Consider the following 124,236-nt stretch of genomic DNA (forward strand, 5'->3'; position numbering starts at 1 on the left):
ATAGATTTTGTACACATTTTGAACTTGTGAAATGTCACATTCTACACAATGAGTACTTTTACTTTTAGTACTTTAAGTACATTTTTATGCTGATACTTTTGTACTTTTACTCAAGTACATTTTCAATTCCTTACTTTTACTCTTAACGAAGTACTTCTAAATTTCAGTATTTGTACTTTTACATAAGTAAAACAATTGAGTACTCAGACTGGTAAATGGTGCATTTATATAGCGCCTTTATCCAAGGCGCTTTACAGAGATTGTATGCATTACATTCACAGTGCTGCACATCAGGAGCAATTAGGGGTTCAGTGTCTTGCTCAAGGACACTTTGACACTACCTCTGGGGGAGCCCAGGTTCGAGCTGGGAACCTTGCGGTTGCCATCCGGTCACTCTACCCCTGAGCCACCGCCACCCATTGACTGGGGCACTGGGGTTGCTTAAATATCATAAGCAAACATCTAGACGGACTGTCAGTGTGGACAGCTGCAGGCAGCGCAACATTGTCCTCATGTGATAAGTAGCCTACACAGAAATACGAGGCTGAGGCAGCAGATGGAATTAGCAGATCAGGCTCTCAAAGACTTCTCTTTGAAGGCTTTTTTTTTTTTTTTTTTTACACCAGATTTGAATTTTCAGCATATATTGGAAGAACAGTCTTGACTCTTGAGCTTTCATCACTCTATTTATATTGAGCTATTCTAAATAAAGCAGTAAACCCCTGACCTGTGGAGGGCAGCATTACATTTGTCAGTGAGTGTGCGGTACGGTACGGAAGGAAAATAACAAGTGCACCGGAAACGGAAGTGGCGTTGCATATTGCTCTTCTTCTTCGTTCGCAGGCCGGCTCAGTTTGTTTTGTTGTTCAGAAATAAGATCCAAGCGAGACATTTACAATAATCTGTCTGGGATAATTGATTGATATTTATTACCGTATAATAAGCATGGCTCTTGAATCCAGGATCACACAAGAAGAGATCAAGAAAGAGCCAGAGAAGCCCATTGATCGCGAAAAGGTATCTAAACCACTCGAGACAGAACGAGCACTAGTGTGCTAAGCTAACATGCTAGCTCACAATGAATGAAGGAAGGAAGGCTAAACAGCAGCGTGGGATAAAGTTGTTGTTTTACAACATAATAATACGGTTTTAGGTTGTATGAATTGGTTCGTCTGAATACAGTACAGAACCGGAGACACGGTTTGATGCTGTTTAGTTAACGTACGATCGTCAGTTTACAGTGACGTGACCATCGTTACAGTCACTGAATTGGTCTAAAAACGAGTTTCGATTGTAACTAAATGTGCACCATTAGACGCTAAAATGTCCTTTGCCAGTGGTTCCCAAACTGTTTCATGTCAAGGACCCCCAAACCGATACAAATTAGCCCGCGGACCCCCATTAGAAAATATATGCCAAGGACCCCCATAAGAAAAGATTTTTACAGCTCTAGCAGTAATTTTCACCGATTTTCATTTCAAGGACCCCCAGTTTGACCTGAATTAGTCTCCTATTTAATGTCATTTCTATCTCTATATAATTTATATAAAATCAATGTTAATTTAACTCTGAGTGTACAAATGGACCCGTTAGGGTCAATTTGGTTCCATTTGTACACTCTGAGTTACAGACCCATAAGGGTCCATTTGGTTCCTAATTTTCATTTAGCTGGGGACCCCTGGAACTCTCTCAATGACCCCTGGGGGTCCCCGGACCCCACTTTGGGAACCACTGTCCCAGGCTACTACTACTTCTTGTTCATCCGAATGTTGGCTATTAAGGCTTAATACCGGTCTTCTTAACATAGTCTTACCGGTGGTGAATGATAGAAACAAGTGTTATATTGTTTTTTTTTAACCACTTCCAACCTGGTGTTCAATTGTAGACATTTAAAAAAAATTGTATGGTGAAAATAATTTAGAAAATATACGAAATATATATAGAGCTATGATGTAGTTGGTAACTAAATTCATATGTGAGAAGCTACATGTTTGATTGATTCAAGTATTTATTAACAGTTTGCAGAATGGGTACATTTCACAACTCGATACAAAGACTGTTACTGTGGACGACACACTGATAAAGCATTACACTTGTTTACAACAGGGACCACCATTTTCAATTCATCAGAAATGTTACTACCAGTCAACTCTTGTCACAACAACACTCAAATATTTTTTGTTTTTGTTTTTATTCAGTCAAATATTTGAGTTGAAGCACATTTCAGTGTTTCATATAATCATGTAAACTGTATTTTTTCTATCATTTTAAATACCATTGTGTCCCAGTGTTTGTACCATGTTGAGTAACCAAGCAAGTGAAGCAACTTTAAAACCTATAAGTTGCAAATTCCCCTTACAGCCCCATTCATGAAACTGAAGTGAAAAGTCCTATGATGACGTGATTTGTATTTGGTAAATTGGTATTAAACAATCATAAACTCACCAATATTGCACCTCATCTGGGTTATGATCAAAAGTTGATTTTGTTGAAAATACGACCACCAGTGTGACTTTCCGTCAAGAAACTCAGTGGTGTAAACAAACGAGCACAAAGTCCCAGAATTGTAGAGGTGCTGCTGACCACCCTGGTAGTGGTACTGATGACTGAGATCAGAGGAAGAGATTTCACAATCTCACTCGTAGCCACGATGCAGAATAAATTTATTAGAGATGCACAAACAGCATTTCTGCATTTTTGTTTCTTTTAAATGTTCGTTTTGTTAGTTTTGAATCACTCAACCTCCTGCATACTTTTCAAAGCAGATTAGCCTCTACCTAACAATATACAAAATTTCTCTCACATGAATTGTACGCCTTGGAGGCATTTCGTTCTTCATACACACATTTAGAAATAAGCTTTTTTATTTTTAGCCTTTTGACTGTAATATACCTACTGAGCTTGTAGGTCTGCTATTTATGTGCATTTTTGTCACAAAATATGTTCTATCATTCATTTGTTTTGAATAATGATGCAATGCCAAACTTTACTTGGGCACCAGTTGTTATTTCTTTCTTTTCAAAATCTTTTTATTTAGGTTTTATAACAGAAGCCCATGGGCAATGAATGTCACAAAAAGTCACAGATTCTTAGAAAAAAAAATAAAACATCAGATTTTACACAAGAGTACAGCCTTCAGTGGTCAAGTGTAGTCAGTTAAATATAAGGAATCGGTTAGACCGCTCTAACTATCAGGCGACTCAGAGGTAAATGGACGTGGTAAAATGTAAAAATAAAACTCAATCCCCTATCCCACCCTCCCCCCACCGACAATCCCAAGGACAGTTGGAAAACAGTCTGGAGAAAAAATAAAATAAGAAACTACTCATTATCTGTTCCATTGGTTCTCCTCATTCTGTGATTGTATCGTATTGTTTCTCCAGACATGCCCACTCCTACTGCGGGTGTTCACCACCAACAGCGGCAGACACCACAGAGTGGATGAATTCGCCAGGGGGAATGTTCCATCGAGCGAGCTACAGATATACACATGGTGAGTTCTGTAACGTATGACACCACTGCTTCATGTCTTTGCAGTAGTGAGCTTAGTTCATAGGGACTTTAACCATTTAGACCTGAGGCCGATTCTACAAATGCCTTCTAAATCAGCCTTCTAAGACAGTTTTCGGCTGACTATGTCAGTCGTTCTCACGCAAAAATATATGTAATTGGCTGCCGACCCCCATCTGAAAATGTTGTTCCAGGGACCTTCCAGAAGCAAAGATTTGAGTTAAAAACGTTTGCTCTGAAAGAATATATATTAAAAGATTTGCGCCACATTTTCACGATTTTTCAAAATTAGCAGATCTACAAGATCTATGAGCTTGTAGATTTGCTATTTTTCAATAGCTAAAGTATAGCATAATGCTTAAAACACCAAACGGCGTTCCCACCCAGAATGGTTTAAGCAATGACGTTTTTTCAGGACGGTTCCGCTAGGCACAGCTGCTGTGACGCAATCGCCATAGCAGTCAAAATCGTTAAGCAAACAGCCGTCGGCAGAGCTTGCATTCACCGTGATCTGGTAATATTGTACTTTTGGACAGTTTGTGAACTGTTCAGTGAATTTGTGTAGACTAAATAAAGGGTAATTAGCAGAGGTCATACATATAAACAACTACGTGGAAGGGTAGGTTCTGCCGTAGTAGGAAGGGCTGTGATGGCAACTTGGCAAGCAGGTTTATCTTATCGAGCACTGATCCATTTCCGGTTGCCGGAGCGGACTGCCGTAGCCGTCGTCCAACAATTCCAACAATTGTTTTAAGTGCAGTTACAAGTTTGTATAAGAATGCTGTAAATGGTACAGTAAGAGTATGAAACAAGTCGTGCAATAAAATACAAAATAATTGATTACTGTAAATTAAATATCCTGTCATACATGATGTGGTATCGGAATGGCATAGAAGGTACCATTCTGGTGCGTGGAAGGACTAGGCTCTGTGGGTTGACTCCTGTCCGGGCCCCTCAAGAGTGAGAGGGATTGAAGGAAAGGGTGTACAAAAAAGAGATGGTGTTAATGTTTTGTGTTTGTGTTCGTTCCAGGATGGACGCCACTCTGAAGGAGCTAACCAGCTTAGTGAAGGAGGTGTATCCCGAGGCCAGGAAAAAAGGAACCCATTTTAGCTTTGCCATCGTCTACCCTGATCTCAAGCGACAGGTGTACAGGTACTTGGACAAGCTCAATAATAATGTTTCATCTTTAGCCCCAGAAGGTCAGACTTTATACTTGCCTGTCAATTAGGGCTTTGGATTTACTAGTCGACTACTAGTTGACCTCGTTGGTACTAGTTGACTAGTACCTGTTTTTGTAGGCCTCAAGATCAGGTAGAGTATAGTTATAGTCACCAATGTACAGTTTTAAAATGTACAAATATTATTAACAAAATAATATTTCTCTTTAAATTTTTTACATAATTGGTAGGCCTAGTTAAACAACTAGTCAACTAGTAAAAATCACTAGAAGTGAAAGCCCTACTGCCAATGTTGCGTGTCGAAAAACGTGTTCCACTTTAGCGGCACACAACCAAATCTGACATAATGGGCTCTTGTCTGTTTATTGTCACACAACATTGGTAATTTTGGGCACCATTGCATTATCCTGCAAATCATCATTAATCCTACCGTGGGTCTGCTGCAGCATTTCAACCATGGTCAGCTGTGTACCAGGGCTGTGCAGAGAGCACTGAGGGGGCAGGGGCCCAAACCCAAGAGAAGGGCACATTTGTGAGAGCGCCGATTTTTGGGGTGGTCTTTTTGGGTTGTCCGTCCCTTGTGCGATTTCACATCAGAAATGTAGTGGGGCCTACATTGGATGTGGTCAGGTGCACGCACATCCCAAGCTAATTCAACGGGTGTTCGAACAGAAAGAACAAACTGCAAAAGAAAAGTCTGCACACCGTTTTGTAAGCTCCCCAAAAACTTTAATTACCAAGGCGAAAAACCCCCCCACACAACGTTTCGGCCTCTGTGGCCTTCGTCAGGTATACTGACGAAGGTCCACCGAGGCCGAAACGTTGAAGTTAATTAAAGTAATTCAAGTTTTTGGGGAGCTTACAAAACAGTGTGCAGACTTTTCTTTTGCCTACATTGGATAGACTCATGCTAATGGAGCAGGCCCAGCACCACGGGGGTTCCAGGGGGGGCCTGGCACCCTCATTTGCTAAATCTGCCCCTTCAGTTTTAGTTTGTACATTATTGTTTTACTATATAAAAATGAGATGTCCCCCCCATTTTTTTTGATCAATTTTGTATTTATTTTCTAACAAAACAGACACAAGTAAATCACTGATGCACATAGGTGGCCATACACAGGGACAGCTAGAACAATGAAACAATAACCATAACAATAATGAAAAGGAAAAAGAACAACACCCCTCGCCATTTTCAACTGCCCTCAGTCATTTTATCCTGGGGGGACACTCATGCCCCAAAAGCCACCCCTCTGCATGTGCCTGCTGTGTAAGGATGGTTTTGGATGGTAGAGCTTTGCTTCTCAATCAGTGGTTTGTTAGTTGTTACCCAAAAGCAGGTTGCAAGACAACCTCATAGGGTCCTTAAGATAGATTGTTTTGGGAGCGCTGTGCTGCTGCCGACCATAGAGCATTTATTTTTCCTGTTTGATGCACAACCCCCTGTCTCTGTTCCGTTTCGTGGTTATAATATGTTGTCTTTTGGAGGCTGTGTGTATTTAGCTTTTATTTGGCTGCTGTACGTACACAAGTACCTTCTCTAAAACATGTGTTCCCTTCCCTAGAGTCAAAGACATCGGCAGTACTTTGTCCGGACGGAAGGGAACGGACGACGCCATGACGCTTCAGTCTCAGCGTTTCCAGATAGGAGATTATCTAGACATAGCCATCACGCCGCCCAACCGGGCTCCGCCCATCAACGCACGCATGAGGCCCTTCTGAACGAACACACACACGCTTTCGGAAATAACCATCCATGGCACGCCGCCAGCCACACACCCAGGAAGAGGGTCCCATACACACATTCTGCGTTCAAACATCACATAGGCTACCTGATCTTCGTACCTGAATAATTTTTTGTAAACATTTTTTTCCTTGTCTTCTCCCAGACAATTCTTCATTTGAGCAACGTGCTTGATTTTGTAAGATGTGACATGTAATAAATGTGTTGTTGGTTTTGTTTTTTCAACGAGTTGTCATCCATCATTGAGACAAGCACATTGAATGTGTTGTATGTACTACTATGTATTTCCTACATTTTTACAGTGTTTTACAATTCCCTTTTTAGGGGTGTGTGTTTCTGATCGCATTAAATCCAGTAAACTGTTCCTTATCTCAAAGTACACACATTTACGGTAGTTTAGATTAGAAGATCGAGCTACCAACAGGGGCCCAGGTACAAGAATGGATGTGGGTTCCCCTAGTTAGTTTCATTTAATGTCCACACTGTGGAAATTTGTCTTTGGTGACAACAGTGACACATACATTAACAGGTTTAATCAATCAATCTTTATTTCAGACCCAGGAGGATCCATATCACAAACAATACAATATAACAGTAAATACAAAAATAAAAATAAATAAAAAGGTACATATATGCACATATCCCACACTGTTCAGCTTCTGACATACAGACATGTGCGCCAGTGGTTCCACAGTCTCGACGAGAACCTGAGTGAACTGCGTTTAGGGTCCGTTATTACAGCAATGATGTCATTTATTGACTCAGATGCCCTACACATGAATCTTTACATAAGGTTACGTAGTACAGCAGAGCAGGTAGGTACTCCGACACTAACAAACATCTGGCTAGCACTGGAGCTTCTTGGCACTCTCAACAGCAGCCTCATACAATCATTATAGGCCACTGTGAGTCTTCTGATGCTGCTTTGTCTATAGCGGCACCATAGGTGTGCAGTATACAGCGGTGTACAGAAGGATCTAAAGAGCGATATCTTCACAGGAACCGAGCACATGCTAAATTTGCGACACAGCATGTTTGCTTGGGCATACAGCTTCCGTCGCTGTCTATAGATGTCCTTGTCATCTGAGAGATCATCAGAGATGATATGGCCCAAATAAGTGTACTCGCTGCACACACTAAGAGCAGTGCCAGCCAGATGGAAGTCAGGAAAGGCTGAATGTCTGTCTTCCCTACTTCGGATTATCATTATTTTACTTTTCTTAGCATTGTATTTTATATTAAAATCAAGACCATACTGTGAGCATACTTCCAGAAGCTGTTGGAGACCAGCACTATACGGACTGAAAATGACCAAATCATCAGCATACATCAGGTGGTTAATTAGTGAGTCACCAACCCTACACCCTGTACCACATGTATTTAAAGACAATGATAAGTCATTCATATAAACATTAAAAAGAAAAGGAGATAAAATTCCCCCTTGACGGACACCATTGGTCACATGAAAGGGAGACATAACAAGACATGGTATCATTTAGTGCCTTAATGGCATTAGGAATGAATATTTAAAGATGTTACGGTTAGCTTTTGGTACTTTGTACCGTCTACCAGAGGGAAGTAGTGGATGAGCAGAGTGGATGAGAGGGGTCGTTTGCTATCTTGACAGCTTTTTTCCGAATTGCTTCCTTGTAGATACAACTTAATTGTTTCTGTTTCTTCCCAATGACTTTTGAGGCTAGGTTCACTATTCGCTGGCTGCAGCTTACTTCTTCCTTTTATATTAAATAGTAATATATTAATATTATATATTACTACTACTCATGCTAATTTATTGAGGGGTTGGTTGTGCGGCAGAGTGGAACGAAACCCCTGCAATCACCCCAAAGCTATGGTAATAAATGGTATGCTTTGCATTTTGCATTGATTTCCCATCTCGTAGGCCAAAATGACTGTTGGCTTTGTAGAACTAAATATTCAGTCAGTCACAACTCAAGGACAGCAATATAGAATACTATATAATCTAGGCTATACTGTTTTATATACTATCACATACATTTAGTTAAGCCTATACACAATAGTACTATTTTATATAATATATAACGTGACATGTGTTTAGTCATTATTTTATATAGTGTAAAAAATAATTTAAAAAAGCTTGATAAAGGCAAGGTATAGTTGAGGATTATGATGAGCACGTGCCACCGTCGATACCGACCGACCGACCCTGGCCCAAAACCAACTGTTAGTTTGGGAATAGATACTTTTGTTTAATGTGTCCACATTAGAAAAGCAATGATTTATGAAGAATGCCATATGTCTGAGAAAATAAATGACTAATACATTAATACAATTATTACTATAAAATGTAGTTGAAGCAAAAATAAGGTACACACAATAGCTAGGTGTTTAATTGCAACAATTAAAACACCTAGGTTGGTTTAACAAACAAAACAAAACAAAAACACAGTGATTCCCAAACTTTTTCATGCCAATTAAGGACCCCCAAATTGACATTGCGGACCTCCATTTGAAAAATATATGCCAGGGACCCCACATTAGAGAAGAATTTTACAGCTCTTAGCAGTGATTCTCAACCATTTAAATTTCAAGGGCCCCTAGTTTGACCTGCATTAGTCTACGGGCCCCCATTTAATGGAATTTATATCTCTGGGACCCCAAGTTATATTGTTAAATAGTGTACACTCTGAGTTACAGACCCGTAAGGGTCCATTTGGTTCCAAACTATCATTTAGCAGGGGACCCCCTGGCAACTCCCTCAAGGACCCCTGGGGGTCCCCAGAAATTCAAATGAAATGGCAAATACGAAAAGTCAATTGAAATAAGAGAAATGCTTTTTCATTTTCAGGTCATTAACACATTTCTTGGGACAAAAATGAATCTAAAATGCAATAGCATTTACATTTAATCTACAGATGTGCTCATTCTATGACACAATTCAAATTATAAATACAATATTTTGAATTTTCAAAAAATGCCAGCAAATTAGTGGGCATGTTAAAATGAAAATGCAATTTAGAAAATTCAAATGACTTTTCGTATTTGCCATGTCATTAGAATTTTGGCAGCTTTATGCTTCCATACCCCGGGCCCCATTTTGGGAACCAGTGCTTAAAGTTATAATAGAATTGAGCTGGAAATACCCCCCGTTGAGCATCTCCCAGCCATTTGCTTGCTGACTGCGTCACTAACTTTGAGGTTCGGAAGACAGACAGACGAAGAGGAACGCACGTGAACCCAGTGAACAGCTGATTTGTTGTCATGCGAGAGAGGAGCTATTCATCACGGGGCAAATAAGTGCGCAGGTATGACTAAAGGTTTTATTAATACGTTTTAATACATTCCTCGTTGTTCCCCGCATTGCTTGCATGCAATGTTCAGGGTCATATAACGTTAGGCTACTTTACTGGCATGTACAGGGCTACTAAACGTGGCTCTGCTTCTGTTCTCTGTTGCACTTTGACTTCATTTGACCAAGATATAAATACAATGTCATATTAGTGACAGTGACTACAACAAGTCTTCTCAAAGTTGTTGTCCGAGTATTATATATAGTCGCTGGTTTTGTACTTTCATAGTAGGCTACTTTTTGTACTGTGTGTGAGTGTGTGTGTGTGTGTGTGTGTGTGTTCCCTTCGCTCAACCTGAAGTCAACTAGCTTGTCACAGTACAATTTGTTTTTCCACACGGTGTCGCTGCAGTTCAACTGAACCTTTCTCCCTTAATACATCCAGACAGGTTTTGGGGCAGTGATTTTCAACCCTTTTCATTTCAAGGCCCATTTGAGCCACGGACCACCATTTGATGACATTTAGCCTCTCAGACCCATTTGAGCCACGGACCACCATTTGTTGACATTTAGCCTCTCAGACCCATTTGAGCCACGGACCACCATTTGATGACATTTAGCCTCTCAGACCCATTTGAGCCACGGACCACATGTTGATGACATTTAGCCTCTCAGTCTCAGACCCCCATCCTGTATTGATGTGGTATCATAGGAGAGATAACAGGCAAACATTGATCAAATTAACAATTCTTCTACATTCTCTAATAGTGTACACTTCTTGTAAATTAAGTAATGCAGATGTTTAACACTAATGTAACTCTTGAGAGCGTAAAATGAAACCAAATGGACCCGTATGGGTCCATTTGGTTTAATTTTACGCTCTCAAGAGTTAAAGATCTAAAAGGGTCCATTTGGTTAAGAGCTTTCAATCATTTAGCTGGGGTCCACCTGGAACCGCCTCAAGGACCACTGGTGGTCCCAGGACCACTGGTTAAAAACCACTGTTTTAGGGGGAACCCTCATGGCATCTCAATGTTTTTGTGTTTACAGAAATTAGCCTCCTCAAAGTGTCACTGAACGACATTAAAAGTAGCCCACAGCGAATCCTTCTCAGGCATTGATTTCAGTTTTCGGGGACCCTTGTTTACCGTTTCTGTATTCATCCATCCATCTTCAACCGCTTATCCGTAGTCGGGTCACGGGGGCAACAGCTCCAGCAGAGAGCTCCAGACTTCCCTCTCCAGAGCAACATTACCTTCATCCTGGATTCCTGGGGGATCCCGAGGCATTTCTGTATTCAACATCCAAAATACAGAAAAGGTAAAACAAGATTCCTGAAAGGGGCTAGGGTAGGCTATGGCCAAGAAGGTCCTATAAGTTACTGGCCAAGTAGGCCAGTGTTTCCCAACCTTTTTTGTCCCAGGGCACACTTTTCATAGCCTAAAAACCTCGGGGCACACTTGGATATACGGGGGGTGTGCATGTGTGTATGTATATATATATATATATATATATATATATATATAGTAAAACGTCTTTGATACCAAACAAATTATACTTTTGACAGAGTAAAACTTCTTTGAACCCAATGTACTTTTAAAAAATCACACCCGTGTGAACTGAGTGGTGTAAGGTCTTATATAGTGACGTCCCATACTAACCATAGCAACCGTGCTCTTTTTTGAGTGGTGTAAACCACTCCTACAACTGGCTTTTGTGTGCATAAAAAAATGACCATGGTTGCTATGTTCAAAATAATTTCTGACGTAATTAAATCACACCCGGGTGAACTGGATGACCGTAGCAACCGTGGTCATTTTCTCTGCGCAAAAAAGCCAGTTGTGAAATCACATCCAGGTGTGATTTCATTACGTCAGATCAGAGCTGATCAGGGTATATAATACCTTACCTTATATAATACCTCACATCGGACATTACGTCAGACCACAGCTGATCATGCTATATAAAACCTTACACCACTCAGTTCACACGGGTGTGATTTTTTTTTGTACGGACAGACACGGGTACATCGCTTTTTGAGTGGTGTAAACCGCTCCTACAACTGGCTTTTTTGTGCAGAAAAAATGAGCATGGTTGCTATGTTCAAAATAATTTCTGACGTAATTAATTCACACCCGGGTGAACTGGATGACCGTAGCAACCATGCTCATTTTTTCTGCACAAAAAAAGCCAGTTGTGAAATCACATCCGGGTGTGATTTCATTACGTCAGATCAGAGCTGATCAGGCTATATAATACCTTACCTTATATAATACCTCACATCGGACAAAAACTCCAGCTGAATCAACTTCATGGTCACAAATCATCACATCAGAAGACGACCCTACCAGAATCAGACCTAAAGGCCATTCAGTCTTTGAGACCCTTGAAGCCGAAGATCTTTAAAGACGGTGGGAATGCTGAATGCTGAACTCAATAGCCTAGATCTAGGAAAGTGGTCACTCAGTTCACCCGGGTGTGATTTCATTACGTCAGACATTACGTCAGACCACAGCTGATCATGCTATATAAAACCTTACACCACTCAGTTCACACGGGTGTGATTTTTTTGGTACGAACAGACATGGGTACAAAGCCAGTTGTTGGAGTGGTTTAAAGCACACATGTCGAAGAAGCTTGGCTTGGCTTCAAAACCAAATTTACATCAGTACTGAACAACATGGCTCCTTTGAGAACCACCAGGGGCAAAACCCGCTCGGAACCATGGATGAATTCGGACATACTGGCTGCAATGAAAGCCAGAGACAAAAAATGCTCTGAAGTTCTAAAATGCAAGTCAAAGCTAGCCAAGCGCTTCGACAGTGTTCGCCAAGCTCGTTTGAACAACCTAAATACACAACGAATCAAACTACGAAACAGTGTAACTGCCATGACCAAATCAGCTAAAAGTAACTTCATTAATGATAAAGCTCAGGAAAACAAAAACAATCCTCATGAGCTCTGGAAGCTACTAAACAATCAACTAAGCTATGGTCAGAAACTAAAAACCAGATTTTCGAACATAAACATCAAATCTGACAACACTCTCATCACTGACAACCTTGATGTGGCCAACTACTTGAATATCTTCTTTACAAACATATCAACAACTCTGGTTAACAAACTGCCCTCCCACTCTGGGCTCTTTGGTGTAGAGCACATTACAACCTTCTACAAAAACCTAGGTGTTTGTAAAGACGATTTTAAACTAGTTATGGTAACAACTGATGAGGTAATTAAGAAACTGAGTGCCCTCCAACCCCACAAGGCCACAGGCCATGACAACATTCCCTCCAAATTTCTCAGAGACTCAGCCATCTCTATAGCTCCAATCATCACCCACATAGTAAACCTCTCCATCAAACAGGGACAGGTCCCCCAAGATTTCAAACTGGCCAAAGTAACCCCCTTGCACAAGAAAGGGAGTAAATTAGACCCCGGCAACTACCGCCCTATTTCTATTCTTAGTTCCATCTCGAAAGTGATGGAAAAAATTGTCTATGAACAGGTTGAAAAGTATCTTGCCACTAATAAATTATTGTACGAGTTCCAATCTGGCTTCAGAACATCCCACTCCACTGACACATGCCTCCTCTATTTGAGCGACCACATCAAACAAGAGGTGGACGCTGGCAAATACTGCGGCATGGTCATGCTGGACCTCCAAAAGGCTTTTGACACCGTGAACCACTCCATACTGGTTAACAAGCTAAAAGCAATTGGTTTCGATAGCACATCAGTGAGCTGGATGCAATCCTACCTGGAGGGGAGAGAACAGATGGTGGAAGTGAACGGAACACTGTCCCCCCCCCTCCCAGTGAGCTGTGGCGTTCCACAAGGAAGCATACTAGGGCCTCTACTGTTCCTAATATATGTAAACGACATGACTTCAGCCTGTGACTGCAACTTGTTCCTGTTCGCAGATGACTCAGCACTGCTGGTCTCGGACAGGGACAAACTGCAGGTTGAAAATTGTAATGGGAGATTTAGAATGCCAACTACAGTGCCAAATATATGCATTATTGTGTATTTATCTTCCTTCCATTAAGTCCCTTTGCTCACCAATGTGCTCAGTCTAATTCATGCAGCTGTCAATCTAACAGCTGACCGGACTTCTCCATGCTTACTATCACTATGTCAGCGAATGTGTACTTGTGTAACTATTTGTGTGTCGCTCTTATCTTTAGCACAGACCCTTATATGACCATTCAGTATAGCATCTCTGTTAAAACAAGACTATAAGAACTGTTTGAGAATGGGGTTGGGGAGGCTTGCGTCCGGAGGGGCTGCTGGAACAGGCAAGGAGGCCTGTTCCTGACTCTCTGTATGTTGTTACTCTGCTGAATCTTCTTAATAAATTGTCAATACTTCACCCTGAAGAACTTTGTCATTCCTTCATCTTTGGACGATTATTTAATCGATAACATATGGCGACGAGGATGGGATGAATGCTTTGCTGTAATCAACAGCAAACACTTCATTTTAAAGAACTCAAAGATGAAGGGATTTCTCCAGATGGACAAAGACGAGATGACCACAGAAGCAAGCTATGCAGAATCAACAAGAACTGATCATCAACTCTACAAGACTCTACAAGATTGAGCAAGTCTACAAGATTGAAACCTCACAGATTGACAATAATTCTGTGATGACTGCAAGGACTAATTTCAACAGCCAGTGATGATTAGCAGAGATATGCTTTTCACCAGCAATGTCTGCTACACCATGACACAAGAACCTACAAGCTTCAAGTGCCTACAGAGGAGCCATGAGAGCAGCAGCACCAACTTGGTCAATGCTGTCACCATGCACCAACGGAGGTGACAAAATCGACACCATGAATGACACCAAGAGACTTTGCCACAGCAGGAGACCAAGCCACAGATACACATGCACACACTCATGTGGGAGCCATTGAACATTGGAACCAACAGCCCATTGGAGACCAAATAGACTTGTGGGTCAACTGAAAACAGAGAGAAAGGACAGAACTATTTATCTTCGGGGTGAGATACGTAACTCAAATAGTTCCTGTCTCTTCAATGTGTTTCATGTGATATGTTTGATACCTATCTGTATCTAAACACTGCACCATGTGAGGAAAAAATTCCATGTGGGGAGTAATTATTTTTATTTCCATGAAGTGAATTTCTTGAGTGATGACAATTCCATTTAGCAAATTCCACGTGATATATAAAAATAAAATAGTAATAGATAGCTGTATCAACATGTACTTGCTTTAATGTTTATTCATTTGTCATTCTATAAATCTCCTGTGGCATATAAATTAATATTTTATCATTAATTTACAAAAACAAAACACTGTGGATTGTAATGGGAGATTTAGAATGCCAACTACAGTGCCAAATATATGCATTATTGTGTATTTATCTTCCTTCCATTAAGTCCCTTTGCTCACCAATGTGCTCAGTCTAATTCATGCAGCTGTCAATCTAACAGCTGACCGGACTTCTCCATGCTTACTATCACTATGTCAGCGAATGTGTACTTGTGTAACTATTTGTGTGTCGCTCTTATCTTTAGCACAGACCCTTATATGACCATTCAGTATAGCATCTCTGTTAAAACAAGACTATAAGAACTGTTTGAGAATGGGGTTGGGGAGGCTTGCGTCCGGAGGGGCTGCTGGAACAGGCAAGGAGGCCTGTTCCTGACTCTCTGTATGTTGTTACTCTGCTGAATCTTCTTAATAAATTGTCAATACTTCACCCTGAAGAACTTTGTCATTCCTTCATCTTTGGACGATTATTTAATCGATAACAAAATGCCCTCAGCTCTGAACTCGGTAGAATCTGCACCTGGCTCGCTGATAACAAACTATCTTTACACCTGGGAAAAACTGAATCCATTCTCTTTGGCTCTATTAGTAATCTCAGCAAGGCAAATGGCTTCTTGGTTAGAGTGGGTGACAATGTTATCACACGTAAAGATGAAATTACCTACCTAGGTTCCATCCTGGAGGCTAATCTTTCCGGTGATAAAATGGCCACCAACGTAATCAAAAAAGTCAACCATTGAACAAGATTCCTCTACAGGATCTCCTCACTGGTCAACAAAAACACCTTGAAGACCTTAACAGGAGCCCTTGTACAGGGTTTCTTTGACTATGCATGCACCTCCTGGTACCACAGCACCTCAAAGGCCCTTAAAACCAGGCTCCAGACTTCCCAAAACAAACTGGTCAGGCTCCTACTTGATCTAGCCCCCCGAACCCACCTCACCCCTGCCCACTTCGACAGGCTGGAATGGCTTAGGGTCGACGACAGAGTACAGCATCTTGCAATGGGTCTGGTCCACAAGATTCGATACACCACCAAGATACCCATGTACCTGTCTAGATACTTCCTTAATGTTAACGAAGTCCACACCCACAACACCAGAGGGAGTGCAACGAACCATGTACAACCCAGATTCGGCACAAACAAGGGACTAAATTCTTTTCGCTCCTATGCCACCAAAATGTGGAACGCCCTACCAACTGTCATTAAGACATGCGAATCCCTTGACTCCTTCAAAACCGCTCTCAAAGGGCACCTACGGATGGCTGCAATTCGAAACTGGCCCCCGTAAAATCTGAATCCCCCCCCCCCCCCGCCCCCCCCTTTTTTTCCCCTCACTGTATATATTTCTTTTCCCTTTTTACCTCCTTTTTTGATGAATTCTTTTTTGATGAATTCCTGTTCTGTCTATAGAAAGTGTCTATTTGTACGTCTCTAAATGTTTTGATGATTTGAACATGGTGGACCCTGTTGGAAACAAGTGTAATGCTTAATTGGGTCGTCCACTCACAGTTAACAGCCTTTGTATTGAGTTTGTGCTTGAAATGTACTGTAATTCTGCAAACTGTTAATAAATTCTTCAATCAATCAATCAAAGTTTACACCACTCAAAAACACACATGACAGCACTCATCAAATAACTTTAGAGAAAGAAAGGGACAGAGACAGTGCCTCAGTTTCATCAATTTATTTTTGAAAACTCAATATACAAAATATAGCACACACATGTTCAATTTGTCAATGCAAAGTAATACTTCTAAATAAAAAAAGGAGTTGTAAAAACAAGAACAAAAATCTTTTGCCACAGTACAATGGTCTTAAACTTGAGCACTTTGTACAAAAAGATCGCAAAAAATATTTGATAAAAAGAAAGGAAAATATGTTTGGCAAGTTCTGTAGTAGTGTGAACCTTGAGCTTGTTTTCCTGAACAAAGAGTTTTTATCCTGGCTGAGACGCTGGACAAACTGACACGGAGCTCCTCATCAACTGCTCTCAGTCTCTCTCTGCGTTTGTTTTTTATATTTGTTTGCAAGCTTGAATCGACAAACGATACGCAGCGGAATCGGGTTAGTAGCCGGCGGCGAGCGGCCGCTGGCTGTGCCGTCGTCAGATGCAGGTGACCCGGCGGCGCTGTGTGTGCTGCTGTCGGGTTCTGGTGGTGTCTTTCTGGAGGGAGCGAAATGTAGCGTCTTCTGGATGCATCTCTTTTTGGCTGCTGGTTCCATCTTGTAGTAGCTGTACAATGTGAGTGAGTGCCAAGCTAGTAGTCTGTGCCCCATTTATACAGTAAAGTTGCCAGGCGAGTACAGGTGATTAACATTCCTATGGCCGATGGTCGTTAGAGTCTATTGTTCCGTCGTTGTTGTTGTCGCACGTCTAATTAGACGTGTGACAACAACAACGACGCAACAATAGGAATCCTGCAGCTCAGTAGCTATTGCTTTCGGGCGAGGGTTAGTGTTAGGGTTAGTGTTATTTTCGGTCAAATCAGGCGGCACACCTGGACACATTAAACGGCACAGTAAAGTGCCGCGGCACACAGGTTGGGAAACACTGAAGTAGGCTACATTTGCACATACTTGGAACTCTGCATATCCCAATAAAGTACCTGCAGATGGCAACTATTTGAACAGTAGAGCTTGGCATTTTGGGGTTGGTGTCTGCCCTGACCTGCTCAAGGAGCTCTTCAACTCTAAAGCCAGGAGGAGCTGGGGGGACTGACTGACTGACTATCATTTGGTTAAAGAGTTCAAGAGAATAACATTGACTGAGGGGAAGAAGCTATTTCTGAATCTGGTGGTTGAAGTCTTGAGGCATCTGTAGCCCTTTCGCCTTTGTGAAAGGGAGGGGTGGAACAGTCTGTTGTTGGGGTGAGACTAGGCATCCTTAATGATGCTTAGGGGCATTAGACCGGCAGCGTTGTTTGTAAATGGACTCAATTGTTGGCAGTGAAGAGCCTGTAATACACTGTGCAGTTTTCACCACCCTCTGCAGTGATTTCCACTCCGACAGTACTGTTTCCATAGAAGATTCTTAGGAAGACAGCACTTGCTCAAGAGAAAATAAAGTATGAATCGAGCTTCTTTGATGGCTGTATCGAGAACAATTAGTTGAGGTATATGTTGTGTTATCAGGTAGGTAGCATAATGGGGTCCTGACCTTATGTCCACTGTTAGTGGGAAAGATTCAGAATAAATAGCTAGCCTTCAAGCAATGTTCTAATGCTGAAAGACTATTCTGAAACACTCTGTATTGCGGACATTCCCTCCCCAAGGGGGGGGGGGGGGGGGGGGGTGCGTTTCCTGTAGGTGTGTGTGTGTGTGTGTGAGAGAGAGAGAGAGTGTAACCTAACTCGTGTTATTGATCTCCTTTCCCTGAAAAATCAAAGCCTCACAATATGCAGTACATGTAATTGAGGGTTCTTGCTATCCAATTATGCCAATAAATATTCATGAGCACTCGGCAGACCTCAAGGCCCTGCGTTGTGATCTCTAGTACAGTAGCCTCGGAAACCCAGACGTTTTTATTTCCAGGGAGAAAAACTAGTACAGTGGTTCTCAACCTTTTCAGGCTTGCGACCCCCCCCCCCCCCCCCCCCCCCCCAAAATAATCATATTTGAACTGGGGACCCCCCAGAATAATCATATTTGAACTGGGGACCCCCCCAAAAAAATAATCATATTTGAACTGGGGACCCCCCCCAAAATAATCATATTTGAACTGGTCTAGTAAACACTGTTTTACTTAACATATAGGGTCCACTAGTCACTGAGACTGTGCAGTAACCTTTGACCTGCACACAGGCACACACACACACAACCGTTGTTTATTTAGGCGTCTTTATAACGCGTTGTGTGCTGTTTCGGCGTGCCACAGGCCACAGCATCCACTTCTTTAATACCTCAAGGCCCGTCCCCTCACTGTGTTCTCTTCTTATAAAATGTACCGTGGACTGGACATCCCCTCGCAGCTTGCTTTCACAATGAGCGAGGCTGTTGTGGCCGAGTCATGCTCTTCTTCTGCCATACCACGGTGTCGTACCGTACGTGCTGAAAATGACTCGGAGGAGCATGTTGCATCCGCAACACTTTGTGAGCGTATAGATCTGCTATTTTTGGCATGGGACGTCAGCATCAACGAAGAAGAAGAAGTGTCACATTGTAGTACATGGCGGCGGCGGGACATGCAGGGCTCCTGAGGGGCTTTATTTGGCCTGGCGTACAGGCACGTCACAAGACCTCTGTCCATATGACTAACCCGTTCAGGACGGGAGGAACCCCCTTTTGGTGTTTTAAAGCATGTTATAATTTAGCTATTGAAAATAGCAGATCTACAAGCTCGTAGCGCGGTGTCGCTTGTAGATCTGCTATTTTTTTTAAATCGTGAAAATGTTGGGCTCAAATCTTTGAATATATATATTCTTTCAGAGCGAACGTTTTTAACTCAAATCTTTGCTAAATTCTGTGGGGGGGGGGGGGGGGGGTCCCTAGAACAACATATTTTCAGATGGGGGGCCAAATACAGGTAATTCTGGGGTCCTTGACATGAAATAGTTTGAGAACCACTGACATAGAAACATCTTTTTTTCAGAAAACTTTTTTAGAATCGGCCTCAGGTCTAAATGGACTAACTGCATGGCTCTCTATTGTCAGAATATGTGAAAGGCGCCTCTGTTTAGGACAGTAAAAAGCGGAACAAATTAGCTTTGATTGTTCTACCGGGAGTCAGGTGTGTGTGTGTCTGTGTGCGTGTGTGTGCATCCTGTGAGTGCGTGCGTGCTAACTGCAACAAATTAGCTTAGCAGACTGTACAGTACGTTATATAAGAGTTTATTGAGTCAATGTGTTGTTGACCTGTCTGTCTTGAGTTCCCCCTGTCTGACTCCCCTGGTTAGGTCATTTTGGAGCTGTGCCGCACAACAACTCTCACTCTGTTTGACTCATTTTAAAGACAGACTTTATGGGGGTAGTAGTGGGCACAGAGAGGGTGAAATAGATTGGAAGTCGATGTAAAAAATGGTAATGGAGGCAGACTTGAACCCACAACAATCTCACTTAATTTCAGACTTTTCATATAGGCTACGAGATGAGGAAATGTTGTATTGGTCGTAATCTTAACAAAGAGGATGTGTGTGTGTGGTGTGCAGAAGCACAAGTTCTGCAAAGTGTGTGCGTGTGTGTGTGTGTTGTACAATTGTCTTCAGTGCTGGGCCGGTGTTCATGTGCATTGTGCACGTGTGTGTGTGTGTGTGTGTGTGTCAGTGTGTGCATGTCTCCTGACCTTCCTTCCCTCTCAGCTCTAGTTGCTGACTGGAGCAGATGGACAGTGCATCTCTCTCTCTCGCTCTCTCTCTCTCTCTCACTGCTCCTTGTCTCTGCCGTGTCTTTGTCGAGATTCTTCCGGTCACTTGGATCTGCGTTACACGTACCTCTCTAGCTGGTGCTAGTTTCAATGGTTTAGGTTTAGTATCTATTTCTTCATTTCTTAGTATCTGAAATGTGGGTAGAATGAGTGTTTGAACTTGGCTTAAAACTTTACGCAGTTTTTATTTTAGTCAGTTTATATCTAAATTATTTCCAAATTTAGTTTTCTGTTAATCCCATTATCATATTTCTTTTCTATTTTTCCTGCCTGTAACATGTAGTTTTTATTTAGTGTTTTTTATTCTAGTGTCTGTTTCAGCTGTAGTGTTGAGGTTGATGTGAAGAAGAAGAGGAAGTAATACGGTGGTAAAGTTCTGCATAGCGTGCGTCGTGTCACCGGGACGGGAGGGGGGAGAGACCCGGTGAACCCAGGACCACCGACATGGGAGAGAGCCAGTCGGTGCACCAGGAGGAGGAAGAGGAGACGACAACGGAGGAGGACAAGGTGATGGCGACAACGAAGGAGGACGAGGAGGTGGAGGAGGAGGAGAAGAACGTGGAGGAGGAGGAGGACATGGAGGATGAGGTGATGGAGGAGAGAGCGGACATGGATGAGATGATGGAAGAGGAGGAGGTGGAGACGACAATGGTGGAGGCCTCCGTCACCGGTAGGGAGCCAGCCGTCCCTCTCTGTGTGTCTTTGTGTCCCTTTTTGTCTCCGTTTCTGTTTGCTGGCAGGACTCGGTGGGAGTTAGGACACTTGTCTCACTTTGTTTGATGTTAGCTCAGTCCTGTGCCCTCACTCAGGTCAGCGGCTGTTTAGAGGCCGGTTGCTGCAGTGATCGGCAAATCGACCATATCCTTATTTACCAAAGGTGGCACAATTGACAGAGTGAGTGCCTGCGTGCGCCTGTGTGTGTGCGCGCGTGTGTGTGTGTGTGTGTGTGCGCGTGCGTGCGTGTAGTGCCACAGTTAGCAACAGGAATGCTGTTTTTGTCGGTGAGAGGATGATAGGTCTATATAATGTCTAATGTGGAATGTGTTCGTTGTTGGTTCCGAGGTGCTGGCAGGAGAACAGAGGTAATTGGAAGTGATGGCTGGCTAGACAGGGAGTCTGCCTGGCTGGCTATTAGGCTAATGATAACTACGAGGCGTTACTCTTTGGCACTAGAGTCGTCTTGTTGTGCACAGCAAGCTTTCATGACTTGGGACTGACATTTTGGCTTTGTCTTTTCCTGCTAATTGTTGGAGATGCGCGCCTGCTCACTGCTTTTAAGAACGGATCTAAGGGTTTACAAATCTGAGGTGTCATTAAGGAGCCAGAGCCAAGGAACTTGCAGTGGCGTGTCCAGACCTTTTGACCTGACCTCACTTGGTCCATACTCATAAGTGGCGCACGTGCATACACAGACATGGGTTGGAATAGCATTTTTATATAGCATTTGTAAACGTAATATGGCATTTATTTTTAAATTTTTGTGTCCACTATCCATATCGTGTCTTGCCTTTGTTTAAAGTTGTATGGCACCATACAAATATGATTTGCTCTGAATTTTCGAACGGAGACATTCCGAGTGCTTTGAATACTCGAACGAAGAGAGTGCATGTAATAGAGTGGCAGCCTAGGGTGGCCAGACAGGCCACTCAGGTGGCCCATGTGAACTGAACTTGACCCTCAAAATGAAATGCTTCAAGGGGGGAGGGGGGGGGGGCTCCTCAGTAGTCAACAGTACAAGACTGTGTGTATTGACTTACTGGTACAGTACAGCCTGTGAGCTGTTGCTGTATATGGTTTTAACCCATTTAGGCCTGACGTCGAAATTAAAAAAAAAAGAAATCTGAAAAACCTCATGTTTCTATATCAGTGGTAATATGCCGCCGCCCCCCCATCTGAAAATATGTTGTTCCAGGGACCTCCCCAGAAGCAAAGATTTGAGTTAAAAACGTCCAAATTTGCGCCACATTTTCACGATTTTTCTAAAATGGCAGACCTACAAGCTCGTAGCGTGCCACTCGGTGCCACGCTATGAGCTTGTAGATCTGCTATTTTTCAATAGCTAAAGTATAACATGATGCTTAAAACACCAAAAGGGCTTCCCGCCCAAATGATAGGAGCTGTGCTGCCCCTCACTTTCTTACTATTGCTTGCTTGAAGCACGGAGGCATATTGGGAATTGAAGCTTCTTAAGTCATTGGATAAGAGGGAGTAACTCTTAAAAGTCTAATCTTAAAATGTAAGCAGATAACCAGTCATCTCTAAATTGATAGGGTTTTAAAGAATTGTTTTCTTGTTTCTTGTTACAAGAGAATGTTGTCCAGAATTTGGGCTCACCCAAAAAGTAGGCAAACACATGCTGGGAACATTAGATTAGATTTTGCTTTTACGAGCGAGAAAATCTCAAACACAACGAACCTCATTCTTGAACATTTTGTTACGCGTAAACCAATCAAGAGATGATCTAAGAAAACGCAATCAAAGTTTACACAGCACACTTTTAATGGACGTGCTAGATTTAAACAGTTAAACCCTAACAGTTATACTTTGTTGACCGGGGTCCCCTCTTTTACAATTTACAATTTAGGCATTTAGCAGATGCTGTCCCTCTACACCAAATCTCTTGGGGAAATGGCCGATCTACAAGCTCCCAACGCGGTACATAGCGATGCATTGTGAGCTTGTAGAATTGCTATTTTTGGTATATGTTTGCCTATTTTCGTTGAATGTTCACGGTTCACCTATTATATGCCATGCCTAGAATAGAGAGACGTCTATGGTTCATGTGAGAAACTGCAAATATGAGGTAGAGACTCAAACTGGCCACAATGTGCATTGAGGACGGACCACCACAATGCGTTCGTCTCTGAGACCCCCAATTTATATTGTAAAATCAATGTTAATTTAACTCTGAGAGTGAGTTACAGACCCATAAGGGTCCATTTGGTTCCAAACTATCTTTATCTGGGGACATCCTGGAACTCCCTCAAGGACCCCCAAAGTGCGGTCCCCGGACCGCACTTTGAGAACCACTGGCATAGAATATTCAGGACAGGAGCATGATGCCACTTTTAAATTTACTCAGGATTTTCTGTATGCAAATGTTGTGGGGGAAGGGGGGTGTAAATTAGAACCTAGAGCAGTGGTTTTCAACCAGTGGTCCGGGGACCACCAGTGGTCCTTGAGGGCATTCCAGGTGGTCCCCAGCTAAATGGAGAGCTGGTAACCCTGATTTGACGGATTGTTAATTCTTTCGCTCTCAAGAGTTAAATTGTTAAACTGCATTACTTAATTAATTTACAGGAAGTCTATACAAACAGTTATTTTGATCGACGCTTGCTTGTTATCTCTCCTAATGTTACCAACATCAATACAGCATGGAATTGTGGACAAAAAAAAAACGCATCCAACAATAACACAATATTCTTTAGCTTTGGGACTCTGAGAGGCTAAATGTCATCAAATGGTGATCCGTGGCTCAAATGCCGAATAAAATAATGGGCGTTGATATGAAAAGGGTTGAAAACCACTGACCTCTTTAGAGCATCACAATCTTGTGGTTCAACTGGTTGAGCCACCAGGGCACCTGAGCAAATAAGCTTTAAGTTGATTTGGATCTGTGGTCATATTTTCACTGGAGTCCAGGAACAATACTTGGCACTACATTCACTGCAAAACCTTTTGAGTTTTAATTTAATTCTGGGAGTGGGGAGCCTCTTACATTATATTACATATATTATATTACAAGTTGTCGCTGTCGGGCAGAAACGTAATTTGTCGTTTTATGTTTTTTTTTGTTTTGTAAATGAATGTCCTACTTTGTCATACTACAATGTAACACAAACATAGATGATCTATAAGCACACACGACACATTGTGAGCTTGGGTCTTAGGGCCGATTCATACTCCTATTTTACCGCTGTAGTGCCGAAATGATTTCGGCTCATCAGAAAATTTCGGTAGCACCGAAGAGCCGACTTTAGGACGGTACCCCCCCCCCCCGAACCTCAAATGACGTCACATTGTAGGCTCTACAGAGCCGAACCGACTTTTATTCGGCTCTAAAATAGGAGTATGAATCGCGCCTAAGATCGGCTATAGTTTGCCATATTTTAAATAGTGCCTCCATGTAGGGAAATTGACTTCCCCAGAAAGTGCTGGCATCTTACATCATCTATTTAGTGATGGAAGCAATTTAAAGTTAGAGATAGAGCAGACGGCTCTATAGTGTCAATCTGTGTCATCCTTTACCAGTAAAAAAATGCTCTGAACTTCTTAAATGCAAGTCCAAGCTAGCCAAGCGCTTCGACAGTGATCTCCAAACCCAACTGGGCATCCTAAAAACCCAACGTAACAAGCTAAGAAACAGTGTAACTGCCATGACCAAATCAGCCAAAAGTAACTTTATCAATGATAAAGCAGAGGAAAACAAAAACAATCCTCCTTTCGAAAAACGCGTCCAGTGGCTTGTTGGCTGAATGTACAATCGAATGGTCAACAGCTCCAGCTTGCTAAATGAGTGCTATACCTGTAGGGTCTTAAGGCCAAATGCTTCCTCATAGTACCTACTCCTTATCAGTTTTCTGTCCCTCTCTATTGTGAAGTAACTAGAAAATCTGTAATCTCACGGATAAGATCGTCTTCTGTCTCGTTGACAGACAAATCAAATTAATCCAGGTTTCAGCGTGATGTCGACACTAATGCCATGTGATGCTGACTGCGAAATGAGCTCTCCTGCTTTAATGACTGGGATAAATAAGCGCTCATTAAGAGTTCCACATTTATTTCCTGTGTCATTAACCCATTTACGACTGAGGCTGATGTTTCTATGTCAGTGGTTCTCAACCTTTTCCATGTCAAGGACCCCCGGAATGATCTGTATTTGGCCGCGGAGTAGAAGCAAAGATTTGAGTTAATATATATTCAAAGATTTGGGCCACATTTTCACGATTCACGTACAGATCTACCGTACAAGCTTGTAGCGCGGCACATAGTGCCGTAGAGCTTGTAGGTCTACTATCTTTCAATAGCTAAAGTATAATGTAATGCTTAAAACACCAACGGGGGTTCCCGTCCTGAATGGATTAATTGGTATTGGTACCAGTTCAGAGCAGTCACGATAGTTCTTCCTGGCCGGCTATCCTCCTATTCTATGAGCCTTTGACTCCTGCCCCTTCCATTTGATGGATTAATGAATCTAATTGGAGGGAATTTGATATAATGAAAAGTGCATGACTGCTTTCATTGCCTTTTGAAGTTAAAATAGGGAATGCTTGAGTGGGTGTGTGACGATGACAATAAATACTGGGAGTCCTGCACGGTAATGTGATATTCTGTAGAGAGAGGGAGATTTTTAAGCATACTGAGCCCAGGAAAAGCACTAACATAAATGAAGAAGAAGAAAAAAATAACTTTGTCTCCACCAGGCCGAAGAGAGAGTATGTTTTGTACTCGTCTCGCACGACCGTCCGTGTGTGTGTGCGTGCGTGTGTCCGTCCGTCTGTGTACAGGTAATCCCTGGCACCGTTGGCCCGGTCGATGCCAAACTGTGCACACACACTCCCTGGATGCCAACGACGAACCTCTGCCCCAACTTTTCCACAATGGCTTGTTATAGCGCCACCATGAGGCTGATTTGAGCAAAACACATTTATTTCTATTACTCGTACAGATTTTATCCATACATCACGCAAATCGGTATACACTATCTCCATAGTAATGACATCAACACGCATCTGTCCGCTTTCCCATATTCCATCCCGATTGGCTAAGATTGCCTTCCAAACTTTGCAGGATTGGTCCCTTTTCAACAAAAGGTCTCAAAACATTAACACAGCGTGTGATATCCGTCCATACATATTTTGTCCAAACATCACAAACGCTATTCTCCTGGTGGAGACCTGTGCCCCGAGGGGAACTTCTTCTAGTTGACCCTACTTTTGCCAACAACACTGTCTGCCTCTCAAATCCAAATAAAAGACAGAAGCTGTGGTTTTCTGTGCTTTTTTTTTAAGAACGGCTAAAGCCTGATGCATACTACCAACAGAACAGACTGCTGGGCCTGTACAGAACTATACACTGTGACTGTGATTATCCCATTTTGGGCGGGAACCCTTTTTGGTGTTTTAAACATTGTTATAATTTAGCTATTGAAAAATAGCAGATCTACAAGTTAGCGAGTGCCGCGCTATGAGCTTGTAGGTCTGCTATTTTTGAAAAATCGTGAAAATGTGGCCCAAATGTTTGAATATATTCTTTCAGAGCGAACGTTTTTTTCACTAAAATCTTTGCTTCTGGGGAGTCCCTGGAACAACAAATTTTCAGATGGGGGTCGGCGGCCAATGACAAATTTTTGAGGGTCCTTGACATGAAAATGTTTGAGAACAAACATGGATTTTTCAGAAAACTGTCAGGATTTAGAAGACATTTGTAGAATCGTCCTCAGGTCTAAATAGGTTAAAAAAGGAGGTTTGTGTGGGGCTGTGGGCGGTATATCAGAACTAATGTTCGGCGTTTGATGCGTCCGAGATCTTGTGACTAACTGTGATTAGTCAGACGTTGGTCAGACAGACGTTCCACATTGTTTACGCATCCATTCAGCCCAGCTTCAAGTTAATTCTGCCAGCAGTGAAGCCAGTGAAAATTACAACTGTAGTTTGGAACGAGACAACTTCCGGGAGGCACAAACACATCTGAAATCTCTGCCTACTAGTGTCCATTCATAAATACAACCTATCGCTAGAATTGGCAAACCCTCCATGCTTCATTTATATGTCGCTCATTATTACGTTTTCAATACAAGCCGCACGCGTGTATGTGTGTGTGTGAGCGCGCGCTGCAGGATTGTAGGTATTAATTGGGTGGAGAGCTTAGGCCCTCAGGGGATAACAAAACACTTTTGCTGGCTACACACACACACACACACACACACACACACATAGTGTGATCATATAATTAGCTGAAGGGGATTTATATTGTAACCACGCCCATTACTTCCTCTCTCACACAGCGGACGTGGAGCCAGATAAATGATATCTCTCTCTCTCACACACACACACACACACACACACACACACACACACACACACACACACACGCACACAGGGACAGGCTATGTGAGGAGGACAATTAGGCACAGTCACAGACCATCTTGGCTGGAGTGCGCCACATTAGATTAGTCTTGCTGACACGTGCACTGCACACACTCACGCAACACACACCGTGTGTGTATACCGTACGACGTGCACACATGTAATGCAAAAGTATCTCGTTTAAGACACTTTTAGTTTTGACTGGCGATGGAAGAGCTTAAAGACGTATAGGCTGTATGTTGAGACGTAGGAAGATGTCACTTCTGGAGTTAATTGGAGAAAGTCAGGATGCTCTGACTGAGCTGTTCCACAGTCTGTCCGTCTCCATCAGTCTGTTGTTGACCCGGGGACAAGAACACAGGAGCCATGTGTGGGACCTGCCGACAGGTTAGCTGTGTGTGTGCGTGCGTGCGTGTGTGTGCTGTGATGGAAGGACAACTTTGCCATGACATTTTGTTAATTCGTTTTGTTTACGGAAATGTGTGTGCGCGTGTGCCTATTGTTTAAATTGTTTAAACGGTCATAGTTCCACATCCACTGTAAGCCCTGTGCCACTATTTTGGGCATGTCGTTTATAGGCATGACCAAACCAGTTGTTGTCACCTGTAATGATGATGCAATGTGTTGTAGACGAGCTATTTTGATGAGAATGTAACAGCGTTCATCTGGTATTACATCATAAGTTCATAACATCTGTTAAAGGAGTGCGACACGACAGGATTTCCTACAGACACATTGTTACCGCCACCCACCCCAATGTTATTTATTGTTACCACCCCCCCAACAAACACTATGTTACACCCCCCCCCCCCCACACACACACACACACACACATTATATTTGAGTTAGTCATGATTGTTGAAACCCTCATTTCAGGGGAATCCAATTTAGACCAAGGTCTCTTTTTCAATGGCGCCCTGTTTACAGCAATGATTTTACATACATGACAAACACACGGTACAAAAAGATATAATACAAATAAACACACATACACCAGAAAACAGAATCAGAGTCTTAAAACCACATATTACAAAAAGCAGCTGCATACGCCTTGAGGTATTGGGTTCTAGCAGCTTTGTCAAATACAGGGGTAGTTTGCCAAGTAGTGAGTAAGTGAACAGGGTAGCAAAGCATGTTGTTTCCTTCTAAGAGCCAGTGAAGACCATTCTACTGATTTGTATAGCGTGCAGTGATGGGTTCTGTAACTTGCTCCTGTGATAAAGCAAAGTGCACTGTGAGAGATTGCATCCAGGGGTTTTAAAATGCTGTCGGTAGCATGCATATACAAAATATCTCCATAATCAAATATTGGCATGATCGTTGCTTGTCATGAAGCCATAAGGCATAAGGTCTATTATACTGTGTTGACCAATGTCTTGCAGGGGTCAAATTCTGATGCCCTCCTCTTTCCCTCTTCTGTAGTCCAGGGGTTCTCAATGTTTTTGGCTGTGGGGACCCCCGGAAATGCTTTGGCCATGTCTCTGAGAGTGTACAAATGGAACCAAATGGACCCATTAGGGTCCATTTGGTTCCATTTGTACACTCTCAGAGTTAAATTAACATTGATTTTACAATATAAATGTAGGGTCCTAGAGATAACGTTTTAAGGAAGGAGGAGAGACCCGCACACCGCCACTTGCTGGTTCAAGAAGTTTATTTTGTTAAGAGTCGTAGCAACGTTTCGGCCTTTCGGCCTTCTTCAGGCATACCTAGAATACCACATGGGTCCTAGAGATAGAAATGCCATTAAATGGGGGTCCGTAGACTAATGCATGTCAAACTGCGGGCAGGTTGCCCCTAGACTTCAGAACAGTCCGTAACAGGGGGTCCTTGAAATTAAACGGGGGTCCCTGGCATATCTTTTAAAATGGGGTTCCGCGGGGCTAATTAATGTCAATTTGGGGGTCCTTGCTATGCACACTCCTGCAAACGGTCCATGTGCAGGGTGGGTGGCGTCCCTCATGATGTTGGGAGCCTTTTTCCTACACCTTGGGGTAACAGCCACTGATTGAGTTTCTGTGCAGACGTCCCCATGCAGCTGCAGTCTGTCTGCAGCTGAGCAGTGAGTTTCTGTGCAGACGTCCCCAGCTGCAGTCTGTCTGCAGCAGAGCAGACGTCCCCAGCTGCAGTCTGTCTGCAGCAGAGCAGACGTCCCCAGCTGCAGTCTGTCTGCAGCAGAGCAGACGTCCCCAGCTGCAGTCTGTCTGCAGCAGAGCAGATGTCCCCAGCTGCAGTCTGTCTGCAGCAGAGCAGACGTCCCCAGCTGCAGTCTGTCTGCAGCAGAGCAGACGTCCCAAGCTGCAGTCTGTCTGCAGCAGAGCAGCTGCCTCAGCGTGAAGCAACGTCATGTCACACAAGGGCCAAATGTTCATTTGAATAACGATAAATATACAAATGTGTGTTGACTGTTCTAAAGAAACAGAACATCTTGAAGTAAAATTATGACAAAGTAGTCTATTTGTGTGTGTGTGTGTGTGTGTGTGTGTGTGTGTGTGTGTGTGTGTGTGTGTGTGTGTGTGTGTGTGTGTGTGTGTGTGTGTGTGTGTGTGTGTGTGTGTGTGTGTGTGTGTGTGTGTGTGTGTGTGTGTGTGTGTGTGTGTGTGTGTGTGTGCGTGTGTGTGTGTGTGTTTCGTCGACTGCTTTTTTGTTTTGTTCTTTTAATCATTGATAGTTGACCAACTTGACCTTGGGTCATTGATTTCTCCATACACCTGTACTGACAATAGCTAATGGATAACCTGCACCTGTGCCCAGCCTTCTGAGAGACCTACTCCTTCAGATCATATATTATAGTCTGCCATCGTTTTCAGTCGTGAAGCCGTTGCCTAGAAGAATATGGGTGTTTAATTTATTCTAGATATTTTGAGGTTCTGACGGCACACTTTTTTGGCTGTCATGGGAACTAGTCTTCTCTAGTCTAGCCTTATTGTTGCTGCGCAAACCAAGAATGTTGGAGCATCGTTTGCAGACCGACTCACCAACAAGAGTCTAATTTGCTTAACTGAATGGTTGGGGGGACAGACGGGAGAGGTTAGAAACAGACGGTCATCATCATGGTAGATAGACGGGCAGAGAAACTGTCTCGCAGAATGATTAGATTAGACCAGCAGGTGTAAATACTCAGCTTGCCATGTCTGCACGTCCGTGTTGTTTGTGTGGAGCGGCGAAAATGAGACGATACCGTAAGGCGAACCAGGTCAACAGACAAGGTGTGTGTGTGTGTGTGTGTGTGTGTGTGTGTGTGTGTGTGTGTGTGTGTGTGTGTGTGTGTGTGTGTGTGTGTGTGTGTGTGTGTGTGTGTGTGTGTGTGTGTGTGTGTGTGTGTGTGTGTGTGTGTGTGTGTGTGTGTGTGTGTGTGTGTGAGAGATGCGCGGGTCGACCGGTTACCGGGTCGGGTCAAGAAATGTTAACTCTTTGGTCGGGGTGGGTTGGGGCGGGTCAAATAATATACACAAGTTGAACTGTAACTCTTGGGTCAAGCCGCGGGTTGAGTAGAGAAATGCCGACCTTTTTGGCGGGGGTGTGTTGGGGCGGGTTGTTTTTTTCCCCCCACACGCATGCAATAGCGTGCGTACGTGTGTGTGTGTGTGTGTGTCAGAGAGCGTTATGTCTTGGCATTGGGTATACGTTTTGGATACTGTCTATAACACACTGTGTGTGTAAATACAACATGAACAATGTGGACAGCATACTAGCTGATAAAATGTGTGTACACACTTGCGTACACACTTGCACACACACTTTACTCTCACTCTCTCTCTCTCTCTGTCTCTCTCTCTCTCTCTCTCTGTGTGTGTCTGAGGGAGCGAGCGAGCGAGCGACCAGGAACAAGGAGTGGTGCGCAATCAATCCACAAACTGTGACAGGTGTTAGACTAGAGGGAGATATGGGGAGAGAGTGAGAGGAGGGTAGGAATGGGGGGGTGAGAGAAAGAAAGGCAGAGACAGTGATGGGAGGGAATCTTCTATTCATACCTGTGGAGATGAAGACGAGAGCAGCGGAGGAGAGGAGTGGAGTGAGGGATGAAGCGGAGGAGAGGACTGTGATGAAGCAGTGTGGAGGAGAGGGATTCATTAGCATCTCGCCAGAAGAGATGGCCAGTTACTATGGCTACACACAATGCTGTCAACAGCTGCACAGTGAGTGGTGTGTGTGTGTGTGTGTGTGTGTGTGTGTGTGTGTGTGTGTTCGTCAACTACCTTTTTTCACTGACGGAAAGTAAATGGAAAGTAAATTAAAACTAAGCTATGACGACTAAGACTGAAAATATTGACAATTTTGTCAACAAATAAAAACTAGACAAAAATGAAAAGGACTAGTGGACAAGAGATCCAGTAGAAGTAATTTTACACTTGGTTTTCGGCGTGTGTGTGTGTGTGCGCGCGCGTGTGTGCGTCTTAAGTAAAGGAATAACCAAATCTTTGGTCTTTTTTTTTGTCTAGTTAAAACATTATTTCTGTAAAACTGTTATTTTATTTCTCTAATATAATACCCAAAACTGAGACTCTTTTCTCCCATAATCCAAATCTGAGGCTGGAATGTTGTTGTTGGTTTTTTTAACCCATAATCCAAAACCGATGTTAATATGTTCTCCCATAATAAGATTGACTATAATAGTGCTTATAATCTAATCATAATCTATGCAGGTTTTTCTCCCAAAACTGTCAAATTATTTTCCTGACCCTCCATATTAAAAATCAACAGTGAGAAAACTTGACCATAGCACATCATTCCCTTCTCCCTTTTGGCGTGTCTATAAAATTGTCCCAACAACTGCAACGTGTGCTTTTTGAGTGGTGCAACCACTCCTATAGACACAGCTATGTGTGTGGCTGTGTCCCTGTGTCTAAGCATGAAAATAGCGTTTGTTCACCACCAAGTGTCACTGTTGCACAGCCTAACACACAGACACAGACACACACAGGCCAGGGAGGAGGGCTTGTACAGTACAGTACAGTACAGTACAGTACAGTACAGTACAGTACAGTACAGTACAGTACAGTACAGTACAGTACAGTACAGTACAGTACAGTACAGCACCACTCACTTCAGACGGGTCTGATTTTTTTTCTCACTGTTGTTTCACCTGTTGCCCAGGTGTTCAGTGGACAATGTGGAACTGAAAACGGATGCAGTGGCAGCAAATGGCAAAGTAATATAGCATATCCTTATTTACCTAAGGTGGCACAATTGTGTGTGTGTGTGTGTGTGTGTGTGTGTGTGTGTGTGTGTGTGTGTGTGTGTGTGTGTGTGTGTGTGTGTGTGTGTGTGTGTGTGTGTGTGTGTGTGTGTGTGTGTGTGTGTGTGTGTGTGTGTGTGTGTGTGTGTGTGTGTGTGTGTGTGTGTGTGTGTGTGTGTGCGCGCGCCTGTGCATGTGCATGTGCGTGTGTCAGAGAGAGAGAATGTGAGCCTAATAAAATAATAAAGTGTGTATAAGCGAGCGTGTACATCCTGTCATCCTGACAGTGAATAGCTAAATGTAGCTCTTTTCCCTGCGGACATAATCTGTATTTAGAACCTCTATGAAGTTGGCTTTTTCGTAAGAGCTATTCTGGAAGCCACTGTCATTTTCTGTATGTGTATTTAAAGGACTGCGCAGGACTGTCCATCTGTCTGTTGGATATTCTAAAGATTACTATCAGAAATAGAAGACCTTAAAAATGGAGCCAAGTAAAGCGCTTGTGTTTTCACAGCTTGGAAAACACACAAGAAAGCCTTGTGCTCCTTAATTATAATGATTTTCTGTCGTTGTCATAAAGTCCCAAACAGATGCATTTTTTCATTACTTGTGGCTCTCATACTTTCTCATGTGTTGGGTAATTTCGTGATGGAAGCATTTCATTGCTCTTGGAAATTCCTGGACATTCATGCTTGATTTGCGGAAAATCTTTTCTCTTTCATTTCTCACTCTTAATCAAAACCCATGCTGTTTAAGTATGAGTCAGTCATAATTTACAGTGACTTGCACTATTTACCACAAACTGGTGCATGATGCATTTGAGAGCATTAGGACATCATGTGATTTCACGGTCCGGGGTCGGAGCGGGTCTGACCGCCTCCACTGACCATGTGGACGTCAGCTGTCGGCTGTAGACAGTGTTGGCCTGTGAGAGGCCCCGCTATCTCCTTTACTGTTATGTTATCCCATCTTCACTCGTGGCCACTTCCTCCCAGCAGGGCACAACTTCCTCTTTTGGGACCTTTTTTGTGTTCCCTCTTTCCGTTTCTCTCTAACCATCTCTTCTGTCCGAGTCTGTCTGTCTGTCTGTCTGTCTGTCTGTCTGTTGCACTCTATCTTTCTCTCTCTCTCTCTCTGGCACTGGAGTTTCACTCTTTGTTAGCTATACTGTTTGTTATTTAAAGTGTGCCTTGTGGTGGATGCATTAACGTTGCTCGATATCTTGCACCGTTTTTCTCATCATCAAGCTATCCTCTCTTATCTGATTGGCTCCGTCTTGCATGGTCTTTACTCCTTCTATCCGGGTTCCTGTACAATCTATACACATACACCATCTCTCCTTCTATCGGCAGCCCTTCTTCCTTCCTTCTCTCTCTCTCTCTCTCTCTCTCTCTCTCTCTCTCTCTCTCTCTCTCAACGGTATTGGCTGGGGACCCCCGGGAATGCTTTGACTGTGTCTCGCGACCCACGGGTTATTTTTTTTTTTAAATAATTTGGGGACCCCCCCAAAATAATCCCCCGAGGTGTCGCGACCCACGGGTTGAGATCCCCTGCCCTAAAGGACCGCTAAGGCATATGGAAAGGTCCTCAAATTACGTCACATTGTAGGCTCTACAGAGCCGAACCGACTTTTATTCGCCTCTAAAATAGGAGTATGAATCGCGCCTTAGTGTTGAGAAAAACCCTCTAACTGATGAGCAGCTTGGAGTTTCCTCCGCTGTCGGTGTGTAAATGTGGCTGTGCATCAGTGTTTATTTTGTCGACTAAAACTATGATGAAAAATGTTCGTTGACATCGATGTTTAAAACTAAATGAAAACTAAGCTATAATGACTAAAACTAAGACTAAATATATTTTTTTATCATTATCACAGCCTGCTACCTCCATTGAGCACCTGGTTAGTTCCTCTTGTTTCTCTATATATATTCACAATTTTGTCAACAAATAAAAACTAGACTAACATGTTGGGGAGGGACTAGTGGACAAGAGATCCAGTATAAGTAAAAGGCACATCATTTTACACTTGGTTGCATGCTGAAAATATAGCCAAGCTCACATCGCGTCCCACATTGTGAGCTTGTAGATCGGCTATTGTCGGCAACTGTTAAATCAGCCATTACGACGGCATCAAGGCCCGCCAAAACACATTTTATTCAGCTAAATCAACTGTAGATTTAGTCAACTAAAATCTTATGATGTTTAGTCGACTAAAAATACTAAAACATTCCAGGTGACAAAAATGTGACTAAAGCTAAATGAAAACTATTCAAAAGACTAAACTAAAATCTAAATTTGCTGTCAAAATCAACACTGGTGCGCATGAGTGCATGTATAGTGAATATTGTAAAACGCTTACCCTTTTACACACACACACACACACACACGAGACACACACACACACACACGCACGCACGCACGCACGCACGCACACACGAGACACACACACACACACACACCCCTCCCTGCAGTGCCACCCAGGCTGTGGTGTACGTGACAGAAGGAGTCTGATAATTGGCCGTCTGGCACAACATCTGAAATCCAGATGAGAGCAAGAGGGCAAAATAATATGAGAGACAGACGGAGGTAATGCAATGTTCCCAGTCCGAAACTTAATATGAAAATAGATGTTTATAACTTTAAAGGTGACATTAATTTTCATTTCATTTTTTCATTTTTTCTTTTAGGTTTTCAATTACACCCACACAACCTGAACTTTGAACATGCAGTGGATCTTCTGTGGTCTGATGTTTTCTGTGTTTCGAAGCCTTTTGAGACGCAATGAAAATAGGCAAAATGCCCTCAATAATGACATCTGCTGGCAAGTTCTTATGTCATATATGGGATTTGTGGACTCTTACCTCACAGTCCACAGGCAAATCAGAGCACTTTTTTGAGCCAGAAAACCCCAGACCACAGAAAATCTACTGAATGTTAAAAGTTCTGTTTTTAAGTGGTGCAACCACTTCCTTAAGTGACTATGTGTGTGTGTGGGTGGCTGACTGACTGACTGGGTGGCTGAACATGAAAACAGCATGGTTGTTTTTCACCACCTGTGCGCAACCTAACACACACACAAACACACGCACATGTTAACTGTATATATGGTGATTTCGGGTGTGCCAGTATAGTACAGTGACAGTACAGTACAGTAGAGGGACCCCCACACGGTAACTCTGTCATTTCTCAACCGTTTTGGACGCGGGGCGGCTCGCCGAAATCGGGCACCCTGGGTGTGTTCCTGTGGAACTCCCCCCCCCCCCCCCCCCCCCCCCCCCAACAGAGTTGCACCACTTACTTCACACGGGTGTGATTCTTTTGGGTGCAATTGAGCTCGGAAAACCTAAGCGTTTTTAGCCTGTCTTACTATTGCTGCTATTCTTCCATAATTTCTTTGTTTTCATTAATGTGTTTATTATTAATGCTGCTAAGATGTTTGGGGAACAAGAACAACAGCATTTTACTCGTACTGTATGTATGTACTCGTACACAACACAAGATGTATTCACCATAACATCTTGAATGAGAGGAGATAAAGGGAGTGAAAACCAAGAGGGGTTACGTTTTTATTTTGTATAACGATAATTTGACGATTTAAATGTAATACAGTAGAGCTCATTGTCCATTGTGATGTTGCTTAGTTGTGGTACTTCCCTTGCATGTGTACATGTGCTCATGTCCAACAGGCAGATGAGGAAACATGACACGTTACGTTACATGTTTCTTGTTCTGTCCTCATCATTTCTGTCTCAATATGTTGTGCTGTTCTTTCTTCCCTTCGTGCATGCTTCTGTACGTCGCTCACATCTTTATTGACCCTCTTCCTGTTTATGCCTGCCCACGCTGACCAATAATAGCGCTTGATCCTGGAAACGGAAGGAGCCAATAGCGCTTGATCTTCTTCACTGACAAAAATGGAGAATAAACAAACAAGTCCCGGCACATTTTAGTCTACTTCACATCCCCTGAAACGCACGCACGCACGCATGCACGCACGCACGCACGTCTCCTCAACATCCCATAAACAGATGGTATTCTACTCTGCATACCATTTACACACACTTGCACCGCTGTCACTCACTCACTCACTCACTCACTCGCAACTATATTTTTTATAATTATCTTTTTTTAGGGCATTTTGTTATTTTTCAGACATGAAGTGTCTTGTCATCATACATCATCATACATCAGCCAATCAAATCATCACATTCCGTGCTCATACACACACACAGCTGTGCATAGGAGGGGCTAGCGCTCCTCCTTTTATAATGCAATTTTAAGGTGTCAGTTGTGGGTAGGGTGGCCAGACGTCCGGTTTCACACCGGACAGTCCAGTTTTAGTCGTCCTCCCACCTCAACCTCTGGCCGGACTGTTTTTTGTTGTTCTTGTGTCATAACTGTCATTTACGTACAGAGAGAGAGAGAGAGAGAGAGATAGAGGTTAAAGACCTTACAATTGTGTTGTGTTTCATTGCCGTCCCATTGAGCTTTGGACCCAGCACACAGATATTATGTTACATGAACTTGAAACTGCTTGTTTTTCCGTCATTTAGGATAAGGGCTTGTACAGTACAGTATATACCTTTCTTTTGACAACAGTCTTTGAACAAATGTAGCCTATATTCCGGTGGCGGATTGTATATGGATTTTGGTGAGTGTTAACAGGAACATTTTCTTTATATTGAAGGTACAGAAATGTGTCATTGATTGTGATTGAATACTTTATTAGTCCAAAAGCAAGGGCTCGCAACTCACTTTGTAATGCTCCAGGTTACTTTTATTCACGAACACAGCAGGCAGGACATACAACGTTTCGACCAGCATAGGTCTTTCTCAAGTATATACTTCAGAAACTTGCCCGGGTCCATGGTTTATCCCATTTTATCCAGAAGCACTTCTGACATTTTAACTACTTTGAACTACCTGAATCTCCCTGTGAGCACATTTGTCACATTTATAATGTTATTGCAATTAACTATTATGTAAATCAACAATGTCAAACATTTCTTAATTATTGTTTGTATATTTTTAGGACTGTAGGAGGAATAAATTTGAAGATGCGTCATCCATCAAATGCCATCTTTGCACTGCTGTTGGTCCTGTTGGTCCCACTGGCCTGTGTATCCGGGGGCAAAATCCTGGTGGTCCCTTTGGACGGGAGTCACTGGGTCAACATGAAAGTACTCATTGAAGAGTTGCACTTAAAAGGCCACGATATCACCGTGGTTCGGGCATCCAATAGTTGGTACACCAAAGAAATGTCCCCTTTCTACACCTCTGTCACTGTTCCTCACACTGGAGGATTCGATGAGGAGTTCTTTGGAGAGCTAATAATTCGAGAGCTACAAGCGCGAAGGCAAGGCATTCAGAGCTTTTGGTCTCTCATGCGTATGAGACGGGAGAGTCTCACACGCGTGTCGCTCTTACACAAGAGCATGGCCGAAATGGCTGCTCAAATATTTGAAGACGAGAAATTAATGCAGTCTTTCCATGATGCCGACTATGACTTAGTTTTGACTGACCCTGGTGTTGGTGTGGGGACAATGCTTGCTCGCCGACTCCAAGTTCCCCTTGTTTACAATGTCAGGTGGACAGTTCAAGGTGAAGCTCATTTTGTCATTGCCCCCTCGCCTCTGTCATATATTCCATTCTCTGAAACAGAGTTGACCGACAAGATGAGTTTTGGACAAAGGGTCAAGAATTTTGTTATGTACGTTGTTGGAATCTACGTAATAATGCCACAAATCACAGAAGTTCATTACAAACCAGTAGTCGAACATTATTTTGGCCCCGACGTAAATTACGATGCATTTTTCCAGGATGCTGACATCTATCTCATGAGGAACGATTTTACCTTTGAATTTCCCCGTCCTACTATGCCAAACGTGGTCTACATGGGTGGATTTCAATGCAAGTCGTCCGCCAGCCCCCTCCCAAAGGACCTGGAGGAATTTGTGCAGAGCTCCGGCGAGCATGGAGTTGTCATGATGTCCTTGGGCACCTTACTGGGAGAACTACCGGTGGACATAACCGAAGAGATCGCTGCAGCTTTCGCCCAGCTGCCCCAGAAGGTCATTTGGAGGCACACTGGGCAAAGGCCAGCCACCTTGGGCAACAACACCCTATTGGTCAACTGGTTGCCACAGAAGGACCTGTTGGCACACCCCAAAACCAGAGTCTTTGTTGCACATGGAGGAACCAACGGGGTTCAAGAGGCCATTTACCATGGAGTTCCAATAGTTGGACTTCCCTTGGTTTTTGATCAACGTGACAACCTCTCTAGAATGAGAGCAAAGGGAGCGGCGACGATGGTGGACATCGGCACGCTGGACAGGGAGGTTTTTGCGGATGCGTTGAAATCGGTTCTGCATGACCCCACGTACAGGGAAAGCATGCAGAGGCTCTCGAGGCTGCACAGGGACCAGCCAATGAAAGCACTGGACCGGGCGGTATTCTGGATAGAGCACGTTATGAGACATAAAGGAGCCCCTCATCTGAGGACTCATTCCAACAAACTGTCCTGGTTTGCTTATCACTCTATTGACGTGGTCGCTACTTTGCTGACCGTCGTGTTGGTTGTGACATTTACTTGTATTTCAATTCTGAGATGCTTGTGGGGGAAATTGTTTGTGAAGAAACATGTTAAACATCAGTAGTATCTTTTCTTTCACCTATATTTATTCAGAGAAGTGCAGTTGACAATGACAATGACAAGTACAGCTATACGTCAGATTATTCCTTACAAGACTTTTACATCGATCAAGTGAAATCAAGTTCTTCAGTTTTGAAACTGATTGTAGACAGTTCCACATGTGGGGGGCATAGTATTGAAAGGCATGCAGTCTTACCCAGTTCAGAATTAATATCAGGAATTTCTAACAAGGTGGTCTTGAGAACGGTGTGATGATGGCCAACTTTAGGGTGTAATAGGCTGCTAAGATAATTAGGCAATTTCTTGAGTAAGGCTTTATAGATAAAAAACAGTGCAATGCTGTTCTCGTTTCATAGCCAATGATGGCCAACCAACCTTCTCGTAAAGCCTATACAGTGATGAGTGAGAAACCCATCTCCGCTTATAAACCGGAGGGCAGAGTGGTAGATTGCATCCAGTGAGGCAGAATGCATGTAAATAACATCGCCATAATCAATAACGGATCAAATTGTGCTATGAATCAACTGCAGTTTTCTACTGTTGAAGTCAAAGCAAGCTTTATTTATATAGAGAAATGCTAACTTTGGTTTTAAGTTTTGTGATGAGTTCTGAATGTGGGTTTTATAGGATAGTTTGTCGTCTATCCATATGCCTAGACCTAGATAATTATAGCTTGATACTCTTTCAATTATCTACTGTAATGGTTATGTTATTCCTACTTTGAGTGGCATTACGTTTTCTTGAGAAGACCATGTATTTTGTTTTTCCAGGATTTAAAGAAAGTTTGAGATTGATTAAATGAAAGTCTGATTGCAGATTTTTATTTTTTAAAGATTTGTTTTTGGCTTTTCTTCCTTTGTGGCATGCGCCTGGACCGCTAGGCCAGCGGGCACCCCTGATTGCAGATTTTTGGCTAAATTAACTGAGGGGGCAACTGAGTACATGACTGTTTATAACTTATTCATAACTCCACTGTTAAAATCATTGATAAAAAGATGTAAATAGAATTGGGGCTAGAATGTTACCGATAATTTAATTTAACTCTTATGAGTAACAGACTCATAATCGTCCATTTGGTTCCAAACTATCATTTAGCTGGGGACGCCCTGGAACTCCCTCAAGGACCCCTGGGGGTCCCCAGACCCCACTTTGGGAATCACTGCAATATAACACACATGTGACCGAACACAACAACTAGATTGCCATTGAAACTGTTTCCTTCTTTCATTTATATTTGAAAGTCGAGGATCTGAGCTAACATTTGCTTATAGATTGACCAGCCTTTTGGATAATTCCTGAGTATCTATTCATTAAACACGCTATAAAAACAATGAAAAATATGGTTTTGTTTTTGGTCAGTTTGGTCAGTTTTTTTGGTCAGTTTTTCCTGGATGCCTCTTTCGGCTCTTCTATCTCACAGGCTGTTTTCAGTTGTGAATTATTAGTCATTAATATTCATTAGCTGACTACAGATTAGCCTAATTGGCTGCTACCCGACCGATATTGGGCATATGATAGGCCTCATATGGGACGACTGACTTCAAACTCGCCACACACATCTGCAAGGACCCCACTTGTGGGGGCGGGGTGGGGTGGGGGTGGCCGACTTGGAAGAGCAAGGAATCAAATTCGACTCAGAACAGGGCGGGGGTTACTGACACATGTGACCCATGCAGGGAGGAAATGGACTATTATAAACCCTTGGCCATTTCCTGTCCTGTAGTCAGCATCTAGATGTGCACTCACGCACGCACACACACACACACACACACACACTCACGCGCGCGGCCGCGCGCGCACACACACACACACACACACACACACACTTGGGACTGATTTCAAGTGAAACTGTCCTCTCCATCCAGGCAGAATTAATGCTTTTGGTTCTTAAAAAGACAACCGTGTTTCATTTTGTTAGAACCACAGGGCGCAAAGAAATTGCTACGTTGCTGCTTGCTAATAATATGCAATTATAAACCCACTTAACTTCAAAGCAGGCAGTATTTATAGTCTCATGGTTTGCATGTTTAACATAAGAGATACCATTATCTAAAGGTATCCGTCCATCCATCTTACACACACACACACACACACACACACACACACACACACACACACACACACACACACACACACACACACACACCCCCTCTCCTGGTGGAGACCTGTGCCCAGAAGGGCACTTTTTCTAGTTTGCATTGTTTTGAACAAGATTGTAGGTATGATGTTTTGTGGGTTTGTTCCAAGAGAAAGTGATATGGCCTGATGTCAGCTGAGTATCAAGTTTATTTACTCACCTCTGATAATTTGTCCATTATATGTTCTCTTCAACACTTTGTGAATGAAGCCTCATTTTGTAACGTCATCATTAATCGCAATGTATTTGTTCATTGAGGTTTGTGCCCTATAGATGGAAATGTGGCTTTCCTTCATTTTTAGACCAGTCTGTAGTGTAGTCTGTTACAAAATACATTTGTATACGTTTCCATGGATAAAGACAGGGATGTGATGTCTCGGGCTGCCATACAGAGGAGAAAGACAGGGATTCCAAGTAACCCTTGTGCGTTGGGTGCACTAATTGCTTCAGCCTCCAGGGGGTGCTCTTGGTATTTGGTTCTTGACAGAGTGTGATAGTGAGTTTTAGAAATGTGAATTGAGCCTCCTAGTCTAGTGTGTATTTGCACGCTTCTTTGTCCCTGTGTGTGGAGCCCCAGGGTCCGCCTGCTGTGTGTGTGTGTGTCTGTGTGTGTGTGTGTGCGTGTGCATGTGAGTGTGCAAGTGAGAGTGAATGAATAAAAAAGAAAGGCAGAAGCGAAACAATGTTCACTCTGTTGAAGCTTGTTCTCTATTGACACGTTTTGAAAACTATACGTTGTTGCAGTGTTGTTGGCAGAGAGAGAGAGAGAGGGTGTGTGTGTGTGTGTGTGCGTGCATGCATGTGCCATTCACTAACCTGGTCGTACATGTCCGAGTTCCGACATTAGTTAGGCATACACAGTTGTGTATACTGCAAAAGTCTGAGGTGTGATTAACCAAAGGGAGTCTAGAGCCTTGATTTGTGCCAATTAGAGGTGCATCTCATTTTCGTTTGTAAGTCACAAGCACGCTGCCGCGTTCCCGTGGAGATGATTTGCATTGTTCCATTCAAGACCATTTGAATTGGAAATGGAGTAATGGACACAGCTAAATTTAATCCATACTTGTAACGAAGGCTTTCACGCAATATAGGGAGTCAAACAGTGTTGTTTTTGGCAGCAAATTTAGATTTTAGTTTTAGTCAGTCTCTTCAATAGTTTTAATTTAGTTTCAGTCACATTTTAGTCACCTGGAATGTTTTGGTGTTAGTCTAGTTTTAGTCGACTAAATATCATAAGATTTTAGTCGACTAAATCTACAGTTGATTTTTGTCGACTAAAATGTGTTTTGGCGGGCTTTGATGCCGTCGTAATGACTGTTTTTACACTTGCTGAAAATAGCCGATCTACAAGCTCACAACGTGTCGCGCTGCAACGCATTGTGAGCTTGTAGATCATCTATTTTCAGCATGCAGTGTAAAATGACTTATACTGGATCTCTAGTCCCTTCCTAACATTTTAGTCTAGTTTTTATCTTTTGAGAGAGACTCTCCTTCGGCACGAGACAGGATATCTGGCCTTACAACCCAGATATCCTCAGCCGATATCTGGCCTTACAACCCAGATATCCTCAGCCGATATCTGGCCTTACAACCCAGATATCCTCAGCCATCTGGCCCAGATATCGTTGTGTAAGAAGTCTTGGCATCCCGGTTAAGTTCTAATCGGACACCACTGCGGCGGGTCCTAGCCCAGACAACCAGCACTATATTTTGAGCTATCTTAGATGCTCATCATTATGGTAAGACTGCATTCATGTGATGTGGTCAATATTATGAATTATTAGCGCAACATTGGAGTTTGTATAAACGGCAAACACGCCAAGGGACCTAATGATTCAGCTCTAAATGCGTCAAACTGAAAATGAATGTTTATCATATGCGTCCAAGGAAAAGATCGTTTGACAGATCTTAAATGTTCTTTTATATGTGATGACAAATGTTGTCATGATGATGGGCACATACATATTTATACAGGTTTAATGTTTGTTTTTAGTTCAATGTTTGTTTTAAAAAAAGGCCATTGACAATGAAGGGAAAATGTACGTCCTCTTGTCCCTAAACACAAACATTAAATGCCATCAACAACAAAGAGAATTTAATGTTTGTTTTGTCACCGTTTGTTTTAGATTACATCACCTAATCATAGCAACATGAGTTAGACTTTAATATATTAGCGCCCCTCACTTCACACGGGTGGGATTTTTAATTGAGGTTTTAGCTATTAGTGTAGATTTTCGTCTTACACAAACATTCAATTCCCATTGACAATGAATGGAGAATTTTACGTCCTAGTGTCTGAGCAAATTGGCTTATTTTTGTCTTACACAAACATTAAATTCCCATTGACAATGCATGGAGAATTTTACTTCATAGTGTCTGAGCAAATCGGCTTAGTGTCTACACAAACATTACATTCCCATTGACAATGAATGGAGAATTTTACGTCATAGTGTCTGAGCAAATAGCCATAGTGTCTGTCACACGTCATATTTCACGTCATGATGATGTACGATGATAAGAACGCCCCTCACTGTATGTGGAAAGATGAGGACAAGCTCAGTGAATGAATGTCACTCTCTCTTTCCATGTCTGTCTGCTTCTCTCTCTCTCTCAACCCCCTCTCTCTGTTTCTCTCTCTCTCTCTGTCTGGCTCTCTCTCCCTCCCTCCCGAGTCCCCACCTGTGTGAAAAGTGAGCAGGGCTTAGAAATCCGACACCAGCTGGGGCGGAGCCATCTGAGTCTCCGCCTCCCTCCATCCCAACTGCTTGTGTGTCTGAGTCGAGTGAGTGAAGGGGGAGGTGTGTGTGTGTGTGCGTGTGTGTGCGTGTGCTTGCGACTTCTCTGTGCAGCAAGAGAGGTTGACAGCTCATTGAGCGGCTGAAGTCCTCAGCTGTGGAGGAATGGACTGCCTCAAGTGCTACGGGACTTTATCTGACTGTGTGTGTGTGTTTTAGGAGTGTGTGTGTGTGTGTGTGTTTGAGGGCACATACACATGTAGTGGGGAGACCATGGCCCTGAATCGAGTGTCCCAGCTTTGCCACGATATCACCAGGCTATGGCTGCAACTGAAGTTGATCACAGGTACTGTGTGTGTGTGTGTGTGTGTGTGTGTGTGTGTGTGTGTGTGTGTGTGTGTGTGTGTGTGTGTGTGTGTGTGTGTGTGTGTGTGTGTGTGTGTGTGTGTGTGTGTGTGTGTGTGTGTGTGTGTGTGTGTGTGTGTGTGTGTGTGTGTGTGAATCATGAGCAGTGATCTGATAACCAGTTGTATGTGTGTTATTCACTGGTTGTGAGAAAAATGTATTGCTTGTGTGTGTGCGTGTACTCTTGTTTGCAATGAGTGTGGTCCAGGGGCATATCCAGTATCGGTTGCTAGGTACACCAGGCTGTGGAAACTCTGGTATCAATGGTCGCCTGGCCGGTAAAGTGAGAACAGTAAGTTGTAGCTACAAACCAAAGCTGGTTCAATGTCCAAGGCTGTGTTCTTCTGTCTGTGTGGTCTAATAATCGACTCATCCCCCGCGGACAGCATGGACAACTCTATAGAGTATAGACATATACTCTGGATTCTGTCTGCACATACAGTACACAGTCAAATCTGCTGTGTTACTCTCTTTGAGAGTGCACAAATGGAACCAAATGGACCCGTATGGGTCCATTTGAAATTCTGAGAGTGTACAAATGGACCCATACGGGTCCATTTGTACACTCTCAGAATTTCAAATGAATGACGCTTAAGCTTTTTTATTTTTACTGTGTTTGCTATTTTTTTTTACACATTCATATTTTGGACATGTCATGGTTTCATCTACGGCACACCTCATTCTTCAATTTATTTTTATTTTTTTTATTTCTTCTGACTTGCTTATCTATCTATGCACTATCCACCCCCCCCCCCCCCCCCCCTGGCAACCATTCAGATGTATAACTTGCGGGCATCAATCTAATTTAGTTTCATAAAACTTGCGGGCATCAATCTAATTTAGTTTCATAAAACTTGCGGGCATCAATCTAATTTAGTTTCATAAAACTTGCGGGCATCAATCTAATTTAGTTTCATATAACTTGCGGCCATCAATCTAATTTAGCCTCTTCTCATCTTCCATGTTGAATCGATGGGACGATATGTTTCTAATGAGGGCAGCCAGTACTGATGTTCAGTGACATTTGTCTTCCTCCTCAACAGCATGTACAGCATGCGTCGTTTTTTGACCACATCCTGGAAACCCTGTCCCTCTCTTTGAACGTCCATATCTCGGAAGGACGGTGTCCACAGAGAACAAGATGCTTTAAAATGAGTACCCATGGCATACGGGTGCTCTTCCCGCTGTGGTGAGCGGTTGGACTAAACGCTGCACTTTGGAGTTTAAATGTAAACACTCACTTCCCTCCCTCGGGCATGTGCTGTTGGCAAAGTGTGTGTATGCACACTGTGTGTGTTACGGAGTTTTATTTTATTTTATTTTATTGTTTTTTTCCAAGCATTTGTATTGGTTTTGCAAGTTACTCTCAGGTATCGCTCAGCTATCAGATGGGGTATAAGGTGATCATATAAGGGGGTTACGAAAGAGAGACACACACACACGCACACACACACACACACACACAGGGATGCCAAGGTGTCATCCTTTCCCAGTTATACTTTTTTGCCAAGTCAAAGATTTGAATTTAGTCAGCTCCAGGCAATCTGGAAGTTATGCGAGTGTTGGAAATAATACTAACAACAGATATTATCTCCATTCTCCTATACCTGCCTTAACAAAAGCACTAAGAAACAATGAAGGTTTTGTTGAGACAACTATGGTTTAAGATATCTGGTGCTTATTAATGTTACACAGCCTGGAGAGACAGAGATTTTCACAACAGTCAGTGTGGTCTCATATTGACCTTATGAAATGAAGACAACCCTGCGGCCAAACCGAAATGCAACGGCGCCAGCGGGAAAAGAACACATTGTTGTGTGTTTCTCCTCCCTGAGAAACATGGGTGCTTTCCATGCAGTAGCAGTGACTGTAACTTCGTACACTTTTGGCAAACTCAATTTGTGCCAGAAAGTGTCCGCGTTCTGATCAAGTTAAGGTTGGTGAGAGGTGGCCTTCTGTGAACCAGTGTGGTTTTTGGCAGCAAATTCTGATTTTAGTTTTAGTCGTCGTCTCTTGAATAGTTTTCAGTTAGTCACATTTTAGTCACCTGGAATGTTTTAGAGTGTTAGTCTAGTTTTAGTTGACTAAATGTCATGAGATTTTAGTCGACTAAATCTACAGTTGATTTAGTCGACTAAAATGTATTTTGTCGGGCCTTGATGCTGTCGTAATGGCTGATTTTACGCTTGCTGGAAATAGCCGATCTACAAGCTCACAAGAGCTTGTAGATTTGCTATTTTCAGCATGCAACCAAGTGTAAAATGACTTATACTGGATCTCTTGTCCACTAGTCCCTTCCTAACATTGTAGTCTAGTTTTTATTTGTCGACAGAATTGTCAATATATTTAGTCTTAGTTTTAGTTGTCGTAGCTTAGTTTTCATTTAGTTTCCATGTAGTTTTCGTCAGTGGAAAAAGGTAGTCGACTGGCAGGCTGGCCACCAAGTACTAACGGGTACTGTACGCCCAAAAATGGAGGCTGTGCCCAAATATGGACATGACGTTGGTTCATTATGGACCTGATGGCGCTGCACTAACGTTTTATAGGCATCATCAGCCTTCCAGCTGTGTTCATGGTGTACAGGAGTTCACCTGTACACTGTATGACATCATCAGCTGAAGGCTGATGATGTCATACTGTAAGTCTTTTAAGTCTTGAAAAAGCGCTGCTACAGCAATCCAGTGCATGGTAAGAAGATGGTTGTCATGGGTGCCAGGGTGGTATGCGTTGTGCTCTTTCTCGTTCTGGCTGCGTTGCCATCGCTTACAGCATTAGTATCGGTCATGTCTGTTGACTTGGGCAGTGAGTGGATGAAAATAGCAATTGTAAAACCTGGTGTGCCAATGGAAATTGCTCTCAACAAGGAGTCGAGGAGGAAAACTCCGACGGCCGTGTGTCTTAAAGAATACGAGCGTCTCTTCGGGGACAGCGCATTGGCAGCGTCGGTGAAGAACCCCACGTTTGTCTACAGGCACCTTCAGAGCCTACTTGGCAAGAAGCACGACAACCTCCAGGTGGCGCTCTACCAGAAACGGTTCCCCGAGCACCAGCTGCTGGAGGACCAGACCAGAGGCACGGTTTACTTTAAAGACGCAGAATTGCAATACACCCCTGTGGAACTCCTCGGCATGGTCCTGAATTATTCTCGCGGGCTGGCTCAGGACTATGCGGAGACGGCGATCAGAGATGCGGTGATCACCGTTCCGGCCTATTTCAACCAGGCGGAGCGCAGGGCGGTTCTGCAAGCGGCCGAGACGGTGGGCTTGAAGGTCCTTCAGCTCATCAACGACAACACGGCCGTGGCCTTGAACTACGGGGTCCTCAGGAGGAAGGACATCAACAGCACGGCCAAGAACATCATGTTCTACGACATGGGCGCGGGAAGCACCACGGCCACCGTCGTCACCTACCAGACCGTCGACACCAAAGACTCGGGCACTCGGCCTCAGATGCGGATCAGGGGAGTGGGGTTCGACCGCACGCTGGGGGGCCTCGAGATGGACCTGCGTCTGCGGGACCACCTGGCCAAAGCCTTCAACGGCCAGGGAAAGAGCAAAAAGGACGTTAGAGAGAACGCCCGCGCCATGGCCAAGCTCCTCCAAGAGGCCCAGCGGCTCAAGATGGTACTCAGTGCCAACGCCGACTACGTGGCCCAGGTAGAAGGTCTGATGGACGACGTCGACTTCAAAGCCAAGGTGAGCAGGGCTGAATTCGAGACCCTGTGTGCGGACCTTTTTGAGAGGGTGCCCCGGCCCGTGCAGGACGCCCTCGCCTCAGCAGAGATGACCATGGATGAGCTCGATCAGGTCATCTTAGTCGGCGGCTCCACTCGCGTACCCAAGGTTCAGGACGTGCTGCTCAAAGCTGTGGGTAAAGAAGAGCTTTCTAAGAACATCAATGCAGACGAGGCAGCAGCCATGGGCGCCGTGTACCAGGCCGCTGTCCTCACCAAGTCCTTTAAGGTCAAACCCTTCCTGGTCCAAGAGGCTGCCGTTTTCCCCATTCAGGTGGAGTATACTCGAGAGACGGAGGAGGAGGACGGCACCACAAGTCTGAAGCACAACAGGCACATCCTGTTCCAGAGGATGGCACCATATCCCCAACGGAAGGTCGTCACCTTCAACCACTACAGCGACGACTTTGCCTTCAACATCAACTATGGTGACCTCGGCTTCTTGGGAAATGAGGACCGGGCCGCGTTTGGCTCTCCGAACCTAACCACCGTCAAGCTATCTGGGGTGGGCAGCCGCTTTCAGGAGCACTTGGATGCAGAATCCAAGGTAATCAAGGCCCACTTCAACATGGATGAGAGTGGCATGCTTCTGCTGGACAGGGTTGAGTCTGTCATTGAAACAGTTGTTGAAGAGAATGAGATGCAACCGACATTTATAAATCTGGGAAACAAAATTTCCCGTTTGTTTGGAGGTGGATCCTCAGAACCCGCTGCTAATGTGACTCAGCAACAGGATGAGGAAGAGGTGCCGCTGGAGTCTGGAAACAAGCTGGAGTCTGGAAACAAGACCGAAGAGAAGAAGGATGTTGAGAAAAAGGTCAAAACCCCAAAGAAGACCAAGGTAATATCTGAAGACATCGCCGTGGAACTCGTCATCGGGGACATCCCTCACTTGACCGCCGATGAACTCATTTCATCCAAGAGGAAGCTGCAGGAGTTGATGCACAGAGACTTGCAGAAACAGGAAAGGGAGAAGATCCTGAACAGTCTCGAGGCTTTCATCTTCGAGACGCACGACAAGCTGTACGAATATCAGCAGCTGGTCGAACCGGAAGAGAATGAGCTGATCTCGGGTAAGCTGAGCGAGGCCTCTGCCTGGATGGATGAGGATGGCTACTCGGCCAGCACCAAGGAGTTGAGGGAGAAACTGTCCGAGCTGAAGAGCCTGTGCAAGGCCATATTCCTCAGGCTGGACCAAGAACAGCTCCGGCTGCAACAGGAACAGCACCGGCTGCAACAGGAACAGCAAGGCCAGCAACACCACGGCCAAGGAGACAGTCCTACCTCCCGTGCAGGAGAGCCCAAAGACGGGGATAAAACGGAGGGTGTGCAGGCAGGTGGTGGTATCCCAACCACCGAAGAGACTGCTGCGGAGAATACCGAGTCCTCTAATCACTCTGAGCCTACGCAGGAAACGGAGAGTACAGGACCATCGGAAAATCATATGCAGGATGAATTATAACTGCTGGAACAAAACTGAGAAAAAGAAATCTATATACTGTATTTATTGATTGTGCATGGCATGTTCCCTCTCTTTAGGGTTTCTTTGTTTTTGACTGCCCTATTTGTCTTCCAGTGAGTGAGCATGCTTAGACTGCAAGGACTGACTGTTTTCCAAACATCAGTGGGTCGTGGACCTGTTTTTTATGATACAGTATAGTATATATATATTTTTTACCTTTCCTGCAATTTACGAAATGGTTGCAAAATAATATATTTTTTTGTTTAATAATTCTCAAGAGAACCTAAAATAATAGTGAAAATAGCTGGCTTTTTTAAATCTACATGTTCGTGATTTTGAAAAGATGCTCTATTTTAGTATTGACAATACTGCATGTCGGCACTATGAACTGTAAAACGGGCTAAAGATTGACTTAAAGACAGACGTCCATTCTAAAAATTGCCTTCTAAAGCAAGTTTTCAGAAAAACTTCAAATTTCTATTCAAAAAATGTAAATAAAAATAATATTGCTATGTATAATGAATTGCATTTTTATAGCGCTTTTTCAAGTGCTCAAAGCGCTTTACAATGGTTCATTCATTCATACATTGGGAGGTGAAGCGGCGAACAGTCGACGCCAGCGTCCTCACTTCCCACATTCACACACCAATGGTGGCAAGCTCACACCGACCGACTCATTGGAGGCAATGTAGGGTTCAGTGTCTTGCCCAAGGACACTTCGACATGTGGACAGGAGGAGCCGTATGTATGTATGTATGTATGTATGCATGCATGCATGCATGCATGCATGGATGGATGCATGCACATGGCTTAATTCTCAGTTCAGGTCAGGCTGCATTTCCAATCCACTTAAAAAAAAAGAACCTTTCAGTTTCGTAAGAGATGCCTTTTCTTCCTCAACAAGTGAGAACACGGCCCCGAGGGATTACTTTCTGTAAATGTCTCTTCTCTCTGTGCCTCTGTTCCTTTGCTGCTGTAGCATAATAGCTGGTAACCATGGCCGGAGGCAGTTAAAGAAAACATAAAGAGAAGAAAACGGGGGAAAATAAACCTCGGGTTTATTCTTAGTGGCATGCTTTGGAGTCTTTCCTCCTTATGGCATTTTAATGGAAGGAGGGAGAGTGGGAGGGAAGAGAGAACTGTGTTCAGACCCACAATTCTCTGTCTGTCTGTCTGTCTGTCTGTCTGTTTCCACACTGACTAACATTTGTGTCCAACCATGATGAGGTCAGGGACCAATTTATTGAATACAGCAGTGGTTTTCAACCCTTTTCATATCAAGGTCCATTATTTATTCAGCATTTGAGCCACGGACCACCATTTGATGAGATTTACCAAAACTAATTTTTGTTTTTGTTGGATAAGATTTTGTCTACAATTCCATGCTGTATGGATGTTGGTACCATTGGGAGAGATAACAGGCAGACATTGATCAAACACTTCTACAGTATATTCTCTAATTGTGTAGACTGCTTGTAAATTAAGTAATGCAGATGTTTAATAATTTAACTCTTGAGAGTGTAAAATGATTCATTCATGGTTCATTTTACACTCTCAAGAGTTAAATCTCTATAAACGTCCATTTGGTTACCAACTCTCCATCATTTAGCTGGGGACCACCTGGAACCTCCTCAAGGACAGTATTCCTCAATTGATTTGAACAGACAAACTTGCGCTTCAACCAGCTCCTGCTTCTGCTTTGACTATGAGAACCATCTTTTGCCCAAGATTTGCATTTTGACTATGACGTGCCGGTTTCTGTGTGCACCAGGCACGTTTCAACTTTCAATCCGGCTGTGCAGGGACGTGCACAGTGCACACATAGACATCAAAGGTGGCTTCAGCCCCTGCCCTTTTACCCGTCTGTAAAACAACTGCCCTTTCCAGACCACGCATGCAGCATTTACTGATGGTGAAAGAAATGCAAATGCCCTCCTCTCCTTTCCATGCCATACCGGAAGGCAACATTCAGGAGAATTGCTTTTAAGCCCGAAGTCTCCTGAACTTGAACGCATAGCAGCATTTTGCGTTGAAACTAATGTTTCTAAATCCATGTCGTATGCCTGCATCTCCAGTAGATAAAGAGTGCTGGGTTGCGCCCCCGAAGATAGCTGATCTACAAGCTCACAATGCGTCGCAGTGAGACACGTTGAGAGCTTGTAGATTTGCTATTTTAGTCCAAAAGTGCCCTCTTACGGGATTTTAGCCCCTGCCTCTGTAACACTCTCTGCACATCCCTGGCGTGCAACATGCAACCACGAGTGCCAAGGACAGAGACACAAGTACAGCTAGATTAAGCTCTGTCCCATTCCGAGACAGTCTGGCAGCTTGTTAATTCTCAATGCCTGCTTTTTTTGTTTGTTTGTTTGTTTTTTCTTTAACCACATGAACCCTTGCGTCCCAATTCTGGAGTGAACATATGGCTTGTAGATCAACTTTTTCGGGGGAAGAGGTAAAAAGGAACAGACCCCCCTATGGGGATCCTTCCTGGCCAACTATAAGTTGGTTACATTTTTATTTAACTACGACGTCAGTACACGTCGTACCTGGAGGCCAGTCTGTGACATCAGTACTATGATGGTGCCACAGATATCACACTTTACCTATAGCTTAAATGTTTCAACAAATTGGCAACGTCGATAGAGACAGACTTTGAGAGAGTCCTGTAGCATAGATACTAGTGCTACGATGCCTGTCGGAACGAATGCCCCTATGGCTGCTCAGGAATATAATTGGCAAGCTTGAAGTCGATTAGTTGAACAGTTCGATTCGAGCTGTACAATTGAGATACACCATTTTATAATGTTGAAAATATACCCAAAAGCGGTTTGGTCAAACATTCTTGTCCTCGCGAGGACAAGTTCAACTCCGTTAATGTAGGCACACTGGTCCTACTATAAGGGGTTGTGGTCATCCATATGTTCCCCAGGTTCTATGTTCCCCACTTCCCTTAGGGTTTAGGGTTAGCGTTAGGTTTCTGGTTTAAGGACTTCAGTGTTGTGTGTACCATACAATTATATGTATAAGTACAGAACAAAGAATGTTTTCTTTTGCCATCTTTGTTGAAGAGTCTGAGCAATTATGTTTTAGTTTATTTTATGCCAGTGTTAATTTTTAGTTGGCTAAGACTGGATAGTTTAAGTAGCCTAGGCAGGCCTAAAGTTCAATGGTGTGTTGTGTTCAAAGACTGAGATTAAGTTGCTAAAATACTTTTAGTCTTACTAGAATTACTAAAACGACTAGGTTAGGTTTCTGGTTTAGGTTTAGGTTTATTGTAAGTGGGGGACAAAGAACCTTTTTTTGCGGGGTGGGGAACATAGGTACGCTCCCGGGGTTGCAGTATGGTGGAATCAGAAGGCTTTATTTGCCATACATGTAAACATGTTAGGAATTTGTTTCGGTAGTACAGTTACAGAACGCAGTGCAGTTACACAGCTGCCATGGACGGCGCCTATGGACGGCGCCTATGGTACTGTAGGGCTTAGACATTGGGGTTATAGTTTATGCGACCGGGGTTAAGGTTGGGGCTTTAATATGGAATGAATGCAGTGATTGCAGTCCACATTGGTGGGTCATCAAAAGTACAGGGAGTGTTGTTTGTTTGTTATCCCACTGCAGACAGTGGCACAGTGTTGTGTTGCCGAGGATGATGCCACTTCAGTCGAGCCACGTTGCCTGCCAATGAGAGGGTCAAGTAAAGAGAGACTCCCATTGTCCCACAAATTACACATGAATCTCTGCAGCCAAACCCGAGAATCTCGGACTCCGCAATACATCTCGAAGAAACCACTGGATTGTTCTTAGAGTTTGTTGTGATATCGATCTTCATTGAGTAAATGTTCTATTCATTCCTTGGGATGACAGGCCAGAGCACAGAATGATGATGATGATAACCTTGCTTGCTCATGGACACATGGCAGGCGGGGGGTGGGGGAGGGGGGGGGGACTTGAACCATGCTACTGTACCTCTGGCTTTTTTCACTGTATGACTCTGACACCCATAATGAATGTCGATGCGTACAGTTGCTTAACTACAATGATAAAGACAGCTCTTAAGGGTTCCCCTTATTTCACTGATTCTGTGTGTGTGTGTGTGTGTGTGTGTGTGTGTGTGTGTGTGTGTGTGTGTGTGTGTGTGTGTGTGTGTGTGTGTGTGTGTGTGTGTGTGTGTGTGTGTGTGTGTGTGTGTGTGTGTGTGTGTGTGTGTGTGTGTGTGTGTGTGTGTGACACCATGGTAGAAATAGGTTTTGTGGAATGTCCTCTGGGTGCAGCCTCACCTCATGATGTGTTCCTTGTCCTTCCTCATGCCAGTAAACCTCCAGCGGTGGACGAGACACTGTAGGAAGTTGGAGACACACTTCTCTATTTCTACTCCCATCATGACTTCCTTATTTAGCCCGACTTGTCGGATGAACAGGTGACACTGACACATGGATCTTTTTGAGGGGTGCTAGCCCCTCCTATATATCCAGCTTTGAGGGTGTGTGTAAACACAGACATTGAATGCCATTGATAATGAATGGCCAGTTTGGAGTGTTTGGACTCCCAACACAAATGAAACATTGAATGCCATTGATAATGAATGGCCAGCTTTGATTACGTTACAATTTACGTAAACAATTACGTAAATTGTGATTGGCCGAAATGAGATGATGTATGATGATAAGAGCGCCCCTCACTTCATACGGGTGTGATTTTTGTTTTAAAGAGAGAAGAAACACTTGTATCTTTTAAGCCTAGTGTAAAATATTACTATTGGTAGCATTTAATGGAGGCAGCATGCTTGTATATACTTAGGGGGTTGCTGCTACGTGCCCACCATGGGCTCTGGTCAGGGAGCTTGGACTCAAGGCAGCGGACCGACCTCATGCTTCCTTCTATGCAGGAGGAATCCAAGCTGCTTCTTTTCACCTGGCAGGGGAGAGTTTCCCCGGTCGGACGTAGCACGTGGAAGGAACACGTTATTCCGACCAGTTCCTTTCCCCTCCATCAGGCGCCCCGGCTGGCCAGGGGGAGGTAGTTTAGAGACCAGGATTACTGCAGGTTTTTTGTGAGGGTACCTACTCTAGGGGACACGGGGAGAACATGTGAGGGTACCTACCCTAGGGGACACGGGGAGAACATGTGAGGGTACCTACCCTAGGGACACGGGGAGAACATGTGAGGGTACCTACCCTAGGGACACGGGGAGAACATGTGAGGGTACCTACCCTAGGGGACACGGGGAGAACATGTGAGGGTACCTACCCTAGGGACACGGGGAGAACATGTGAGGGTACCTACCCTAGGGACACGGGGAGAACATGTGAGGGTACCTACCCTAGGGACACGGGGAGAACATGTGAGGGTACCTACCCTAGGGGACACGGGGAGAACATGTGAGGGTACCTACCCTAGGGACACGGGGAGAACATGTGAGGGTACCTACCCTAGGGACACGGGGAGAACATGTGAGGGTACCTACCCTAGGGACACGGGGAGAACATGTGAGGGTACCTACCCTAGGGGACACGGGGAGAACATGTGAGGGTACCTACCCTAGGGACACGGGGAGAACATGTGAGGGTACCTACCCTAGGGACACGGGGAGAACATGTGAGGGTACCTACCCTAGGGACACGGGGAGAACATGTGAGGGTACCTACCCTAGGGACACGGGGAGAACATGTGAGGGTACCTACCCTAGGGACACGGGGAGAACATGTGAGGGTACCTACCCTAGGGGACATGGGGAGAACATGTGAGGGTACCTACCCTAGGGGACACGGGGAGAACATGTGAGGGTACCTACCCTAGGGGACACGGGGAGAACATGTGAGGGTACCTACCCTAGGGACACGGGGAGAACATGTGAGGGTACCTACCCTAGGGGACACGGGGAGAACATGTGAGGGTACCTACCCTAGGGGACACGGGGAGAACATGTGAGGGTACCTACCCTAGGGGACACGGGGAGAACATGTGAGGGTACCTACCCTAGGGACACGGGGAGAACATGTGAGGGTACCTACCCTAGGGACACGGGGAGAACATGTGAGGGTACCTACCCTAGGGGACACGGGGAGAACATGTGAGGGTACCTACCCTAGGGACACGGGGAGAACATGTGAGGGTACCTACCCTAGGGGACACGGGGAGAACATGTGAGGGTACCTACCCTAGGGACACGGGGAGAACATGTGAGGGTACCTACCCTAGGGACACGGGGAGAACATGCAAACTCCACACAGAGGCCCTTTCACCAACCCTGTCTCTTTGCCCATTTTGGGAGCCATTGTTGTAAAGCAGCAGTTCTGAACGCCTTTCTCACTGGAACTATGGAGTCATATGTTAATCACACTGTACTTCCTCTATTCATTTGTGTTTTTCCGAACATTGCTTTAACGGGTGAAGAACAACTGGGCAGATATATATCATAATTATTATGTTTGTGTTTGTGTTTGTCCAGCACAAAGCTAGGCTTCAATTCATATACGTATGAATTCATATTCATATGTCGTCTGTAATACCGTAATTGAATATTCTTCTTGATCTGCACTAATCCAAGCTGTGATTTTTGGGGATGGGACACAACACAAGGTCCACCGTCCATGTGAGCGCACACACACACACACACACACACACACACACACACACACACACACACACACACACACACACACACACACACACACACACACACACACACACACACACGTGCACGTAATATAAATAACAGATAACTAACACAAGGTTGTACACACAAATTCCACGGCGGTGTTTCCCGTGTGACCCAGTTCTCTGTGTCTGTGTGTGTGTGTGTGTGTGTTATCCTGCTGCAGTGACAGATGGGGTCCTGGTAAACCATGTCTATAATTCCAGATAATAGATAGAGCTTGGATTTCCTTCCACGCGTGCACGCACTATCACACCGACACGTGCGCGCGCAGCTGTAGACTGGCTTTACAATCCCGGGTGCACACACGCGCACACACGTGCACACACACACACACACGTGCACACACACACACACACACACACACACACACACACACACACACACACACACACACACACACACACACACACACACACAGCTGCTCAGTTACATGCCACTAAAACAGTTGGCATTTCATACCAGCTCAGCAAGTTGTCTCTTACCCCAGTTATGTATGTTTCTAACTTTCTATCTATCTTGTTCATGTTTTATGGGTCCCCCTTGAAAATGAGACGCTGCATCTTCAAGGGCTATCCCTTCAATAAAAATCTGAAATCAGACATTTGTCACATAATTTTAGGTTTTTTTTAGGCCTCAAGATCAGCTAGAAAGCTATTTTTTTTAATACACAGGTTTAATGTTTGTCTTTAGTTCAATGTTTGTTTTGTAAACGCCATTGACAATGAAGGGAGCATTTACGTCAGAATGTGCCTCATTACGTCATATCGTCTCTTTATTGTTAATGGCGTTTAATGTTTGTGTTTGCACCGTTGGTTTTACATCATCATTACATCACCTAATCCAGGGGTTCTCAACCCATGGGTTGCGAAACCCAATTTTCTTCTTTATTTCTTTGCAACTGAATGGCTGGATAATGGAAATTAAGAGTTTACATAGTAGTACACAGTGCATGCATAAACTTTCCTTAATGATTATATCTGGTTTCAGTATTTATTTATGATGTATTTTCTCTATTATTTTGGTTATTGTAGCAGTCAAGTTGTATTGGGGGTGGGGCAGGGGTCGCAAGACATTGCCAAAGTATTTCCGGGGGTCCCCACAGCCAAAAACGTTGAGAACCCCCAACCTAGTTAATCAACATGAGTTAGACTTTAATATATTAGCGCCCCTCACTTCACACGTGTGTGATTTTAGTAGTTAAACAACTAATTGCTAGAGCATGCTTGTTCAATAACACTGTCTCTCTCCATCTCTTTGGCAAACAGAAAATCCATTTTCCGGTCGGATACCAACTTTATCCAATTAGGGGAGAGAAGTCATGCAGGATACTGGATAATCAAGTGAGATTGGACGTGATGAAAGATAAATGATGAATGATTAAGTTCTCTCTTCTGATTGGATGAAACATTTTAATCTGCCCTGACAATTCTTTCAGAGCGAACGTTTTTAACTCAAATCTTTGCTTCTGGGAGGGTCCCTGGAACTACATATTTTCAGATGGGGGTCGGTGGCCAATTACATATATTTTTGGGGGTCCTTGACATGAAAATGTCAACGACTGACATAGAAACATGGATTTAGAAGGCATTTGTAGAATCGTCCTCAGGTTTAAATGGGGGAATATAGAGTTTCATAAGGTACCCATACGGCTCGATTTGGTTACATTTGCCACACATCACATTGTTGTCTAAGCCAGTGGTTTTCAACCAGTGGTCCGGGGACCACCAGTGGTCCTTGTGGGGGTTCCAGGTGGTCCCCAGCTAAATGATGGAGAGTTGGTAACTCTTGAGAGCGTACATTGAAACCAAATGGACCCGTGGAGGGTCCATTTGGTTTCATTTTTCTCTCTCAAGAGTTAAGTTATTGTTAAACAAGACTACACAGTAGAGTTGTTATTTTGATCAAAGTTTGTCTGTTGTCTCTCTCTCCTAATGTGGTACCACATCAATAGAATTGTGGACAAAATCTTATCCACGAACGATAACAAAATATTCTACGTTTTGGGTCTGAGAGGCATCAAATGGTGTTCCGCGTTAGCCTGGTTAATAAACCAGACCGAATCAGCCGTTGGCAAAAAAAAATTGCCTGCCAGCGGATTACGGTCTGGCGAGGCTCAGTAGCACGCCTCTTTCCTACAACCGAGAACAGGTCGGGCCAATCGGGACACGGTATGCAATATGGGCGGGCTTTGGTACAGTGACGTTCAATGCTTGAGACCTTTGACTGACAGTAGCTCTGACCAATTGCGTCAAAGAGAAAATGTTTGAACCCGCCCCCCGGGAAATGAAATCCAAGTGGAGCCAGCCCAGACTAATATACCGCCACAGTGTTGTGTGATATTAGTCTGGCTTATTAGCCAGGCTAGTTCCGCGTAGCTCAAGAGTCTAATAAATAATGGGCCTCGATATGAAACGGGTTGAAAACCACTGGTCTAAGCATTATAGTTCCGACATTGCCTTCGTCTCTGCTGACTGTGAGCTTATACTTTGTGGCTGCACTTTGTTTTTGGGGGAAGTTTTCCTTCAAATAGATACTGTAGAGGCACAGCACAGGGAGGGGTCTCCACTCCACTCAGACCTGGAGACGTTTGCAATTATGTGGTCGACGGTGCGCTATCCGGGGACAGCTACCGATGCGCCGCCTCGACGCGCTATCCGGGGACAGCTACCGATGCGCCGCCTCGACGCGCTATCCGGGGACAGCTACCGATGCGCCGCCTCGACGCGCTATCCGGGGACAGCTACCGATGCGCCGCCTCGACGCGCTATCCGGGGACAGCTACCGATGCGCCGCCTCGACGCGCTATCCGGGGACAGCTACCGATGCGCCGCCTCGACGCGCTATCCGGGGACAGCTACCGATGCGCCGCCTCGACGCGCTATCCGGGGCGGCGGTGGGTCAGGGGTAGAGTGGCTGGATAGTAACCGCAAGGTTCCCAGTTCGAACCCCGGGCTCCCCCAGAGTTGGTGTCGGAAGTGTCCTTGAGCAAGACTCTGAACCCATAATTGCTCCTGATGTGCTGGTTGGTGCCTTGCATGGTTTCCGCCGCCATCAGTCTATGAATGTGTGTGTCTGAATGGGTGAAATCTATGTAAAGCACCTTGGATGAAGGTGCTATATAAATCCTACCATTTACCATTTTTATCCGGGGCAGCTACCGATGTGCCGCCCCCTTCACAGTTGTCGACCTCAATGCCTCAAATGTCTCTGTGACCTGACTGGACCTGATGTGTGTCTGAAGCAGAAGAGAACAGAGAGGCAGGATGGGACCTCAGGGGGGTCATTAGTTACATTGTCTGCTAATGAAAAGGAGAGGTGCAACAAAGTGACCCACAGGGTAGCACCAAATTCTGGGCCCTCGGAAAAGCAATCACCGTGGGCCCCCCACACATTTTTTTAAGTGTTTTTTTTTCATGTGTAGTCCAGTCTTTTGAGGCCCCCCCACACACCCTAGTAAGTGTGTCCCACTTTTCCCCCCAGTCTGACGCCCCTGCGCAGGGGTTCCAGGGGGTTCCCACAAAAAGAGAGGGGAATGGTTTAAACACTTAATTAAACCCTATTTTATTTTTAGGCGTTTGGAAATAAAATAGTGAAGCAGAAGTGACTGAGTGTGACTGAGCTTGTAGATCTGCTATTTTGGAAAACTGTTGACAAAATACTGATAAATCTTTTCAAATGAGGGTCCGCAGCCAATCCATGAACAGTGCTGTACTGTACTCTGCTCTGTCCCTGCGGTAGTGCAGAGCTGTATGGTGTGTGAACATCAGAGGGGTCCCTGCTGCCACCTGTGCCTTTGATCTCTGAGCAGCCGGCTGCTAATGCACCTTTTGGACTGACACCATGTGTTTAGCAGGATGACGCGCGCGCGCGCGTGTGTGTGCACGCACGTGCTTAATGAGAGGAAAACGTGAAATGTTTTTGATAGAAAGCCACCTATTACAATGTGAACTAAACTATTGATTAGGCCTACACAGTAGCTGGTACAGTGTGTGTTGTAGAATTTCTCGCTTTCTGAACACACTAAACACACTTTTCCCCAGTGAGGGGCTGGGGGGGAGAGGGGGTGGGGGGCAAGGCAAGACTCGGAGACATGTTTCAGATCGCGTCAGATAATCCCCACATACATAGCCTACAATAACTTCCTTGAACCGAATCCGCTGTAGTAGCCTTTTCTTTTTTTTTTATATAAAATTTATTTTATTTGGAAAAAGCAGTACAAAAACAGCATTTCTATGCATACATAGGACACAAGTGCAGTTCCCAGGATTTTTTTCCCCCACCCCTCTTCCCTCCCTCCCCCCTCCAAGTGACTCCATCTCCAGTGTCTCTGTAACATCCTTGCTTTCTTCAGGACTACATATGGCATCAGGTCAACACTTTGTAGTAGCCTTTTCATAAATTATATTTGTACTTTGGCTGTCGTGAAAGTTTAATATAGTTAGAGAAATTCAAAGTTTCAACACCAAAGTAGTAGTAGTCGTAGTAGCAAACTGGACATTGAATGTGTTCTTTATCCTCGTGTTGAGCTTCTGTTTTCGCCGAAGTTTACATTGTTGTTGTTTCTCATAAGCGCACGTCTGTTGTGCTTCAGCAGCCATCTGCCTTGACCTCTGTGTGCGCTGACTGCGCCTGCCCGCCCGCTCCCTCCCAGCCCCTCCCACCCCTCACTGCATGGGGAACATTCCGGGAGGAAAAACAGGGAAGCGGGTCAGTCAATGTTAGTGGCTAACTGTTTATGAACCAACAGACACCCAGATCAGGATGTCCTACAATCTACAGCACCATATGCATTCATTGCCATGTGTAAGTAAAGCGCACATGTCCATTCGCTAATCAAGTTTGCATCATAGCACACACACACACACACACACACACAAACACACACACACACACACACACACACACACACACACACACACGATTCGCTTAAGTGTACGATCACATCACACTTGCGTAATCACTGTGACCTTTTGGAGTGTGAGAGGCTGACAGATGATGCTGCAGACATCCAGGCGAGACAGAGAACTTAAATGGCTATTAAAAAGAAATCACACTAGTGTGAAGTGAGTGGCCCCTTTCATCACAATCACAATGACGACGTCTGATGTCGACAACACGATCTCCAATCATATGAGCTCATTCCGTGCTCAAATGGACAGACAGACATACATACACACAAAGCTGTGCTATTAGCCCTCCACTAAATCCCACCCCAAAAAGCGATTGTCCAATGCCCAATGCCAATAGTTTAACAACTGTTGCTATGCAGGTCAAGCGTTCGTCACCTACATAGCTGTCAATGTTATGTTGCATGGCTGTGTTGTTGAACATTTACACAGCTTAACGTCGGGAAAGTCACACGACTGACCCACCCAGGTGATGGCAATAATTCTAATGACCGTAGTCTTACCGTGCAACATGAACACTCTTGTCGGGCGGTCGTTAAAAGTTGATTTCTTCCACTTCCTTTCATTTCCTCGTATTTCTAGTGTATTGAAATAATGTCATGCACATTTGTCCAGTGCATGACAGGCCTGGGTGACTAGATTTAGAAGACATTTTGACGCTCTTGCTACTGAAATGATCGATTATTTACATGGAGAAATCCCTTCATTTAACCTGCATCTCTATGGGGGAGAAGGACAGCTTTCCCTGTCTCTCCTCGCTGCCAACGTGCCTATTGGACAAGGACCGGTTGGGGAGGGACTTAGCGAAGGCCTAATATTATTTGAACATATTATTTCATATTACATTTACAGTGAGAGAGATGATGTGGCAAGAAACCACTCATCTTCAGACCCATGCAGGCCAGAATTGTCATGCAGTTTCATGGTGCCGAGTTCCAGCTGAATGTAGTATATAATATACATCGCTCTACACACACACTTTAGGGCGAGGTCGCTTCTCGCCCTCAGGCGTCTTACTGACGTCTTACTAAACGCAATAGGATGCATGTAAGCCCAAAGCAGACAATGAAATGAATGGCTGAGCTTTTCTCAACTGTGATCTTAACATTAACTGTCACATTATACAGTATGCACGCACGCACGCACGCACGCACGTCGCACACACACACACACACACACACACACACACACACACACACACACACACACACACACACACACACACACACACACACACTATGAAGAAACAGCCATACATGCCACACACAAACGCATGCGGATGTTTATGCACAAACACGTTGTGAACTACAGAGCCAGGCCAACGCATTAAATATGTAGGAATGTGTGAAGGAAGCATGTCCTCCATTCCAACAAAGCCCCTTCAAACATCTTTTCTGTGCTTCAGTTTAACCTCTCCAAATCAGTTTATTTTCCTTCGCATGCACGCACGCACGCACGCGTGTGTACACACTTTATTACAGTTCTAACTCAGCACTCACTTTAGACAAAGCTAGGATTGGACGTCCTCTTGTCTATTTCAGGAAGTGGGTTTCTTGCATTTTCACAACTATAGTTATCAAATCCAAATGTTATATTAACCCATTTAGACCTGAGGCCGCATCGTTGTCGCCTTATAGCGTTTAACCACTTTAACCATTATTTTAAACTTTAGCTGTTGAAAAATAGCAGATCTACAAACGTGGTGCAAATCTTTGAATAAATGTTCTTTCCCAGCGAACGTTTTTTTGCTTCTGGGGGGGGTCCCTGGAACACGTTTTAAAATGGGGGTCGGCAGTCAAATACATAATTTTAGGGGTCCTTGGCGTGAAGTAGTTTGAGAACCACTGATATAGAGACGTAGATTTTTCTGAAATCAGTCATGATTTAGAAGACGTTTGTAGAATCAGATCTAAGTCTAAATGTTTTGAGAACATAATTGTTTTGTTTCATAGAATGAACTGTGGGGTGTGTGTCATTTATCCTACTCCCTCAGCACCAGTTAAGTCTCTGAATAATGAATGAATGGTTGTGGTGTGGGGTGGGGGTGCGGGGGGGGGGAGGGGGGGTCTGCAGTATTTAGGGGATGGGTACAAGGAGGAGGGGGACATTCTTTTTGTGCCCCCCATAGTCGCTGTTTGTGGTTTGGAATCTGGGACCGCGCGCGCGCGCGTGCGTGCGTGCGTGCGTGTGTGTTGTGGTTGGCACAGAGCTCAGTTGCAGGCCAGCCGTTGTAGTGGGATTTTCATTCATTTCATTGAGGTCACAACAGCAGTGTGTTTAAGAATGGAAGCCTCACAGCCTCAGCACCCATTGAAAGGCTGCCTGACGCCTGAATGTCTGATGTATGTACCATCCGACTCCTTATATGAACATGGGCTCTTAAAGGAGAATTCCATATTAGAAGGCTTTCTTACCTTTATTTGTCGTTACGTCCCCACCAAAGAGGTCCAGGTGTTATTTTGTGCAAAAGTGCATTATTGGCTATTTCCCCTACCATAAGCCCTCAATGGGGGTTGGGTTTTTGTGTAATTCGCAATAAGTAGTAAAGTGTGCCGCTTGGGATACTATTTACATTATGAAGAGAGGATATATTTTTAAAAAAGTATTTTTGAGCGATGGAAATAAGCGAATTAGCACAACACCCCATAGCCCCATTCAATTCAATGCAATTCATTGAGGGCTTATGGTAGGGGAAATAGCCAATAATGCTCTTATGCACAAAATAACACCTGGACCTCTTTGGTGGGGACGTAACAACTACAAATAAAGGTAAGAAAGCCTTCTAGCATGGAATTCTCCTTTAAACCATCTGTTCTTTCATCTATAAATGCACTTACCTTCCAAATATGCTTCCTACACCTTTCAAAGAATATTTTAAGACCAACTCGCAAGTTCATGATTATAATACTAGACAATCTGACAATGTTCATCCTCCCTTCAGCCGTAGCACTCTTAGCCAGTTGTCCATTAGAGTCAGAGGTTCTTTACTCTGGAATTCACACATACTTATTGCCAACTCCTCATCTTCACTCTGTAACTTTAATCATAGATTGAGGGCCAGCCTCTTGAAGCAACCCTATCCACTTGATTCTAACATAATGTAGCTTTATTGTGCATACTCCGACACAGACAGACATGCATGTACACTTAGGCACACTTAGGCTTGCGCTCGCTCGCACACACACACACACACACACACACACACACACACACACACACACACACACACACACACACACACACACACACGCTTCACACAAGTGTATTTGTTGTTGTATTTGTTATTTTCCATACCTATGTTTGATTACTTTGTCTACTTACTATATGTATATTATCTTTGGGGAGAACCACATATAAGCCCTCCATGGGTTTCTTTTCTCTTTTATTGATGTTACCTTTTTTGTACTGTTTTTTAATTGTGCGAAAAAAACTAAAACCAAAACCACATGAACCCTTGCGTCCGTATTCTCGGCGTGTGGGCAATGATGTGATGTATATGTGTTCTGCGAGCGTGTAGATGGGCTACTTTCAGGGTAAGATATTTCGTGTAGAGGGAAAAGGAGAGTGGGCGTAGTATAGAACCCTGGGGGATTCCAGTCAACAAAGTACTGTAGCGTTCTACCCTATGGCTCCGAGACATGGACACTTTCAAAGAAAATAGAGAAACGGCTGGATGGCACTTACACCCGCCTTCTAATGAGAGCGCAAAATCTGTCTTGGAAGAGCCACCCATCGCCTTCTCTAATATACGGCAACCAGGCCTGGGCCGTGGCTCAGCGGTCCAGGCACCTTGGCTGGTAATCCAGTCTGGCAGTGTCCCGCGGGTTCGACTCCCGATCCCGACGGCCTTTACTGCATGTCTTACCCCCATCTCTCTCCCCATGTCCTGTCAGCCTACTGTCTGTCCCTCCACAAAAAAAACATTTAAAAAAAATATATATATACGGCAACCTTCCCCGTGTTTCTTCACTAGTCCGATCCAGAAGAACACAGTTTGCCGGCCACTGCTACAGAGCTGACAACGAGGTTATATCTTCCCTTCTTCTCTGGAGTCCTGCCTCAAAGCAGACCAGAGGTAGAAAACAGGTCGTTCCCTGATGTCATCGCTAGGGACACATGCATCAGTAGTAGGGACCTGCAAGCCCGTCGTGACCCGGCGGGTACCGGCCCGGGCCGATACTCGATATAACATTTTGCGCAATGAATTGCTTCCTTCCTTTGGCTGCTACACAACACTGTACTCGTAGTCACTAGGCAGGAACTGGGGATGGGAATTGAAGGACCGGGAACGGGAAGTTTGGCGTGGCATTGTGAAATCCGAGATCTCGACCGCGGATGAAAAGTGGCGTAGCGTTTAAGTATTTTATTTATTTATTTATTTTTTCGTGGCTTTCGCCTTTATTTTATATATTTTTTATGGAGGGACAGACAGTAGGCTGACAGGAAATGGGGAGAGAGATGGGGGGGAAGACATGCAGTAAAGGCCGTCAGGATCGGACGGGAGTCGAACCCGCGGCACACTGCCAGACTGCCAGACCAGAGTCTAGCTTTTCAAAGAACCACGGCACGCCCTCAAAAGTTTCAAAGGGTGGCATTGGTGGCAGGAGTTGTACTACATTCAGGAATGAGAAATAGATTGAATAGTATAGTATTAGAGTAAGTTTATGCTGTTGCTGTCAACATACCTTTTACTTATCTGCATAATTGTAAGGGCAGTAAATCTCATCCATATATTGTCCCATCCTGGGACATCTACGCTCCCAAGATGCTGGAAAACTCACAGTCACATACCACAATAAAATAACAGTTGGGGGCAGAGCTTTCACACATCGTGCCACCTGTCTCTGGAATGCTCTCCCACAAGCTGTTAGAGATGCCAACGCACTAGACATTTTTAAATCTAGACTTAAAACCCATCTTTTTGAGTGGTGCAACCACTCCCAAGGACTGTCTAAAGAGGACGAGACGCGAAGACCGTACGGGTGCCATGGTGCTCCATGGAAGGAAAGAAACATGCGCAATGGGCTATATGCAGCCAACACTTCCGCGTTCAGCTTCCTTGGTCTCAACTGCGCATGTTTCTTTCCTTCCATGGAGCACCATGGAGCAACATGGCGTCGCCCGTACGGTCTTCGCGTCTCGTCCTCTTTAAACAGTCCTTGACCACTCCAAGGAACAGCAATGTCCGTGTTAACACGTGTGACTATGTGTGACTATGTGTGACTGAGTACCAGTAGGGGTAAAAGTGGCGCTGTTGTGCCAGAAACAGAGAGAGAGAGATAGTGCTGCACTGTTGCCTGCTAATGAGAGAGAGAGAGAGAGAGAGAGAGAGAGGGGGGGAGGGGGGGGGGGGGGGTAGGGGAGGGAAGTTGCACCACTCCCATGGTTCCCCCTAGTTCACTGAAATCACTATATTCACCTTGCTCTGCCCTGTGGTTTTAAAACCCTATGTTATATTAATGGATCTTCTGAACGCATTTTTACACCATTTTTACACGTCCCATCGCATACTTACTGTATGTCAGCCATGTGTATTGACACATTGTATTATGCTTTACTGTATTTCTTCGCTGTTGTGTTACCGTGCTATTGTGTTTTTTATGCTGTGTATTGTCGTGAAGTGCACAGAGACCCCTTGGGGTGATGTTGCACTATAAAATAAAAATAAACTGAAACTGATTGTGTTCCAAGAACTGACCAGTAGACGTTGTGCGTTGTAGTTCTAGTGGAGGACAAGGTTACAACTTCAGTAGGTCAAGAGTATTGGGTTTTAGTTTCGGGGTCACTAGGACTGTAGGACACAACACACACCCCTACACACACCCCTACATGCACTCACACATACGCTTACGCACACACAGCCCACATGTCTGGATACGTTCCAAAACGTAAATCCCTGACACACTCTCCGAACAGCTGGGTCTTCTACACACAGTACACACACACACACACACGCATGTGGAGCTACACACACCCTGCAGGCGTGCTCATACTCGCACTTCACTGACGCAATACTGCATATCTTAGTTTTCTAAATCTATACACTGACTACAGCAATGAGGAACACACACCATTAACCGTGCAGTGTGAGACTGTATATACAGTAGCCTACGTCAGTGGTTCTCAAAGTGGGAGTCCGGGGACCCCCAGGTGGTCCTTGAGGGAGTTCCAGGGGGTCCCCATGCAGCTAAATGATAGTTTGGAACCAAATGGACCCTTATGGGTCTGTAACTCTGAGAGTGTACAAACCAAATGGACCTGCACTCTCAGAGTTAAATTAACATTGATTTTACAATATAAATTGGGGGTCCCGGAGATAGAAATACCATTAAATGGGGGTCCGTAGACTAATGCATGTCAAACTGGGGGTCCTTGAAATTAAACGGGTTGAGAATCACTGCTAGAGCTGTAAAGCTCTTCTCTTATGGGGGTCCCTGGCATATCTCTTCAACTGGGGGGTCCGTGGGGCTAATTAGTGTAAATCTGGTGGTCCTTGACATGCAAACGTTTGAGAACCACTGGCCTACAGTACGTAACTTACCTGGGTTATTGGCATTGTGGTAAGTTTGTCCTCCTTTCCTGTTATTTCAGTCCTGTTTTCCACTCAACATTTCTCCTCCTCTCCTTCTGGTTTAGCCTGTAATGGAGCCCAGTTAAAACGTCCCTGTCATTGGACCAATTACAGGTTGTTTTCAGATGTTTTGTAAAAGCTTGGGTCAGCCATACAATCAGTGTTGACTCTGAACCCCTAATTGCTCCCGATGTGCAGCTTGGTGCCTTGCATGGTTTCCTCCGGCATCGGTGTATGAATGAATGGGTGAATGTAATGCACAATCTCTGTAAAGCGCCTTGGATAAAGGCACTATATAAATGCACCATTTACCATTTATATATCGTAGTTTCTGTAACCTTGACTATTGTTCTGAGGCTTTCTGTAATGCTTAGCCAACAACGATACACCGTCTTCCGTTCTATCATACTTTACATGTTTTCGAGCTGATATTTCGGCATCTGTTGCTTGCAGACTTTAGTCCGACCACAGCCTTTCCAGTTCTCTGTGCGTGCGTGCGTGCGTGCGTGCGTGCGTGCGTGCGCACATGAACAGTGATGACTCATTGTGTTTATGGTGGTGACATACTGTACATAAGAGGACTGATGAAACTTTAATCCCTTAAATGTGTAGGATTCCTCAGACACCCACCTCGCCCCATCCTCTCCTTCTCTGTCTGTTGCTCTTCTGTGAAAGAGAACTGGTAAACTGGCTGGAACGTTCCTTAAAGTCATAAGTAATGTCATAGAGCCTAGTCTCTACTAGTATAGCCGCACGCGCACACACGCGTGTGGCAGACACACACACACACACACACACACACACACACACACACACACACACACACACACACACACACACACACACACACACACACACACACACGTCGGATTGCCCAGATTTGAGCATCTTCCTCTCTCTCTCTCTTTCTCTCTCTAGATGACATCATGCAGAGGAGAAGCAGTCCACTGTTTGCAGCAGAAATCGGATCCGAGCTTCAGAAACAGTTTGCCATTCTGCCAGGTGTGTTTAGCTTCAGATTCAGAACCGGTTCATATCGTAAATGACCAAGTACAGTAGCATTTTAAAAGTCTCCCTCTGGCCTAATATCCCCCAAATGCGTTTGATACAGTAGAATGCAATCTAATTAACCAATTTCATACCATTTAACAATTAAATTAAATTTCATAAAACCTTAAAATTAATTTAAATGTTATGTCATTGCGCAATTGAATTCACGACGCAAATTGGTTAAATTACAGCACGGTGTCTTGTGCGGTACAGTACAGTACAGTACAGTACAGTACAGTACAGTACAGTACAGTACAGTACAGTACAGTACAGTACAGTACAGTACAGTACAGTACAGTACAGTACAGTACTGTACTTGTCGCCAGTGCTTCAAAGCCCAAAACACACCAAAGGGTCAGGTTGGGACAAAACCATCTGACAACATGTTGTTCCAGGGACCTCCCCAGAGGCAAAGATATGAGTTAAAAACGTTCACTGCGCCACATTTTCAAGATCTTTCAAAAATAGCAGATCTACAAGCTCATAGCGCGGCACTCGCGCTATGAGCTTGTAGATCTGCTATTTTTCAATAGCTAACGTATAACATAATGCTTGAAACACCTAAAGGGGTTCCCGTCCTGAATAGGTTAAGCCCTATTCAGACACACACATTCTAATTCTACACACAGTCACACGCATATAGCATTTATATCCACCGATCACAGCAGCGCCCATGCAGCGCCATACAACAACGTGTCCGTTTCTTCCATTAGTGGCTCAGGTTGCTATTAACACCCTGGTGATTAATTATTCACAAGGCATTACCAAACGGGCATGGTTGCATAGTAACCCAACTGTCTGTCTGTGTGTGAGTGTGATGTTTAGGTTTTGGGGCCACTATGCTATCGTTTTGTTCTGAAATCTATCATCAGTGGGTCTGTGGGTTTTTTTTGTCCCCAAAAGTTCTCTGCTGTACACTGCCAGTATAGGCTAATGCAGGGGTTCTCAACGTTTTTGGCTGTGGGGACCCCCCGGAAATGCTTTGGCCATGTCTCGCGACCCCTGCCCCGCCCCCCATCCCCACCACCAATACAAATTGACTGCTACAATAATCTTAATAATAGAGAAAATACATCATAAATAAATTCTGAAACCAGATATAATCATTAAGGAAAGTTTATGCATGCACTATGTGTTTATGTAAACTCTAAATGTCCATTTCCCAGCCATTCAATTGCAAAAAAAACAAAAATTATTTCGGGCCCACCCGAGGGGTCACGACCTCCAGGTTGGGAACCCCTGGGCTAATGTATAGTCTCACGTAGCCAGACAACTATTCCACAAATCTCCGACCTCCCGAGATCCGAGTAAGGAAGCTGGCATTTCCGTTGATGAAAAGATATATTTTAAAATATCTTTACATTTTATTTCTGCTATAAGCAGCAAGCTTTGCCAAGCTATACTGTATATGTTTAGATGATTTCGATTTATATTAGGATGAATTTGCCCGACTGTAAAGATGAAACGGAAGTGTGGAGGAGGCTCAACTTCTGCTTTATCGCTTGCTGATGAATCATGATCAGAGCTTCCGTTGCTCCAGACTGTATGACGGAAGCATTTGAAAATTGCGAGAGGTCTGGCCACGCGATACTCGCTATAATGTAGAACGCCACACATTTTTGTTCACATATTTCTAATACATTTTGTATGTATTTCAATTTCTTTCTTTGTTTTTGTAATATTAATTTGTAATAATAATGAAATGTTCGTCGACTAACCTTTTTCCACTGACTAAAACTAAATGGAAACTAAATGAAAACTAAGCTATGATGACTAAAACTATGACTAAATATACTGACAATTTCGTCAACAAATAAAAACTAGACTAAAATGTTAGGAAGGGACTAGTGGACAAGAGATCCAGTGTAAGTCATTTTCCACTTGGTTGCAATGCTGAAAATCAGTCATTACGACGGCATCAAGGCCCGCCAAAATACATTTTAGTCGACTAAATCAACTGTAGATTTAGTCGACTAAAATCTTATGACACTAAAACATTCCAGGTGACTAAAATGTGACTAAAACTAATTGAAAACTATTCAAGAGACTATATGACTAAAACTAAAATCAAAATTTGCTGCCAAAAACAACACTGGTGCAAATAAGCGCCAGTTGGCATCTCGACAGAGTGCATTTCTCCTTTTAGTTTAGCCCCAACATGAGTCACTGATCCAGAGGGAAACTTAATTTACTCCCTTTAATACCCATGCAGAATTTCTGGAATCTGGAATGTAATTGGATTCCATTTTACTTATTTGGTAATCAGTCTAGTGATATATCAGTGTGAATAATTATTTGATATGGGCCATTTTCAATTTAGCCATTAGCCCAATTTAGCCTTTATATCCTTAGCCTTTTTGACTGCTCGGTAAATCATATTACCATAGACGACTGTCGAGCTGATTCTACTCTGGAGACACAGAGTGCCGCGCCACAAGCTTGTAAGATCTGCTATTTTTTGAAAAATCGTGAAAATGTATGAAAATCTTTGAATATTTTACTGTTTCACAGCGAACGTTTTTAACTCAAATCTTTGCTTCTGGGGGGTCCCTGGAACAACATATTTTCAGATGGGGGTCGACGGCCAATTACATATCATTTTTTGGTGGTCTTTGACATTAAATAGTTTTGAGCACCACTGACATAGAAACATAGGGTATTTAGAAGACATTTGTAGAGTCCGTTCTCAGGTTAACCCTTCCGTGAACGTGGGTTATTCCCTGTGCGTTGGCAGGCGGCCGTGGGGAGAATGGACGACCCATCGTCGTCTTCCCAGAATTCCCTGCGTTCAGCGAGCTGGACGAGGATGAGCTTCAGAGTGTTCTCAGCTACCTGACCAGCATCCCCAGGTTGGACACACGCACACACGTCGCACACACACACGCACGCATGCACCCATGGACATTTGATTTGCACATTTTATCTGCCCGCACGCACGCACGGCATGCATGCACGCCCTGAAATAGTTCTGCTTTCATGGTTCTCTATCTCTCTTGCTGAATTTCATATTGCTAACACTTGGTTAATCAGCATTTCTTCATCACACACACACACACACACACACACACACACACACACACACACACACACACACACACACACACACACACACACACACACACACACACACACACACACACACACACACACACACACACACACACACACACACACACACACACAGTGGCCGGATAGGAACCGCAAGGTTGCCAGTTCGAACTCGGGCTCCCTCAGAGTTAAGTGTCAAAATGTCCTTGAGCAAGACACTGAACCCCTAATTGCTCCTGATGTGCTGGTTGGTGCCTTGCATGGTTGAATGGGTGAATGGGTGAATGTAATGCACAATCTATGTAAAGCGCCTTGGATAAAGGCGCTATATAAATGCACCATTTACCATAGAGATAAGAATATTTCCATTCATTTTCGTCATTGAAAAAAGTTAGTTGATGAACATTTTTTATCAATTAGTCGACGAAATCAACACTGGTGCAAACCACACTTGCAATTTCCCAGAATTGCACCTTTCTAGTTGTCATTAGTTTGTCTCAAGAGAGAGAGAGGACACACGCACACAATGCAAACACAAATCTTGTAATGTAATGTACCACCGTCTGCGGCCAGTAGATGTCAGCATAATGCTACCAGTCAGACTGGTCTGCCTCAGAGTCAGCAGGTACAACACAGTGGCCCCTTTCCCACCGGTTGGGAACTGCTTTAGTTCTCCAAAATTGGAACGTCGTTAATTATGAACTGAGCGTGCAAAACCATACCTATATTAAATTGTTTATAGGGTCAATATAAGTAAATTATGATGACCCTTGCAAGTAGCCTTTTCATATTTTGTCATTTTCACCTACAGTAGGTCTATATAGCCTACAATGATAGGTGAATAGGTACAAATGTAATTAATAGTTATCGCCATGAAACTTCCCCAGTTGATTACTTACACAAAGACAATGATTTATTGTATTACACATTTTCTGAAATTGTGCAAAATTAGGCATTATATAGGAAGATATGCAAAAAATAGAAAATATGAAAAAGCTGCTACTGTGGAATTTACTAGTTATATTGATCCTATAAACAATTTAATATAGGTATGGTTTTGCCCACTCAATTTACGTTCCATTTTTGGAGGTCTTGCTCATGGACTAAGAACCAAAAAGAACTGAACCGGTTCCCAACCAGTGGAAAAGGGAGAGAGACACAGAGGGAGAGAGATAATTGTAATCTGTTTATTAATCTCTTCACTCATCTTGACTCATCTTGTTTCTGAAGATATTTAAGTGTTTTAATGATGTTGTAAAGACGCCAATACAGAATTTTCACTTCAGAGAGAGAGGGGGAGAGAGGGAGGGGGGAGGGAAGGAGGGGGGAGGGGGGAGGGGGGAGGGAGGGAGAGAAAAGGGACTGCAGAGAAATGGATTTAACAGAAAGACAATGCCTCCGTCTGTTCTCTTTCCACAGTGTCATCATTTTATTTCTCCCAGTCATCAGAATGTTGACGTCACGGCAGCAGATCTATCATCATTCTATATCTACATGTCTTAACTGTATATGTTCTCATTCATGCCTCCATTTAGGGCTGGGCATTTAACCCAACATATATCCAAACCGGAAATTTAAACCACATTTATGTAATCTTATACTGATGTAAGTGAATTGATTAATTGAGATGCAGGTTTTTTTGCTGATATATATTTCTTCTTATATAAAAGAAATTGGAATACATTTATTTTTGTTTTTTGTACAATAATTTTTTAAATAGCCAATTTTAGATTGACTATTGACAAAAAAAAGGAACATTTGTGCGTGTGGGCCACATTTTTGAGGGGCGCTAGCTCCTCCTATGCACAGCTTTGTGTGTATCCTAGCGATGATTTGATTGGCTGAGCACCCCGTAGCGATGATTTGATTGGCTGAGCACCACATAGCGATGATTTGATTGGCTGAGGCAATGCACGTATTGATAGAAAAGTGAAGACGCCAATTGTGATTGGCCGTCGTGAGATGATGTATGACGATAAGAGCGCCCGTCACTTACGCCCCACCTCTAACTTATCTGTTGTCATTGTGCACTTCCATTATTTAATGTATTATCTATCTGTTATATCACCTCCACGGTTTCATCTCTCATCTCGCTTATTATCGGAGTCCATTTACAATTTTACTAGGCATTTTAGGCATTTGGCAGACGCTCTTAATCCAGAGCGATTTACAGTAAGCAAGAACAAAAACATGGTAATACATGTATATCAAAATAGTCATTCATCCTGGGCCGTGGCTCAGCGGTCCAGGCACCTTGGCTGGTAATCCAGTCTGGCAGTGTGCCGCGGGTTCGACTCCCGATTCCGACGGCCTTTACTGCATGTCACTCCCCCATCTCTCTCCCCATTTCCTGTCAGCCTACTGTCTGTCCCTCCATGAAAAATATAAAATAAAGGCGAAAGCCACAAAAAAAACATTTAAAATAGTCATTCATCATGAATCATACGTAAGCTAAGAACCTAACAGTGGAATATCTGTATAATCAAACTATGCGTATGCCATACTATACTATAGTATAGTATATAAATTACATAACTTGAGACGTTGCATACGCCTGTAAGGTCGTCGAGGCTAGGGCAAGTGCTACGGTCTAAGATGGAGTCTGTAGAGGTGGGTTTTCAGACAACGGCGGAAGATTGGGAGTGAGTTTGCAGTTGCGATTGCCCCCTTCTGGCACTTCCCTCCTATTTTTATTACTAATAATAATTATTATAATATAATAATAATAATTATTATTATTTCTCCCTCTCTAGACTACGCCTCCTTTCTCTCTCACATCCTTTCACCTTTTCTTGCCTTTACTGCTGACACACACACACGCACGTGTGCGCTCACACCCCCCCACACACACACACAGAGAGAGACACACACACACAAAAAGGAGCGAGGGAGAGAAGGGGGGTGGTATGGTTCTGTGTGTGTGGGGGGTGTTCTTATGTCCCGCCCCCCCCTCCCAGCTCCACACCAGCCATTCACACCCTGTGCAGCCATTCAGCAACACTCTAAGCGGCGATTGGCTGGCAGGGAGAGCGGTGAACGGTGGTCTTAATTTTAATTGGCCGAGGACTGGAGGCGGGCAGAGAAGGAGGAGGGAGGGGGGGAGAGAGGGAGAGAGATGCTGTAGAAGGATGCAAAAAGGCTCCATCTCTCCATCTAGGTGCAACGATCACATCTTATATCACGCATCACAGCGAGGGAATGAAGGAACCATGACCGCGTTGGAATAAGGAAGAATTGGGGGGGAAATGTAACGATTTCCGGACATTGACAATGGAATATTAATGGCATTTTCCAGGATTATTGAAGACTTGGGGTGGTGGTGGGGGGGGGATGCCATTTGGGATTTCAGCCAGCTAGGCTGCCGTGTTAGGAGTATTATTCCAGCCGCAGGAATGAATTGTTGATTAGCTGCCGCGGCCTTCACTTGGTAGGACACTGCATCTTGTGTGTGTGTTGTGTGTGTGCGTGTGTGTGTGCGTGCGCATGCGTGTGTGCGTGTACGTTTTGACTATTGGCTAATATTGTTATCCAGATGGACCACCTCAGCAGTATTTGTATGTTGGCGTGTGTGTGTGTGTGTGTGTGTGTGTGTGCGTGTGCATGCATTGCCAATCTGGCACCACTTGGTGGATAGCAGACCAGTCAAGGCGTGTTGTGCATGTGTATGTATGTGTTAGCATGCACTTGCTTGCTGATAATAATTAGACTCAATTTGATTGTGAGGGGAAAACATTCTACACACACACACACACACACACACACACACACACACACACACACACACACACACACACACACACACACACACACACAGTCTTGCACATATAAAGGTTAATGAGCCTAATATGGATGGCAGTGCCTGTGTAATGGATGGCCATATAATTTATCTCTCTCTCTCTATCACTCTCTCACTCTCTCACACACACACACACACACACACACACACACACACACACACACACACACACACACACACCGTTGCCATGGTAATCGGAGGGCTTGCTCATAATCATAACAGACAAACTGTTAAGCAATTTTTATCTCTCTCTCACACACACACGCGCACACACACACACACACACACACACACACACACACACACACACACACACACACACACACACACACACACACACACACACACACACACACACCATACATGTCATAGCCTCTTGTAATAATAATATACATTTCTTAATGACTGTTGACCACCTTGAAGCGTCCGTATTCTGGGGGCGAACCTTTGTGATCTGTTTCAGAGATTTGCTGTAGAGGGAATAAAGGAGTAGGAACCAGTAAAGAGCCCTGGGGGACCCCGGTCAACTAAGTCTAGACTTGAGTCTAGGCTTGGCCATTTAGACCTGAAGCCGATTCTACAAATGCCTTCTAAATCCTGACAGTTTTCTGGAAAAAAAAACCTGTTTCTATGTCAGTGGTTCTCAAACATTTTCATGTCAAGGACCCCCAAAAATATATGTATTTGGCCGCCGACCCCCATCTGAAAATATGTTGTTCCAGGGACCCCCCAGAAGCAAAGATTTGAGTTCAAAACGTTCACTCTGAAAGAATATATATTCAAAGATTTGTGCCACATTTTCACGATTTTTCAAGAAGTGCTGCGCTACGAGCTTGTACATCTGCTATTTTTCAACAGCTAAAGTATAACATAATGCACCAAAAGGGGTTCCCGTTCAGAATGGGTTAAATGTTTTTTTTTTTTTTTTGCTTTCACCTTTATTTTATTTTATTTTTTATGGAGGGACAGACAGTAGGCTGACAGGAAATGGGGAGAGATATGGGGGGGAAGACATGCAGTAAAGGCCGTCGGGATCGGGAGTCGAACCCGCGGCACACTGCCAGACTGGATTACCAGCCAAGGTGCCTGGACCGCTGAGCCATGGCCCAGGCCAATGGGTTAAATGGTTATGCTCAGTTGTGGGTTCAATGTTTAATTGTATGCTTTTCCTTAAGCTCAAACCACACTAAAGGGTCGGCTTTTTAATTTTTTTATGTCTAAATGGGTTAAGCAGACAACTCTAAAGGCATATACTGTAAACGTTCTTCCAAGGTTAACAGTGCTATCTCATATTGTTTACATACCAGAAGGAGCCCAACGGATAAAAAAACATGACCAACGCTGTCTGTGAACCGCAAGCACTTTAACCATACAGTACACACCAGGGGGTTTCAACCCTTTTCATTTCAAGGCCCATTATTGATTTGGCATTTGAGCCCCGGACCACCATTTGATGACATTTAGCCTCTCAGACCCATTAGAATGACACTCAGACTTAGAATATTTTGTTGTCGTTGCATAAGATTAAGACATGCTGTTGGCAAATGTTGATCAACAATAACAATTCTTCTACATTCTCTAATTTTGTAGACTTCTCGTAAATGAAGAAATGCAGATGTTTGACAATAATTTCACTTTTGAGAGCATAACATGAAACCAAAATGGACCCGTACGACCCGTACCGTAAGAGTAAAAGATCTATAAGGGTCCATTTGGTTACCAACTCTCCATCATTTAGCTGGGGGACCACCTGGAACCGCCTCAAGGACCACTAGTGGTCCCCGGACCACTGGTTGAAAACCACTGATATACACATACAACTGAAAAATGGATAGTCAGTCAAGATGACATGCTAAAATAGCCTAGGATGTCATAACTGAATTATCCATAACTAATCAATACATGTATTGATTTGATCACAGATCAATCAGTAAGGATTTGGCTGTGTACTCTGTAAGCGTGCATGCTTTGTGTGGAAGCTCCCCGAGCGCTGCTGGCTTTCTATCCTACCAGGGAGTTAATTGCATTCACACCTGGGACAACAGGGGAATACAATAAACTACCGCATAGGATGGAAAACCATAACCATTGTAATGACTTTAGACATAGCACGCACGCACACACACACAAGCACACGCACATGCATGCGCGCACGCACGCGCACACACAGTTGCTATGATGATCAAAATGGTCTCTTGGAATCATGTCATCTGATTCTGATGGATTCACGGCGATCAACGGATAACACACACTGTAACCCCCCCACACACACACACACACACACACACACACACACACACACACACACACACACACACACACACACACACACAGTCACACACACACAGACACACACACACACAGTCGACACACACACACACACACAGTCGACACACACAGTCACACACAGTCACTCACACACACACAGTCTCACACACACACACAGTCACACACAGGTGGCTTCTGTGGTGATCACTGTGCTCTTCCTCTCTGCAGCGTTGCGTCGTCAGGAGTGGGTTTCATCTTGGTTGTTGACAGACGTCTGGACCGATGGGCTGCTGTGAAAACTACCCTGCTCCGCATCGCTGTAAGTATAGTACCCTTACCGTGCGTGTGTGTGTGCGCATGTGTTCGTGTGTGTGTGCAGCTCAGAAGAGATGGACAGTCGAGCGATGAATGGTGTTTATATAGCCTGTTGTTTAGACAGATGCAGTTGGTTCATTGTTTACTTGGCATCAGTGTCTTTGAGGCACTACATTGTTCTCTCTGTGTGCTCTTATGTGACTGTTTGCTTTGTTGTTTATTGGCTGTGTAGAGTTCATGCTTACTCTGCTCTGCTGCGTTCTCACACTGTAAGTCACTAGTGTTATACATAGGTGTGTGTGTGTGTGTGTGTGTGTGTGTGTGTGTGTGTGTGTGTGTGTGTGTGTGTGTGTGTGTGTGTGTGTGTGTGTGTGTGTGTGTGTGTGTGTGTGTGTGTGTGTGTGTGTGTGTGTGTGTGTGTGGTATACGCGTGTGCGCGCTGTGCATCATTTCAGCTTTTCATATTTGCTATAAAAACATTTGAATGGATCACTTTTTCACATTCAGGGGTTGCATTCGTAGTGAGACTCTAAAACAATAGTAGTATGTTTGAGTGGGCAGTGGAGATGCGCGTGTGTGACGTGCGTGTGCATGCATGTGTGTGTGTGCATGTGTGACTTGTGTGTGTGTGGTCTTTTCCCATCAACCCAGTGTGCTTGTGTGTGCAGTGCGTGGGCCGTTAGCCTAGTAGCCTAGTTATTGAGCAACGCCACTGCTTCACTGCTTCAGCTCAGATGACGAATGGATTGTTTGCAACTCAGGGAAAGACAAAAAGAGCTGAATGGATTGCCAGGGAAGGAAGGAAGGAATGAGATGAAGGGATCTAACTCAGAGAGAGAGAGAGATTCAGTATTTTATTGTGTAACCTGTCTATGTACAGCACAGTAAAACCCTCAGTGCTGATTGTACAAAGAGGCTAGCGTAAAAATGGAACCAAATGGACCTTTACCTGTGTTGATTTCGTCGACTAATACTATGACAAAAAAAAGTTTGTCGACTACCTTTTTCACTGACTGAATCTAAATGGAAATTATTTAGTGGGACTATTGTGGAGAAGAGATCCAGTATAATTCATTGTATACACTTGGTTGCATGCTGAAAATACTAGCCGATCTACAGGCTCGTAGATCGGATATTTTAAGACTAACAATAAAACAGTCTAGCTCACAACGCATCACAGTGCGACACGCACAATGTGAGCATGTAGATCGGCTATTTTTGGCGCCCGATGCAATGCACTTCAGAGTATTTTCAAGCATGAATAGCTGTATTTGCTCATGGGAGCATTCCTAGTGGAGATAGTTAGCTGCGGAATTTTAATATCCGGGTTCCCGGTGTCTGGGGAGAACATGTCATTAGTAGACCATTAGGTGGGAAATCTCACTAACAATTAAAACAGCCTTTCAGTGCTGCTGTTAACCCTGCATTCCCCATAGCTTTCTAATTATGTGAAATCTTTTTTTGACCGGCGAAACAGACTGCATCTATCATTACCGGCCAAAACATGTTGGCACAGACTTCCCATTATTATTAATTCAGCTTCTCATTATTACATGGGTCCTTCTGGGACCCTCCCTGACTCACTCCACCTACTACTGTCAGACTGTGCAGAATCCATACCTGCCAACAAACACTCCAGATTCCTGCGGAAGTCGGCACAGTTTTAAGCATTCCTCAATTGGTCTAACCTGACTCCGCCAGATGGGGCAGCAGAGAGGCCACAAAACGGCCTGGCCAATCAGCAGCAGCTAGAGGCGGGATAGCTGCTGCTGATTGGCCAGGCCGTTTTGTGGCCGGGCATCAAGTCTGCCTGAGAGTTCCCAGATGGGAGCAGGAGGGGGGTACCCAGTGTACTCTCTGCTGCCCCATCTGGCGGAGTCAGGTTACAATTGGTCATTTATCCTGTCAAATCTCCTGACTCCATGCACAACAATCAGTGGTGGAAAGTATTTTTACTTAATTATTGTACTTTTTTGTACATTACAGTACAATTTTGAGGTATTTGTACTTTACTTGAGTATTTCCAATTTCCAGTACTTTTACTTCTACTCCACTACATCTCAGAGCCAACATTTGTACTTTTACTCCACTACAATTATTTGAAAACTTTAGTTAGTATAGTTACTTTGGAGATTAAATTTTTGATTGGAAAACATACATTAACCACATTAACCCTATACATTTCGGCCATTTGAAAATAGCCGATCTACAAGCCCACAATGCTTGTTGTGACGCATTGTGAGCTTGTAGATCTGCTATTTTCAAAAGATTTTGTACACATTTTTAACTTGTGAAATGGCACTTTTACTTTTAGTACTTTAAGTACATTTTGATGCCGATACTTTTGTACTTTTACTCAAGTACATTTTCAATTCCGTACTTTTACTTGTAACAAAGTAGTTCTAAATTGCAGTATTGGTACTTTTACTTAACCCATCTACTGCCACCTGGTGGATGCGGAGCCAACCGCAGACTGCCGAGCCGTTTGTAGTGTGACACACGCTGGATTCACATCCTGTTTGGGCGGCCATCTTAGATGCTAAATAAATAGCGTCAATGCTAGCGAGCTAAAATGAAGCCATCCTTGCTCTAGAAAGCGCCAATGTTCCCATCTAGATCACCGGATAATCGGCAAAGACCTCCGAACATCGCACATTTTATCCAAACCATGGAGAGCTCCGTAAATTTCGAGTTATTCAGCTTTTTACTCAGCCTGTATAAAGGGAGGTGGACGGAAGCGCGGTTGCGCAATCCTGTCTAGGATCACTAAAGAAGGAAAGACCAGGCAAAAAAATAAAAATAAATCAGCGATCCGGTTTGATATCAATAATAAAGCTTATCAGACGGAACGTTACACCAGAAGCAGTTGCCGGTTGGATTCCAACTGGCGGAACCTTCCGTCAGGAGCAGTTAATTTATTAAATTCTTTTCAATTATCAAAAATAAGCCATGCAGGATATAGTCATCCTTTATGGGCCTTGGTGGAATAGCCACCTGCTCAGAGACATGCTAACCAGCTCTGAGACGTGGTGGGCCTTTATGTCAGGCTCTGCTGGCTGGATCCTCTCCTCCTCCTCCTTGTTGTGCATCATTTAACCTTTTAATACATTTAGACCTGAGGACCATTCTACAAATGTCTTCTAAATCCTGACCGGTGTTCTGAAAATCCCATGTTTCTATGTCAGTGGTGCTCAAACATTTTCATGGTCAAGGACCCCCAAAAATATATGTAACTGGCCGCCGACCCCCATCTGAAAATAATGTTGTTCCAGGGACCCCCTCCCAGAAGCAAAGATTTGAGTTAAAAAAACGTTCCCTCTGAAAGAATATATATTCAAAAAAGATTTGCGCCACATTTTCACGATTTAAAAGAAAATAGCAGATCTACAAGCTACAAGCTATGAGCTTGTAGATCTGCTATTTTTCAATAGCTAAAGTATAACATGATGCTTTAAAACACCAAATGGGGGTCCTCTCGTCCAGAATGGGTTAATACATGCAGATGTATGCTAATCTATGCTAATTGGACAGGGATAAACATCGGGCGTAGGGGGGGGTTTCTATGGGATTCCCAGGAAATTTGTCCTGACCGTGACAGTAGCTCATATTGGAGACGCTCTGCTCCAATGATTGGCTACATCACTTTAACACGCACGCACGCACGCACGCACGCACGCACGCACGCACGCACGCACGCACGCACGCACGCACGCACAGAGAGAGGTGGCGGAATACTTAATTGCACAATCGTTTACATTTCATGCAATTGTACACACAAACAAATATCTTTGAGCAAGTGCAGGTGTGGAAAAGTTCCTGTAATATGTGCTACAGTACCAAAATCTGAATAGGCCTATACTTGCGGGGCTTGACATTAACGTTTTGAGGCACTTAATGTTAATGTGCCTCAAATGGGATGGGAAGTACATTTCCCATTCACTTGTCCGGACACAAAACTCACTTGTCCGGAGCACAAGTACAAAAATACATTTTAAATCAACTAACTGTAAGTTAGAATTTAGAATATTAAGTTAGAATATGATGAATATTCTCACTTTATACAAGTTAATAGCCCCAATTGTCTGTGATCTTTACATACATTTCAGGTATTCCAAATACACAGTTCATCCATAGTAATGTCAGACAATATTGTTGGCTCAGAAAACATGAAACCAAGAGTAACTTGTCCAACGGACAAGTAAAAATGTAATGCACTTGTCCGGCAAGATTTATTAGTTGTCCCGGTCAACAGGACAAGCCTTAAAGGGGAATTTCTCCCTAAACCTTTTTTTACAAAAGTAAGTTGATAATTATGTATATTGACCAAAAAAATAAAAAAATAAAGATATAGGGGAGCTGAAGCTGCAGCTGGAGATGAAGCTGGGTCTGGAGGGGTCTAACGCTAGAACTCCTATTCAATCACGCAGTTGTTTTTTGTTTTTTGTTCACATCTGTTCTAGATGATGTGACAGCAACACTCCATGCATTGTTGACACTGCACTCTTCCTGGTCTACGTGAGCTGATGTTAGACCCCCCCAGCAGCAGTCCCAGCTCCAGCCCCAGCCCCAGCTCCCCTATATCTTTATTTATTTTTTAATAAAAAAAATTGGTCAATATACATAATTATCAACTTACTTTTGTAAAAAAAGGTTTTTGTTCACATCTGTTCTAGATGATGTGACAGCAACACTCCATGCATTGTTGACACTGCACTCTTCCTGGTCTACGTGAGCTGATGTTAGACCCCCCCAGCAGCAGTCCCAGCTCCAGCCCCAGCCCCAGCTCCCCTATATCTTTATTTATTTTTTAATAAAAAAAATTGGTCAATATACATAATTATCAACTTACTTTTGTAAAAAAAGGTTTAGGGAGAAATTCCCCTTTAATGTCAAGCCCTGCTACTTGTCATCATTCCATATTATTGAATGAATTGTTAGATTTTAGAGTTCCGTTTCATCCAGGATATATTTGTTTTGGTATAATATTATAGATCACTTGTTGCGATGAGCGTTTGCCTTCATTTTGTGCTTCATGACCTTATTTCATTTCATGGTGATCAAAGGTAATAATCGCATCGATTAATCAAATCATCTGGTAAACCAATCAACAGATTAATTAGGCCCGGTCCTCTAGTAATATAATAATCACACCCGTGTGAAGTGAGGGGCGCTCCAATCAATTATTGACCTTTATACCAACCTTGAAACATACCTTAGTTACGTCCCAAAGAATGGTGGTCCCTTATTGGCCACGGGTTTCCACCGACAGACATACCAACAGACATACCGACAGACATACAGACAGACATACCGACAGACATACCGACAGACATACAGACAGACATACCGACAGACATACCGACAGACATACAGACAGACATACCAACAGACATACAGACAGACATACAGACAGACATACCGACAGACATACAGACAGACATACCGACAGACATACAGACAGACATACCGACAGACAGACATACCGACAGACAGACATACCGACAGACAGACATACCGACAGACATACCGACAGACATACCAACAGACATACAGACAGACATACCAACAGACATACCGACAGACATACCGACAGACATACCGACAGACATACAGACAGACATACAGACAGACATACCGACAGACATACCGACAGACATACCGACAGACATACCGACAGACATACCGACAGACATACAGACAGACATACCGACAGACATACAGACAGACATACAGACAGACATACAGACAGACATACCGACAGACATACAGACAGACATACCGACAGACATACCGACAGACATACAGACAGACATACAGACAGACATACAGACAGACATACAGACAGACATACCGACAGACATACAGACAGACATACCAACAGACATACCGACAGGCGTTTTTCTCAGACACATATGACGTAAATTCTCCATTCATTGTCGATGGCATTTAATTTCTGTGTTCAGACAGAATCTACACTATAGCTGTTTATAGGCGGGGCTAGCGCCCCTCAATAATGGTGCATAACTTGCACACCACCCCCACCAACCAGTCACAATGGGCTGTTTTTGTCTTTTGTGGTGTTCGCCACCAGTCTGTGTCCTTTGGCTTGAAGTGCAGGTTGATGATTTGTTGATCTGGAGAGAGGAGAACCGATTCATTCAAATTGTTGCCCTCTTTCTTTTATGCTGCATGTTTTATCCTCTTGTTGTTAAAGGTCATGCTTTCTATTCGGGTGGTTTGATCAATGTGAAGGTGTGACAAAGAGATGGAGAGTGAGAGAGATCCCTATCTTCTCCTCTCTCCCCCCTGTAGAAATGACTAAAATTTGTCTAATAACAATGTACGCATAATATTTATATTTATAAACCTGTGTGTGTGTGTGCGTGCGTGCGTGCTTGTGTGTCGCATGCATGCATGTGTGAACCAGTGTAAATTGTGTCCTGGGATACCCACGGTTAAATCGGGCAGCGTCATTAGCCTTTCCTCCAGGCATAGGGAGCAGGTGGTGAGAAATGAATGTGTGTGCGTGTGCATGTGCGCGCACGTGCTCTTCAGTTCAGTCCCAGTCTATCTCCCCAGTGTGCAGGCTGGGTCCGCCAGCACCATGTGTTCCTGCTGACGATGAGCGAAGGTCACTCGTCTTCCCGCTCAACGCTCCTCTCGTCACGGTCACTCAAGGTCACTGCAGGGTAGCATTTCTTGGTTTTGTTAGTTAGTTGAAAGGACCTATAACAAAAAACATACTTTTAGGGTGTTTCTTTTTAGCTCCCCTGTGTATTTTCCATCCCCACAAATACGCAATTTTGAACATTCAGGCTTTCTCATCATATAGGAGGCTTTTATGGAACTTGCTCCCAGAGCTCAACTGATTTGTGATGTTTATCAATGTCACCCTACTTTGTATAATTCCTCCCCCTCTTCAGTCTTCAGTTCCAAATTTGCAGTTCCACTTTGTTCCATAATGTGTTTTTCTGTCTGTCTGTTGTTTATTTTTACATTTTACATTATGCTGCTGTAACGTATCAATTTCCCTGCGGGGATAATAAAGTACATCTCATCTCTCTCATCTCATCTCATTTACAATGTCCGCCATTGTTGATTTTCCAAGCTGGCACTGAATGGAAACAAGCCTGGGTTTATCTAGCATCAGTATTATAATGACTCAAAGATGAAATAAGTTGCATATCAGAGCCCCCACCACCACTATTGCAGCTAAAACAGCTTCAGAAGCATATGAAGTGAGCGGTGAAACTGTACCGTGTGGGGGTCCCCGCAACATCGAGACCCCCAGGAACGCGGCCTGGGGGGGGCGGCCCAGTTCCGGTGGAGAAGTGACAGAGTTACTGTGTTGCAACTTTCCGTGCTCGGACATACATACAGTACACGTACACATAGCTGCAGAATGGAGCGGAGGCACCGCTCAAAATTAAATGCCATGGACTGGTTATATCAGAGTGGTGATTGAGGCTCAAACCATTAGAAATAAGTTTGAGGGACATAGACAGCATGAAAGTAAATATTAAAAAACGTTTTAAAATGCATGTTATAGCTGCTTGAAAGAAATGGTAATCTATTTTTCTCTCTCGCCATCTTACCTTTGTATATAGTGTGTGCCATACTGTGCCACATACTCAATTATAGGCTACTGCAGCTACCCAATGAATCCAGGTTTCATGTAGTTTTTGTCCCCTAGCACTGCAGTGCTGCTTGGAGGATTGGCTGCTTGCTTGGAGTTTTGTTTTATGCCCCTGTGTTGTGTTTTTGGACCCTGTTTTGTTGCACAGTGCAGGGTTGCACACTGCTGCGTACTTGTGAAGCTGAATGAGTGGAGAGAGTGAACAGACCGTCTGTATTCCACCTGGCTCAAGACGGGGCAGCGTGACTGCACGCATCAGTGGCGTTTCCAGGAATTCCATTTTGGGAAGGCAAGAATTACATTTTGGGCAGGCAAGAAGCCGCAAGATGTGTTAATTGTCGTCTCCCCGCGCACAATCGTAGCACTAAAGGTTTTCAAAGAGCTATACCTGCCAGACGAGTAGGATACAAAGGCTGAAAGCCATGCATTTACATTCCAATGGGTGATTGAGGGTCGCGCTCTGCCGCAACGGCCAATCAGCTGTCCATTAATAGTTCTCAGGTCTTGTTTTTGTCCTCTTTTTGAGTGGTGCAAACCACTCCAATAACCATGGCTTTGTCTGTACCCGTGTACCTGTATGTGTACCTGTGTACCTGTACCTGTGTACCAGGTGTGTACCTGTACGTGGGGCCATGTACAGGTGAGCATGGTTGCTATGGTTAGTGTGTGACCACTCGGCACCACTCAGTTCACACGGGTGTGATTTTTTTCTCATTGTATGGATTTTGGCCAGGCCAGAAATGGATTTGGACAGGCGGACGCCTGCCCTCGCCTTATTGTAGATACGTCTCTGGCACGCATGCAGCGCAGTGTGATGTCACATGGAGGCCTGTGCTGCATGCAGTGAGATGTGGGTCAGTGCTGCAGTGCAGTGAGATGTGGGTCAGTGCTGCATGCAGTGAGATGTGGGTCAGTGCTGCATGCAGTGAGATGTGGGTCAGTGCTGCATGCAGTGTGATGTGGGTCAGTGCTGCATGCAGTGAGATGTGGGTCAGTGCTGCATGCAGTGCAGTGAGATGTGGGTCAGTGCTGCATGCAGTGTGATGTGGGTCAGTGCTGCATGCAGTGAGATGTGGGTCAGTGCTGCATGCAGTGAGATGTGGGTCAGTGCTGCATGCAGTGCAGTGAGATGTGGGTCAGTGCTGCATGCAGTGCAGTGAGATGTGGGTCAGTGCTGCAGTGCAGTGAGATGTGGGTCAGTGCTGCATGCAGTGCATTGAGATGTGGGGTCAGTGCTGCATGCAGTGAGATGTGGGTCAGTGCTGCATTCAGTGAGATGTGGGTCAGTGCTGCATGCAGTGCAGTGAGATGTGGGTCAGTGCTGCATGCAGTGAGATGTGGGTCAGTGCTGCAGTGCAGTGAGATGTGGGTCAGTGCTGCAGTGCAGTGAGATGTGGGTCAGTGCTGCAGTGCAGTGAGATGTGGGTCAGTGCTGCATGCAGTGAGATGTGGGTCAGTGCTGCATGCAGTGCAGTGAGATGTGGGTCAGTGCTGCATGCAGTGAGATGTGGGTCAGTGCTGCAGTGCAGTGAGATGTGGGTCAGTGCTGCATGCAGTGAGATGTGGGTCAGTGCTGCACTGCAGTGAGATGTGGGTCAGTGCTGCATGCAGTGAGATGTGGGTCAGTGCTGCATGCAGTGAGATGTGGGTCAGTGCTGCAGTGCAGTGAGATGTGGGTCAGTGCTGCATGCAGTGAGCTGTGGGTCAGTGCTGCAGTGCAGTGAGATGTGGGTCAGTGCTGCATTCAGTGAGATGTGGGTCAGTGCTGCATGCAGTGAGATGTGGGTCAGTGCTGCAGTGCAGTGAGATGTGGGTCAGTGCTGCAGTGCAGTGAGATGTGGGTCTGTGCTGCATGCAGTGAGATGTGGGTCAGTGCTGCAGTGCAGTGAGATGTGGGTCAGTGCTGCACGGTTTTACCTGGGATAAGGTTACGTTAAAATGGTTGTGTTTAGGCATTAGGTTAGAGATTTTAGGTACTATAAACTTAAAAATGGTTATGTGGGTTTGGCATGGCTCTGATCAGGGTAAGGATCTGTGAGGGGCAGGTAGCAACTAAGATTGCAACAAGGTCTCATACATACATACAATGGATTTGGAGCTCATAGATATTGCATGCCGCTTCAGAAGCCATGACCTTTTACTTTTCCAACCCCATTTTGTTCATAGCTGGATGAGGGGAGTGAACATGTGCCATGTGCAGATCCATGGTATAATAATACAGGTCCCCATGGGACCATGTCCCGTAGATGTGTACCCCTCCATCCCTCCCCCTCACATCTCTCACCCCGTTCCTCTGTCCTCGCTTTCACTCCTCTGCTCCCTCACAATCCTCTCTAAAAATATACAATACTTTGATCAGCGGCAAATTATATACGGACAGCTTATCATTTATTTATGTGTGTGCGTGCGTGCGTCATGGGACTGAGCAGCATGTGTGTGTATTGTCATGCAAATAGAGTCATGCATGAAGACAGTGGAGACCTCTCTGTTTTTGTCTCCTTTGGTTTACAGGCATCAGAATTGATTTGTTGACACTTATCTTTTTATTTCTGACGAGGTCATTGGTTGATGAAAGGTTTTCTTGGTGTAACAAATCAATATAACAATTCAGGTAATATTATAAGCTGCCAGGGTTGTATTTGTGAACAATCTTTTTAGGTTTCTTTTTTTTTAATTCACAGATTAAGACAATGCTAATCCTACATTTAACTGTATATATTAAAATATACATAAATGATCGCAGAGAAACTCAGGCCGTTTATCAGACATAATGTTTTTAATAAGATGCATCATCATCATCATCATCATCATCATCATTTGAACGCGGTCGAGATCATAGATTTCACAATGCCACGCCAGACTTTCCGGTCCTTCATTGCGGTCCCCAGTTCCTGCTTGCTGATGCATGTGTCCCTAGCGATGACATCAGGGAACGACAGTTTTCGACCTCCGGTCTGCTTTGAGGCAGGACTCCAGAGAAGAAGGGAACATATAACCTCATCATGATCATCTCTGTAGCAGTGGCCGGCAAACGGTGTTCTTCTGGATCGGACTAGTGAAGAAACACGGGGAAGGTTGCCGTATATTAGATTAGGCGATGGGTGGCTCTTCCAAGAGAGTTTTTTGCGCTCTCATTAGAAGGCAGGTGTAAGTGATTAATAAGATTAATAAGATGCAATGCATCTACATGATAGCCAGCTAAATGAATATTTCACTGAAATAAGTCTTCCAGCTTTCAGAGTCCCCAGTGGGGACTGAAAACCAGTGAACCAGGATATTGTGTTAGGTGAGAATACATGATATATGTAGCAACTGGTTATTAAACATCATTAGAGAGAAAGGCCCTATTTGAAAAGCATCTGCAACCCACAATGACTAATTCATGTCAAACCGGGGGTCCTTGAAATTAAAATGGTTGAGAATCACTGCTAGAGCTGTAGAAATCTTCTCTTGTGGGGGGTCTCTGTCTCTTTTCAAATGGGGGTCCGCGGGCTAATTTGTGTCAATTTGGGGGTCCTTGACATGAAGATGTTTGGGAACCACTGGTGTAATGGTGTAATTGAGACAATCCTGGGAATGGGATTCAAGCTCAGGTCCTCGATCGTTGCTCACAAAGAGCTCATGGTCTGTGCACCAACTGTCTCGGCCACCAGGGGGCAGCCAGGCACCCGAGAGAGGACCGCTATCTTATGACTAATGCAACACACAGGATGCTGCATTGGCCTGCAGAGGCACACAACATACTGATAAATGAGTGGTCCTCTCTCCCTCTCTCTCTCCCTCTCCTTCTCCCTCTCATGCCTCCTTTGTATGTCTCTCACTCGCTCAATTGCTCCCTCTCCCACACCTGCTGTGTCTCTGCATCACTGTTGCAGCGTCTCTTTCTCTCTCTCTCTCACGTGTGCGTGCACTCTCCCTCTCTTGCCCCCCCCCCCCCCCCCCAAGGCGCAGCCATCTTGTCTCCATGGCAACCCCGGGCATGCAGGCATTTATGATGGTCTACTATGGCTGAGTGCTATAGCTATACTGTGTGTGTGTGTGTGTGTGTGTGTGTGTGTGTGTGTGTGTGTGTGTGTGTGTGTGTGTGTGTGTGTGTGTGTGTGTGTGTGTGTGTGTGTGTGTGTGTGTGTGTGTGTGTGTGTGTGTGTGTGTGTGCACCACTATATGTGGAAGTCAATAAGCGAGTGATTGAATGATGACCGTATGTCTCGGGGACTCTGCTTTTAGAGGTAGGAAGGACTGCCTTATTTGGTCACTGTCGAGCAGAATCCTTGTATCTCCATATTTCAAATCCGTTTTAAGTTTTATACTCATTCATCGCATGTCATCGTAAGTAGACAATAGAGCGTCGCAGTTCCGCCCCCTCTCATGGCCCGAAACAACAGAGCTTCTTAATACGGCACAGTTGAGAAGCAGGAGTTAAAACTATTAATCTGGTGTTCGTGAGGTCAGATGTAGAGTTGCTGGCCGGCCCCATATATGCAGATCTAGGATTCATTCTAGGTGATGATCCAGTCTTCTCCATGTATGGCTATCCAGGGTTTGATGGAGCGTGTCTTGAGTGTACAGGGTTTGATGATGTCAGATCAACATATGGAATGTCAGAACAGGTCAGCTCCATATATGAGGATCTAAGGGTGGCAGCGTGTCTTGAGTGTACAGAGTTTGATGAGGTCAGATGTGTGTGTGCGTGTGCACGTGTGCGACAATTATCTGTGTGACTGTCACTGTTTTATCGATTGATACTGGCTAACAGGGTGGAGCAATTCACCCAGCGTCCTCTAAACAGACAGAACCAATTGAATCTCACGGATGAATGCATGGCCTCTGTTGTTATTTGCTCTGTCTTTCTCTCTCTCTACTTTCTCTGTAAGCTGGAGAAGCACAGAAGTTTGCCAGCACATCCATTCTACCAGTTCTCCTCTGGTCACATTCTTAGAAAGGCTCCATCTACATACTTACCGAAAGCCTGATCAAGCATAGGCCTAAATCTTTTCAGCTGAAGATGTCTAACTAGGCTTATGTGCATATTCCTGACACATAACATTTTTATTAAAAGCTTGTTTTCAGTGAGAGTTTTACTTCCTTATACTTTTATTTTAGTTGTAGCCGATGTTCAGGGCGATGCGTCCCCGCTGCTCATAAAGGTTTCTGTCTGTCTGTCTTTCTCAGGGCTCGTTTCCAGGGAACTTGCATTTGGTTCTGGTGTTGCGCCCCTCCACCTTGTTCCAGAGGACACTGTCAGACTTTCTCTTCAAGTTCAACAAGGATGATTTCAAGATGAAGGTGACTGTAGAGTAGCTCTTTCACAACAAGGCCCTAATTTTGACGGCTGTATAAACATGAACCACTCACGCCCTATCTTGTACTAGCAATACAATCAGAACAACACTCTGCGGCCTGGGCCGTGGCTCAGCGGTCCAGGCACCCTGGTTGGTAGTCCAGTCTGGCATTGTGCTGCGGGTTCGACTCCCGATCCCGACAGCCTTTACTGCATGTCACCTAGTCATGCATTACCAGACTGTTGCCTCTCGCAATTTCAAAATGCTTTCATCATACAGTCTGGAGCAACAGAAGAGCTGTCATGAGTAAAATATAAAGCGGAAGTGGAGCCTCCTCGCCACTTCCGTTTTCGTCTTTACAGTCGCGCAAATGTATCCTAATATAAATAGAAATCATCTAAGCATATATAGTTGCTTAGCAGAAAAGGAAATAAAAAATAAGCTCTGAAGATATTTTAAAATATATCTTTGTGAACGGAAATGGCAGCTTCCATTTCAGGAGGTGTAGTTCCAGACTCTACTGTATATAGCATTCGGAGATTGTGGAATAGTTGTCTGGCTACGTGAGACTACGTGTCACCCCCCCCCCCCCCCCCCCCCCCCATCTCTCTCCCCATTTCCTGTCAGACTATTGTCTGTCCCTCTATAGAAAATATAAAGGTGAAAGCCACAAACAAAACATAAATGTTGCGATTCCATTAGTATTCTGAGCCCAATTAGGCTTCGTCAGCAAGCAGTATTCCACGGATTATGTGTCATATTTGATGAATGACAGCCATATCTAACCGATAAACAAAGTATTACCTTTATGCTAGTGCGCTGATGCCAGCTGCAACACGTTGCCAGGTTAATTGGCTCCACTGCGGATGCCAGGTTGAAAGTGCTCATCCCATTTAGACCTGAGATCAGATTCAAAAAATGTCTACTAACAGTTTTCTGAAAAACCTATGTTTCTATGTCAGTGGGGCTCAACCTTTTTCATGTCAAGGGCCCCCGGAATTCTCTGTATTTGGCCACGGACCCCCATTTGAAAATATGTTGTTCCGAGGACCTCCCCCAGAAGCAAAGATTTGAGTTCAAAACGTTCGATCTGAAAGAAAATATATTAAAAGATTTGCGCCACATTTTCACGATTTTTCCAAAAATAGCAGATTGAGTTCCGCGCTACGAGCTTGTAGATCTGCCATTTTCAATAGCTAAAGTATATATAACATAATGCTTAAAACACCAAAAGGGCTTCCCATCCTGAATGGGTTAATGTCTAGCAGCACAATATGATGAGTTTGCAAATTTGACACACAACAAGCTGACACTAACGCACTGAAAAAGGGGGCCTAATGAAGCGGGACAGCCCCCCCCGCCCCCAAAACAAAAACAAAACCTCGACTTTATTTTGTGTTATAAATATTTATTATTTGCGATAGAATATTTGTTTACTGGTTAAATCGGGCTGTCGCACATTGTCAGTGGAATATTGCTGAAACAGTCACATCAAGGAAACGCCACACAGCGGCACGTTTTGGCTCAGGATGCTCCTCAGCGCTAAATTTTCATTTCATTTCATTAATATCTTTATGGAACTCAAACGGTATACAGGTCTAGCGACTAGCATTTATCAGCTTACTACCCTCAAAATACCCTCCGTCTGCCCTCTGTCTGCCTGGGCGTGCTTTCTTCCCCTATACCTAATGCATGTGTGTTGATTTATAGTATTTTTTTTATTCTGTTTTATTCATTTGAGAATGACAAAATGTATGTTTAAGTTTAGACTGTGTGTGTGTGTGTGTGTGTGTGTGTGTGTGTGTGTGTGTGTGTGTGTGTGTGTGTGTGTGTGTGTGTGTGTGTGTGTGTGTGTGTGTGTGTGTGTGTGTGTGTGTGTGTGTGTGTGTGTGTGTGTGTGTGTGTGTGTGTGTGTGTGTGTGTGTGTGTGTGTGTGTGTGTCAGGTGGTGATGCTGAGTTCGGTAACTGAGCTCCATGCTTACATCGACCCCACACAGCTGACCACGGAGCTCGGAGGAACACAGGAATACTCCCATGACACCTGGATCTCCCATCGAACTGTAAGCGTGTGCACACACGTGCACAGCCGCGCACACACCCATTTAGACCTGACGCCGAAATTTAAAAAATGTCTTAAAAATCCTGACAGTTTTCTAAAAAACCTTATGTTTCTGTATCAGTGGTGCTCAATATTTCATGTCAAGGACCCCAACAATTATATGTAATATGCCTCTGCCCCCCATCTGAAAATATGTTGTTCCAGGGACCTCCCCAGAAGCAAAGATTTGAGTTAAAATGTTCACTCTGTAATAATATATATTCAAAGATTTGAGGCACATATTCACGATTTTTCAAAAATAGCAGACCTACAAGTTCATAGCGCAGCACTCGGTGCTGAGTGCCGAGCTTGTAGATCTGCTATTTTGTTGCTGTTTCATTGCAGCTCAAAAGGCTTCAGAACACACACAGAATACCCCAGACCACAGAAAATCCACTGAATGTTCAAGGTTCAGGTTGTGTGGGTGTAATTGAGGTCATACAACCTAAAAGAGAAACGAAAAAATAAATGAAAAATAATGTCATGAAACCTTTAATAACTTCTTTGTCTCCTTTTTCTATATACACCTTTCTGTGCGTGTGCGCGTGCATGTGTGCGTGCGTGCGTGCGTGCGTGTGTGTGTGTGTGTGTGTGTGTGTGTGTGTGTGTGTGTGTGTGTGTGTGTGTGTGTGTGTGTGTGTGTGTGTGTGTGTGTGTGTGTGTGTGTGTGTGTGTGTGTGTGTGTGTGTGTGTGTGTGTGTGTGTGTGTGTGTGTGTGTGTGTGTGTGTGTGCGCGTGTGCCCATGTGTTGCAGGCGATCGAGGCGTTTGCCCTCATGGTTAAGACTACAGCCCAGACACTGCAGGCCTTCGGCACAGAGCTGGCCGAGACGGAGCTGCCCAACGACTGCCAGGCCACCACTAGCCTACTGCAAACACACACGCTGAAGAAGGACTATATGAAGGTGTGTGTGTGTGTGGGGGGGGGGGGGGTCGCTGTGGGTCAGGAGGTAGAGCAGGTCGTCCAATGATCCCTGGGTCGGCGGTTCGAATCCCAGCTTCTCCTGACCAAACATTTTGTTTGATTGTTTGACCAGACACAAGTCAGGTGTCCTCCCTGTTAAACAAGTTGTTCGCTTCACGAAAGAAACTTGTGTGTAATTCCCAGGAGGACTTGAAGGTGGCGCTGTCTCAGGGAGGTCGTCTGCTGGAGTGCATCAATGAGCCTCTACTGAACGACCCTGAATACAACATGACTCACGATGAACTGGAGAACCTGGCTACTGTACAGAGGTATGGATAGAGATGAGAGAGAAGGGGCACGGTGGGCGGCACAGTCGGTAGTGCTGTCGCCAAACAGCTAGAAGATTCCCGCTGGGGACGCTGTGGGCGCTGGCGGCGTGTTCTCTCCTCCGCGTCATCAGTGCCCATACCGAGGCGGTAAGGGCACTGAAAGGGCCTTTCTGTGTGGAGTTTGCATGTTCTCCCCCGTGTCCCCTAGGGTAGGTAGTAGGTAGGTACCCTCACAAAAAACATGCAGTAATCCTGGTCTCTAAACTAGCTCCCCCTGGCCAGCCGGGGCGCCTGATGGAGGGGAAAGGAACTGGTTGGAATAACGTGTTCCTTCCACACGCTACGTCCAACCAGGGAAACTCCCCCCTGTCAGGTGTAAAGGAGCGACTTGGACACTCATGCATGAAGGAAGCATGAGTTCCGTTGCTCTCCCCAGGTTGGCGGGGGGTGTGTAGAGCCCAGGATCACATTAGATAATTGACACAGAGGTGAAAAATGGGTTACAAAATCGTGGGATAAAAATGTAGAGGAAAAAAGAGATGAGGGCGTGGGTGATTAGATTTATTGATTGTTTAAACATGCCGTTATGGCCACTATGCTCGATAACAGGCTTGATAAGCCCAAAGCGTATTGATAACGGTACTACTCAATAAGCTTGTTATCGGATTTTTCCGGGTTTCGGTTATCGAGCTCCATCCCTATGATCTAGTAAATTAAAATGGGTTCTGGGTTTCCTCTCCTCTCCTCAGACTCCTGGGCCAGCTGTATGAGACAGAGACGGCGTTTGATGATTTCTGGGAGCGCCATCGCACGAAGCTGGAGCAGTGTCTACAGCTCCGCCATTTTGAACAGGACTTCAGAGAGGTGAGGGGAGTTGGAGGGAGGGCGAACCATTTAAATCGAACGATTTGAATCGGACGATTAAAGACTCGTCGTTCGACGATTTAAATCGTTCAACTTAAATCGTCCGATTTAAATCGTTCGACGATTTAAATAGGTCGATTTAAATCGACAACGTATTCAGAGTCGTTCGCCGATTTAAATTGACCAATGGGTGCGAAGAGGGGCCCAACCAGGGGCGGGACTTGACAAAGGGTGAATTGTGGGAGAGTTCTCCTGACGCTAAAGTTGCCCACTCAGGGTGGGATCTCTGTCGGGTCTTTGTTGCTCTGCATGTGTGAAAACCCGTGTGTGTGTGTGTGTGTGTGTGTGTGTGTGTTTCACAGGTTCGAGCCCAGCTAGACGTGGCATCGGAGAGGTTGTCGGGGTTCTCTGAGGTCAGCATAAGCCCCGCCCACGCTGAGCATGTCCTTCGAGAGCTCAACAGCCACGAGGAGAAGGCCTATGTAAGCTGCACGCACGCACACACGTGCACGCACGCACACACGTGCGAAACGGGCCTGTTATGTCAGGTTTCACCTCTATGTATAAGTACATAGATGCAAGGACACACACACACACACACACACACACACACACACACACACACACACACACACACACACACACACAGCCATTAAACAGATCATCCATCTCCGTGACACTACTGACGGTGCGGTCTTTGTGCTGAAGATCACACGCACCGTTTGTCCTGCAAAAGCACACACCACACATGTTATTGCAGTGCTCTCTCTCTCACACACTCTCTCTCTTTCTCGGCATGCCTTTGACGTCTCCTTGAAGGCATAAATGTTAATGACATAATCAATGTTATGTCCCATCCCCCACTTACTGGGATGAAAGTGCCCTAGCTGTGCTGTGCAGGCGTGCGCGTCGCATGGAACTGAGTTTAGGGGAAGGGAGGGTGTGTGTCGATCGAGCGAGACTTGACTGCAGGCATGTGCTCTTGCCTCTTCTTCCCCATATTTCAAATTCCATCCAGTGGTATTGGCTAATGAACAACACTCAGGAGAGGAGAGCATGGCTAGAGGGGCGGGTGATTGGTTACTCGAATTAGATTCATTCAAAAATACGTTTTTCGTCCACTCAGATGGAGCACCGTACTGTAATTGCAACCGTAACACCCAGGGATTCGAACCCCGGTCTCTCTCCCGCTTACGAACCAAACATCTACCGCAAGAGGGAATCATCCCTTGACCAGGGGAGATTTCAGGCTTATAGGAGATTCAGGCAGGACGAGAGGGGGATGAGAGGGTACATTCCCGAGCAGGGTCTGGTGGTTAGCAGGAATGTGGTGTAACTGCAAGGTCGCAGGTTTAATCCCTGCTGCATCTTTGTGGAAGTGAGGGCTGATCAAACGGTCAAAGACTGAACCTTTCTTTCAAAGAACAGTTTGCACACGAACGACATCATTAGGAGAATAAACACCCCGGAAGAGGATATGCTATTGTCACAACGATCCTGATCCTTTTGAGCACTGCTGCTAAATCTTCAGATGTGAGGGTGACGAGTTCTGCTTTCACAGTGTTATTGCAGACACGTGGTATGTCGTTTCCTGTTCATTTCCCTCCGCGTTCTCATTTGTGGGAACGGAGAAAAGACAACTCACGTGGGGCGAGGCTAGGTGTACACATAGTAAGTAGCCTTGCCGAGCCATGGGGCCCACACGGCAGGAGCCTAACTCCTGTTTCTGTAGCGTGAGGCAGCTTGATGTACAAGTACACCCCCTGGACATGACACTAGTATGTCGCAGGGACTTACCCCCAATCCAACCCTTGATGCAGAGTGTCAAGCAGGGAGGCATTGGGTCCCATTTTTAGAGTCTTTGGTATGATCCGGCCGGGGATTGAACCCCGACCTCCCAGTCTCAGGGCGGACACTCTAACCACAAGGCCACTGAGCTGTTGAACACATACATGCCGTATATCATATGAACGCTGCAATCAGAACAGCACACTCCAGACCAGTGTTGTTTTCGTCGACTAAAACTATGACGAAAAATGTTCGTCGACTACATTTTTCCACCGACAAACTAAATGGAAACTAAATAAAAACTAAGCTATGGTGACTAAAACTAAGACTAAATATACTGACAATTTCGTCAACAAATAAAAACTAGACTAAAATGTTAGAAAGGGACTAGTGGAGAGATCCAGTATAAGTCATTTTACAATTAGTTGCATGCTGAAAATAGCCGATCTACAAGCTCGCAGCGCGCCACGCTGCGACGCCTTGTAGATCGGCTATTTTCAGCAAGTGTCATTACGACGCCATCAAGGCCCGCCAAAATACATTTTGTTCGACTAAATCAACTGTAGATTTAGTCGACTAAAATCTTATGATATTTAGTCGACTAAAACTAGTCTAACACTAAGACATTCCAGGTGACTAAAATGTGACTAAAACTAAATGAAAACTATTCAAAAGACTATGAAAAATAAAAAATTGCTGCCAAAAACAACACTGCTCCAGACTTCCAAACCTCTGCCGTAACCTGAAGACTCACCTACGCTATGTAGACCGATGCCATTGTTGATTTGGCCTAACATTTCAATATACAGATTATTTCATTTTTTTGGGGGAATATTCTACTGTTGGATGATAGGTTCTTGGTTTAGCTATGAGATTTCTATTTCCATGCATCTGATCCAATGCATTCTCAATGGCAATATCACAAACTTTGGCATGCTGCTAGTCCTACATACTTCAAAATCACTTTCACCTAGAAACTCCATTCACACATTTTATAATTCAGCTTACTGTGGAAACACATGCTGGAACTTTTTACTTTTAAATGATTTGTAGTTTCGGAGTTATTTAACTTAAACGCCCAATGCATTCTCAATGGCAATAGCACAAACTTTGGCATGCTACTAGTCCTACATCAGGGGTGCCCACACATTTATGACGTGAGATCTACTTTCAAAATGACCAGCTCAACAAGATCTACCCACTGAAAAAATAAGTGTACCATTGCTGAAAATAGTTTAAATATATAATGTACCTGGGGGGGGCTTTGGAATAGGGAGGGGGGAGAAATTATGACAGTCAGTTTCTGCTGTCAAAATATGTCCCCCCCCGTATTTATCTTAAACGCCCAATGCATTCTCAATGGCAATAGCACAAACTTTGGCATGCTACTAGTCCTACATACTTACACCTAGAAACGTATTACTGTGTGCTGTCCTTGCTCTAAATCGCTCTGGATTAAGAGCATCTGCTAAATGCCTAAATTGTAAACAGCCAAAAAACGGAGACGGCAGTGTGTGGAGGAATGAGCTTCAGTCCACAATCAAATTAGAAAAAAAAAAAACTCTTTCTCGTAACCGGCCGCTTCATACTTCACAGCACCACTGACAAACAAAACCCTTAACCACTTAAACATTTATTTGAGTTTTACTTTACCACTTTTCGTGTTTAAGTGTCCGGGTAGCTTAGTCGGTAGAGCTCTTGCCTTTGGACCACAACTTCATGGGTTCGATCTCGGCCACCGTCAACTCAGTGTATGTAGGTAGGTGTGGCGCTCCACCTCCTTCTCCCAGGGGTCTATAGGGCATTGTAACAGGGACAAACTCCATCTCCCAGAGGTCTATAGGGCATTGTGACGGGGACAGACTCCATCTCTCAGGGGTCTATAGGGCATTGTAACAGGGACAAACTCCCGCGTGTTACCGGCTGATAGCGACAATAAGCCACTCCAGACCTACTTCTTCTACCACTTTCAAATTTCAACCTGGCGTCCCTGTTTTTATTTTAAACGGCAGATAAAATAACATAACATTGCAACATTTTAGATACTCATACTGTAGGGCTTTACGTGGTCAATCATTTTTAATCGACCCCTTACAGAAGTTCTCTGCCTCTTCTTTATTCCAGGAGGTGTTGGACCGCGCCCTGTCCTTGGCGGGGGAAGGCGACGCGCTCATAGACAACTCCCACTATGCGGAGGACTCCATCAGGCCCAAGTGCTGCGAACTGAGAGCGGTGTGCGAGGGCATCACCTCCACGCTGACCACCAAGAAGAACCTGCTGCTCCGAGCCATGGAGCTGCACCAGGCTCTGGAGAAGGTAAGAAGAAACTCGGAGCCGTCGACTATAAAACTATGACGAAAAAAAAAAAACGAAAAACTAAATGGAAACTAAATGAAAATTAAGCTACGTTGACTAAAGCTAAGACTAAATTTACTGTCGATTTTGTCAACAAATAAAAACTAGACTAAAATGTTAGGAAGGGACTAGTGGACAAGAGATCCAGTATACGTCATTGCATGCTGAAAATAGCCGATCTACAAGCTCGCAGCGCCACGCGTTGTGAGCTTGTAGATCGGCTATTTTCAGCAAGTGTAAAATGAGTCATTACGACGGCATCAAGGCCTGCCAAAATACATTTTAGTCGACTAAATTAGCCGTAGATTTAGTCGACTAAAATCTTATGATATTTAGTTCTCCTTTCACTGACAATGAAAGGAGAAATTAGATCAAATGTCCGCTAAATCTTGTTCCCACACGTCTCATATTTGCCATTGACGATGAAAGGAGAAATGTCTGCCAAATATGACGTGAATTTAACCAACCAATCACATACATTCAGTTGTTCATGAGATGATGTATGATGATGTATAATGATAAGATCTCCTAGCCACTCACCCTACACACTTGGTTTGAGCATACAGTAGATATATAAATAATAGAGATGGCACTGGATGGGAGGGGAATATATAATTTATATACCTATGCTCAAACAGAGTGGAAGTGTATAAGGCGAGTGGCGAGGAGATAGTTTCAAAAAGGGCCATTTGAGTAAGACAGAGTTACGACATTGAGGGGGCAGAAACCGAGCGCTCGAGCGCTGGTCATGCAGCCTGAACTGGGACGAGCTGGAGTTTGAAATCCATTGTATTCAACGAGGGCCGCGCAAATATCAGCAATTTTAGGCATGTGTACAACTGTTTTAAAGTATTGTACAGTGACAACTAAAGTCTCTGTAATGTTTATGTTATTCTATTACTAAAGACGATCTAAAATAAAGGGATTTAAGATCATTAAAGCTGGGCTGTTGCCTGAGTCCAGTGCATTCTGCCAACTTCCGGTCCAGGACTTGTCACTGTTTGCTATGCTCTTCGCCAATAGAAGTCTACGTAGGTGGACTCTAACTTTACACCTATCTACATGTTTTCCATATTTACATGTCGATTTCAGCTCTGACATGTATTGCTCGAGTATGCGAAGAGTCTGCAGTGCAGTGCATGTGCTATTAACCAATTTTGGGTGGGAACCCCTTTTGGTGTTTTACACATTGTTATAATTTAGCTATTGAAAAATAGCAGATCTACAAGCTCATAGCGTGCCACCGAGTGGCGCGCTACGAGCTTGTAGGTCTGCATTTTTTGAAAACTCGTGAAAATATTTATTTCAGAAAACTGGAGGATTTAGAAGATTTTTTTTTAATTTTGAGGTCAGGCCTAAATGGGTTAACTCATTTTGGATTAAAAAAAAATCAACAGTTAGTCTTGCCGCCATGATCAAAAAGAGTCACATTTCACCCAAATGAAGAATTCAACTCATTCATGAACACGGTGAGGGTGTGATGATAAAATCTTCCCCCTCCCCCCCCAGGCGTCCAGGTGGTGTGAGGAGGGTATCTTCCTGCTGGCGTGTCAGCCGGTGGACCGCTGTCAGTCTCAGGACGGAGCGGAGGCGGCGCTGCGGGAGCTGGAGAGGTACCTGGACACGGCCGCGCTGCACACGCTGAGTGACAACACCGCCCTCTGCTGTCAGTACCAGGTGGTGCTCACTCCTCAGCTCAGAGTGAGTATAGTAGCCTGCAGTGTTGATTCCGTCGACTAAAACGAAGACGAAAAATGTTCGTCACTGGCGGGAAAAAAACGGAAACTACATGAAAACTAAGCTATGATGGCTAAAACTAAGACTACATAATACACGATTTCGTCAACAAATAGAAACTAGACTAAAATGTTAGGAATGGACTAGTGGACAAGAGATCCAGTATAAGTCATTTTACACTTGGTTGCATGCTGAAAATAGCCGATCTACAAGCTCACAACGCGCCACGCTGTGACGCGTTGTAGATCGGCTATTTTCAGCAAGTCATTACGACGGCATCAAAACACATTTTGTTCGACTAAATCAACTGTAGATTAAGTCGACTAAAATCTTATGATATTTAGTCGACTAAAACTAGACTAACACTGAAACATTCCAGGTGACTAAAATGTGACCAAAACTAAGTGAAAACTATTCAAGAGACTAGGACTAAAACTAAAGCTGCCAAAAATAACACTGGTAGCCTACTGTCAGTGGTGTGCTGGCCACCAACATGTCTGTACACGGACAAATGTGTCTATGCCTACGTTTTGATTTTGTTTTACACACCACTCAGATTTCAGAGAGGGAGGGAAATACTAAATTAACTGTTAACTACATTAAAACATTTCGCGGGGGCGAGTTGGTAAAGGGGCGAGTCGTTTGGTATTCAATTGAACACCTGTAGTTTAATTCGACAACAAAATACTCTTGGGGCTCTATTTTTGTTCATGCTAAACCCTTATCCCTAAACTTCAACTAGCTGGGGCGGCAGTGGCTCAGGGGTAGAGTGACCGGATGGAAACCACAAGGTTCCCAGTTCAAACCCTGTGGGCTCCCCCAGAGTTAGTGTCGAAGTGTCCTTGAGCAAGACACTGAACCCCTAATTGCTGCCCATGTGCAGGCATCGCTGTGTGAATGTGTGTGTGTGAATGGGTGAATGTAATGCACAATCTCTGTAAAGCGCCTTGGATAACGGCACAATATAAAATGCACCATTTACCATTTGTAGATTGGGTATTATAACTATTCAAAAATGTTTTTCAAAATTGTTAAAAAAAAAAAAACAGGCAAAGAAGTTTAGGGATAAGGGGTTTAGCATGGACAAAAAAAGAGCCCTTAGTCACTGGCCTGCGAGGCTAAATCTCATCAAATGGTGGTCCGTCCGTGTTGCTCAAATGCCGAATGAGATAATGGGCCTTGATATGAAATGGGTTGAAAACCTGCTGATGTAAACACTCTCTCTCTCTCTGTCTCTCTCTGTCTCTCAGGACCAGGTGGAGAAGGTGTTTCAGAAGCAGGCTTCTGTCCAGGAGATGTTTGAGAAGAGGAGGGTCAGTCTGAAGAAGCTGGCGGCCAAACAGACCAGGCCCGTCCAGCCTGTGGCACCGAGACCCGAGGTCAAATCACCACAGGCCTCCCCTGGTAAGGATTAGGTCAAAATGGCCACAGGCCAACGTTGTTTTTGGCAGCAAATTTCTATTTTTAGTTTTAGTCATAGTCTTTTGAATAGTTTTCATTTAGTTTTAGTCACATTTTAGTCACCTGGAATGTCTTAGTGTTAGTTTAGTTTTAGTCAACTAAATGTCATGAGATTTTAGTAGACTAAAACTACAGGTGATTTAGTCGACTAAAATGTATTTTGGCGTGCCTTGATGCAGTCGCAATGGCTGATTTTACAGTACACTCGCGCTGCGACGCGTTGTGAGCTTGTAGATCTGCTATTTTCAGCATGCAAAAAAGTGTAAAATGACTTATACTGGATCTCTTGTCTACTAGTCCCTTCCTAACATGTACACGTGTGTGTATGTATGTATATTATAATAATAATTATAAGAGCCTCGTATATCTTGCCTCGTAAAGTCGAGTCAGCATTCTTCTGGCTAGAAAGATTATTTTATTTTTAAAGAGAAGAATGTAACCCGTTGAACTAACTCTCTAAGATGAAAGAACTGCTCTCTCCTGGATGGTCTTAGCTAGATGATATTTTTTGCTCTAATCTCCAGCGCTGGGCTACGAGCGTAGAAATGTGATCAAAGGATTAATGGATGGAGGAGGGAAGCATAGAGGGGGAGAGAGAGGGAGAGAGAGAAGAGGGATCGTCATACAAGGCAACATGGGTGGCTGCTGCTGCTGAATTAAATGGAAAAGAAAATGAAATGAAGTATAAAACATGCCGTGTTGCTCTGTCCTGCAGAACAAAGGAGGAAAGCCAGGACATTGTCTGAGGACAGCGTGCTGAATGGAATCTGCAAAAAGGTCCGTTTTTATCAACATTTTTTTGTTCTCTCATGTTTGTCGGCAGCACTCGCATAAATGATTGTGTAAATTGCGAATGAAGTGAATAATAATTTTTAAATAACTTTTCTGTTACATATAATGTGTGTGTGCGTGCCCGTGTGCGTGCCCGTGTGCGTGCCTGTGTGTTTGTGCGCGCGTGTGTGTGTGTGTGTGTGTGCGCGTGTGTCGTCCAGGTGGAGGCGTCCTTACACAACGGCACCACCCGACATGCTTCTCTATCTGAAGAGGAAGACAACCTGGCGGTGCTTCGAGGGTGAGACTTCAGAGAACTCTGTCATCATAGCTTCACGTCGCTGTCACTGTCACTGTCTACATCGTCCTCAGATGAGCCCTCCTCGCACCGAACACAATATATTAACGGATACTGTTATAAATTTCATCTCAACCTTTTTGGGATTCAGTTCAAAGTCAAGTTGATTTGCCGTCACAAAGTAATGGAACACAAATCACAATTTCAAAATGTTGCATTTTTCATATATGCATATTGAAACATCATCTTAAACACTAACCGTTACTGTTTAAGATGACGTTTCAAGAGCCTAGTTTATCCTCAGATTGAGGAAAAGCTAGACACTCAAATGTCAACTTTGATGGTAATATAATATGGGCGGCAATTGATCGAGTGTGCAGAGTCTTATTTTTCCGTTTCCACATGTCTAAGCACCTGGTATTTTATCAATTGAATTTGGTGTGCCTTTTTGTAAACTTTCAAAAACATTTTCTTTTTATTACAGCCATGTAATGAATGAGCTGTTGGACACAGAAAGAGTTTACGTAGAAGAACTACTGTGTGTGCTGGAGGTGAGTTACTGTATCACTGCAACAATACTCTGTTTACAGCAGTTAATATGAAGACGTATGCCTGGATTAATGGGGCGACTGTGGCTCAAGAGGTAGAGCAGGTCGTCCAATGATCCATGGGTCGGCGGTTCGAATCCCGGCTCCTCCTGGCTACATGTCGAAGTGTCCTTGGGCAAGACACTGAACCCCAAATTGCTCCCGATGTGCTGGTTGGTACCTTGCATGGCTTCCGCCGCAATCGGTGTATGAATGTGTGTGTGAATGGGTGAATGTAATGCACAATCTATGTAAAGCGCCTTGGATAAAGGCGCTATATAAATGCACCATTTACCATTTACCATTTTAATGTTCTCTGTTGCCACCACTGATTTCAGTCATTTGGATTCCATAGAGGCCAGCACGTTCTTTCTCTTGGCTTGTAACTTGAAAGATGGAGTGCTGTGATTGTATTTTTTCCAGTTTTTCATGTGTTTTTGAGGTGACTGACAGTACTTCATTAGAGCCCTTGGTGTGGTTGTTATGTGCAATGATGTCTTCCCTTTGTATTAAGGGTTTATTCTTGGAAGCTGAAACCTTGACAGTCAAACGTGCCAATGAATGAAACGGTGATATAGTGACATCATCAAGAGAGTGTGTTCAGTGTGCAAACTGGGCCAATGAAGTAAAGAGTGAAACGACTGGGAAGATTCCCCAGATCTTTGATCAGAACTCTGCTTGCTCTTTTTACCAGCTCAGGATGCTTCTATATTTCCTCATCATGTCATCAAGTGAGAGGACCACACAATCATCTAATCATTTAATAGAATATTATGCATCAGACTTGGTGTGCAAGGTGGCTGCGTGTAATGATTTATATTGGATGACAGATTAAAAAAATGAAATGAAAATTCTACAGTGTAGATTGGGGTTCCAGACGAGCGAAGTAATTAGCCTAATTATAGTAATTAGCGAAGTAATTATCAAAGGGTGTCCTTTACATTTGAAAGGTTGCCATTCACTGGAGTAGATAAGATATTAAAGGTGTTACTGTTGTGCTTTAGGGCTATGCGGCAGAGATGGACAACCCCTCGATGACTCACCTCATCCCCAGCGCCCTGCTCAACAAGAAAGACGTCCTGTTTGGCAACATGCCAGAAATCTACCAGTTTCACAAGAGGTAAAGATACACGCCGCCCGTCAGTCACCTGGCTGTCAGTCAGTCTGTCTGTCAGACAGAGAGTAAAATGAAAGCCTGGGCATCGAGGCTAGACGGAGAGAGACGAGCATATTATCTTCTTTTGCACTGATCTGAACTGTAATTTTAGAGGCAGTTCAAAGACTTGGCTTGATATCTTTTTTCTCCACAGTGCAAATGTTCAGTTTTCTGAAAAACCTTATGTTTCTGTATCAGTCGTGCTCAGTATTTCATGTCGAGGACCTCCGCCCCCATCTGAAAATATGTTGTTCCAGGGACCCCCCCAGGAGCAAAGATTTGAGTTAAAATGTTCACTCTGTAATATATATTCAAAGATTAGAGGCACATTTTCACGATTTTTCAAAAATATCAGACCTACAAGCTCATAGCGCGGCACTCGGTGCCGTGCTATGAGCTTGTAGATCTGATATTTTTCAATAGCTAAAGTATAACATAATGCTTTAAAACACCAAAAGGGTTTCCCGCCCAGAATGTGTTAAAACAAAAATGCCTACTGCCTAAGAAAAGTGTGCATTAAGTTCCTACCCGAGTGAAGAAATAATCTCTTTACTTGGCAGAGTTTGTGCTACAAACTCCCATTGTCAGTGGAATACAAAACATTTTTTAAGTGAACTTTTAGTTGGCCGTGTTTTCATTACCTGTACTACATCCGAGTACTGCCCGTGTCGCTCTGTTTCAGTTGTTCTGTGTTTGTCTGTCTGTCTGCAGGACGTTTCTCAAGGAGCTGGAGTCGTACACAGACTGTCCAGAGCTGGTGGGCCGATGCTTCTTAGAGCGGGTACACACATTTTTACTGACTTATAACTAATAACTCCCATTTCATCCATTTAAGTAGTAAAGTGTTGGTTATTTATTAACAGTTTGCAGAATTACAGTACATTTCAAGCACAACTCAATACAAAACTGTTAACTGTGGACGACACCATACAGCATTACACTTGATTACAATTGGGTCCATCATGTTCAATTCATCATAACATTTAGAGACGTACAAATATACACTTCTACAGTATATAGCCAAAAACAGGAAATCATCATTGAGGAGGTAAAAAGGGGAAAAAAACATATACAGTGAGGGGAAATAGGGGGGAATCAGATTTTACGGGGACCAGTTTCTAATTGCATTTGAAGGAGTCAAGGGATTCACATGTCTTAATGACTGTTGGTAGGGCGTTCCACATTTTGGTGGCATTGGAGCGAAAATAATTTAGTCCCTTGTTTGTGCCGAATCTGGGTTGCACATGGTTTGTTGAACTCCCTCTGGTGGTGTGGGTGTGGACTTCGTTGACATTAAGGAAGTATTTAGACAGGTACATGGGTATCTTGGTGGTGTAGAGAATCTTGTGGACCAGACCCATTGCAAGATGCTGTACTCTGCCTTGTAAGGTCTGTCTAGGTCTTGTTCATTGCGGTATATTGATTAGATTGCACCCCAGTGATCCCGAAGGACATTTGTAAGGTATATGGTAGAACAAAAAGGTCTGTGCAAGGCAGGAGGATCGGTATACATTTCATACATCATGTCTGGACTGTATCGGTGTATATATACATAGCCATCAAATGGGTGGAATGCAGATCGTTTTGTCTGTGTTTATCTGTCTATCTGTCCCTGTTTATCGATCCCTTCCTCTATCAGCTTGTTATCTATCGATCTTGCTCTCTGTGCAGGTAGACGTTGGTAGAGTTTCCTGGCATACTGCCAGGGCGTTTGTTTTGTGTCTGTGTGTGTGTGTGTGTCAATATAGATGGGTGAGCTGCAGATCTGTGAAGCCTACTGTCAGAACATTAAATGTGGCCATTTGTATCACGTCATATGAAAGCAGGGAATCATAGCTTCAAATTGACATATTGGTTGTTCAGTTTGACCCACCAGTTTTGGAGATATGGATAATGTCTTGCAGCGAGTTGAGAAAACGGTCTTGAAAGGTTCACTTCTGTGGACTCTTAACTTTACACCTATCTACATGTCTAAGCATTTATTTCATATTTACATGTCGATTACATGTCGCTCTGGTACAGTATGTGAAGAGTCGATCTGCCTGTGCTATATATATTATTATAAATAATAATACATTCTCCTCTGGTGAAAAGCTGGAGGCTGCAAATGGCAGCCTCCAGATGGCAGCTCCTCAGTCAAATCTGGTCACATTTGTTTTGTGTGTGTCTCTCTGTCTAGATGGGTGAGCTGCAGATCTATGAAGCCTACTGTCAGAACAAACCTCGCTCCGAGAGCCTCTGGAGGCAGTGCTCTGATTGTGCCTTCTTCCAGGTCCAAATATTCTCCTTTTTTAAACCACCCATGCAGCCACAACATTTCACTCACCTCCGTTCAAAGGTCACACTCAGTGCTATATAATGGTAGAAGACAATGAATGGCCTTATTTATTTATGTAAGAGGTGATGGGATCATGCCTAAAGGCGATAAGAAACCATTTAGATTATTAGAACAACACTTATACTTGACATGACTCACTGCAGACAGTATTTTCAGTGTACATTCTTAGTCATTCACTCCCATTCATGCTGAAATGGTGTGGAAAGTTAATGTGGTAATTCTCCCTTTTGAATGTCACTATGCCATTTATTATTATTATACCTGGAAAATAGTTATTACATGTGTTATTATTTATTTATGTGCTGCATTGCGAACTCAAATTGTAGCTGCTTAAAGTGTTGACTTTTAACATGTTCTACTTCCCAGTAAAATAAGTCTTGGGGCCTTGTGTGTTTCTATTTGTAATAGGAATGCCAGAAAAGACTGGAACATAAACTTGGCTTGGACTCCTACCTCCTCAAACCTGTCCAGAGAATCACCAAGTACCAGCTACTGCTCAGGGTAGGGCTGTGTGTACCACTGTTGTTTTTGGCATTTCGATTTTAGTTCTAGTCATAGTCTCTTGAATAGTTTTCATTTAGTTTTAGTCACATTTTAGTCACCTGGAATGTTTTAGTGTTTAGTCTAGTTTTAGACGACTAAATATCGTAAGATTTTAGTCCACTAAATCTACAGTTGATTTAGTCGAACAAAATGTATTTTGGCGGGCCTTGATGCCGTCGTATTGACTTGCTGAAAATAGCCGATCTACAAGCTCACAACGCGTCGCGCTGCGAGCTTGTAGATTGTCTATTTTCAGCATGCAACTAATTGTAAAATGACTTATACTGGATCTCTTGGTCTAGTTTTTATTTGTTGACGAAATTGTCAGTGTATTTAGTCTTAGTTTCAGTCTCATCATAGCTTAGTTTTCATTTAGTTTCCATTTAGTTTTTGTCAGTGGAAAAAGGTAGTCGACGAAATCAACACTGTAAACGTACAGTATGCGCTCATACATTTTTTGTATCTGTGTGTACACCAAAACATTCTTCAGTTATGTGTCTGTCGACGATGACTGGACGGTATGTATTGTGTTGTTGCATATTTCCAGGAGTTGTTGAAATACAGCAGGGGCTGTGATGGCTGCGACGACCTGCAGAGGGCGCTCTCCTCGATCCTGGGCATCCTGAAGGCTCTCAATGACTCCATGCACTTCATCGCTATCACAGGATATGAGGTCAGAGGAACAGAGGATATGATATGAGGTCATGAGGAATTGGTGTTTAGAAAACCACTCTGACACATTCACGCTGTTAGAAATGCTACCGTGTACCTTGGGGGCAGGGGGGCGTGCACAGATAGACACCAGGTGAAGCTAGAGCACCTGCCCTTTTGCCCCTCTGGACAGCAATAGAGCACCGAAGTCTGACGTCAATACCGGTAGAGGGCGCAAATCCACGCGCTCATGTACTTTTTATTTGCATTGTAATCCCCATAGGTTTTTTTTAGATCGTCTCATACAAGAACTGTGTTTGAAAAATAAACATGTCATCCCGGCTGTTTCACTCATACAGTATGGATATGAAGAATCAACTGACTGAGAGAAAACGCTATTGTTACTGCTACTGAATTAGTTACATTTTCACTAGAAACAGACTCTATCATATGACTGACTGACTCTCGCAAACGATACAGAGACACCTCCCCGACAATAACGCAGAGACAGCTCGTTTATTTTTGGACCACAATGCTTATATGAAACGATTTCAAGATGACCCCATGTTATTCTCCATAGAGAAATTACTTCCGTGAACCGGGCAGAACCAGGGGATGAGCGAGTGATGTCAGGACTTCGGCGCTCTATGTGCCCTTTTGAAAGTTATTTTTGTTTTTGTACAGTTTGTTCATTTTATTTTTGTTTTGTACAGTGTACGGTATGTGACCCATGGTGACATCGACTAGTTCTGGAATAAAAGCTGCTAATATATTATTTATCCCTCCTCCTTCCCTCAGGGCCACCTCTCTGACCTGGGCCGGCTGCTGATGCAGGGCTCCTTCAGCGTGTGGACGGAGCACAAGAAAGGCCACGCCAAGGTGAAGGACCTGGCCAGGTTCAAGCCCATGCAGAGGCACCTGTTCCTGCACGAGAGAGCCCTCCTCTTCTGCAAGAGGAGAGAGGAGAACGGCGAGGGCTACGAGAAGGCGCCGTCGTACAGCTTCAAACACTCGCTCAACGTGAGTCCACGCGTCGTTTGGTGGAAAAAAACAGTACTCGAATGTCTTACTGAACTCATTTACTGCCACTCAACACCCCCATCTGGTGTCTGAATTGTGTACTCCAGGACCGCCGGCCACTCATCAACATCTTTATTTCCATGACACAGTGTGTCATGGAAATAAAGTGCGTTTGTGCCAGATTACATTTTCGTAGCGTATTTTCTTCAAAACACACTCACTCCTAGAGATTTTGTCCAGACAGTGGCCAAACAGTGGCATTGTGGTTAGAGAGTGTCCGCTCTGAAACTGGGAGGTCGAGGTTTGATCCCCGGCCGGGTCATATACCAAAGACGGGGAAATGGGACCCAATGCCTCCCTGCTTGGCACTCAGCATCAATGGGTTGGATTGGGGGGAGGGCAAATCAACTAATCAAATGATTCCCGAGCACGGAACGGCTGCAGCTCACCGCTCCAATAGAGAGAACAGATTTCACTGCGGTAACGTGTGTGACAAATCGGACGACTTTGACTTTGACCAAAACGGAAATCTGTTATGTCTATGTTATCTCTGGGGCCATGTATGAGTCCGATTTTTTCAGCTCCCATTACAATCGGCTAAGACCACCTTCCAACGTTTGCGGCAGACCTGTCTTTAAGTTTTTTTGTTTTTGTGTACTTTCTTTTGTGTTCAGATGAGTGTGGTGGGGATCACAGAGAACGCCAAAGGAGACAACAAGAAATTTGAGATCTGGTGCAACTCCAGAGAAGAGGTCTTTATTGTGCAGGTAATGAAACCATGGTTCTCAACCAGTGGTCCGGGGACCACCAGTGTTCCTTGAGGGGGTTCCAGGTGGTCCTCCAGCTAAATGATGGAGAGTTGCTAACCAAATGGAGCCTTATAGATCTTTAACTCTTGAGAGCGTAAAATGAAACCAAATGGACCCGTACGGGTCCATTTGGTTTCATTTTACGCTCTCAAGAGTTAGACGAATTATTATTTTGATTGACGTTTCCCTGTTATCTCTCCTAATGGTACCACATCAACAATACGGCATGGAAATGTGGACAAAATCTTATCCAACGATTTTATCTTTTCATGTTTGAACCCTCGGCCAACGAGCACCTGTTCAGTTGAGTTCAGTTCCTCTATTCAACGATAACAACATATTCTTTAGTTTGACAAATCAAATGGTGGTCCGTGGGCTCAAATGCAGAATAAATACCTTGATATGAAAAGGGTTGAAAACCGCTGATCCAGGGCAGTGGTTCTCAACCCTTTCAATTTCAACACACTAATTTCGTACACACTACACATGGAACCAAATGGACCCATAAGGTCCACCTTGACATAAACCTTTACAATGCCAGTTCAGGACTGGAATGTTGCCCCCATCATTCCGCCTTGTTTGTTCGTTCTGTGCATACGGTATGTAAGACAGATTTGGTTTTGTCTTTTTCACGCACGCCTTTGAGCTGGCCAGCGGAGCTGGTTATAGAGCACTGAGTCAGCGTCTGGCTGCCAGCTGGTCTGTGTATAGAGGGGACGGGCAGTGGGGCATGCATACTTGCATAGTCCGAATATTTGCCGATGCGATTCTCAGATTGGACTCTCAGAGATATATTAAGATTGAGGATTTTACTGTACACTGTCAACGTTACCACAGAGCTAAGATGGAAACAGAGATAATGTGTGTGTGTGTGCGCGCGTGTGTGTGTGTCTTTCGTCTCCACTCCAGGCTCCAACTCCGGAGATCAAATCATCATGGGTCAATGAGATCCGTAAGGTCCTGACGGAACAGCTAAAAGCCTGTAGAGGTAAAATGCGCACTCATGCACGCACGCGCGCACACACACACACACACACACACACACACACACACACACACACACACACACACACACACACACACACACACACACACACACACACACACACACACACACACACACACAACCCCATCACGTTTCTGTTTTGTTTTTCTTTGTTTTAGAAGCCAGACAACAGAGGCCATCAGACACATCGTCGCCCAGTCCCAGCAACACCTCCATCTCGCTCAGGTGGGTCTGTCTGCCATCTCTCCCTCCCTCTGACTCTCTCTGTATGATAGGTTATGGTCTCTCTGCCATCTCTCTCTGTATGATAGGTTATTGGCTCTCTGCCATCTCTCTCTCCCTCTGACTCTCTCTGTATGATAGGTCATGGTCTCTCTGCCATCTCTCTCTCCCTCTGACTCTCTCTGTATGATAGGTTATGGTCTCTCTGCCATCTCTCTCTGTATGATAGGTTATTGGCTCTCTGCCATCTCTCTCTCCCTCTGACTCTCTCTGTATGATAGGTCATGGTCTCTCTGCCATCTCTCTCTCCCTCTGACTCTCGGTATGATAGGTCATGGTCTCTCTGTCATCTCTCTCTCCCTCTGACTCTCTCTGTATGATAGGTCATGGTCTCTCTGCCATCTCTCTCTCCCTCTAACTCTCTCGGTATGATAGGTCATGGTCTCTCTGTCATCTCTCTCTCCCTCTGACTCTCTCTGTATGATAGGTCATGGTCTCTCTGCCATCTCTCTCTCCCTCTGACTCTCTCTGTGTGAAAGGTCATGGTCTCTCTGTCATCTCTCTCTCCCTCTGACTCTCGGTATGATAGGTCATGGTCTCTCTGTCATCTCTCTCTCCCTCTGACTCTCTCTGTATGAAAGGTCATGGTCTCACTGCCATCTCTCTCTCCCTCTGACTCTCTCGGTATGATAGGTCATGGTCTCTCTGTCATCTCAATCCAAACACAGCTAAATTAAATTTATATTCTCCATGTCCAACTCGATATCTGACATAATTTGTCAGGATTTGAAAGCTTGTCTCAAGCCAGGCAGCTCAATTATGCACACCTCTAGGTTACCGTGTTATTCTTTATTTGATCAAATATTATCTTTTCCTTCGTCGGTCCTCTCCTCTCCGTCAGTCCGTTCCGTAGTGGCGGTCAGAAGAGCCAAAGGAAGCAGGATGAGAAGAAGGGGGAACAAAGCGTAACATCCGAAGCCAACTCCTCTTCCTCACCCAAACACAAAGGTAATTGGTTGATTCAAAGCAGTGTTGATTTCGTCGACTAATACTATGACAAAAGATGTTCGACTGCCTTTTTTCACTGACGAAAACGAAATAGCAACTAAATGAAAACTAAGCTATGATGACTAAAACCAAGACTAAATATATTGACAATTAAATAAAAAACTAGGCAAAACATTTTAGGAAGTGACTAGTGGACAAGACATTTTACACTTGGTTGCATGCACTATAAGGCAAGCCATTCCAGGTGACTAAAATGTGACTACAAACTAAATTAAAACTATTCAAGTTACTATGACAAAAAACTCAAATCTAAATTTGCTGTCAAAATCCACACACATCTAAACAAACCAAATTCTAAGCCAATGCTGGAACTGGTACAACCATGGGGTCAAGAAACAATGACCATGCTAACGTTTCTTAAAGTCAGTGGTAAATGTTCCCAGGTCTATTCTTTATTCTGTCCTTCTCTTGCCCCTTGGGGCTTTCTTTTGCTTTTGAATTCTCCGGCTAATCTCAGATCCTGTTCTCTTCCATCTCCTTCGCTTTCATGTCTCTTCCTCTCTGTTTCAATCTCTTTATATCTGTCTCTCTCGCTCTCTGTCTTCTCTATGCCTCTCTGTCTTTCATCCATGACACTCGTTTCTAGATGAGCCAGTGACCAGTCCCACCACTGACCGGTCCTCAGTGGCTAAAAAGCGTTTTACTTTGCAGGGCTTCAGCAATCTCAAGAGCCAGAAAGGTAACCAACAGCACCAGCCTTTGGGAGTCAACTTTCTCAGAATAAGTGCAACACCACCCCACCCCCCCCCCCCCCCCCCCCCACAACCTTCCCCCCACCTAGACATTGTGACCCTGGTTGCTGAAAGTCGGTAACATTACGATATCCCTTTTCATCACCCTGGTCCCACCTGGTATATGATTGAAGATGTTCCCCACCAGTATGTGCTTAATTTAAAAAAATAAATAATTATGTAACGCACATCCTCCATTCTTGGTGGTGAAACGTAGGAAAGAGAAATCAGACCCGTCTGAAGTGAGTGGTACTGTACTGTACTGTACTGTACTGTACTGTACTGTACTGTACTGTACTGTACTGTACTGTACTGTACTGTACTGTACTGTACTGTACTGTACAAGCCCTCCTCCCTGGCCTGTGTGTGTCTGTGTGTCAGTGACACTTGATGGTGAACAAACCATAGATATTAAGAAATAGATGCCTCATTTGCCGCTGCAGTTAATTGGAGCGACGTGTATCGCAATGAAGGTGGAAGTGCAGTGCTGAAGGCTTTTTTTTTTTTTTTTAACAAATCTTTATAACAGTCATGACAATATACATTACAATACAAAACAAGACAAACAAACAAACACAAACAACAAAGTTATTAACAATACAACATCAGAGCCAGGGGGGATTAGATTACTAACAGAAAACATTAAAGAGTGAACACAAAGCAACAGTTCTCCGCAGCTTTCTTATTTAGAAGTGCTGAAGGCATTTGCTGAAGGCGACTGCGTCGCTCCCCAAGTGACGTCATTCATGTGACTCCTCCATGTCTCTCGCTGTCACTCAAGTGACTACTGGCCAATCGCAGCGCGTCTTTTCCGGGACTTATGTTACGCACGCGGAAGCTTGACAAGCTTCCGCTTTGCTTCCGCTATTCTTCGCAAGGAATGTCGGGAAAATAGTGCCTTCAATGGTGACACACGCCTCAGAGCCGGAAGGGGCGTCTATGTATATATGTCTATGGAACAAACGCTATGACGCTATTTTCGTGCTCGGACACAGCCAGGGACAGACGGACACAGCCACACACATAGCTGTCTATAGGGGCTCGCAACTCACTTTGTAATGCTCCAAAAAACTTTTATTCGGCGACTCAGCAGGCAGAACATACAACGTTTGGACCGTGAGGTCTTTGTCAAGTACTTTATCTCCAGCCTGTCCTTCTGTGGTCCCATTTGGAACCAAATCCCAAAGGTGTTAAGTGTTCAAGTCCAGTCAAGTTAATGTCATCGAAATTATGTAATTTGCTCATTAGATAAGGTTTTTACCCATTCAGGACGGGAACCGCTTTTGGTGTTTTAAGCATTATGTTATACTTTAGCTGTTGAAAAATAGCAGATCTACAAGCCCATGCCGCACTATGAGCTTGTAGATCTGCTATTCTTCAAAAAGCGTGAAAATGTGGCGCAAATCTTTGGGTAGGCCAAATCTTTGTTTCTGGGGGGTCCCTGGAACCTCATATTTTCAGATGGGGGTCTGCAGCCAAATACAGATAATTCTGGGGGTCCTTGACGTGAAAAGGATTGAGCACCACTGACACAGAAACATAGGTTTTTCAGAAAACATTTAGGATTTTGAAGACTTCTTTTTTTTAGAATTGGCATCAGGTCTAAATGGGTTAATATGGTTTCCTGCCCCTGCATTTCTAAACTTTCCTTACCTTCCCTTTCTCTTCCAATCTTTTGTTCTTCTTTGCCGTTCCGCCTCTCTGCTTGGGGGTCAGGCCCAACCCTGAGCCCTGACCACAGCGCCAAACGCCACTTGGTCAAGAGTGACCCGACACCGTTTGGGTTTAAAGGTATACTGTAGCTTCTGTCGCTAGATCCCAATTAAACTCCACTCTGAGTAGCTCCATTTCCACATGACTCCATTAGCCATCGATCCATTCCATCCTAATCTTGTTGCAGTGTGTTTTCTTTTGTCTGTCTAAAAATCCTAGCTGTTATAAAGAGGGAATTCTCCATTGTGTACACACACGCACATGCGCACACACACACACACACACACACACACACACACACACACACACACACACACACACACACACACACACACACACACACACACACACACACACACACACACACACACTCCAACTTTTACAATAGGCTGGTCATTCCATATACATTGTAAATGGGTTTTAATCTTGTGTAATCTCGACTTCATGTCAAATGAACCACGCGTATTGTTTTGCCCCAGCTGTGAGTTTCTTGAGAGCACTGGAAATAAGACAGACCAGTTAGAACGTTGTCATTGAGCGACAGCGTTGTGTTGGGGTGTGAATGACCGACCTTTGGACTGGAGCGGTGTCCGTTGATAAAGCTGTAACTGACCAGTAGCAAATAGAAAGACAACATACTGGTTTACTGACTGCATGGCGTTATAACTTATATGGCTCCCTTTTGGAGTGGGAACTTCATGCATGGATCCAACTAAAGCCAACATTTTACCCCATTCAGGACGGGAACCCCTTGTTGGTGTTATAAGCATTACACTTTACAGTATACTTTGGCTATTGAAAAATAGCAGATCTACAAGCTCATAGCGCGGCACAGAGTGCCGCGCTACGAGCTTGTAGATCTAATCGTGAAAATGTGGCGCAAATCTTTGAATATATATTCTTTCAGAGCGATCGTTTTTAACTCAAATCTTTGCTTCTGGTGGGGGTCCCTGGAACAACATATTTTCAGATGGGGAGTCGGCGGGCAAATTGCATATAATTCTGGGGCTCCTTGACATGAAGTAGTCTAAGAACCACTGACACAGAAACATAGGATTTTCATAAAACTGTCAGAATTTAGATGACATTTGTAGAATCTAGTGTCCGGTCTAAATGGGTAATAACTGACTGACTTACCGACTTTCTCTCCATCCAGAGCCTTGTTGCCATGTCTCTCTGGGCAGAGCCAGAGCAAGGTGGATGAGTACTTCTAGCCTGTTACAGAGCAAGAGGCAAGGTATAAATACAGCCAGTATCAAGCACTGCTTGCTTTGTGCTGTGCTGTGCTTGGGGGGGTGGTCACAGAGAGCTGTTGATTTGATTAGAGGTGGTATGTATATTACAGTAATATACTGCCTACTCTCCCTCGAATCAGCGCCATTCTTCTGACTGCTATCTACCCTTGGTGTGGTGTGGTGTGCTTTGGGGTTGCTGTGGTGTGCTTCCAGGAACAAACCAAAAAGAGTTATTGTCGAGTTACCACTGTGTCCTCCTTGCTGCTTGAGTATTGAGTCTGTCATCAGGGTTCGACTCCATAAATGCAACTGGAAATTCAAATGATTTATCAACAATAATGAAGACATAACCAAAATAGAATTATTTTAGTTTTCTTCTAAATAAATTTACCTTACGTAACCTACTAGGTGACACAATGGGACTCGACCCAGAGCCTTTGCTCTGGGTCTCTTTGGGTAGAGACTAGAGAGTGGATATTTGTGGCTTGAGGCAGAAGTCTCTCCTGCATGGATTTCAGATTGAATTCAATTGAATTTAATTGAATTGAAAAATCTTTCTTTGAGTTACAGAGATTTTGGTTGACTATAAATGTGACATTTAAATCCAGATAGGAACACTCTTCTCTTCAAAAGAAGAAACGCGACCTGGCATGCTTAGGTTAAGTATTGTCATGGCCACAAGATTTAAGATGTGACCACAAGGTTCCTTATCTTGAATTGATTACAAAAACTTTTTTTTCCCATGTCACGATCCGTTTAAAAATGCCAGTCACTCATCCTAATGTCTTCTATGCACCCTTTTCTCTCCCTCCGTTTCCAATCATTGTTCCATCTTCCCTCCTTTCCTCCAACATCACCCCCTCCTCTTCACTCCATCCCAAACCCTCTCTCCGATATGCCTTCGTTTAATTATGACCTTTTCTTTCTTCTCCTTCCTCCACTTCTCTCTCTCTCTCTCTCTCCTTCCGTCCCAGGATGGAACAAAGCATCTCTATCGGTGGACGCGTCGGAAGAGCACGATGTGTACTCCAGCGGCGAGGACCCCATGAACTCTGACCCCGAGGACGAGGCCGTAAAGAAGCTGGTGAGCGCAGTGACCCCGGACCTAGTGGTCCGGGGACCACCGGTGGTCCTTGAGGCGGTTCCAGGTGGTCCCCATGCTAAATGATGGAGAGGTGGTGGTAACCAAATGGACCCTTGTAGATATTTAACTCTTGAGAGTGTAAAATGAAACCAAATTTCATTTTACATTATTTTTACATTTTACATTACTCTCAAAATGGGGTCCGGGGACATACATCTTCTCTTATGGGGGTCCCTGTCATATCTTTTTCAAATGGGGGTCCGCGGGCTCATTGGTGTCAATTTGGTGGTCCTTGACATGAAAGGGTGGGCGGAAGCCATGACAGAAACCAAGAACGTGCTCCTCCAAAATGAGATTCCCCTCATAATTAATCATTTGTTATTTGTTATTTTTATTTATTTTTTGGACTTTCTTGCCTTTATTGCTAGATTACAGTAAGGTAGACAGGAAATGGGGAGAGAGATGTGGGGGAAGACACGCCGCAAAGTTCATCAGGATCAGGACTCGAACCCGCAACACACTGAAAAGGCTGGAGTATCAGCTAAGGTGCCTGGACCGCTAAGCCGGCCCAGGCCATGTCTTTAATTCAACCTTGACCTTCTTGGCCTCTGACCCTCTGCAGTGTCCTGGAAAATACACGGTGGTGTCGGACTGTGAGAAGACGAGTCCTCAGGAGCTGTCCGTGAAGAGTGGAGACGTGGTTCAGCTGATCAGGGAGGGAGACGACGGACAATGGTAGAGCCTTCAGTCTCGCACCGCAACATCCTACAATTTACAATTACAATTTAGGCATTCAGCAGATGCTCTTAATCCAGAGCGATTTACATTAGGCAAGAACAAAAACGCATGGCAATACATCATGTACATACAGAAGTAGTTATCATGAATCATACACATTAAAACCCTCGGTTCACTCTGAAAGGGTACACATGGGACCAAATGGCCCTTCTGTTTACATCATTTGAGTACACTCTCCGAGTTACAAATGGATTTTCTTTTCTTGTGTATAAACTGTGTTTCTCAACTGTTACAACTCAAAAGTGGGTCGTGAAATCTTCCGAGCAGGCTCAGGAAAGACAACAGGATGAATGCGTAATAATTCAACATAATATGTGCATGGTCTTGTATTGGAATAGATTTGAGACACTGTGACAACAATTTGATCATTTATAATAGAGGGTATGCACGTGACATCATCAAACCCGGAAGTTATGCGGAAACAACCTACTGAGTAGCAACAAAGTACTTTCTGGCCTTGACAGCCCATACATCCAAAAGTCCAATATGATTGCATTAAACGACGTTAAACTCACTTTGCCACTCGATTTGCCATTCACTTCATGCATGCGCATACCCTCTATATGAATGCATTCTTAGTCGGTTGACGGATATATGATTGAAGTCACCTGGTGAAGTGAATGAAGTCTGCTTTTTGCTTTCGTCGTTCTCCAGGTTTGTGAAGAACCTGCGGAGCAGCAAGGACGGCTGGGTAGCAGCAGCCAACCTCCTCAGTCTCATCTCCGAGTCCAAGTCAAACCAGTCCCTCAGCAGCTCAGGTGGGTGTCTAACTGTCTATTAACCCGGGTATATATGCTATAGACCCAGTTCCTCAGTCTAATCTGAACATTTATCTCAGGGGTGGTGGGCAACTTTGACGATGGAGAGGGCCACTATATTCATTTCCACACTCACTCCAGGGGGCCACATTGCATATTTCTGTCATAGTAGCAAAAATAGCCGATATACAAGCTCAAAACTAGACTGAAGCTAGGTTAGGGTTTGAGGTAGGTTGTCGCTCTAATGACAGTCGGACCAATAGTATGTCTGAACTAAAGCCTGTACCCGTCCAATAGTATGTCTGAACTAAAGCCTGTACCCGTCCAATAGTATGTCTGAACTAAAGCCTGTACCCGTCCAATAGTATGTCTGAACTAAAGCCTGTACCCGCCCCCAGGCCGCCAGTTGCCCATGTATGATATGATCTATAATATAACGTTTCAGTGTTCCATGAACGTATTATCCACTGCAATTCCTTGTTTGTCCTGTAGATGGCAGCGTCTCAGGGAACCTCAGCACGTCGTCCAGCTGCAGTGAGACCTACACCAGCTTCTCTGACATCAAACCCTGAAGAAACCCTCCGGGACTCCAGAGCTAACTGTAAACCCTCCCCTGACCCTCCCGGACCTACATTTAAACCGGTTAAACCTTCAATTTAAGAGGAGCCACAACGCTCGCCAGCTGGCCAACTGAGAACAATCAAAGGTTTAAGGGATTGATCTTCCACCTGAACATGGCATATAACTGCTAGCTGGGGTGGGGTGGTTGATTGCGGTGTTTAACATGTGGGTGTTCACTGAACCTACGTGTTTCCTGATATTAAGCGTATACTCATCTGTCAGCTTAATTAAATAACATATCTGGTACAATAACGGGCTTTACAAATACAAACACATCCCGCAAGCACTATACTTACTTATATGCAGAACATCCAACTTTCCCCTCAACCGTGTGTATGTATGTATGTGTGTATATATATATATATATATATATATATATATATACACACACAACCCACCTGCAGTTACAAAGAAAGAATAACCTAAGCTCGAGCTGCTGTTCACGTCAGCTGATCAAGGCCATTTTTTGCATCATCATCCAGACATCAGAATGATGTCTCAGCAGCGTCAGACGTTTATCCATGCACTGTGATAACTGGCAGCTGGCTGCAAATTATACCAACCGTTTGATTTGGGAGCGTGCCCTGTGAGCGTCTCTGAGGGAGGGGCAGGTATTTCGGGGTGTGGGTGGGGGGGGGCTGTCAGGTGGGGGTGGGTGGGGGGGGCACGCTACCTCAAAGCCTTGTCACTTTTTTTTCCTACATGACACACCTACTTGGGTAAGTGGGTGTTAAGTGTTGCTGTAGTTAACTTATGACCAATGAGCTGCGGGTCTGCTCACTCAATTAGCCAATGAGCTTTTGGGGTCTGTGTCATGTTTTTTTTGTTGGTTTGTTTGTTTCATTTTCATTTTCTTGAAATAATTGAATGCCGTCACATTGTCACTGTCCAACACGAAAGACTCTGAATCCATTCAGTTTATAAAACTACTACTTTTGATAAGAGGAAACGGCCTGCACTGTAACCTACAACAGCACCACCTAGTGGTCAGACTCGGACATGCTTATGACACCTATACACTTAACAGGTGGATAAATAGAGAGGTGGCATAATCCCTCCTTTCAGACAGTTCTCGGGGCTGCTTGGTTCCTAACACACACACGTGTGCGTGTGCGTGTGTGTGTGTGTGTGTGTGTGTGTCCGTGTGTCCGTGCGCGTGTGTGTCTGTGTGTGTGTGTGCATATAATACATGCATAATGCACATGAATCTGTGTATCCATTCCATATGCACATTCTTGCATGTTGTGTGTTTTCTGGCCTGCTCTCACTCACTCGCCACCGCCCTTGTTCGTTCGCGTTGATTGACGATTTTACTCCCAAGTGCACGCGGGGCTCACCTATCTTTATAGTGCACGCAAGTGGAACAATGGCCGGCTTTGTCCTGCCAATATAGTCGCAGCAGGCAGCCAAACACACCACAGCATGTGACAATGACTGCTTCCCCTAAAGCAGGGCCACCGTGCAAAAACAAAACAAAAAAACACTGCATTTTATTGGAGACAATAAACAACCAGGCAGTAGTCTGTATTGGTTTTGAAAGTGCGAGGTGCATGTGAGTCATCTGCAGTGCTGCTTAGCCCTCTAAGAACCAGGATGTCGATACAAGTACCCCCCCCCCCCCCCCCCCCCAACACACACACACACACACACACACGCGCGCGCGCGCGCGCGCGCAAGCCCTGAAACTTTTAATAGTGACAATGGCTGATTAGAAGTCGGTGATGTACCAATTAAGTGTCACTCTCTACATGGGGAGTTGTACTCACACTCACAGCACCAACAAACATCGCATAAAACTGGTGAACCGTGTGTCATGAGTGACATACCCAACACACACAGTCTCTCTCTCCCCCCTCCCTCTCCCTCTCTCTCTCTCTCTTTCTCTCTCTCTCTCTCTCTCTAACATATGCACACAGTGGTGAATTTCTACTGCTCTCAATTGCTGAATGTCGGTTCTTTTCACAAGTTGTTTTTAAGGAAAAAATACTTACCTTGCGTCCCTCTGCTGTATAACCAAGGTGCACTGTAAAAAATTGTCCTTTCTCGATTCTGAATGCTACTGTACTGTATTAGTAGAGATATGACAACGCCAGTTACTATCATTAAACGCCAGACAGGCCCACAGTCTTGCAGTTAAATGGTACTGTATATCCTTATAAAGCAGTGGTTCCCAAACCTTTTCATGTAAAGGACCCCATAGTTTAATTTCAAGGGCCCCCCAGTTTGACACGCATATTAGTCTACAGACCCCCATTTAATGGCTTTTTTTTTTTTAAATATCTGGGACCCCCAATTTATATTGTAAAATCAATGTCAATGTAACTCTCTGAGTTACAGACCCATAAGGGTCCATTTGGTTCCTTTAACAATCATTTAGCTGGAGACCCCCTGGAACTCCCTCAAGGTCCCCTGGGGGTCCTCGGGCCCCACTTTGTGAACCACTGTTATAAAAGGACAACATTATACGAACACTCAAGGCGACAGTTTATACATCGTCCCCACGGCACACGCATCAGAATGTGTTTGAAACAATATGTACATTAGTGTTAGACGTGTTAACGATGCCATATGTTATGGTGTTAGGCTATTTATGACACATTTTCCTCATACGTGTCCTCAGGGATGACGAGCATTTTACACTATTTATGTTAAAATACTGAAATGGAAAAGGCTGAATTAAGCCCCCTTCAATGAGATGCAGGCATGTTTTATTTGCCTGTGCTTGGTTGAATCTAATTTACCATCGCCTCCTTTTGGAATCAAAGATTTATCTTCTGGAAAGAAGAGAAAGTATGATCTGACTGCAGGCCCCTTTGGTTTAAAAAAGCGGTGGGCTAAACCCAAAGTTATAATCTGAATGTTTCGATCGATGTTGGTTTACTGGTGTACGATCAGAAGTTACTATTGTACAGATGTGTCACACTATTACCTCACATTTTTTCCTTCAAATCATGCATTTGTGAAGAGAATCATATATTTGTGTGAGTCTCTTTGTCTTTGTGTATAATATATATGTCATCTATGGGATTTCCCACTATTCGTGGCATGTTCTTCACAGCCGTATTTTTTTTTTTTTAAGATCTCACGTGAATCGCCCTCGAAAAGGAAGATATTTTATCCAGCACTATTGATATTATCCTGAGGGTGTATGTTCTGCCCCCCCCCCCCCCCCCCCCTTTATGTTGCTGAGATTGGGCACTAAATTGTCAGCGGCATCGATTCACGATAACTCAATAAAGTTGACTGAAATATTTGTATTTTTTAATTGGCGGTTTGAAAGAGGAGGGTTGCATTGAGTTTCATGTTATATGCAGCACATTGCAGCAATTAAACTACTGTCTTTATTTTCCTATTGTACCTACCGAGTATTGTGTTGATATGCAGAGATGTTATTATAATGAGAATGAGATATGCCTAAATATCTGTATATTTGTGTAAATATGTAATTCTGAATTGTATGTATTATGATGATGATTGACAAGCAGCTTTAATAAAGTCTGACATGGTCTCCTTTAAAAAATAGTAGCTTTGTCTTGCCTGCCCTTTTGTTTAGTGGTTTTCAGCCCTTTTCATATCAAGGCCCATTATTTATTGGGCTAGGGTTAGGGTTAGGACCACCATTTGATGACATTTAGCGTCTCAGATCCAAAACTAACGAATATTTTGTTGTCGTTGGACAAGATTTTGTCCACAATTCCATTCTGTATTGATGTTGGTACCATGAGGAGAGAGAACAGGCAAACGTTGAATTGTGTAGACTTCTTGTAAATTAAGCAATGCAGATGTGTAACAATAATTTGTCCATTTGGTTTAATTTTACGCTCTCAAGAGTTAAAGATCTATAAGGGTCTATTTGGTTACCAACTCTCCATCATTTAGCTGGGGACCACCTGGAACCCCCTCACGGCTGGTGGTCCCCGGACCACTGGTTTAAGGGATTGGAACAAAAGCATGCGAGCACGCACAACACAAACGTACCCTATATTGGGGAGAAAAAAAAACATTTTTTG

At 44.1% G+C, this 124,236-nt stretch overlaps 3 protein-coding genes across 4 annotated transcripts; all 3 read left to right on the forward strand.

Annotated features, from left to right (window-relative positions):
* Positions 1 to 807: 807 nt before the first annotated feature.
* Positions 808 to 6,652, forward strand: LOC306917015 (histone deacetylase complex subunit SAP18). Its single transcript, XM_079495135.1, has 4 exons — positions 808 to 1,017; positions 3,384 to 3,493; positions 4,543 to 4,665; positions 6,254 to 6,652. The coding sequence occupies exons 1-4, from the start codon at positions 946 to 948 to the stop codon at positions 6,408 to 6,410; spliced, it is 462 nt and encodes a 153-aa protein (XP_079351261.1). The 5' UTR covers positions 808 to 945; the 3' UTR covers positions 6,411 to 6,652.
* Positions 6,653 to 9,578: 2,926 nt separating this feature from the next.
* On the forward strand, positions 9,579 to 120,827 carry LOC306917546 (guanine nucleotide exchange factor DBS-like). Of its 2 annotated transcripts, none has more exons than XM_079495839.1 (30): positions 9,579 to 9,716; positions 68,805 to 68,888; positions 71,671 to 71,785; positions 78,277 to 78,367; positions 91,172 to 91,285; positions 93,226 to 93,342; positions 94,135 to 94,284; positions 94,488 to 94,612; positions 95,362 to 95,476; positions 95,839 to 95,958; positions 99,389 to 99,580; positions 101,129 to 101,320; positions 102,607 to 102,760; positions 103,533 to 103,594; positions 103,810 to 103,889; positions 104,371 to 104,437; positions 105,478 to 105,593; positions 106,341 to 106,410; positions 107,809 to 107,901; positions 108,376 to 108,468; positions 109,058 to 109,183; positions 109,960 to 110,181; positions 110,856 to 110,948; positions 111,900 to 111,978; positions 112,155 to 112,221; positions 113,120 to 113,226; positions 117,940 to 118,049; positions 118,672 to 118,784; positions 119,502 to 119,605; positions 120,098 to 120,827. In XM_079495839.1, exons 2-30 carry the CDS (start codon positions 68,813 to 68,815, stop codon positions 120,175 to 120,177), a joined length of 3,243 nt encoding a protein of 1,080 aa, XP_079351965.1. In that variant the 5' UTR covers positions 9,579 to 9,716; positions 68,805 to 68,812; the 3' UTR covers positions 120,178 to 120,827. The 2 variants fall into 2 exon arrangements, with proteins under 2 accessions (XP_079351965.1, XP_079351964.1); XM_079495838.1 differs by lacking the exon at positions 9,579 to 9,716 and adding an exon at positions 20,931 to 21,032.
* On the forward strand, positions 47,252 to 49,750 carry LOC306917151 (hypoxia up-regulated protein 1-like; the record flags this gene model as incomplete). The annotated part of the gene is made up of 1 exon (XM_079495284.1): positions 47,252 to 49,750. One exon carries the CDS (start codon positions 47,252 to 47,254, stop codon positions 49,748 to 49,750), a length of 2,499 nt encoding a protein of 832 aa, XP_079351410.1.
* Positions 120,828 to 124,236: the final 3,409 nt, after the last annotated feature.

This window comes from Electrona antarctica, assembly GCF_951216825.1.
Source record: "Electrona antarctica genome assembly, chromosome: 24".
In the NCBI taxonomy this organism is placed as follows: Eukaryota; Metazoa; Chordata; class Actinopteri; order Myctophiformes; family Myctophidae; genus Electrona; species Electrona antarctica.

Coding starts and splice junctions, on each gene's coding strand:
- LOC306917015 (XM_079495135.1), top strand. CDS start 946: ATGGCTCTTGAATCCAGGATCACACAAGAAGAGATCAAGAAAGAGCCA. Junction 1,018..3,383: donor AGCCCATTGATCGCGAAAAG/GTATCTAAACCA, acceptor TTGTTTCTCCAG/ACATGCCCACTCCTACTGCG. Junction 3,494..4,542: donor GAGCTACAGATATACACATG/GTGAGTTCTGTA, acceptor TGTTCGTTCCAG/GATGGACGCCACTCTGAAGG.
- LOC306917546 (XM_079495838.1), top strand. CDS start 20,939: ATGGAGGATGAGGTGATGGAGGAGAGAGCGGACATGGATGAGATGATG. Junction 21,033..68,804: donor GGTGGAGGCCTCCGTCACCG/GTAGGGAGCCAG, acceptor TTCTCTCTCTAG/ATGACATCATGCAGAGGAGA. Junction 113,227..117,939: donor TTCCTCACCCAAACACAAAG/GTAATTGGTTGA, acceptor CTTCCGTCCCAG/GATGGAACAAAGCATCTCTA.